Source organism: Ursus americanus, chromosome 18 (genome assembly GCF_024610735.1).
Source record: "Ursus americanus isolate L20-20 chromosome 18, mUrsAme1.1.p, whole genome shotgun sequence".
Lineage (NCBI taxonomy): Eukaryota > Metazoa > Chordata > Mammalia > Carnivora > Ursidae > Ursus > Ursus americanus.
Genome location: NC_142144.1, coordinates 53,227,814 through 53,371,992, shown reverse-complemented (window position 1 = coordinate 53,371,992; position 144,179 = coordinate 53,227,814). Strand labels below are relative to the sequence as shown.

At 36.9% G+C, this 144,179-nt stretch overlaps 1 protein-coding gene across 1 annotated transcript; it reads left to right on the top strand.

The window, feature by feature from the left end:
• The first annotated feature begins 31,711 nt into the window (after positions 1-31,711).
• LURAP1L (leucine rich adaptor protein 1 like) lies at positions 31,712-79,862 on the top strand. Its single transcript, XM_045780483.2, has 2 exons — positions 31,712-32,750; positions 78,214-79,862. The coding sequence occupies exons 1-2, from the start codon at positions 32,448-32,450 to the stop codon at positions 78,586-78,588; spliced, it is 678 nt and encodes a 225-aa protein (XP_045636439.1). The 5' UTR covers positions 31,712-32,447; the 3' UTR covers positions 78,589-79,862.
• Positions 79,863-144,179: the final 64,317 nt, after the last annotated feature.

Below are 144,179 nucleotides of genomic sequence, written 5' to 3'. Positions count from 1 at the left end.
GGATGAAATGTATTAGTCTCCATTAATGAGCTCATTTTTTAAGTGAATCTAGCCTTTCTTCCCCTTAGAGATCCTTTAGGAATCTTAACCGTGTGGTTACACACGGGAAAGTGGTACCTGCTGTTCATTTTTACATCTTTGCAGTGGGGCTTTTCCAGATCTTAACGATAGAATAAGATCATCTCTGGGCATCTGGGTGGCTCAGTCAGCTAAGCATCTGACTCTTGATTTTGGCTCAGGTTATGATCTCAGAGTTGTGAGATCAAGCCCTGCATCAAGCCCAGCCTGGAGCCTGCTTAAGATTCTCTCTCTCCCTCTGCCCCTCCCCTCTTCCACTATTAAAAAAAACAAAATCATCTCATATGTAGCCTCAGTCTTCAATAAGACTCTAAAAAAAGAATGTTCGAAAGTACTCTTGGGGCACCCACTCTGGGTGGCTTAGTCGGTTAAACATCTGCCTTCAGCTCAGGTCATGATCTCAGGGTCCTGGGATCGAGTCTTGTGTCTGGCTCCCTGCTCAGTGGGGAGTCTACTTCCCTCTCGCTCTGCCCCTCCTTCTGCTTGTGCTGTCTCGCTCTCACTCACTCTCTCTCAAATAAATAAATAAAATCTGTTTTTTAAAAAAGTACTCTCGAACTATTTGTTTCATTTCAAAAAGGCTGAAGCTCTGCCTCATATTCAGGTAGGGGCTGAACAAGGAATGTCATGAACCAATTTGGAGCTAATGCCATTGTCTCGTCAGGTAGTAGTGTTGCGGTTCATCTTCTCACAAAGTCTGTGAAGAAAGAGGAGAGCCTTTTTATTTCAGGACTGCCATAGGTCTTTTTAAAATTACGGTTATCACAGGGAGAATATTCTCAACCAAGCCCAACTTGCTGGAAAGCTGTGCTTCCTCCAGGTCACTGCCCTGTCTCTAGCCACCCTGGCCTCACGCATGCCTGCATGAAGAAAGGCTGTGTGCTGCATGGCCATTATGGCTGGGCTTGCAGTGTTTCCTCCAAGTGTGGTCCACAGAAACCTGCATCAGAATCACTTGGGGGTGTTTGCTAAAAATATAAAGTACTGGCTCTCAACCAATTCAGTTCTCTTGAATCAGTCTCTGAGAGTGCTTCCCAGGAATCTACTTTTTGCAAGGCTCCCAAGTGAATCTTTTTTTTTTTTTTAAGATTTTTTATTTATTTATTTGACACAGAGACAGCCAGTGAGAGAGGGAACACAAGCAGGGGGAGTGGGAGAGAAAGAAGCAGGCTCCCAGCGGAAGAGCCTAACGTGGGGCTCGATTCCAGAACGCTGGGATCACGCCCCGAGGCGAAGGCAGACGCTCAACGACTGCGCCACCCAGGCGCCCCCCAAGTGAATCTTACAAGCATTCATTTGAGAACAGTGCAGAAAAAGTGGGATAATAATATTACAGCCCAGAGATACACTAGTTATCTAAACATGGTGTCTAGTGGTCCTTAGGACACAAACTTGGTGTGAAAATAAATTTAAATGCAAAGGGTTTTTTATTTCTCTCTGTGGGTTAGAAACTCTCTACCTCAATGAAACCCATGTCTTCGTAGTAGATTTAAATCTAGCAGACTGAGTACTGGTCCATCTGAGTCTCAGGATTTCAATGCTCCCATTTAAGAGTGACATCAATCTGACTACACCAGAGACCTATGAAAGCATTTAACGTCCCGCTATAATATTAAATCTGTTGTGTAACAGGATAGCCAATAGGAACATCTGGGATCCAAGCTTTCTTACAAGTCAAGCTTTAAGTTTGTTGGCATTGGCATCAAGGAACTAGTTTTATGCTGCTCTAGGAGGTTATGAGAAAAATGTGAGCAGAAAGGATGCTTTAGTGGTGATATATCATTATGTGCATGTTTTATAGCTCTCAGTGCAATTGATTATTTGTGGGGAATTACACTACCTTTGCTTAGCAACCATTTTTCTTGTGCGGTCATTTTCATGTTAATATGCAGCTGGTTAAATATTTCTTTAACTACCAGTAAAAACTAAACACTTGATACAGTGAGATTATAGCCTGGATAAATTAAAGAGAGAGCAGGAAGGAATGAGAAAGAGAATGAATGGACTAGACCTCTCTTATTGACACTTGGCTCAGAAATCTGGTCTCCCACCCCATTTCCAAGGCAGCTGAGGGAGATGTAAAGAGCACCGGACTACAGGACAAGACACCAGTCTTAATTCTACTCTGCTACTATTTGTGTGATTAGATAAATATTTTAATCCTCTCACTTACCATTTCTTTTTCTATAATATAAAGGAATTAAACCAAAATACCTCGAGGATTCCTTGAATTTCTAACTTTCCGATGCTAAATATAGAAAAGTTTATCCTACTCAGTAGAAAAACAAAATATATCATAAGAATGAATTAAACTAATTTTAATTAATTTGCAATAATATGGAACAGTAGTTTAAAACTTTTTATGGATGGGAAGCTCTTTTGTTAAAGATAACTCTATGAATCCCATGTGATAGTATTTTTACTTTGGTTATAGATTGATTAGAAATGATATCAAATTCTACTAGAAATCCAGGAATATACTTAGATGAATTTTTATTTTATTAGTCATAACACCATCTACATACTCTTGAAAAACAGCATCCACAGACAGAAAATAGAAGCGATTGAAGATTCTTGGATCCTTTGCAATAACTCCAAAAATAACTCCAAAAATATTTGGGAAACTACTGAAATAGAGTATGAAGAGATAAACTTGAGCATCCCTAAATAGAAGCTAGATCTTATTCATCTAAAAGAGATAACATAAAGCATTAGAACAGAAAATCTAGGCATATAGAACTGGGGAGAGAGCATTCCAGAGAGCATGGCCTGTGAAAGCCTGACAAGAAGAACATGCTGGACTTGCAATGATACAAGTGGGTGGCATGGCTTCAGGGAGGTTAGATGTGTGGTGGAGACTCTTCCAATTAATCTAAAGAGTGTGGATTAGGGCTAAGCACAAGGAGAGAACAATGAAAGATTTTAAGCAAGGTAGAGACATAATGCAGCTACATTTTGAGAAAAATCACTTCTGCTGTTATAAAGGTAACAGATTGGAATGGGGAGAGAAAAAATAAAAAGACAGGTAAAGAGACTTGTGCAGTGGTCCAGGCACAAGATGATGATGGACCAGGATAAAGGCAAAGACAGTAGATAGAAAGAAATGGAAGAATGTGAGAACATTTAGAATTACCAAGACGACAATGGGTTGAATACTTGGGTAAGGGACATTGGGCAGCTAGAATTTACTCCTAGTTTTCTGGCTTGTATAACTGTGTAGCTGATAATTCTTCTGAAATCTGGAAGATTGTGAATGAAGAAATAAGTAGGATGGGGGAAAATACATGCATTATACTGACAGTTTTCTAAAAAGTTGTCTATGCAATTTATTACTTGGAAAATAAGCAAGAGAATGAGTAGGAAATACTAGATGCTAAAGGATAATTTGACTGCAATATCTTTTCTTTTTTCAGGTTAAAAGCATTCTAATAGATCTGTAACATTTCTATTACCTTGGACATGTTAGCCTTTAGTGAAAACCCTCTTCCCACGGTTTGTTACCAGAACTTTCAACCTTAACTGTCCATACTGGCCTGATTCTTGTCCTTCCACTTGAAGTCTGTGTTCCCAGTGGGGACTTGTGTTTTGCTTAACTGTCAGTCCTAAGCCCTGAGGCAGCATGCTGGAATGTGGAGTGACAAGAGGCTGCTTATTAACTGGTGATGACAATATCCACCCACCCTGTGACTTCATTTCTGCTTTAATGGAAGGAAGGGTAAGTGGGTGGATATGGCTCTAGGGCTGTCTGCCTAAGAATCATGAGACTAAATTAACATTCTTAGCCTACTATATGCTGGAAAATGTAAGCAGTAATATTTTCTACATTTTTTATTCTGAAAATGTTTAATATACAACAAAATTGAAAACATTTACAGCGAACACCTAAACATCATCCACCACCTAAATTCTATCTAATATTTTAGCAAAGCTGTTTTATAATGTATCTGTCTACTCATCTATCCCTCTATCCATCCCTTAATTCATTTTAATTTTAGATGCATTTCAAAGTAAGCTGTCAATAGTACACTTCCTACCATGCATACTTTGGCATGCATACCATTAAGTACAATTACTATTTGGGATTTTTCATTTGTGAAAAATAATTATATGTGTAATGTGCAATTCTTAAGTGTGCATTTACTGATTTTGACGAATCTTTACATCTATGGTACCCAAAACCTGTCAAAATAGATATTACTATCATCCCAGAAATATTTCTCATATTTCTTCCCATACAATCCACTTCCACTTCCCCAGAGTCAATCAATGTTCTGATTTCTTCCATTCTAGAATTTAATAGAAATGAATTTATATAACATGTACTCTTTTGTATGCATTTTAACTCAGCTAAGTGTTATTGAAATCTATCCATGTTGTTGTGTATATCAGTATTTCATTCTTTTTTATAGATGAGTAGTATTGTATGGCTATACCGTTTTTGTTTACCCATTCCTGTGTTGATAGATACTTGAACTGTTCCAGGTTTGCTATTATGAATAAACTTGTTATGAACATTCTTAAACACATCTTTTTGTGGATATATATTTTTATTCTCTTGGGTACATATCGAAGAGTAGAATCACAGGGTCATAATGTAGGTTCGTGTTTAAATTTATTAGTAACTTCCAGAAGTTTTTCCAAATTAGTTGTACCAGTAAGAGTTCCAGTTGCTCTACTCTCTTACCAACATTTCATTTATCTGTTTAAAAAATTCTAGGCTTCAAGCAGAGAAAGACAATTATCATATGATTTCTCTCATCTATGGAACATAAGAACTAGGAAGATCGGTAGGGGAAGAAAGGGATAAAGGAAGGGGGGGTAATCAGAAGGGGGAATGAAGCATGAAAGACTATGGACTCTGAGAAACAAACTGAGGGCTTCAGAGGGGAGGGGGTGGGGGAATGGGATAGACCGGTGATGGGTCGTAAGGAGGGCACGTATTGCATGGTGCACTGGGTGTTATACGCAACTAATGAATCATCGAACTTTACATCAGAAACCAGGGATGTACTATATGGTGACTAACATGATATAATAAGAAAACATTAAAATAAAAAAATTCTAGGCTTCAGTGTATGTATAATTGTATTTCACTGTAGTTTTAATTTGAATTTCCCTGATGACTAATAATGTTGATTATTTTTTCCTGTGTTTATTACCATTCTTGTAACTTCTTTTTATAAAGTATATGTTCAAATATTTTGCCTATTTTTAAATTGATTTGTTTGTGTTTTTATTATTAAGTTGTAACAGTTCCTTATACATTTTAACACCAGTCCTTTGTCAGATATACTTTTTACAGGTACTTTTTTCAAACCGGTGACAATTTTTCTAATGATGTCTGCTAATAACCAGAAGTCTTAAATTTCAACAAAGTCTAATTTATCTTGTTTTTTCCTTTCTGGTTATTGTTTTCTATGACACAAATACCCTTTGCTTACCACCGAATCAGAAAGATTCCTCCGTGTTTTCCTCCAAAAGCTCTATAGTTTTAGCTTTAGATCACAAGTATATGATCCATTGTGAATTTATTTGGGGGTATGGAGTAAGGCAAAGATAAGGTTCTTTTTTAAAAAAAATGGATATGCAGGTTTTGTTACTATTTATTGAAAAGATTTTCCCTCCCCAAGCAAGCAATTACCTTCCCACTATGTATTGCTTACTTAGAACTGTACTTTAAGATATCTTTTTTTTTTTTCCTGGTGGCAAATTTTATGCACCTATTTATTTTTTTTATTTAAGTGGGCTCTGTGTCCAGCATGGAGCCCAAAGTGGGCTCAAACTTACGACCATGAGATCAAGACCTGAGCCGAGATCAAGAGTAAGACACTCAACCAGCTAAGCTTCCCAGGCGCTCTTGCACTTACTTATTTTTAAGAGAACTGTAGAGTAAGCAGTTTTTAGTTGTATCAATGCTATAAAACCTGCCTCATCCTCCACAACAGAAGCCAGTCGTAATAGACTGGGTGAGTCTGGCCCAATTGCATTTCCCTCTCATTGACAAAGGCTGTTTATTACACAGAATAAGGAAACTCTGTAACACTCGGATAATTCAGAGGTCCAGGAAAATGATGAGTAAGCTTTGATTCATATGGCAATTCCTTTAGTGCTGCTTACTAGATGTGGTCTGTGGCTCCTCCCCTACCATTCCTTGACAGACACTCTGTCCTCAACAATTCTGAAATACCTATTCACAGAAAATCGCAGGCTTTTCTCACTTCCGTACATCTGCATATGCTATGATCCTTACCCTTAATGCCCTTCTCCTGATGTCTGAGAAACTACTCATCTCAGAGGAAGCTTTACTCAGTCTCCTCATAGGTGTTTAATATCCCCTTTTAAATGTTCCCATGGCACATTGGTCATAAATGTATTACAGCATTTATCCGTATTCCTCTAATTATTCATCCTATATTTTTCTCTCCTCCCTGCACACAGGTTGCTTAACATGAGCCTCTGGAAAGTCTAAATATAGTCTTTCTTTGCACCTCAGGAAGGTAAAACAACAAACACAACAGTAGATTTTCTGAATGTAAGAACTTGAATTTTATGACGTAGTTTAAATTTCAAATCTTTTTCACAGAAATATATTTATGTTTTATTATTTTATATTTGTTATTATTTTATGTTTTTTACAAGATCTCGCAGCCTAATCATTTGCTTTGGAAACTTTAGCCATCTTCCTGTATCATATTATGGAGGAAAACAACTCCCTTGAAAGAATAACAAACATCTGTAACTTCACCTAGTGTATGTGCTAAAGTTTCCTTTTATACGGAGATGGAAATAATGATCGTACTAGGACATTTGAGGTATATCATCTCTAAGAAGTTTATTATGTGTAGCCTACTGTTTTCTAAGTTAAATTTCTTCTAGCATGGTATTCGAGATTCTGGAAAGAAAGTAAACCAATAAGTAAGTGGAGTCCCAATTCTGTGAATTAGTAGCTGTGTGGAAGTATCAGTGAGGACAGGCTGGATTAATAGTGACCTTGCAAACTGCAGTGGTCTCACTCACATTACAAGATTCATCATGATTGGCCACAGTCCTATTTGATGCCATCTTTCGGGGAATCAGGTTAGTAAAAAAAAAAAAAATTCCTGTATTTGGAATATTGTCAATCATTGAAACAAAGGGAAAAGAGACGTGTCAAACCATATCCCGACTCTTGAAGCTTCTTCCTCTGAATATTACCCACATCACTAATGGCCACTCCTGAGTTTATCAAAGCAGAATGCATAATCTTCAATTAGGAGAGAATTTGGAATAGTGTTTGGCAAAAGTAATTCAATCAACCAAAGAAGTGGTAATCTTGGGGAAAACAGTCTACCTGTATCTCAGTTTCCTCATCTATAAAATGATAATGCAGTAATAATTACTACATAGGGTTATATGGATTCATGGAAATAATGATAACAAAAGATTTAATACCTGGCATTTGTTATTAATAAATGCTTGTTTATAAAATTGAAAAGAAAGAACCTCAGTTTCTCTGTGAAGTAAGTACTAGACTGATAGAGCTCCATGATATCTGGGGTTTTACCTGGGTGGTTTGAATAGCTAGAGATGACTGGAATGGCTCAATTTGGGACATATGCTTAGGGTCCTCGTGGAATCTTTTGGACTGAAATATGCAAGAGGACTCCTTCACTCAATGTCCAAGCCTAGGCTAGGACAGCTGTAACTTCTCAGGGCTGGTCACCATCACTCTCTAGCCACACATGGTAAACTCGAGGTAGCCTTACAACCTAGATGACAGCTGGCTTCTCCCTGAACAAAAATAACAAAAGTGTACATTTTAGATTCAGTTTATTTAAAGGTGCAAAAAATCATGTTGGTATTTTAATTTGTATTGCATTAAAACTATACATCAGTCTGGGAAGAATTGGTATTTTAACTGTGTTGAAGATTCTAATCCATGAGCCCTGTATGTCTCTCAATTTATTTGGATGTTCTTTTTTCTTCTTTCTAAAAATCAGAATTTTGTAGTTTTTGGCATACAGGTCTTGCACATTTTGTTAGATTTATCCTTGAGTATTTTCCTATGTGGAGCTACCACAAAAGGTATTTTTTATTGTAATTGTCAATCATTCATTGACAGTATAAAGAAATATGATTGATTTTTTATGTTGACGCTGCATAATAAGACTTTAACAAGTCTTATTTAACAATTCACTTATTCGTTCCAGGAGGTTTATTGTGGATTCTTTGGGATTTTCTATGTAGACCATCATGCAAAGAGAGACTATTTTAATTTTCCCTTCCTGTGTGCCTTCTCTTTCTTTCTTCCTTCCTTTCTTTTTTAAGACTTTATTTATTTATTTGACGGAGAGACAGCCAGCGAGAGAGGGAACACAAGCAGGGGGAGTGGAAGAGGAAGAAGCAGGCTCCCAGCGGAGCAGGGAGCCCGATGCTGATGCTGGGGCTCCATCCCAGGACCCTGGGATCACGCCCTGAGCCGAAGGCAGATGCTTAACGACCGCTCCCTTAGAATCATCAGGCGCCCCTCTCTCTTCCTTTCTTTTTTCCTTTGTTCCTTCCTTCCTTCTTTCTCTCTTTCTCTCTCTGTTTCTTGTCCTAATGCACTGGCTAAGACTTCCGGCACAATGCTAAACAGCCATGGAAAGGGTGGATATCCTGCCTTGTTCAAAATCAAAGTAATTTGGCCTTTCATCATGAAGTTAGCTAAGGGTTTTTTTTTTATGGATGCCCTTTATCAGCTTAAAGAATTTCCCTCTGGGGCACCTGGGTGGCTCATACAGTTGAGCGTCAACTCTCGATTTCAGATCATGGCATGATCTTGGAGTCATGAGACTGAGCCCCATATCCAGCTCCAGGCCCAGGGAGCCTGCTTTGGATCCTCAATATCCCTCTCCCTCTGCCCCTCTCCCACTCTCAAGCCTGCTCTCTCTCTCTCTCTCTCTCTCTCTAAAATAGGTAATTAAATCTTTTTAAAAGAAAGAAGTCCCAGGGGAGCCTGGGTGGCTCAGTCAGTTAAGGGTTTGCCTTAGGCTCAGGTCATGATGTCAGAGCGCTGGGACTGAGTCCTGCATTGCTCAGTGGGGAGCCTGCTTCTCCCTCTCCCTCTGTCCCTCCCCTCACTTGTACTTTCTCTCTCTCTCTCAAATAAATAAATAAATAAATAATCTTAAAAAAAAGAAAGAAATTCCCTTCTTTTCCTAGTTTCCTCAGTTTTTTTTTTCATGAATACATGTTAAATTTTGTCAAATGCTGTTTCTGCTTGAAGAATAGTTATAAACATGTGGTTTACCTTTTTAGCCTATTAATATGATTAATTACATAAAATGTTTTTCAAATGTTGAATTAGTCTTACATCCCAAGATAAAGCTCACTTGGTTGTCACCCACTCTTCTTTTTATACGTGCTAACTTTGAATTGCTAATATTGTGTTAAGGATTTGTGTGGCTATGTTCATGGGAGAAATTTGTCTTTAGTTTTCTTTTCTCATACTGTCTTTTGGCATCAGGGCAATTCTGCCCTCATAAAATAAGTTGGGAAGTATTTTCTCTTCCTTAATTTCCTGGAAAATATTGTTGTAGAATTGGTGTTATTCTTTCTTCAAAAGTTTGGTGGAATTCACCTCTGAAACCACCTGGGACTGGAGATTTCCTTTTGGAAAATGTTACACTATAAATTCAATTTCTCTAATAAACATAGGTTTATTCGTGTTATCTACTTCGTTGGTGAATGTAGTGTTTTCTGGCTTTCAAGGAATTGATCCACTTCATCCTCACTGTTGAATGTACGTTCTTGGTATTTCCTTATTACCTCCTTGGTAATGGTAATAACTTTCCTCTTTCTGTTGCTGATAGTGATAACTTTGTCTCTTATTTACTGGAGGTTTAACAACTTTCTTAATCCTTTATAAGAAACAGCTTTTGATTTCATTGGTTTTCTTCTCTATTTTTTTGTGTTTTATTTACTTATTTCTAACCTTACCCTTATTTTTAACTTCTTTATGATTTCTTTGGACTAATATTGCTCTTCATTTTCTAGTTTTTTAAGGTGAAAACTTAAATTGTTGACTAAAGATTTCTTCTTTTTTAATATTAAAGCATTTAATGCTATAAATTTCCTTCAGAGTACTTGATATAGCTTCATTCCATACATTTTCACCTATTACATTTACATTTTTGTTCAGGTCAAAACATTTTCTAATTTCCTTAAGCCTTCATCTTTGATCTCATAAATTATTTATTTATATACTTATTTTTTTAAATTTTTTTATTATGTTATGTTAATCACCATACAGTACATTATTAGGTTTTTTTTTTACATTATTAGTTTTTGATGTAATGTTCCATGATTCATTGTTTGCATATAACACCCAGTGCTCCATGCAGTACGTGCCCTCCTTAATACCCATCACCAGGCTAACCCATCCCCCATCCCCCTCCCCTCTGAAACCCTGTTTGTTTCCCAGAGTCCATAGTTTCTAGTGATTCATTCCCCCTTCTGTTTACCCCCCCTTCATTATTCCCTTCCTTCTCCTACCCATCTCCCTGCTATTCCTTATGTTCCACAAATGAGTGAAACCATATGATAATTGTCTTTCTCTGCTTGACTTAGTTCACTTAGCATAATCTCCAGTCCAGTCCATGTTGTGGCAAATAAATTATTTATAAGAATGTTTTTATCTGGGAATTTTCCAGATTTTCTGTTATTGATCTCTAGTTTAATCATATTGTTGTCAGAGAATATACCTTGTATAAATTCAATCCTTTAACATTTGTTACGGCTTATTTTATGACATGGGCTTTGGTCTAACATATTTCATGGACACTTAAAAAGGAATGTATATTCTACTGTTGGGTAGAACATCCTATGGATATCAAGTAGATGCAACTGGATGATTGTGTTGTCAGTTTTTTATACTTGCTGATTTACTGTTAACTTTTTCATCAAACACTGAGAGAAGTATCGAAATCTTCACAGCCATAATTGTGGATTTGTCTATTTCTTGTCAGTTCTATCTGTTTTGCTTCGTGTATCTGTAAGTTTTATTAAGACCATACACATTTAGAACTGTTAGGTCTTCTTGGTGAAGTGACCCTTTTATCATTATGTCATACCCCTCTTTATTCTTGCCACTTTTCCTTGCTCTGAAGCCTATTTTGTCTGATATAACATATCCCCTTCAGCTTTTTTGTCATTGGTGTTTGAATTGCATCTTTCTCTATCCTTTTACTTTTAACCTATGTTGTCTGCTTAACTCCACTGGAGAATGTTGATTTGTTGCAGTTGTTTCTGCTGTTGTTTTAGCAGGCTGGCTGGATTTTTTGCATATTTTGACTCACATTCTGTGGACTACGATTCCAATATCAGTTCATCATCCAAAGCCTTTATCATGCCATCTACACTTTTCCTGTGACACCATCATCCAGAGGCCAGTCTGGGACCTGGGCTATGGTCTACCCTGTAAGTGTAGTTCTTAAAATATTTGATATGGTATTTAGCATAAAATCCATGTCTGGTTTAGGATTGAGCCCAAGAGTTCATATGCATTTTAAGGGATTGTTTTCACAGGCTGTCTCCTTCATTCAGTCTCCCCACCACTCTCCTGCTCTCGGAGGCACTCCTTTCTGGTCTTCTGTCTAGAGAGTCAAGGCTTGAGCTCCCCTGCTCTACAGCACACTTCCCATGACTGAGTCAGCTGTGAGGACCTGGTTCCTGGAATAATTAAAAGAGTCACTGATAAGCTTCAGAGCCTATGAATATGATGAAATTTTAGGATTTTTTTTTTTGGTGTAAGTGTGTGTGTGTGTGTGTGTGTGTGTGTGTGTGTGTGTATTACATCATTTTCTTTCTTTCTTTCTTTCTTTCTTTCTTTCTTTCTTTTTTTCTTTCTTTCTTTCTTTTTTCATTTTTTTGGATGAGTGCTCCCTTAGAATCATCAACTTTGTGTCACTAGGAATCAAAGAGTATTAAAAATCTGATAGAAGATGGAGGCAGGAACACAGACAGAGGTTTTTCTCCTGGCTCAACTGTCCAAGTAGCTTTTGACAAGTTACCTTTCTAGGCTCTCAGTTTCTTTCCTGGAAGACCTGAAAATCTCTGATTTTGTGGTTCTGGTACTTTACCTATTTTCAGTCTTCTCTTTCCAAACTAGGACCTGTAGCCGATCCTTTGAACCTTACTTTTGCCAATACTCCTAACTTCTTTACTTATTTCTTGAATAAAAAATACTACTGAGGCTGTTAGATAAAGTCACCCAAACTCCTAGATCTGTGATTCATGGTCTCCCACTCAATTCCACCCTCACTGCCTCTTAGGGATTTATTAAATATTTCCTCTTTCCATCTCTCACTATAAAAATGTCTAAGCCAGACAAGACATTTCTCTTCTGGCCCAATGACTATTCTCTATTACCTACGTATCTCCTGGCAATAGTGATTATTGTCTGACCATGCTTTGATCTTGCTTTCTAAATCAAGTTCATCAGAGAAAAATGACTTAAACTCCCAACAGGACAGCCTTTCGCCTTTTCATAAACGGTGAGCTATGTTATTCTTTGTGCACATTATAAATGAAGAACCCACCATCTGAATGCTAGAACTGGTCTGGTCCTAAATCAGTGTTCAAGTAGAGATATGTCTTCCATTGCCGGCCTCACTCCTCCTCTGCTTGCCGCTCCTCTTCCTGTCCTCTTCCGCACTTCAAGCGATTTCACTGCCCAGAAGTCTCAGATCCTTAGGCTTGCGGATCTCTTGCATAAGTGGGTGGGGGTGGGGTCATTAGGATAAATGAAATCATACTGAACTGCTAAAGTCATACTCCTTCAGGGAGCACTCACATTTAAATAAGCTTGTCGAAACAGGTTGCTCCTTTATGTTAATTCTAGATTTTCTAGCATGCTGATACTTGAAAGGAAGGACTAGTATGAGGCAGAGGCTCCCCTAAGAAAATCCCTTCTGCTAATATAAAGGATTGAAAGTGAGACAGTATTTTGTCTGGTTTAATTGGGGAGGGGGTCTGTATGAGTGTGCGACAGACATAATTTGTACATTTTGTTGCCCACATATGTTAAGCTTCAAACTACTTGTAAAATCAGATAGAGCAATGAGTGACAAAAGATTTAGTACCAAAAAAGATTTATTACATTTCCTTAAAATGCATCTCTGATTTACCTACTCAGACTGAATGCACAGAAACTCTTCACGAACTGTGTGTAATGATAATATAATAATGATTTGCAATGATTTGTAAGACATTTCCTATTCTTCAGTCATATTAATGGTCTTACAAGTACACAGAAAAGATCCATTTCACCCATATATAGCCATTATAACTGATTACATATGAGTGTTATACATTTTTACTTAAACTTTAGAAAAGTATTTCACGAAGTGTTTTATGTAGAATAATAGTCTTAAAAAGGTTTCTAAGAAAAAGGGAGCCCATGGCTATACAAGTTTAGAAAAAGCTATGAACCATATCCCCCTTGGAAATTTAAAATGTGTTTAACCATATAAAAGGCTCTGAGTGGCTCCGCAGTAAAGAAATCTATTTTTGGCAAAATTTCCCCCAAATTGATTAGACCACTAAACTCTTCTTTTCACATAATGCCCATTAATATTGTGAGCTAGTGGTCTGCATGGCATACTTGGGGAAACATTTTAGTGGATTCATGTCAGTTGGGAGGGATATATTCTGTAGCTTTATAAATCCTCAAATTCATGAATAACATTGCATTGATGAGGTTGGGGAATATCGGTGAGGTTCAGTGGGGTGGAGTCCGGAGCCAACGACCAAGAAAGAATTCTTGAGGCGTCTTTGGTGCAAAATTGGTGGTTTATTAAAGCACGGGGACGGGACCCGTGGGCAGAAAGAGCTGCTGCACTGGGGTTGTGAGAGGTGGCTGTTATATACCATGGGGTTGGGGGAGGTAAGCAAAAAGGGAGGTTGAGGAAATACTTTCATATGTTAAAGAAGACTCACAAGATACCAGAGGCCTCGCCATTGTCAAGTTAAGGTTGTTTTTCCCTCTAGCAAGGCATTAACATGAAGACAGTTGGGAACTTCCTGGAGGCTGCAGATTATAAGGACATTTAATCGTATCTACATTCCCTTCCGGAAGCTAGGTTATTGGTAGCAATGCTTCGTTCTTGTAAACTGCTAAGACATTTGTAAACTGAGGGAGACTTAAGTCTTGCAGGATTGTGGTATCTATAGGTTAACTATTTCTTTGTCCTTCAGGGCAGCCAGGAGTGCCTGAGGAATGTCTCATACATCCCAACTGGGGGGGGGGGGCGGTTGCAGGGTGTCAGTTTCTGCTTTGTCCTCAGCTTGCCTTCTGTTCCCTCATCAACAGAAGGGATTATCATATAATTTCTTTTTTTTTTTTTTAAGATTTTATTTATTTATTCGACAGAGATAGAGACAGCCAGCGAGAGAGGGAACACAAGCAGGGGGAGTGGGAGAGGAAGAAGCAGGCTCATAGCGGAGGAGCCTGATGTGGGGCTCGATCCCACAACGCCAGGATCACACCCTGAGCCGAAGGCAGACGCCTAACCGCTGTGCCACCCAGGCGCCCCCAGTATCATATAATTTCTATCATAAGATGCACAAATGTTGATCCTTATTGAAAAAGGAACTGGAAGAGTTTGTTGAACGGTTTTTCCTGTTCCTTAAATTCATTTATGTCATAAATTCCAACTACCTTCCACAGATATGCTTTAAACTGCATTTACCTCAAACTTTTTTTGTTTAAAAACACGACTTTTTAAAACTCCTTTATTTTTTCTTCATTTCTAGCACAAGGATTAGCAGAGGATAATTTTGGGGACAATTTCTGTCTCTCTCCATCCCTTGTTTGCACATACACACAATTTTTGTGTTTTTATTTAATGTTTGTTTTGTTTTTGTTTTGTTTTAAGATTTTATTTATTTATCAGAGAGAGAGAGAGACAGGAAGAGAGAATGAGCAGGAGAAGGAGCAGAGGCAGAGGCAGAGGGAGAAAAACAGACTCCCCATCGAGCAGGGAGCCCAATGTGGGACTCAATCTCAGGGCTCCAGGATCATAACCTGAGCAGAAGGCAGACGCTTAACTGACTGAGCCACCTAGGCGCTCCTTTATTTTGTTTTGTATTCTATGGAGTAATAAAGAGTGGAATAAATTGTGACCTAAGGCACTACATGTATACAAGCAGAAAAAATATGTAAGCAAATATGTATAACCAGCCTTATCCTTTAAGCAATGGAACCTACCCATAAAATAGGAATTTGGGGGAACCATTGGTGTCATATTTGAGATGGTTTTGGATTCAAACAGAACTGGGTGGATTCTAGGTGACTCTGTGCAAATTACTTTATCTCTGGGATGTGCGTTCTCATTTGTTAAATGGGATTATAATAACTATTTGAACAACAATTGAGGTAAGGTATGTAAATGTCTGACACCTAGTAAGTTATCATAAGGCAGGAGCAATCATGTAAAAAAGAGCCTCATGGCAGAAATGTCATTAAAACTAGGTCTTTAAAATGTGTATAGAAATGTGTATAGAAATCAAGGATAAGAGCATGCTTGGTCTTGTCAATATGTTTTGCAAACTAGTTCAGATTTATGCCTATTGAAGATTCAGTAAAAATCTACTGAGACCCTCTTTTCCAGCCCTAAATAGAGAGGATGATATTCTTTGACACAAATTTTGGAAGCAAATAACCTCCCATACCAGTCTTCTTCTCTGAAGCATGACTTTTCTGAGTAGCTACAAATGCACACTTATTTTATTTTATTTTATTTTATTTTATTTTATTTTATTTTATTTTATTTTATTTTATTTACTTATCTACTTATCTATCTATCTAACATCTATCTAACTATCTTTTTATTTGAGAGAGAGAGAGGGAAAGAGTAGGAGTGGTGGGGGTGGGGCAGGGGGAGAAGGAGAGAGAAACTTAAGCAGAATCTATGCAAATCTGAGATCATGACCAGAATTGAAATCAAGAGTTCGATACTTAACCCACTGAGCCACTCAGACCCACTGGACACTGATTTTACATACATCTCCGTAGCTTCTATTCTTCAGGAATTAACAATCTTTTTCTTTGCAAAAATACTTAGATGCCAACTTTTCTACCTATTCCTCTCTAGGTCAGCACTCAGTGTTCTTTTAGTAAAGATATGAATAATAGATGAAATTACTAACAGTATAAAGAGCAAGGATGAATGGCTGAGGAAGAAAAAAAAATCATGCCCATATACCCATTTTCCTAAATATAAGTTATTCTTTTTTTTCTTTTCATATCCTCTATTTTACCTCTCAACTATTCCCAAATGACCTGAAACAAAACAAGGTATGAATTAAAGCATGATAGTAGAAAACCTTCATATTTGATTTCCCTTTGTTTAATTTCCCAATCCTGTGGCAGTGAAATGGGACAGAATCTCTCTGATGCAGTGTCACAAATGGCAGATACAATGTTTAATACACCATCAATTCTCTCTGTCTTACACGCACACACGTGGAAACTCATAGCATAGTAGATGGTGGTTTGTGTGACTGAAATCAAACAAAACACAAACAGTGGCTAGTTTACCAAGACAACAGAGTCCATGCCATGGTTTCTGAAAAGCTTTGGCAACTGACTTCAATTTTAAGTATGTGTTCTGCTACCTTGTATCATGTCATCAGCTCTATGGGACTCATACTGTATGCCTTGCCCATTTAAAGACGTTTCATTCATTGTGTGTGTTTCTGAACATACAGAAATAAGACCAGAGCAAATGAGTCATGTTCCGGGCAAGCCACTTCCCAAACCTCACTCAAAAAGAACCTAGAAGGTCTTCTCATTGTCCTTTACATTGTGAAAAAACTGCAATGGTGAGACTGTGTTTATTATATATATATATATATATTTTTTTTTTTTTTTTAATTAGTTAACGCAGAATTCCTAATTTCAGAGGGGACAGTGGGAGTTTTATGTGTTATCTTTTCTTTCATGGAAAAAAAAAACATTCTGATATGACATAAGAAGTCACCTTTCTTAAACAAGATCATTAAGTAAAATCAGTTTAATCCTCCAAACAATCCTATAGTGTAGGTATTATTAGCTTGATTTTAGGAATAACGAAAATTGGATTCAGAGATGTTAAACAATTTGTAACAAACCCACAGTTTAAAAACAAGAGAGCCTGGGTTAAAACACACACTCTGGAATCCTATTCAATTCTTCCCAGTGTGGACCTTTCTCTTCCTTTTACTGTGTTTATGAGCATTGCTCAGACAATAACATTTCAGGAACATCTTTGCCTAAGAAATATTTAATGAAGGCAAACAGTGCAACTAAGAATAGTGCTATTGTTGTCAGCCTCCACTGGGTCTGCATTTATATATGGGAAGGCAAAAAAAAAAAAAAAAAAAAAATTCAGTGAATGCTTTTGAAAGCTGACAGATGTATTTAAAAAGCAAATAATAATATTCTTTCACTCATCTCCAAAGAATCTTAATGGAAAATAGGAGGATGTGAGTGTGTTTTTATCCTAGGTCGGCACTGAGAATTCTTCTAACATGACCAAAACATAGTTGATAGGTCATTTTATTCATTTATGCATTGGTTGTTGCAGCTATACACTTGAAATTGTACACCTTGGGCGAGTTGTAAAAAGAATGAGTAACTCGATGGTGATAAATTTAATTTCACAATACTATTGCCTGTATAGCACAATGCTTATACACAATCTACTTTTAATCCTTTATTGCCCAAGCCATTCTATATGCTATAGGAGATATAAAGAAACCCATGACACACACGACATCCTGGAGGAGCCTACCAGGAATTTGGTGAGTCAGAATTCACAGATATAAAGGAATTAGAATGTACTGGAAGACAATGCAGAATCAGATGGTATGAAACATCTTGCTTCCATCTAGCCGCTATTGTTCATTGTACTTAAAAAAAAAACAAAACAAAACTAAAGCCGCATTTATTCTGTGAAGTTTTTCCTGAATTTTCTTTTTTTTTTTAGAGAGAGAGAAAGAGCACAAGTAGGGAGGAGTGGCAGACAGACGGACAGGGAGAAGCAGGCTCCGGGCTGAGGAATCCAGAACCCTGGGATCACCAGCTGAAGGCAGATACTCAACCGACTGAGCCACCCAGGCACCCCCTTCCCGAATTTTCTACCCCATAGTCTCCTCCTTGATCACTTTTAACTTGAATCATGTTTTGTCAATTATCATATGTATGTTTGAATTTCAAATTTTGTTAATATATTACCTGCTTTCCCAGATAAATCGTAAGTCTCTTGATCAGGAAATCATATGATTCTTTCTTAGATTTTCAAAGCCAGACGCTTTGTTTTGCACAATGGAGGTGCTACTGATTTGTTTTCCTGATTATCATTAAAATGATGACAATTGTTAGTGGAATATGAATTCACAGAATGAAGCAACCAGAGGGCAACACTTGTATGAGGTTATGTTGCAGGCATTCTGGATGCACTTGACTATGAGTTCCTTAAGCACAAGGATTGTCTTTTTCACATGCATCCCTTGTTTTTGTCCTAGCATGATACCTAACACAGAAATAGCAATGTTTAACGAAGGAAAGTAGAAAGGGAAGGTGAATTGAAAGGAGGGAGGGATGGCCCTAGATATTGAAGAACAGACTCAGATATAAGAAAAAAGTGGGGAATTCTAGACAAGAAGGACATTATCAGCAAAGGCGGAGTGGTTGAAATTGGCAGTGTGTGAGTATGTATATGTGTGTGAAACTATGTGGAAGCTATTCTAACTGGAATGAGGAATTTGCTTTATGATGGCACGGGACATTATGTTGAATAGGAAAGATATTTTTCATGCTGTGGAGGTCATAGTGTGAAAAGTTAGAATGAATAATTTAGAATTGGGACTGGAGGCAATGGAGCCATTACAGGTTCTTAAGATGGTGAGAAGCATTTTTAGGAAAAGTGCTTAGAAAGAGCATCATGCAAGGCAGATGAAAAAGGAAACATAAGGAAGGAAAATCAGTTTAGATTCGATTGTGATAATGTAACCATGGAATGATGACTCTGAACAACATAGCAGTGTCAGCAAAATAGAAAATATTTTTATTGAAAAAGAAATCAGTGGAGTTTGATGATTAACTGAACTTCCGAATAAATAAGACAGAGGCGTAGGAAATATTCCCAAACTTCTAATTAGTGAGAGAGGTTGACCTTTCAAGTTGTGGTGCCATAAATTAAAATAAGGACGTACAGAAAATAACTAGTTTGAGGAAAATGTCAAATTTAATTTTAGACATGATGATTTTAAGTAGCATGAGGTCATAAAAAGAACTTTATCTTGGAGATTAGCAAACCTCGAGTTCTATTCAGAGCATTGGGAAGGTACTTAAGATGTTGAATTATTATTTTCATTAAGTCACTTAAAAACGTTAGGTACTTATGTCTCCTAAAGTACTAAACATAAACTCCTGGCATAATTACTACCTCGTTGTGAGAATAAAATAAGATGGTGGTTGTTAGAATTTTTGGTTATTGTCAAATCTTACATTAAGTTACAAACTGGAGATCAGAGGCAAATGTATACATGTTTGCCTGATCCATATAGCAGGGTTTATCTGCTCTTTTTAGGCTCTTACAGAAGACTAGGGAAAGCGCTCCCATGCCCACTTTCAGGTGGATGGAAGATAACAAAACGGAAGAGAACACAGGGTTTATTTTCTGAAAAATAAATCCTAGGATTGGCTGAGCTTTATTGAGTCAACGAAGAACCTCTATTTTTCTTTCTGTAAAATAATAAAAGGATAAAAAATAAACTAAAAAGGATCGATTTAACCAATTTGTTCTACAAGCTTCAGCAAACACAAGAACAGGACTCTGGATAGGTAGAAGAGGGAGAAAGTGTTACTGAGTGACAAGGATGTATGGGTCTCTGAATTATAGCAGATCTGCAAAGAGCTAGAACCAAGTAGAAGGAAAGGACCTGATCACAGGGACTTTAATTAGAAGGGGAGAAAACATTCGATAATGATTAAGCATATGGACTCTGGAGTCAGACAGAAGAGTGTTTATCTTGAGATAAAACGCAACTCCCAGCTGTGTGGCCATAGGAGAACTGCTGAAGTTAGCTAAGCCACAAATTGTAATATGAGCAGGATGAGAGGACCCACCTCCTAGAGTTGGGAACCTATGATGGCATGCAGAGTAAGTATTTGGTGAGCTCTAGCTAACATTAGTAAAAGGAAGCAGTGTCAAATCTACCTGAGTCAGCATAAGGACACCACTCATTTCTAGAAAAAAAAAAAGAGAGAGAGAGAGGGAGAGACAGGGAGAGAGAACATGGAGGAAGGGAAGGGGGAGGGAGAGGAGACAGCAGCACAGATAGGTCAAGAAGGAGAAATGGGACAAAAATGAGGGGAAAAAGTGATAGGAAAAAGTTGGAAGAGCGGTGGCAAAAGGGAACACGGAAAGGATTCTTAAAATTAATACTTACAGTCTGAAATTACTATACATTGTTCCTTTGTCATTGAAATAGAAGCAGAACAAAATGAAACATAATTCTGAATGGAAGCAGAAACAAATGTTCATGGGGAACTCATTGGAAAGCTTAGCTGAAGAGCAGAAGGGTAAGGGAGGAAAGAGCCCTGGTGTTGGACAGAGGGACATGGGACAAAAGTGTGAAATACGACTTTATCTAATCCTTTTCTGTGTCTTCTTTTTCTTATTTCTATAGCTATACAAAAAAATGCTTGTTTAAATAACGTGCAACATCAGCCTTCTTAGTCAAATATGGTTTGGCCTTTATACACTGTTTTAAACAAAGTACGCTTATATAATTAGGAATGGTGCTATAATGCAAAGCAAAGATATTGCATTACACCAGGAAACTTAAGTTCTAGAAAACGGAGGCTACATTCCAGCAAACTAGCAAACCTTTTTTTATAATCCCTATTCATACACAATTCAGAATGATGTAATGCCAGGTTATATATCAACTAAACCATTCTTTTACTGAATCTCTGACCCAAATGCCTGAAAAATCTGTCTGGAGTTGATGGCATGTTGAAGAAATGAATTAACTCTGTGGTCTATTTATTATATATTACTACAGTTCTTACACAATGGCCAAAAATAATCCAATTTTAGATGCTCTTATAATGCTTAGGAAATTAATATTAACAGGGCATACAAGTTCACTGAGTTAGGACTTAATGCAATTTTCTTGTGGGTTAAGAAATCCTTCCTACAGACTGGGATATAGAGATTTAGTCACCAAGCGATTTTTGGAATAAACAAATGTGTAAGACATGTACATTCAGGGTTGGCCACAGGAGAAAAAATTATGTAGTACCTGCAGTTATATTTAATGATCCATCGCTTCTCAACCTTGTCTCCCTCCCACACGCCCAGATACACACACCCAGACACTCATCTATCTCTCCCTACTCAAGGCTTCCAACTGTGTCCCTACATTCTAGCTTTGGCTTTGACCCCTTCCCATAATATTATCTTTTATCTCAATACTTCCTACCCAGTTATTTGAGATCCAACATGGCATAACGCAAGTCAGGCTAAAGAGTTCCTGACCATTCACGTATTGAATTATTTTCTAGTTAATATATTTCAAATTAAAAGGTAAAGTTTAGGGCGCCTGGGTGGCTCAGTCAGTTAAGCCTTTGCCTTCAGCTCAGGTCATGATCCCAGGGCCCTGGGATGGATCCCCACCTCGGGCTGCACAATGGGGAGTCTATTTCTCCCTCTACCCCTCCCCCCTGCTCGTGATCTCTCTCTCTCTCTCTCCTCTAGATCTCTCTCTCCCAATCTCTCTCTCTCTCAGATAAATAAATAAAATCTTTAAAACAAAAGGATAGGTAAAGTTTAAATAAAAGTTCAGCAGTAGTACTGTGGAGAGGATAATTTTGCTAGATCACTTATGAAAAATATAGAGGATTCATTTCATAAAAGTCACATGTAGTTTGCTTTGACTATTTTATTCCACATTGTGCCAGGCAATAGTTCTGCCCAGTATCTAGAGTTCGTCTTTGCTCTATGCTTAGAGGAGTTATTCCAAAATCATATGTGTCACAAACTTCATTTTGGGGGCAGTATAACACAAATTTGCCACAAGGTAGACAGAGAATGATACTATTATGTGCACTCTACAGAGTCAGGGTTTTAATATTTAGTATTCACAAAGGCTTCTTAGAAAATTCCCTATAATGAAGATATAGACATACTCAATAAATGACAGTTTTACTTCTTAAAACACCCAGGATTCCCCTTCAAAAATATTCTTAATTTCTGGGGCACCTGGGTGGTACAGTCGTTAAGCATCTGCCTTCGGCTCAGGGCGTGATCCCGGTGTTATGGGATCGAGCCCCACATCGGTCTCCTCCGCTGGGAGCCTGCTTCTTCCTCTCCCACTCCCCCTGCTTGTGTTCCCTCTCTGGCTGGCTGTCTCTCTGTCAAATAAATAAATAAAATCTTTTTAAAAATATTCTTAATTTCTTTCTTTAGTCTTAAAAAAAACCCTACTTGTTACAAAAGTTGCATAAACAAGAATAAAATGGAAAGCACGAAAAAGAAATTTTAAAAGCAATATTCTGAGTCATTTTTGTAATTAATTAAGGTTAATAGAAATGTATAGGCATTAAATTAAAACCCCTCACAATCTCATTCCACAGTATAGCTTCATCATTCGATACATGTACATATATATTTTATAACTAGTATATATATCTCTATACATGTATATGTATGCATAGGTATATACATATATGTATATAGACAGATACACATGTTGCTGAAGCCTGAATTTCTTTAGCTTATGAATTTTCAGTTAACAATATGTTGGCAATATCACCCTCTCCATTAAGTATTCTTTTATCACCTCTCTTTTATTGGTTGTGGAGTTGTCTACGCATGGCTATACATAATTTATTTAGCTAATTCCTAATTGCCAGACTTTTATGTCGCATCTTTTGCTTGCTTGTTTGTTTTCTCTTTGGATTTTGTATTGAACATAATTATAAATAAATCTCCCCACATATTGCTGATTACCTTTTTAGAGATAAATTCCTAGAAAATGAATTGCTGAGTCTAATGTATGCCTAATCTTAAAACGTCGTCGCTGGCCCTCTAAAATGTTACCGATTCACCTGTACACCAACAGTATATTGAATTCACCCCAGAGACAGTCACATCAGGTGTTCTGAAATTGGAGAAAAGTTAGTAAACGAACACTTCTCTTACTGTTCTTCTTGCAAAGGGGTTGTAACAACCTACATACAAATGATCAAAATTCATCTTTTCAGGATCCCACTATTCCCGTAAATCATCACTAGCATAAAACCAAAATGGACCGAGAAAATGAGAGTGAGAATAAGAGGCGTTTCTGCTCCAAATTTCTACACAGCTGTCAAGTGAGATTGCTTGCTGTTGCGGTAGAGCGACCACACCTGCTTGGGTATGCGATTGCATCTCAGATATTTACCATCAAGTCTCTTCAACTGACCCCTCGGAGCCAGCATCGACTCACAGACTCAAAAACAAACATGAAGGGTTTCTCATAGAATGTGATGAAATTTAAATAGAATTAGCAATGTTCTTAAAACACACATTGAAGTGTTTGAACTACCACAGCCAAAGGTTATTACAGACCTGTGGGTCAGCTACCACAAAATCGGCTGTCACACATGCTTGGGTACAGGACAATCACAAAAAGAAGAGGTTGAGCAATTGCACTCTCAGCTCAGCTGCTTTTTATCTTCTGGAATGGCACGGCGCGTTGGGCTTTTTTGCCCCTGGGCATTTGCCATGCCCTTGGCACTGGCAAGGAGCAGTCTCGCTGGCCAAAAGGTCATAAACCTTTCTGCCCAGCCCTGATTATTGCACAAGCTTTCATACAGCACCCTTTCATGATTGCTTTGCTCCCCCATTTCCACTATGTTTTTTAGGACTGTCACCTTGTGAACCAAAGAATTAATTGCTGCTTCTTTTCAGATCTGGGCTCCACCAAGGACCAGACTCGGTCTCAAATACTGGCCCCATGCTGGAAGGGAGTGATAATTCACAATGGGACCAGGCTTCTAGAACATCCTAATGTCCCTTAATGATTTATTGTAAGTGAATCCTCCATGAATGTGTTTATCTTCTTAAAAAAACAAAACTCCATTTTATTTTTTACCACTACCTCACTTGCAATTGAATTTCCCAAAAACATCAGAAGCAGTAACTCAGTGTTGGCTTGTCAAAAATATAAGTTCTGTAGTGAAAACACTTAACAGCCCATCTGTAGGTATGAAAACAACAGGACTTTGGGAGCAAAATATAACTCTCTCTATATGTATACATAATACATAACCATGTAACTATATAACTATATAATTATATGACTATATATATACATATAAATGGCAAACCCCAGCTTCCCTACTTGATGCCAGTGGAATATTAGGCAAGCAGCTTCACTTCTTGGAGCTTCAAATTAATCATACAAGAGCAGGTCCGGGAACATTTGTTTCTCTGGGCTGTTATGAGGATTCAACAATATAAAACATGTGAAGAGTCCATCATAAAATAATGTTTAATACATAATAACTCCCCTTGTAGCCAGTGTTTTCAGAGGTTCCCTCACTTTATCACTGTGATTTGTGCTGTTCTTTTTTTTTTTTTTTAAGATTTTAATTATTTATTTGACAGAGAGAGAGACAGCCAAGGAGAGAAGGAACACAAGCAGGGGGAGTGGGAGAGGAGGAAGCAGGCTCCCAGCGGAAGAGCCTGATGCGAGGCTCAATCCCAGAATGCCAGGATCAGGCCCTGAGCCGAAGGCAGACGCTTAACGACTGAGCCACCCAGGCGCCCCGATTTGTGCTGTTCTGATTTAAAAGTGTTTTTCTGTTTCGGAACTGTTCTTGCTGATTCATCAAATGGATATAATAACCAGTAACTATCTGCCTTAATATTTCGAGGACATCATTATAGTACTTATCTTTTATATAAGGTGCACATACTCAATATGTCTCATTATGGTCACAAAACTATTCTCATGGAATCATACCTACTTCTGAAAGAAAATCACATTCTCAATCTCTCTCTTTCATTCTTTCTCTTCAATGCAGCAATGCTAGTTAATAGCTTAAGAAGGCTAATTTTCAACTGTACAGTAATGCTCTTAAGTTGTAAGACTAAGATCTGCAATTCTAATATGGGCAGTTCTTGAGTTTTAATGCCCAAATAATGCTAACTAATTCATGTGTGCCTTTACATAGAATCTTTGTGATCTTTCTAAAATTAAAAAACATATAAAAACATTCATTCCTCATTGTCTGCCTCCCAAGACCTCTTAAAGGCAGTTCGACCTTTCCTTCTACACCTGTAACACCAAGAATAAGTAGAAGCTGGAAGCCAAAAATACGGAGAGGAAAAGAGCTATTCATAAGACATTGCCAGAAATGGGCGTTGATCGCGAAGCCATGATATTCAGGTGGGAATCTTACAGTATATGCTACGTCTGCAGATCCAAACCCTTGTGGAAAATCATAGTTCTCTCTATCCTTCTGAGGTACCATCTTCTCTGTGAGTCTTCAATGTTGCTTTCCCCTACCCTCACTGGGGGTCTAGTTCAATATGCTTGGCTTCCACTCTGTTTAAAAACCAATAATTCAGGGGCGCCTGGGTGGCACAGCGGTTAGGCGTCTGCCTTCGGCTCAGGGCGTGATCCCGGCGTTCCAGGATCGAGCCCCACATCAGGCTCCTCCACTATGAGCCTGCTTCTTCCTCTCCCATTCCCCCTGCTTGTGTTCCCTCTCTCGCTGGCTGTCTCTATCTCTGTCGAATAAATAAAAAAAAAAAAAACAAAAAAAACAATAATTCAAACAAGATCTGTCAAGTCTTCTTCAAAGCAAATTTGTAAGATTACCTCTAAACCAAGACATAGAAATAGCGTATTTCTTTGGGCCTCTCATGTTTGTCTTAATGTTTCTACTATATATTGTTACAGCCCACCACAAATTCAATTTTAGAAATCATCAAGATATTTGGTGAAAGATATCAAAGGTTGATTATATGAATTATGTCCATGACTGTGCCACTGGATTGCAGGATAAGGGTGTTTCTGTGATCAAAGTTTTCTAGCCTATGAAAACATGCTTTAAAAAAAAGCTAACAGCTATTATTATCTAACTCACAGGTGATTATTTATAAAGGGGTAAACTAGACTGTCATTTTTAATACATGTTGCCTGATTGAGACAGTCTGTCTATATCTTCCCTGTGACTTTAAGCCTTCAAGGCTGCATCTATAGCTCACTGTCAAATATAAAAAGAATAACAACCAAAATGAAGATGCCAGTCCTCTCTTTTTATTCACAGCCTCATGTCTGAGGTGAACTCCCAAGACCACAGTGTTATGAGTTGAATTGTCCCTGTGCAGAAAGATATGTTGAAATCCTAACTCTATGCTCCCTCAGAATGTGACTTCGTTTGGGAATGGAGTTCTTGTTGCTTTAATTTGCTAAGTTAAAATATATTGGAGTAGAGGAGGCCTTAATCTATTATGACTACTGTTCTTAGGAGAAGAGAAAAATCTGGACTCAGACACAGAGGGAAGACAGCCCTGCGAGGATACAGGCAGAGGTTGGAACTATGCTGCCACAGACCAAGGAATACTTGGGCAACAAAGGCTGGAATGGGTAAGGCAGGATCCTTCCCTAAGGCTTTAGAGAGAGCGTGGCTCTGTCGACATCTTGAGTTTGGACTTCCCATCTCCAGAACTGCATTTCTATTGTTTTAAGTCACTCAGTTTGTGGTATTTTGTTATGGCGGCCCCCAGGAAATGACCACACACGCTTTCATGAGTTCCCTTATCTTCCTGCTTCTGACTTTGGAACTCATTTCCCCAAGCGTCACTTTGCCTAACATTTAGACCTTAAACTGCACTGTTTTTTTTCTAACTTCAAATTTTTTGTTTCCTTTCTTAACTATAATTAATGATCATCTTCCAATACTTTATGAATCAGACATGCATGGAAGCATCCCATACCATCTTACGACATAAGTTTGCAGGAGCAGATTGTTAAATTTTTAGGAATTTCGCAAGCTGATTGCTAGACACAACGATTATTTCAAAAATTACACTGTATAAGCTTTAAATTCGGTAACTTATGGTAAAACAAAGGCAATAAATAATCAAAGTGCGTCACTTCCTAATTACTTGACTACATTTTACTATAATCTATGTTCTTGAGGCTACTTATGTCTAATGTAGCTATATGGGGGAGAAATACTATTATAATGCTGTGTTTGTTTCCATCCTTTCCCAACTCATATTGGAATCTTGAAATCAGCCATAGTGGGAATATTTACACCATGAAAACTGTGAAAAGCTACAAATCAGTTATTTTTATGTTTTCAGAGAGCTAGTTGCAAACATTTACCAGCACACCGTTGAAATAAACTGTCAGTCCGTTTTATAAGTCAAACTGGAATGGCTCCGGAGGAACAGACCAAGGTTAGCTTCACCAAAGAGATCGCTTTTCTGGGCCCTATTCCGCACGTTTCAGTAGGAATTCAGAAAAGCAAGGAAAGCAAGTAAAAGCAAATAAAAGACTCTATTACAAATCATGAAGACAGAGAGATTTGACAGGGATTGTGAAGAGGGGATAAGGCAGACTTAGATGCTGGTGACCTACTTTTAGTATTGTCTACTAAATCTCCCAGGGAAGTGTTGAGCTGTGATTATAAATATTAATTAGATTCCAATCAGAGTACTATTTAAAGGATGTGTGCTCCTTAGGGAGAGCATTTCAGATAGATAGATAGATAGATAGATAGATAGATAGATAGATAGATAGATAGACAGACAGATAGATGATAGAAAGATAGAAAGGGCAGTATACATGGCATATACATGTAAAAGTTGCTCAAGCTGGTAACAAACTAGATGATTTTACTTAGTAAAACAGACCCAACCCAGCTACAAAATTACAGGTGAATTAAATGACTATAAACAGGCAGGGTCAAGTCTTCATAGCTTTAGCAGATCTGTAATTCCACTCTGGATGGATCAACATTCTTTAGTTTCGCGATGACATCTTCCTTGTCAAGCAGTTCATCAGCTGAACAAAAACATTTAGAGGAACAGCAGCTCTCCATATTTAAAGCATAAATTCAAAGAATCTAATACCCATAAAATAGTTACTTCCTAAAATTCTTAAGCATAATTTGAGGCTGTGAGCTCTGTGCACTGTGGGAAGCGGAGTCTGAGGTTAGAGACTCTGCCCTCGTGCTTGAACTCTGTCAGCCAGAGTTGGGAATGCTGCAAACCTTCAATCCGTGCCAGAGAGAAGGTAGAAGGCCTTTCTTCTTTTAACCACAATGTCAGCAGCAGATTAAGGAGTGGCATTACTCACACCATACAGAGTCTTGCTGAGTCTACTTTTGCTGAAAGGACTGTGTCTCGTACCAGGAAGCGTTCTAAGGGTGGGATGTGTGAAGTGTGCATCACATCGCTGTTTCTGCTACTGAGGCATTCTTCTCAAACCTGTCATCGGAGTCCAACAATGTTCCTATTTAATTAGCCACTATGCTTCTTTTTTGTTTTGTTTTGGTTTTTTTTGTGATGAATAAGTAAGAGGCTCTCTTTCCTTTTCTGTGAACACAATCCAACTGGGAAGGAAAATCAGTCTCTTATTCTCTATAGTTTAACACTCATTCGTAGATTTCTTACGCATTCTAAATAGAAAAATAAAGGGCAAATCCAGTTCACAGTGGAGGCAGGCAGAAGAGGAAGCATATAATAAAGTAGTCTGGATCTAAAAAGTTATAGCACAAGCAAATAATATAAGAACTATTTTTATAATTTTACTTTTCAATAGATTAGTCTCGGGGAAACAGGAGGTGTTTGGAGACAGACAAGAATGGTAGGAGCAGGGAGGGAATGCTGTTAAGAGTGAGAGTTGGGCAAATAGGAAAAGGTCATCCAGAAGAGTTTTTCCCTATTTCTCTATGCTCACTCTCACCCCTGACCCCCATCTTAGACCCACTACTGCAAGTTCCTGACAGCTAACTTCCCAAATCAAGATGTGTAATTAACAGACGAAGCTAACATACAAGGTTAGCAAGTGGTTAAACCTCTCACACTTTTTTTTTTTAAATGTTAGGAGAAATATTCTCAAGACTCAAAGTTAAAAAACAAAAACGAAGACAAAAAAGACCCTTATTTTTTAACATTTTGGGTAAGGAATGTCCTGAGACCAGACCATATAAAGCATTAATGACAGAATTAACACAATCTATAGGAAGCCTAATAACAGTTCTGTGATTCTAATATGTTTTGAAAATTAACATTTTGGCTTTCAAAACGTCTCTATTTTTTTTAAGATTTTATTTATTTATTTATTTATTAGAGAGAGAGAGAGAGAGAGATAGCATGAGCAGGTGGGGGGTGGGCAGAGGGCGAGGGAGGAGCAGACTCCCTGCTGAGCAAGGAGTCTGATGCAGGACTCGATCCCAGGACCCTGAGATCATGACCTGAGCCGAAGGCAGACGCTGAGCCACACAAGCACCCCCAAATGTCTCTACTTTAAAATGACATAAACCATTAAACTGAGACATTTTGAAAGGCTCAACACAACAGCTTTTCTTAAAATTTTTGCATTTATTTTATATTGCACTGACACAAAGTGTTACTTTACATACAGGCCTTTTTCTTAAGGAGACCAGATTTATTTTGTAAACAAGAATCAAAAACGAGGGTGACTATGGAGAGAAATTTCATGTTTCATAAAATATAGGAAATATTTACGTTTCATAAATTACAAGAAAACTCCAGCACACCTTTGTGATTTATGAGATTCTTGTCCTGTTCTCTGTCTCTGAGGGTTTTTATCTATCTGTAAACTGGATCCTGCTGCCTTTCAGATTTTGTCCATCCTTTTACCAAAGTTTCAATTCGTCATGTTCCTCCAGTATCGGGCTCTAACTCTCCAAATTAATGTTTTCAATTTTTCTCCCACCCTCCTGCCTTAGAGCTACTGAGAACAAAAAGCTGACCCCCAGATCCTTAAGGGCATTCTAGCTTATCTTGAATCTAAAGAAGCCCTGTAAGCAGACGCTGGAAGCTTTCGGGCCTTATTTTTATTTTCCAAGGAGTTTTCTTTGTAGACGTTCAAAATGAAAAACAACAACAGCAACAACAACAAAAAACCCCAAAAAACAACTTTTATATTTTCGAGTTATGAACTTCAGTATCAAGTACTAATTTTACTGTCTGTAACTCATAGCAAAAGAGGTATTTCCCTTTTTGGACAGTCACACTGATAATTTGACAATACACTTTTTCTATTGACCAAGAGCAAGTTAGCTAGTGTGTTTGTGAGCTCCTGCTCTCAGCCAGCCCTATGCTGAACTTTGTAAGGGTTTAAAACACACACACACATACACACACACACACACACACACACACACACACACACAACCTGCTCTTGAGTGAAATGCAAGCCTTCCATGATTATATGTCACAGTGCAATTCTTATCCAATGAGTTTGTGGTTTTCCAAATTTAGGACAAAGCATGTTTTATCAGTGAGTTGAGATTAAGAATTGTTCTCCTTTGATTCTACAAATGGTTCTTCCAACTTTAAAATGGGCCACTTAATTTACAATTATTTTCTTCATTGATTTCTAAGAGTAAGAAATAACACAAATTTCTGACATGTTGATAAGAGAACTTTAGCAATTTTCTCCCTGACATGAAATATTTCATTCTGAAGGCTTGTGTTCCCTATCTTTATCATTCCTAGATGAAGCTATACTAAGAACGGACTCTGAGATGTATCTGCCACGTGCTGAGTATGAAACCTGAGTGACGTTTGGGAACGGAGCTCACGAAGGAACAAGAACACAAATATTTATTTGTCCCAAAAATAGAGGAGCCCATATTTTCGAACATTCCAATGGAACCCCCAAATTAGAGTTTACTGCATTGAAAACAGTATCATCTACTTGAAGATTATTAACACAAACTCAACATTGAGTCAAACCTATAATCTGTGTAGCTCATAGTAACTTACTTGGTAGAAGTATCTCGTAAATAGATTGTATGCTTTGAGTCTCTTCTAAATGATCAAAAAATATATATATGGATAAAATATCAAAGACAACTTTTTCACTAGCTCTGTTCAATATTTTTTTCTTTGTAATTAAAAGTAGCTCAGCAACTTCCCCCCTTTAAAATCCACTCTTACCTCAGTAGTCATATAAATTATTCTGGCTATATAATTCTTCACTTCTTGCAGTGAAATACTGTAACATTTGGTAAGATAATTCTTTCTGGCTGTACGTTCCTACTGAAATTTTGTTGAGATAGTTTCATTTTTTTACTAGTGTAAAAGTAGGAAAGGCTTCTAAAGCTAGACTTTTGCTGAATAGGAAGATAGGGGGTGGGGAATGACACTACATTTAAAGTCAATCTTCTTCCTGCAACTTTTATTAACTGTTTTAAAGGTTGTGGCTATCGGGCAATTTCGTCCGGGAAACGGAAACTCTAACACCCATATTTAGGTACTTCCAACTAAAAGCAGTTCACGGAAACTGCTGCTAGCAACAGGGTGGGAAAATTTCTGTTGCTCTTCTTTCCTGTGATATACGGTACAAGGGTTGGCCCTGGTTTGGTCCACCTGCCAGCGGAGTTTAAAGTTTCCAAGGCTCGGAGGAACACAATGACTTGGATCAAACTGCCTAAATGAGAAGAAGGGCACTTCTGCTACAACAAGGAAGCCGTTAAACTCCTACTAAGCTAACCATCTCTTTTATGCGTCCATGCACACGACCGACCTCCTCTATCACTGACCAGGGATTATTTCTGACAATCCAGGATATTCCGAAAGCTTGGAGACATATGGCTGGAAAATGAAACGACCCTGGAGTGTGGCCACATCATTACTTTGTGTCGCGTGGTACCAGATGGGCAATCAGTGAATGATGCAGAGATGTGAACGGACAGTTTTATAATGTGAATTTTCCCCCCGTAAAGCCAAAACAGACTTCATTTCCCTCTCTTTTCTTTTGGTTTATAATACTTGGATTTTCTCCTTTCTGCAATATCAATTAAATCAGTTTGGCAGTGGGGTAGCCAAAAAGGAAGAGGATGAAGCGATCCCTAAAATCTTAGTAAGTGTCTGAGGAGCCACAGCACCCAGGAAACTGCGGCTGCGACCCGCCTGGTCCTGTGCGGATTTCAGGGTTGAGAACAGCGCAAGCGGTTATGGAGCGGACGGTGCACTCCATCCGCCGAGGATAGAGACCCAGACGCCGGGAGGGGTCCGCTCATTTCGCCGCAGCCTTGGAGGCCGCTGCTGCCTCTCATCCGCCGCGTTTCATTACCATTATCCTCGTCTGGAAAAGTCATGGAAGACGGCCCGCTGCCAGACCTCAGAGACATCGAGCTGAAGCTGGGACGCAAAGTACCCGAGAGCCTAGTGCGCTCGCTCCGTGGGGAGGAGCCGATTCCCCAGGAAAGGGACAGGGACCCCTGCGGGGGGAGCGGCGGCGGCGGCGGCGGCTGCAGTAGCAGCAGCAGCAGCTGCAGCTTCCCTCCCTCCTTGTCGTCCTCCTCTTCGTCCTCTCCAACCTCTGGCTCCCCACGTCGTAGCCACTGCAGCGCCCTGGAGAGGCTGGAAACCAAGCTGCACTTCCTCAGGCAAGAGATGGTGAGTGCGGTGCACCAGCTGTGGCAATGAGGGCCCGGCCGAAAGGTGGGGCGGTCGGAAGATGGGCCCGCAGAGAGAGGGCGGCTGAGGCTGCAGAGCTGAGTGCAAGGCTCGTGGGAATGCGGGGTAGGGAAGCGCGCAGGGGGCGCGCGTCTGGAGGCTTGTTTACCCCGGACTTTGCTGGGTCGGGGTTTGCCAGGATAGGAGAGCCTGTTTTCCTCTGTGTACTTTGTGATAGCGCCGACTCGGTGCTTCAGACTCTGACCATTTAGCTGCTAGTCCGCAGCCTCTCAGGTACCCTGCCCGCCGGGGGTTTGCAGTCGCTAAGTCCATCTGGGGCCTGCTGTGTGCTGTTCACACTTTCGGTTCAAAAGGTGGCTCAGTCCTTTGCACTAAAGCAAAAATACTTCCTGGTTTGCCGAGAGGTGGCGAGGCAGTATCCCTGCCAGCGATCCTTCCCAGCTCACTCTTCCACCTTCACCGCTGGTTACTCCTTTATAATGCAAAGCCCCCCGCCCCTTGGTGCAGCAGCGGCAGCTGTTCCAAGGCCACTGTTAAGCTGATTCTCCACAGCTGGCTCTGAAAACAATGGCCCATTCGTCCTTGATGGCTTTAGGAATAGCTTGTTTCACTGTTTTGATCCTAGTGAGCAGGTGATCTCCAGGCCCAGGGATTTGCTAATGACCACTTCCTATCCTTCCCCCCCCCCTCAGTCCTCAATCTGCAATTGTTTTCTGTGTTGCTAGTAAACATTACTTTAAGATTAGGACAATGAGACTAGTACAGGGTCTGAGAATCCTTGTTATTCCGGATATACTTAAACAGAAAAAACTTATTTACTGGCCATGAGTTCTGGGGCGAGTCACTTGGCCTCTGTGAACCGCAGTTTATTTGTACAATAAACTGGTGGGAGGAAATAATTCCTTCCTAAATCCTTTGAAGAAACTAATCACAAAGCAACAGCATTTTCTACCGACCTGGAGTGGAGGAAAGTTCAAGAGTGGTCTCAGTCAACCCAGAGGATGGTGAGGATTTTCTACATAAAAGATCCTGTCTACTAGGGCTTTGCATTATAAAGGAGTAACCAGTGGTGTTTCCCTCATTCCTCTCTTTCTGCATTTGGAACACTCAGGAGGTAATAAATTCCACAGCATAAAGTAATCTTGGCAAATAGATAAGTGTAAAAAGCCAGTCTTCAGAAATCATGTCCTGTGTTCAGAATTTTCACTGTGTTATCTACATAAAGGTCCCAGGATATCACTCTAAAAAAACCTATCTCAAGATCTTTAAAGTTGGTATACCTAAGGACTTTGGTTTTATATCTCAAGGATCCATTTTCTTCCTACTTGGAACGTTCAGATGTTAAAAGCAAATTACACACACATACAGCTCTACATGTATAGGTCTATATATATATGTGTGCACGTGGGCATCTGTGTGTATACATTCAGCGTGTATAATGCAAACTAGTTTATTCATGTTTCACTGTCTAAGTACACACAGGTGGTATATCTTAGTTGTTCAAAAAGTACCAATTAAGCATTTACTACGGGTGCTGAAAATACAAAATGAAAAAGTCAAGGAGCTTGTCTGTTCAGGGCTCTCAAATCTCTTGCACTCATTTGCCATTTATTATTTGTAGTAAATCAAATCAAGAGTGTGGAAGAACGCCAAGGGGAGGGGGAATATGGTTATTTTCAACTAAGGACACTTTCTAGACTTACCTGTTTTTCTTAATGAAAATATCATAGACGTGGTAAAAGTCTGTCTCTCCCAGCCAGATCTTGCCGTGTGTGATGAGGGTATATTAATAAATACATTTTAAAAAACCAAAAGGAAACCCCAACAGCAGCAGCAAGTTGCTAAATTGGCTGTTTGTTATATCGTCTATGTGAAGCATCAGTAGCTGCAGGAGTATTTCCAGCACAGATGTTTTGTGTTAAACTTTGTATTCCACTGAAGGTCTCCAGGAAGAAAATAAAAACATTAGCCATGAGACTTTAGAGAAAAGATCGAGACAGGTATATTCCCCTGCTAGTGAGACCCGTTTACCCCATTTTACACAGCTCCTTTGGGTGCTAGAAACCCCAACTTTAGCATGACTGGGAAGCAACAGATTTGTTTGTATGTAGACTTGGCAGTTTTGTTATAAACACTGAACAGATGCAGTGTTGCAGTTCTTCCTGTCTCCTCCTCGGATCCCCACGTAGAGAAGTTAGGGAACCAGAGTGGAATATGACCTCTGCGTTGTGATCTTTCCGTTCTTTTCCGCCCTGTGCTGTGGGCACTGAGTTAAGCTCCTCTGTATTATGCATGAGTCCACATTTCATGTTTATTACTTTTAGTTGTCCACACATTGTTTTTCTGGATTGTCTGGAATTACCAGGTTTGGGGCCTGCCCTCGGAACTCCTTCTTAAGAAACACCTGAGCCAGGCACAAACCTTTCTGGAGACTTCCAGGAATTAAGCCTCCCTTCTTTTCTTATTAGTTAGATGTGTATACCATTGACACAATATTGCATAGGCTTGCAGGGAGGCCGTCTTAACACCAACTTCTTTACATACACATGATTTCATCATTGTCTCTCATCTCCTTTATGGCTTCATGGAGAATTCCCTTCACTCTTATTTGTGATGTTACAGTCAATGCTCTTAGAGGTCTGAGAGATGCAGTTGTAATAAAGGCACCTTGGAAGAGACTGAAGAGGGGGAAGAAACTCTGTTGCCAGGCTTCTTAATGGCGAAACTCTTATCGACAACATAAATAGCACCGTACATAATAAAGCTTGCGGGAGGGAAAATATTAGAAAAGAAAATCTGCAGGTTTGCATTTGGTATAGGAGGCCAATTTAAGGTAATGATCAGGATGTTTGGGGGAGGAGGCAGATTTTCTAGTATGTAAGCATTTTTATTTTGAATTTAGAGATAAGGAAATTTGATAATACAAAAACAAATGCAGAGATATACATAGGAAACTTTTAACGAAATTGGAGAGATGTCAGGCTTCTTGTGTAAAGTCTGCCCAATATATGTTCACTACTTTTCCTTTCAGACTGTTTTAATATTTGTCATCATTTGAGTCTAAAGTTGTACGGGGAAAGAGGAAGTATTTTCATCCACATTTTGCAACTGAGATCTTTGTGGCTTAACAGGCCAAGGTCACACAGCTAATTAGTGAATAGAGTCACAACTCGAACTCTTAACCTGACTCCGTGTACTGTGCTTTTCCCCTCATTCCAGTCTGCATACAGATCCGTGATAGCTCAGCACCCCCTAGAGTACTAAGGGATGAAGAAGAGAAGTTCTCAGGATGCATGGGAGGGGTTGTTTCAGATACAGGTTCATTCAATAATCAATGATTTATTGAGTGCCTACTATGTGCCAAATCTATCTCCAGACCTTGGTAATATACAACAAAATGGCTACTTTAAAAAGTTGATTTTTTTATCCCACATTCCCAATTGTTTTCATCCATGCAAAGACTGCTTTTACAAATGTTCTTAAGAATGGGACTTTCAGCATTGCTTATGAAATATTACTCTAAGTTTTCTAGTATCTCATGATATCCAAAATATTTTTCTAATAAATGTAAATAATCTCTGTCAAAACCTGGGTTTTATCATTTAGTAATAATTTTACATTACACTTTGTAAGATGTTCAGAGAGTTTTACTGTTATATCAATATGTCTGTGAAAATTATTTTCATCAGTTTTTCTCTGAAAGAAATTTCAAATTTGCCTAAGAAAAAGGCAATCACTAAAGGATCAAAATCTGGAATTGGCAGGGGTCTAATGCAGATAATTTGCCTTCCAGATAATTACTGTTCAGAAAATCAAAGAGGAGTTTGGCATGAAGTATATACTACCGGTTGATGCCACATTCTGGTTCCAATCGGTTCTGTATTATGTCGGGATGATTACTAATCTTTGGTAATACAACGCCATTATGAAAACTATGGAAACACTGTGTTCTGATTTCCATATTTTTGGCAATTGTTTGCACAGCAGCTGGGTAGTATATCTAATAGAATAAACAATCTCAAGCGAGTTACTTATCTTTTCTTACTATTAAAGCATTCAAATATCCCACCCAGTTCCTCCACTCTTGCTTTAATAAATTGTTCTGGGCAATTCCCAAACACACATACCCTCAGACAAATACTAGCATATGATACTAGCAGAACAGAAATCCCAATGTCACAGTTTTTATGAGTGGTAGATTTATACTTGGTTTTTGGTACTTTCTCTTATTGATCTCTTCTATATTTTGCCCCCCTGTTAAATGGCTTGCTGACTTTGTAATAAAAATGAAAGTTTTTTGGGGGTGCCTGGGTGGCTCAGTTGTTAAGCATCTGCCTTTGGCTCAGGGTGTGATCCCAGCGTTATGGGATCGAGCCCCACATCGGGCTCCTCTGCTGGGAGCCTGCTTCTTCCTTTCCCACTCCCCCTGCTTGTGTTCCCTCTCTCGCTAGCTGTCTCTCTCTCTCTGTCAAATGAATAAATTTAAAAATCTTAAAAAAAATGAAAGTTTTTTTATATTCCCTCAAAAAATATTTTCATTAGGGGCGCCTGGGTGGCACAGCGGTTAAGCGTCTGCCTTCGGCTCAGGGCGTGATCCCGGCGTTCTGGGATCGAGCCCCACATCAGGCTCCTCCACTATGAGCCTGCTTCTTCCTCTCCCACTCCCCCTGCCTGTGTTCCCTCTCTCGCTGGCTGTCTCTATCTCTGTCGAATAAATAAATAAAATCTTAAAAAAAAAAATATTTTCATTAAATTAACTTCACAATTGCTTTGGATATGTTCCTGAGTAGGCTAGGAGGTTTCTATCCCTTGTTCTATCATTCGGTCATTTTTCATAGCTAGTTAGTTTCAGTAATATTTTTACTATTTTATCATTTGATGATTTTTTTTTTAAGTTGGATAAAAATCTAAGAAAAACCCTTAGGTATATAATTGAGAAGCTGTAAAGTGGAAAGTACCTCCCTTGATGAGTTCACAAGATAGTGGGAAAGATAAAATGGGAATATAATTTGGCCAGAGAAAGATTGCAAACTGACATGTCAGCAGGTGCACAATGCCATAGCAGAGGTCAGACATCAGTGTTGAGGTGCACAGGTAAAGCTGAGGAAATTTGTGACAGTGCCCTGGACAAGGACTCAAAAGTGCTGATAATGATGCAAAGGAAGGGCTTAATATTAGGGATAAAGACATCAAGGAGATGAGGAAACCGATTCCTAATAATGGCTTCTTCTGTTATTACGCACAGGGAGCGCTAATTATGCTCACTTAAATCTGACAAAAATCTTGTTGAAACAGGTTTCCTTACACCGCGGCTCCAGAACTGACAGCAGTGCACACGAAGGTAGTAATGTCATTTGGCTAGAAACACAGAGACGATTTAGAGAATTTATACCTAATTTGAAAACAGTGACATTTCCAAATCTGAGGAGCCCTGCCCTGTACCTAGGAATGTCTGTTGAATTATTGGTGCATACTTAAAGAACATTTCCTGACCAAAAAGAATTCCTTTCCATTCCAGTCAAGTTGCACAACCATGCTGGCTTGATCTTGAGAGACCACAAATATTGTGAGATTTTTTTTAGACTGATTATGTTCATTTCCATGGCAGCACAAAAAAAACATAGCTTTAACCTTCCATTTTGTAATTAATAAATCACAATTAAACAAGAATTTGTCATATGTTAAGACTTTAGAGTTTTGTTTGTTTGTTTTTAAATACTACTTCTGAAACCAGCATTTATTGCTAAAGTCTCTGGGGTCCCTGATAACTTGTTACTTTTTTGTTGTTTTTCTTTGAAGGATGTTCCTCTTGTTCTTCTTTAATGGTTATTCTTCACTACTTAAGGGGTTGGGCTTCTGGTTTGGTGGACCCTTCATGGGTTTGCAGCTAGACAAGCTGAGATTCCAGTCAAGTCTAGAGCAAGTCAAGATACAAACCAGCAGGGCCCAGCAGGCTGCCAGGGCCCTGCACCCCCTCCCTATGGAGACTCTTAGCCCCTCTTCCCTGACCAGAGCCTGCCCGGCTCTCAGTGGCCCTCTTTCCAAACTTGGCTCTTTCACTCCTTGGTGTCTGGCATTGAGCAAGTTATATAACCACTTTAGGACTCAGCTTTCTTGTTAACATAGGGAGGAAAGTATCTCTATTAAGGCATTTTAAGAATTCAGTGAAATAATATAAGAAAATCAACTACTACAGAGGCATTCAGAAATAGTAAGGACAATGACAATAAGAGGTATTATGTCCATGGCACGGCTGTTCTGTTGATCTTACACCAGTAGCCGCAGATGGGCAATGTGGTTTCGGGACTGATTCAAATTTAAGCATTTCCTCTACTTGACTATTATAGCACCTCCCGTGTCATCACATGTTCCCCAGAGACTATGTTTCTATACAAAAGCAAAAAAAAAAAAAAAAAGAAAAGAAAAAAAATGTTCGTGGGCTTTGCCTAGCTTCAGTACAACTGGAAATCTTGATTTTGATTTCAGACTTTGCATTTATGAAGCAGATACTGTGAGCCAAGCACTCTGCAGTGTATAGTAGCCTAGATTAAATTACTGTGGAACCAAATTTTTGGTTTAGCCTAGGAAGTCTGCAAACTGAGACTAGTATTTAGTGTTTTTACAATGAAAGCTTTCTATGGGAAAAGCACTATGTTAGTTAAACATTTGATATGCATTATCCTACTGAAACCTTATAATAATCTTAAGGAAATATAATTTTAGTATCTCCTTTATAGATAAAGCATTGCAGATTATTGTGAATGCCCAAGACTACCTCCACAGTGAGGGGGGGAGCGAGGGTGAAGTCAGAATCTGAGCTTTAAACTATGACTGTATGATTACTTCTCATGCTTTCGAATATCTTGATGCACATCTTGACCCATATCTTGATTAAATGTACATATCTGCTCCTCCAGATTTGCAGAACGTTAAACATGGTAAACTGTATGTTTATTTACTATAAGCCCTCCAGGAGGAAAAGGATCGAAAGACAATCTCTGTCTTAGGAACACTCAAGATGTGGATGAACATACCCAAAAGTCACCTGGTCCCCAGCAACTGCACCCTTTCTTTTTTGCTACTGTCTTCAAGATCTTCATAAATACTTCTTCTCACTCCACAAAAGCTGCTGGTGAAGGATCCTCTCCCAGACCAGCTCAAGGCTCAGAACTCAGTAGTGGAGTTCAATAGTGTTCACGATCCAGAGTTTTACAAGCTTGCAACTGGTAGCATTTTGTTCCCTGAGAAATTCTGTTCGGGATAAGCTTGGATCTTAGATAACTCATAGAACTAGAAAACTGGGAATCTGACACCGTCTTGTGTCCATTTGAACAGCACCTTCAAGCCTGTTCTTCTAATAGGAACTCTATTATCCTATTTTTCAGTAGTGATACCAGTTGCACAGCACTGTGCTGGGACTTCCCAGATTGTGTGGTTGAAACACATTGATCCAAATTGAGCCCAATGTAAATCGTATTTATAGAATTCACAAAGAAAGGTTAAATTTTCAGACATATATTTCAAACATCTCAGTCTAAGCATTAAAAATATAATCCGAATAATTCATTTTTTAAAGGGATTAAACATTGAGCTAGATTTTTATACATAGCTATTATTGTGTTCATTTTACGGATAAGAAAACTATGGCTTATAGGGGTTAGCTAATTTGACGAAGTCACCGTAAGTTGTTTCTCAGCCATTCATTCAAACAACGACTTCTGTGAGCCTGGCTATATGCTGGATCCAATTTACTCCTAAACTGTACTATATGGACATACCATGGAGCATGCCCAGTTATTACGAATGGACATTTTTACAGTAATTTCATTATACCTACCAATGGACCTTTTGGTATTCCTTTAAAAACATTATTGTTTTCTTTTTATTTATTTATTTATTTATTTATTTTTTTAAAGATTTTATTTATTTATTTGACAGAGATAGACAGCCAGTGAGAGAGGGAACACAGCAGGGGAGTGGGAGAGGAAGAAGCAGGCTCATAGCGGAGGAGCCTGATGTGGGACTCGATCCCGGTACGCTGGGATCACGCCCTGAGCCGAAGGCAGACGCTTTAACGACTGCGCTACCCAGGCGCCCCTGTTTTCTTTTTAGAAGTTAAACGTATGCTTTCTCATTATAAAACTTCCAGAAATGTAGACACATTATAAAAAGAAAAACGAAAGTCCCGCTTCACCTGCCCCTGACACCACATCTTCTCCGTATTACTCCGTACCCCAAAGGAATCATTTGCTGACAGTTTGGTGTGAATCCTGTCAGGTCTTTCACTGTGTTTTTGCTGGCCTATACATGGTACATACACATTTATGTAAATTTAGCATGTGTGGATTTCATCTTCCTTGTTTTACATAATGATATTTTATTTGTTACCTAATAATTATTGGATGTTTACAGTATGCCAGTTAGTATTCTAAACAGTTTTCATGTATTATTTCTTTCTCCCTCTTCGCTCACTTATGACATAGGCAGTATGGGATATTGGGTCATATAAACAGATTCCTGATGTATCTTCAGAAATGTTTACTAGTCAATTTTTATCTTATTCTGTCACTTCACCTATATGCAGCCTAATGACTTATAATTAAAAAGAAAAAGTAATTACTTCACTTTTAATAATAAGAGATTGTCCAACTTTTAACTGTTCTTTTAGAAAGCGAATTCTTTTCATAGATATCAGACTTAATCAGACCATTCTTTAATTCAAGAAATAACTAAATCTTCAAATTGGAGTATGCTTCTCCCCAATCACGTACCACTTCAACATAATCTTCTTATTGAGTTTTTTTCTGGTAATAATAATAAAAATAAAAACTGAAAGTTGGACCAAAAGGCTAACATGGCGCAAGGTGGTCTATGCCACATGGAGAAGGCAGAATGGCATCCCGTGGATTTAGTGTGCCTTCAGTCTTCATGGCTCAAAAACATCTTAGTTTTTTTTTTTTCCTCAGATTTTGGAATGCTCATGATAACAAAACAGCTTCTGTTCCTAGAGATGAGACATAATCAGAACGTCTGAGCTTTCGATTAAAGAAATAATCAGTATCTTTCAAATCGACTCTTACAAGAAAGTGATGTATAAACTAGAACTATACTATATCACTGACTAATAAGCCCTCTCTCTGCAGGCCCTTGGCAGTGGAAAGCTAGAAGATTGGGGAAGGAAGGAATCAGGGCGGGAGTGAGATGGGAATTTGATTGTGTCCTGGCTCAGCTGGACCCAGCACTTCATTTAGCAGCTTGGGGACAGCACCATCTCTTAACTGCCTTGGTTGGCTCAGCCAGCATGACCATCGCAATTCAGCCTGTATTCTGATACATTTTATTCAAAATGTTAATCCTATCAAGAGATAGTCATATTGGACTAAGTTCTCAAACGGACCTCTGATGTCTTATCGTTGACTTCAGATTTTCAGAGGGTAATCATTTCCCTCATTTCTAAGTTCTAAGTGGCATGTCACAGTCGCAGGCATGTCCCCACCCCTCTACCGTCAGCATAGCATGGCTTTTCTAGAATAATTTTTAATTAAAAAATTTTTGTAGATAATATGGCCTGCTTATGTGTGAACTAAAAAATTATTAGCATTATCTACTTGTAATTAAAATTATGGAATGCTCTTTTCTTCCTTTGTATTTTAAATTAGGGCACCTGAAGCGAGCTAGAATTAAGTTTTTGACTTTCCGTATATTTGATGAGCAGAATAAAATTGTTGCTGTGTTAATACTCACCATCAGTAAATTCATAAAATGTTGTAATACCAGCATCCCAAACAGTGAGCTATGTCTGTTACAACTCTGATTTCTGGCACAGGCTATTCTTCTAACAGGTTCCCTGATTTGTTTCTGTTGCAAAACTTGTCTACATCATTGTTGTTTTAGTGTTAACTAAACAAAGCTTGAGATCAAAGTTGAGAAGGAAATTTCTCTCCTCGTGGTGATGAAGTTCAGCTTTCAAGGCTGCTAAATTCAGAGATCTACCTCCCTTTTGCCAATTTTCACTCCCTAAGTTTTATGTATCCTAAAATTTTTCTGAACAAGTGCAAGCATACCTATAGTTTCTTTTCTACCTTTAGCTATAATTATAGACATATATTTGGAAAGGTATATGTTTGTATAATTTTAAAATTGAGACTTTTAGGATCTCATGTTGCAGCTGGTTTTCTAGCTACAGCATTGATACACACCACACACACACGGCTTCAAAGCACAATTCACAGTGCTGCCACTTTGGACAGATTACTGGCGAAGACAGAAGTTAGACTCACTCTATTTGTATAAAAATATGGCTGTTGATGAGGTAGAGACAAGGTCAATAACCTCTAGAAATAGATAAGAGCATCAGAATCCTAGGGTGGGAAGAAAATTCAGAGGTCATCTAGACCAATTCCAAGTGTCTTCCTAGCTAGTTGATCACGCCTCCTTTGCTGAAATTTCTTCAGTGGTACATCCTTCCCTGGATCCCAAGGCAGACCATTCTGTTTTCAGACACATCTATTCATTTATATCTGTTAATTCCAGTTGTTCATCAAAAGACACACTCTGTAATCATTCACTGTGGCGAGAAATGCTCCAGCACGTGTGCCTATGAGCCATGCGTTTATAATTTAAGATGAAAACTCCATCAGGTATGTAGTACAACAAAAGGTCAATGGATTTCTCATAGGTTTGTACTTATGTGGCTAACATAAAAGACTTTCTTGCCTTTCTTGCAAAATGAAAAAAGAACAGCAAAGCAGAGCATTGGTGAGGCTGGAGAGGAATGGGCATTCTCCTGCACTACAGCTGGAAGGGGATGTTGAAGGAAACTTTAGAGGTAAACGATGCCATATTAAAAGAAGAAGAAAAAAGATTCTTCTTGACATAGCAGTTCTGATGCAGGTAATACTTAGGATAAATATAGAAATCTACCCCAAGGAAACAATAATGAATTTGTACAAAAATATGATTTAAGTTTATACATTTGATATTATATATGACTGAAAAAATGGAATAATCTGAATGACAAATAATGGCAGGTTATTTATGTGCAAGGGATAGAACTTGATGTAGCTATTAAAATTATGTTGCAAAAATATTTATGGAAGAGAGAAAATGGTTATGGATATATTCACATAAACAACAAAAGGCTGAAATAAAAGACCTTACAGTGTTAACAGTGGTATCGTATGATGGTAGTAGGGTTATGGGCGGCTTTTTCTGTTTCTCTGTTGAGATCTTTTGCTTTACCCAATTTCTCTGCACAAAGTATATACTGTATTTTGATAAGAAAAAAATTATATGTAGATAGAACTTTTTAAAAACTAAAAGTCAGGATGTAGGCTTTAGAATAAGGTAGAGCTGAATTCAAGGGATCACAGATCTTCCTTTAACCAGCGATGTGTCTTTAAGCACATAATGAGTTTAATATATGTAAACTGGCTGGGATTCTGCCTGCTTAATTGTAGGCACTTACTAAACATGGACTCTTTTTGTCCTTCCATTTGATTAATGACTTAACTCTTTGACACTTTTAGGAAAGGATGAGACTAGATTTTTTCCTATTATTCATCTTTCATTTTCTTCCTTTTATTCTATTTCATAGAAGAAGGGACATGGCAATATGTAAAATAGCTTCTTATTTTGCACGTACTCCATCTGAGTTGCTAAATTTGGCATTAGTCATCCCTGCACAGAAATAATACCCAGAATGATTAGCGCCCACATAAGAACTGGCCACTTCAAACTCTGGAACATCCTCGCTGCAGAGTAAGGTGAATTAGTAACCAACTGGCTCCTCAGGATTTTAGTCCTAGTGGCTGATAGTAATCATGGACGAGTCCACGTTAAGAAGGTACTGGAACTGACAGCTCCTTTCAGAGATGTTTGCAAAGCATTCCACAGTCTCTTCGTGTGAGCTTACAGGAACTTTATGCTTCTTGCCAGAAATAGGTAGGTAGACTATATTAGCACTCAGATACATGTTCACATAGGCTTTCGGAGAGCAAATTAGTCCTTGCCCAGAATGCAGAAAAGGATGAGAGATAATTGATTACAGACAAAGACCTTTTTAGGATTTCACAGGAAGCACAGGCAAGAACCTGAACCCGTGCTCTAGTCTTCTACCATTTAAAAATCTGATGATAAAATTGTAAGGAAATAATACACAAGGAGCCACCAAATATAACTTAATCACTTAGATCAGTGATTTTAGGCTAGGCACACTATAAAATTGAATGATTTAATGGTAGACTAAATATTGTGCATTGACAAGAACCTTTATTTTTTTAATTTTTTATTTATTTTTTTATTTATTAGACAGAGAGAGATATAGCGAGAGAGAGGGAACACAAGCAGGAGGAGTGGAAGAGGGAGCATCAGGCTTCCTGCTTGGCAGGAAGCCTGATGCAGGGCTCAATCCTGGGACCCTGGGAAGACCTGAGCCAAAGGCAGACGCTTAACAATTGAGCCACCCAGGCGCCCCTGACAAAAACCTTTCTGTAGTGAAAGCACACTATTATTTAAAATAGATTTATAAAAAATAAAATGTATTTGTAAGTCTCTGGGGCTAAAGATTTCCAAGGGTGAAAGTCTTGACAAAATTCTATACACATGACTTCATTTGTCACTTTCCTAAACTTTAGGCTGTGTATTTCAACGCAGTTAATACTATTGTTCACTGTCTTTTTTCCCCCCTCACTATAATCACCATGTGAACAGAGGCTATGACTAATCAATGCTTGTATTTCCCTAATGCCCAGCCAATTATTTAGGGACGCCCACGTGTTAAATGTGTGAATTAAAGTACACTTTAATCCTGCTTCTGATTTTTGTGTTTGGAATGCACTAGCAACATTTCCTTTTTGGACTGGAACATAGAACCTCAATCCCTCCTCTGCATCCCACCAACGAAACCCAGTCACATGGAATGTAGGTTCTTGGTTAAAAAAAGACTAAAATACTTTTCTCCAATCGGTTATTGTGATACTTGATGAAAGAAAGAAAGAAAGAAAGAAAGAAAGAAAGAAAGAAAGAAAGAAAGAAAGAAAGAAAGAAAGAAAGAAAGAAAGAAGAGAAAAAGAAAAGAAAAGAGAAAAGAAAAAAGAAAAGAAAAGAAAAGAAAGAAACTTTCTGCCTGCTTAGTGGTGGGACAGCAAAATTTCTTCTTGGTTGCATGACCTGCTCTATCCTTAGACATAGTCAGTCTCAGGAAACATTGTTCCCAGGAGTGCTGGCAGAACATAAAAATAAAAAGAGTTGTTTTTCTTCTCTGATAAGTTAGTGAAGAATGTACACATTTTAGGTTTTGTCATCCTCTTTTCCTGCTCTGGAGTGAGATTTTGAAGTTTCAGAGTGAAAAGAAAGAACTTAAAAAAGAAAAACATTATCGTAACATGTTAGTATAGTGTTGTATGCATACTGTATTGATATATGGTATGGTCCTATGTGGTTTTGGTTGAAAATAATAATCTTTGAATTTGACAGCCTAATTTAGTACATGGGTAGCATTAATCACGAGGGTATTAACTGTCTATCCTTGGCACAGCCCTTGGTATAGACTTGAAAACTTATGAGTACAATGTGACTTGTATCTGAGGTGTTTAAGATAGTTGTTCAGATTGGTACTGTCCAGATGGGTAAACTGGATGGACAGAATGAAGAAGACTAGGTTTCTTTCTTTTTTTTTTTTTTAAGATTTTATTTATTTATTTGACAGAGAGATAGACAGCCAGCAAGAGAGGGAACACAAGCAGGGGGAGTGGGAGAGGAAGAAGCAGGCTCACAGTGGAGGAGCCTGATGTGGGGCTCGATCCCATAACGCCGGGATCACGCCCTGAGCTGAAGGCAGACACGCCCAATGACTGCGCCACCCAGGCGCCCCAGAAGACTAGGTTTCTTGCGTATCCTTCTAAGATTCTAGAATAGAAAGGAATTTTAATGAACCAAACCATTTTTCTGTTTTTAATTTGGAACTAGAATCAAAAGATAAGAAATGGCCACCAAATGTTCTGGCATTACTACCTAATCAGCAACTGGATGGGTTTCCTTCTGGATCTTTGCATCTTTACAAGAACGTTTAAAAATACTCTCCCCTTGGTTCAGTTGGTTAAGCACATGCCTTCCCCTCAGGTCATGATCTCAGGGTCCTGGGATCCAGCCCCAGGCGGGCTCCCTGCTCCCTCTTCCTCTACCTCTCTGCCTGGCTTGCGCTCTCTCTCTCTCATTCATTTTCTCTCTCAAATAAGTAAAATCTTTAAAAAAATTAAAAAAAAAACTCTCCCCAAAGGTATTCATTTTACTACCTTCCAAGAAGCTACACTATATGGGCTTTTGCTGCTGTTAAGCTTGGTCTTTCTTATTTATATCATCCTCAGCAGGAGTACCAAATATGTGGCATTTCTTAAAACCTTTTTATTTTAAATAATTATAGATGTTGCATAAAAGCTACAAAAATCACTATATACCCCTCACCCAGATTCTCCCACATGTTAATATTTTACATGTCTTTTCATTCACTCTTTTCCTCCCACCTCCTCCTCCTTCCCCTCCCCTCCCCCTCTCTCTCCACACACATATTCTTAAACATTCTTAATTTAAAAGTTGCAGAAATGATATTACTTTACTTCTAAATACTTCAGTGACCATTTCTCAAAATCACAAACAGTTGTGGGGCTTCAGTGGTGTCCTCCCTCCCTCCTGTATGCAGTGCAGTCATAATAACTTACATCACTGCTGAGTTCAGACATGTCCTAAGAATACTCTTCAGCGGAGCACTGTAAATGGCCACTCCGCACCAGTCAGAAACCTGCCTGAGGCTAGCACTCAGTTGGATCATAGAAGTAGCTCTCCCTGAATCATAGTAGGAGCAATTAGAAGAACACGCCCTCAATTTCTCACTTTCCTGTTGACTCAATGCTAGAAATTCTGTTGTCACAAGATTGTCTTTCAGCCAGAGCTCCAGATCCATATGAAAATATGAAATAATAAGTGGAAGATTTGGGACTGTAGGTGGTATTCAGTAAATATATTTTAAGCATTGGATACAGTTACAACACTATTGCCTTCTATTTAAATTGTATGCAAGTAAGGATTTGAGAGCCAGCTTTTTTTTTTCTTCTTTTTAAGTAAGGAAAAAGAGAGATAAGGACACAGGAGAAGGAAATAATGTTTGGGCATTTTTGTCTAAGAAGATATTTCTCCTGTGAGTCATTACCTTGCACTGTATACCATCATTTACAAAGCATTTGCATATATGCTATCCTCAGTCCTGGGGTCATGAGGTTACAGTGATAATACATGAATATAGCATTGGCTATATATGTTTCAATACAGTGCTTATAGTAATATTTGCTAGAATATAGGATTTGCCCAATAAATGTGACTATTAATAATAGCCTCTTGCCTATATTATAGTTACTCGGTCAAAGAAGTAATGAATCAAGCTATACTATTACCAGGAGCTATATTAAATTTAGTTTAAAAAACCCAGACAAACTCCTTTTGGGGATTATATTTAATAGTAAAATCCATATGTTGAATTCACTCTTGAAATATATCACTTCTTTTCCTTTAGTCTGGCCATGTTCAGAATTTGCCAGGAGCTATGGCCCGGATAACCCTGATGAAATGAAATAGAATTTTAACTTTGCTATTCTGCCTCTTAACTTTGAGTTTATTTACTTCATTTTAAAAATTCATTTTTGTGTTTTCTTTGTAATGTAATACTTGTTTCAATTATTCCTTATTTGGAAGTTTCAAAAATTAGTTTGTAAATGCCAGAATAAATATGGGAAAAGAAAGTCAGGATAACTAAGAGATTTATGGTCTTCTCTATATGTGTGTTTTTGTTAGAGGGGGAAAATGAACTAGTATGTGACAAGGATTATTTTGGTATACATTGGACCCATGATGATGAATCTAGATTGCATGTTATTTTAATAAGGAACAGAGTTAAGGACTTAGAAATGGATCTTGAAATTTCCCCCACTTTGTCTGGTTCCCCTTCCTCCTATCACCATCCCCAGTAGCCTAGGAAATTATATAAATTACCACTGTGTGTCCAACATGCATCCTGCTAGAAGGTTAGTCTGGTACTATGGGGAAATAAAATCTGGATTCTCTACACAGTATGCTTAATACAAAATGAAACTACTTTCTTAGATGTCCGTTTTGGTATCATTTCTTTGGGTTGTCAGTCAAGTTGATTTTTATCAGCATACGTATTTGCTGTCTATGACCTTGGTCCGTACTTTGGAGGGGAGTTAGACTGATGAATATCCTGTCTGTCTTTTTGAACTTGTTTGGTTACTCAATGACAGTACTTTTAAATTTCCCTCCTTTTCCAACCGTGTTATAATTAACATTTAGAAGTAGGATTTAGAGATTAATTTTATAGACGATGGGGAGCTGAAGCAACTGACTACTTCCACTCTTTTGAAATTGAAATCTTAGATGGATTCATATATGATAAGATCAAGAATTTTGAGATATTAATGGTTGTCACATAGTCTATTGATACATACTATAAACTTTAAAGGACAGTTTAAAAGACACAGGGAAAAAGATTCTTCAAGCAGTGTTCCTTCCAGTCATGATACAAAGCCATCTTTTTTAGTGAACCATATCTTTACTTGTCACCAGACATGGAAAATCAACATGCTTTGAAAGGCAGCACCAGCACAAGGAGCTGCCCAAACATTTTGACTTAATTAATAAATAAAATGAGTTCAGAAGATGGTTCTTAGCCATCGGTAAATAAATAACAAGGCTGAACTCATAAATGGATACCTCTTTGTATGTTGGAGCCTTTTAAGTAATCATAGCATAACCATCTTACCTTATCGACATTAGGAAGAAATTGAGTTGAAGCGATTATTGCTGGAGTGTGTACACTGTTTTATTCAAAACCCCAGCCATTAATTAGGTCTCCTAGGAGCGCTATCAAATGCTCACAGTGCTGAGTTGGAAGTGGAGATACAGAGACTGAGTGATTTACAGTAGATCAAGCCAAGGCCAGATTTCCTACTTTCCATACTGGTTGTTCAGGATACCGTGGAGCGGCCACTACAAAGAGGGGAAATGCATTTCCAGTTAAACTTTAATTCCAAACTTTAGAAGTCCAGACATCATTACTGAGAATGCTCAGCGATTTCATAACATTAAGTGTTAGGTTATTTTTGTTTGCTTTTAGTCTTAAGACAAATTGATTCTATTTGGATTTCACCCAAAATTCTTTAAGGAGAAAAACACTTTTACTTTTTTTTTTTTTAACATCGAGTTGATTTTGGGCAATAGGATCAATAACTTGAAAAACTTATCCTCTCCATGGAAATAACCCAGTGCCTTTTTGTAAGCATAATTCAGTGCTGCTCAAATGTTCTAACTCTTCTGAGAACAAATAAAATAAGTTAAGTATACATTAAGAATGTCACTTTGATTCACACACTTGAAAATGAGTCTAGCAAGAATCTATTTGCCATCTCTTGACCTTACACCTGAAATTAAATTTGCCCTGTCAAAAATCTTGGTTGCTTGAATTAAACACTGATGATGAATAAATATAAGCATTTCCAAATCCTCCCTCCTTGTTGGGCCTTACAGACAGATGGAAACTCTCAGCTGCACACTATTTGACTATGTAAATATCCACCTGGACAGAGCCCCCCCTGAAGCACTGTCTTTCCTTTTTCCTATGAAAGAAAGAAATACTTCTTTCAAAGGAATCGAGTAGATGCAACACATAATTTTAAGAATCATCTATATCCCATTCCTGTATAAGCTCCAGAAGAAATACAAATAAAATTAAAGACATGGATTTCAGGTTATTGTCAAATCCATCAGGTGAGTAAGGCGTGAGGTTATTCCTAAAACAGTAACATTTAACATCCATGGTATTGAAAATTGTAGTTTAATCCCAAAGGTCCACAAACTTAATAAAATGTAATTTTTATAAGAAGCACATTATATCATAAGCATTTAATACTGTGCCTAGGAACTGGTCATCTGCATCTTGATGTAGAAACCCAGCTCCATTTCTGATGCGTCTTGTATATATTATTGACTCTCAACATTTATACATGCTATTCCTTTTGCCTGTATCTTTCTTCCTCCCACTCCCATGCCTCGTATCTCATCAGTTAGCTCTACCTTGATATCCTTCAAGTCATCCCTTGATAACATAATATTTTATTTTCATTTTTTATTGTTTATTCTTTTTAAAAAAATTTTTATTATGTTAGTCACCATACAGTACATCATTAGTTTTTGATGTAGTGTTCCATGATTCATTGTTTGCTTATAACACCCAGTGCTCCATGCAATATGTGCCCGCCTTAATACCCACCACCTGCCTAGCCCAATCCCCCACCCCCCTCCCCTCTGAAACCCTCAGTTTCCCGGAGTCCATAGTCTCTCGTGGTTCATTCCCCCTTCTGTTTACCCCCCCCCCCACTAAGCTATAATGTTCTCTCCTAGATAGAATCACGTCCAACATATATCTAGAATTTAGCAGAGTGTAAGAGCTCAATATTGGAGGAATAAATTAATAAAGCTATCTAGGAAATGACCTTCAAAGAAGTGATGGGGGGAACAGTAGGTAGAGATAATAGGTTGAGCAAATTTGGGGGTACTATAAGCCCTTAGCGCCTAGGAAACCATAATGAGAATGATTAAAGTAGATGGAGGGTTATGTTGGAGTTAATGAAAATAAGATTGAAAAGGTAAAATAATCCCAATTAATCAGAATACTAAGCTAAGAAATTTGAGTATGGTTTGATAGGCAATAAGGACCAATTGTAGTTATTATTTTAGGGAAGTTATGTAATGAAAGCTGTTATATTTTTGTACACTTAAAATATTTTTTTCCCTTACAGTTCTCTTCTTGAGAACTAAACAGTTTCCATGTGTTTTATATTATGGGATCCTTGAAGTATGTTGTACTTTTAAAATACTTATAAACAAGAAAGCTCACTGAAAGCTCACTGATTGCCAAGGAATGAAAATTTGCAATAAAATAAAAATTATAAAAATATTTTTGGAACAAGGAATGAGAGATTATACTTGTACAAGATATAAATATTTCAAAAATGTTTGTTCCTATCAGATATAATTCCATAATTACACAGATATTATTGATTACAAGATATGCCTTCAATAAATTTAAGTTGCCTTTATTAGTATGGTGACATTTTCTAAATAAAAAAAAATTAAATGCTTTAATCATCCAAATGACATTATCCATGATTGGCTATTTATATAATTCTGTTTATAACTGTCTGATTTATTTTGTAATTAATGTTTTTTCTAATTAAAATGTAATATACACTACTGAATTATATTTTAAAAAGTACATGAAATATAAGAAAGGGAGGGGACAAAAGACACGATTACATTACTCTGAGGCTATTATTAACATTTTTGTCTTATTTTATTCTAGTATTTTTTTCTGTAATTTTTCCTTTGCATTGTTGAAGTTATAATATATACCTTGTATTTTTTATAGTATCTTTTTGCTTGACACTGTATCATAAATCTTTTCGTATATGATTTTCCTAAACCTAATTTGTACTGCATGAGAAATATTCCCTTTTTTGCACATTTCCTTAATATTGGATAACTTGTTTCTTTTTTGTTGTGATGTTATAGTATTTAATGTTATTTCTTTAATAATTCCTAGGTTGGGGGAATAAATGTCTTTCCTTTTGATTTTCCAACTCTTGATTTCTTTTTCCTTTGTCACACTGAATATTTGAGTAGTTTGGTTTTTTTAAAGAGGTGAATGAATGCTGGGTTTTTGAGCCCTTGCATAGGGAAAAGGAAGCAGGTAAGCACGTGGGCTTCAGAGCCAGAGAGATCTAAACCTGAGTTCCAGCTCCATTACTTTCTGATTGTGTGATGCTGGGAAGGTATAGATCCTCTCTGGGTTGCAATTTGAAGATAATAATATTTGCCATTTAGAGTATTTATGAAGTCTAGGTGAAAAATACATAAAGGGTACTTACAGTATCTGAAACTAGTGCTTTGTTAAAGGCTAGCTCTTATCATTTATGTTATTATTGTTGGTATTCTTTCCTGTCACTATGGAAGCTAGCAAGTTAAAGGGTTTAAATTTCTATGTGGAATTACAAAAATAATAAGAAAATATTCAAAACAGCAAATGTGTTATCAACAACAAAAACCTACACTACCTTGAAACTACATTGCTCCCAAGACTCTTCCTATTTCTGCCTTCAACCAGAGGGCTTTACTTGGGGGCATTATGCTTATTTCCCAGAATTCAACATACCACCTCCACCTGCTCTTTATCCTACTTCCTGAGCAATGAATTCTGATAATTGCAGAACTAGCCTAAAAACATGCTATAGCTACCGAAGAGTGGCAATAGGAATCACACTCTGATAATTTATAAAAGCAGCACATACAGAGTGTGAGGAGGGACCCATGCCAAGTTGTAGTTGACTGCAAAAATCACGTTTCTGAATGAGGAGATAGACATTGGGGAAGAAGAACAGCCCTTTTTCTCACAACTTTTAGAGGAGCCTAGGTGCAACATAGATTATATCTTTAAGCTCCATCCATGAGGACTGTAATTAGTAGAAAATAATCTCAAACTCTAATGATAGTTTGAGTGAAAGCTTATGTTTTTATTGTAGTAACCTTGTCTTTTTTTCTGTATAACAATTTAGGATGAGAACTTGAGTTTTATATTAATTTCAGAAAATTCCTTAGGGATTTTATTTGAATGAGAACTATATATATATTCCTTTAATAGATTTCAAATCCAATACAAACATAGCCTTATTTCGAAAATTCACACTCAAGGGAAAATATGGCATCATCTTTGCTACTTATATGGCAAACAGCTACATCCATTAAAATCCATCTATTATTTGGTATAACCTGCACGAATATACTTTTTTTCATTTTTATCATTGGAGTTCAAGAATTATATTTATGAAACCAACTCCAAAAGGATAAAGAAATATCAAAGTTTTATCATAAGCATCATTCTTATTTCTAATTTATAATGAAAAGCATGCATAATTATGAAATTGTAAATTCTTCACAGATGAAATTTTTAGTGTAATGTTAGGATAAAGTGTCATGTGAGCAAAAAATAGTAAAAAAAAAAAACCTGGTATGATTATGAAACTAAGTGTCAGGACATATCCTGATGAATTCATCATGTACCATCTGCTCCAATAATTCTTGCCACTAGCAGCCATATTTTGCCAGTGAGTATTGTAGGTCCCTACTATATTTGCTTGACTCTTTCTATTATGGATTTTTCTATGTGGTCATTATAGACAATACTATGACATGAAACTTACTAGCAAACTGCAAGTCCTGTATTTTAACAGAACACTTAAAAACCATAGGAAAATTGGGACCTAATTGAGTCTATATTGTTTTGATTATTTCCTTCTCCATCCTTTTTATCTTATGTTGTAAGAATTGAGAAAAGTGAACCATCCTATTCCCAGTAGCTCTTTTTAAATGTTGTGACCCATCTGTTGCCATATGCTAGGCATCTGCTTTTATCACCCTCATTTGTGGTCCTTCAGTGCTCGAAGTAATGAATTAACTTTGAATTTATGCTAATTTTTACTATAAGAGAGCAGCTTATTTGCAAACCATTTAATCGGGCAGCAGTGCTTTTCACATGTAAGTGAATACAAGAAGATAAAAATAGGAATCAGCAATGTATATTTATTCCCAGCTACCTTTTTGAATAGGTGTATAACTTTAAGGTAATTGTAATATCTTTAGAGCTCCATTTCTTTAATAAAAATGTGAGGAGTGATCCTTGATTATAAAATATGTATTGAATTTACATCAGAGAAAATATGACATCAAATATCATAGGTTAGAATTGTTCATGGATGCTTATTCAGGTCAGTGCCTGTTTAATCCAAGTTGTTGAATTCTTTTTCTTCTCTTTTAAAGATGATTTATTTTTATCCAGTCCTAAACTATCATCAGACAGTGGTGATGTAATATTAAAGGCTGTTAACACACTGATCAAATAATAACGTAATATTTCTCAATTCTTTAGTTTTGTGGAAATATCAGTGAATTGGAATCAGACAATTAAGGTGTCAGTCCTCTTTCGTCCACTAACTAGGGATAAATTTGGGGCAAGTCATCAATCCTGAGTCTGCATGTCTCATTGAATGGTAACCTGACTCGATTATTGACTATGGTATCTTTTAGCACTAACAATATGAGATCTTTATGCCCGTCTTTAGGGCATATTTTTTTTTATTGAATGGAATTAATCAAAAATGAATTCATCAATCTAGTTTTTCATGTATACATTTAATTCTGAATGCAGTAGATAGGATATCAATGATATTAGATATTTAGATTAAAATAGCATTATCTTTAAAAGATGAAAATAAATGGGTCGGCTGGGTGGCTCAGTTAGTTAAGCATCCAACTCGATTTTGGTTCAGATCAGGATCTCAGAGTCATGAGATCGAGCCACACCCAGCACAGAGCCTGCTTAGGATTCTTTCTCCCTTTCCCTCTGTCTCTCCCCAGCAACCACCCCCCACCATCACTCATGCTCTCTCTTAAAAAACAAAAAAACAAGAAAGCAAAGATGAAAATAAAAATGACTTAATGTGTATTGTGCAGGTTTTCTAAGCAGAATCAACATATAAATAATCTTTTTGAACAAGGCAACAACCAGACTTATTAGAAACCAATTCTGTCGGTTTCATTGGCCTGCTTAATTACATTGAATTTCAGAACCATCTAATGTGGCAGGTGTTTTTTGTTTTTTCTTTTTTTAATTTAAGTATTTATTTATTTATTTATTTATTTATTTATTTATTTATTTATTTATTTATACATACTTTGTATTTTGTTGTTATTGAGAAATAATTGACATATATCACTGTATGAGGCATACAGCATTCTTGTTTGATTCACATAATATATTACGAAATGATTACCACCATGGGTTCAGCTAATAACAATCTTCTCATATAGATACAATACAAAAAAAAAAAGGAGGAAGGAAAAAAGGAAAAACATTTTCTCCTTGTGATCATAACTCTTAGGATTTACTCTAACAACTTTGTGTATATTATACAGCAGCATTCACTATTGTCATCAGCTTATACATTGTATCCCTAGAATTTATTTATCTTATGACTGGAAGTTTGTACCACCTTTTGGCCACCTTCCTCCAGTTCCCCCTCCCACCACCCTCCAACTCTGGTAACCATAACTCTGATCTCTTTTTCTGTGAGTTTGGGGGTTTTGTTTGTTTGTTTGTTTGTTTGTTTGTTTAAGATTCCACAACGAAGTAAAATCATACAGTATTTCTCTTTCTCTGATTTATTTCACTTAGCAAATTCCTTCAAGGTCCATCCACGTTGTTGCAAATGGCAAGATTTTCTTGTTTTTTTTTATGGCTGAGTGATATTCTATTATATATATCAGATATATATCTGATATATATAATAGATATATATAATAGATTTATTATAGTGTATACTGATGTAGTATATGTATATATATATAGTGTGTGTGTGTATATATATATGTATGTATATATATACATATATGTGTGTATATATATATATACACACACACACTATATATATATACATACACTACATACATATATATATGTATATATATACATACACTACATACATATATATATACACACACACACACACACACTACAACTTCTTTACCCACTCATTCATCAGTGGATACTTAGGTTGTTTCCAACTCTTGACTATTGTAAGTAATACTGCTGTGAACATGGGGGTCAAATATCTTTTGAGTTAGTGTATTCATTATATTTCCAAAGGTGGAATTGCTGGATCATATGATAGTTCTATTTTTAATTCTTCAAGGATCCTCCGTACTGTTTTCCATAGTGGCTGTACTAATTTGCATTCCCACCAATAGTGCACAAGTGTTCCTTTTTCTCCACCTCCACACCAGCATTTGTTATCTCTCATCTTTTTGATAATGGCCTTTCTAGATGGCCAGATGTGAAATGATATCTCATTGTAATTTTAATTTGCCTTTCCGTAATGACTAGTGATGTTTAGCATCTTTTCATGTGCTTGTTGCACTTTCATATTTCTTTTTTGGAGAAATGTCTATTCAGACCCTTTGTCCATTTTTTTAATTGGGTCATTTTTTTAATTTGCTAATGAGTTGTATGAGTTCTTTATATGTTTTGGATACTAACCCCTTATCAGATACATAGTTTGCAAATATTTTTCCCACTCCGTAGATTGTCTTTGTTGATGTCTTCTTTTGCTGTGAAGGTTTTTAGTTTCATTTAGTCTCACTTTCTGTTTTTTATTGGATTGGTGTTAATTCTTCTTTAAATGTTTGGGATAATTCTTCAGTGAAGCCATTTAATTCTGGACTTTCTTGTTTTGGGGAGGTTTCTGATCGCTGATTCAATTTTTCTAATAGTTCTAGGTATAGGGAAAGAAAAAGTTTTCCTCAACACTCTTAGGATCCCCAGCTGTGTCTGAAAATTATATAGACAAAAACATATTTGTGGGAGTAAAGCATACAAATTTATTTAGTATAAGCTTTGCATGACATGGGAACCTACATAAAAAAAAATGGGAAGAGCTAAAGAAATGGCTAAATCTGAGTATTTTTATGTTAGGTTTGATGAAGAGTGGACAGTCATGGAGAAATATGACAGATCAGAGGGTGTGACCTAAGTGTAATAAACTGGGGAAACTTAACAAGGCCTGTTTGCTCAGCTTCTTCTCAGTGTTCCCTTGTTTTTGGAGATGAGAGTGTTTTCCTCTGGAGACAGGGAGGGCACCTCTCACATGAAAGTTTATGACCTGTTTGAGGAGAAGAATGAAGGAAGGTGAACAGTGACCTTCCTGCTTCTGCTGTTTCCTCAAACTAACTCCTTCAGCTTAAAATATTCAATATACCAAGGTTGGGGGGTAGCCTGTCCTAAATGCCATCATAGGTCTGTTCACATTTTTTATTTCTTTGTGATCCAGCCTTGGTGGGTTTTGTGTTTCTAGAAATTTACCCTTTCCATGTAGATTATCCACTTTGTTGGCATATAATTATTCACAGTAGTCTCTTATAATCCTTTTTATTTCTGTGGCACCAGTTGTAATGTCTCCTCTTTAATTTCTGATTTTTGTTATTTTTTTCTTAGTATAGCCAAGGGTTTGTCATCTTTTTTTGATCTTTTCAGAAAACCAACTATTAATTTCATTGATTTTATTTTCTATTCTCTATTTCATATATTTCTGTTCTAATCTCTTTTCAAATGCCCTCTTTTCTGCTAACTTTTGATTTTTCTTTTTCTATTTCCTTGAGGTATAAAATTAGGTTGTTGATTTGAAATCCTTTTTCCTTTTCTGATGTAGGTATTTTGACAGCTGTAAACTTCAGGGGTAAACTGAATTTTATTGGGCACTATTGAACCAGGCTTTATGCTACGTGCATATACTTTACCTCCTATAGTTCTTCCAATCATACTACCCTACTAATTGAGTAGGTAATAAACACTATTTTATGGATTCAAAAATTGATGTAGAGAAAATAGTAAGTTATATGTCCAACTGATCAAAATACAATAGTTAATTAAGGGAAGAACTATATTTTATTCCTTGTCTTTCAGGATCAAACCCGTGTTCTTTCTGAGCTACCAATCTGTCTGGGAGACCATTTTCCTACAGTGTCATTTGGAACTTCATAAGGATATAGCAAATAAATTCCCAAACATGTCCAAAGGAAAAACAATATACAAAATAAAACATAATCTATTGTCCCTTCATTGATTTTAGAGAAAGCATGTAGGTAAAATCTTTCTATAAAGTGGTATCATCCACGTGTGACCAACAAGCTGTTAAAATCATCTGAATGGCTAATTCTTTGTAATTTTTACAATGGAAAAGAAATAGTGTCTCTCTTCACAAGCTAAAACAGAAACTGGTACCACTAATTTTCATTTAGATTAGGCATAAAAGTAATTGAGAAATTTAAGGGGTGAAAGGAACTGAAAATATTTGGGACTTTTACATAATAAGAATCACATTCTTATTCTTGGTACAAGAATATTCTCCCTAGGAGTTGCATAAGCTGGGATGTGATGTCCTGATTATAATAATCACACGGTAGTCCCACATAGCACCTTTCATCCAAGAATATCTTTGATCCAAGAACACCTAATCACTCCACAGTCTATAACTAATTGAGTTTAGCTACATCTCTCTGAAGTAGCATCAGGATGTTATTTTAAAGGTGGTTCAGTATATTACTTTTGGCTAATGCTGTTAAGAAACTTGCTCCTGGTGAAATGAATTAGGAGGTATTGGAAGTATTTCTTAGAAATCTGTATTCTTGTTCCTTAGAATGGAACAGCAGGCTACTTTTTTTTTTTCTCTCTCTAAAAAGAAACATGAGATTCTCAAATTATCTATCATTTTAAGAAATTTTTACTACATTAACTTCATTAAACTGCTATAAGGATATAATTTAAAAAGGAAATCCTGCTTTAAGAACATGTTTAAATGGACTCACTTAAAACAAAGTGTGTTCAGTAATTAAGTTAGGAACATTTAATTTTATTGCACTGGAAAGGCATGTAGCAAATTTCCTTTGTGTCCAATTAAAAAAAGCAGAATAAACACACACTTCAGAAAAACTTAAGTATGTCCCCGGATAGGGAGAACAAGTCAAAACTAGAGAGGAAAAACATATTTGTCATGAGAATTTTAAAAACAATAAGACTGAGTTTATGGGTGGAAATGAGAGATCAGAAGCAGAATTTTGAGTCAAGGCCTCTGGGGCTTTCTATGTCATATACTTAAAAAGCATATCCTTGAAAAGCACTTCACCCCCATCCTTGCTTCTGGTTGAAAAAAAAAATGCAAAGCGGCCTTGCTTCACATGTACAGATGAACTCTGAATTCTCAGCCTGATTCCCCCTAAAACTGAATCTATCATTTTGGATTCAGGAGAATGAAATAGTACTTTAGCCAAATTAATCCATTCCAGAAAGAGCTGTACAGAAAGTTGGCCTGCTGTCAAGAACCTGTAGTCCTTATCTAACTTCACTATACAGCCAAATTATTTTTTCTTTAATACTCTTTGCTGTTGCAATTAGTATATTTTTGTCCACACTAAAGAACAGGCCCAAGATGCTAATGAAACCCCTTAAAGCTCTTTGGAGGGCAGCTCAAAGTCAGTACCCACAGCAAAGCAGTGAGGCAACAGTCTCACAGAGCTTCTATTTAATACAATGCAGTGAGATTGTCTATGGAATGGACTGTCACAGCATTTCTCAGACTTATCCTTGCTCAACATTCCAGACACGCTATGCCTCCAAATTACCTCTCCACCTTCACCTCCCACCACGTTGTAAATCCTCAGCCCTTCTGATTGGTTTGCCACTTCTTCAGCATGAAATGAACTTTTACATCTCTAGATCTTTCCTTATTTTTTCCCATCGCAGGCTCAGATTATACCATCCTTCTTGGTATAGTCCACCCATACCCATCTCTCCATATCCAAACGGCCTTCTTTTTTTGTTGTTGTTATTTAACTGGCATGTCTTCCCAAAAGCAAATTAATCCATACTTATTCTCTGCTACATTATCTTATACATATGTCCCTGTTTTTTCCCTTTCATAAATTTTCCCGTTCAACGTGTTTATTGATTTGCCATATACTGATAAACAGTTAGAAATTAGGATTAATGGGCAAGATAGACCCACTGTGCTGGAGGAGTTCATGCTTACCACTTCTTTGTCATTTATCTTTGTGTTCTGTTGTCACGGATGTGTTGGTTTCTCCTATGTTTTGAAAAATTCTCTATCTTGAGAAATCCATTGTTGATGTGTAAACTCTATCAAAGCAGCCATCTCCCAGACTCAAACTCTGAGATCATCCCAACAGTACTCCATTGGCACATGGAGGAGCCTTCACCTTTCCTTCAAACTGTATACTCATCATACACTATGAGGGGCACCTGGGTGGCTCAGTTGGTTAAGACTCTCGATTTCAGCTTAGGTGTTGGTCTCAGGGTCCTGAGGGAATTTTAAAGATAGTCTCCAATATTCTGATCTAACAGACAGGAAAATGGAGACATGGGAAGGTTAGATGACTTGTTACAAACCACAGGTTAATAAGGAGACCAAGACTTGAACAGAAGTTTTAAGCGTCCTTGCCATTCTCACTAACACATGCCATCAATGGGAAGTTAGGTCAGAGGGAATCATAGGTGTGAATAAAAAAAAAAAAATTAGGCATCACCTCTCTTTTAAATTTTTTTTATATATTATTTTTGCTGGAAATGGATCAGTATAGATATAAACATGACAAATTACATCACATTCAAAGGAGAACAAAGTCTCACATATCCAGGTGAAATCATCCACACTAATTAGAGTAAAATTGTAGGAGAAAACTGTATTGGAAAAATGAACACGGCATTTTAGACAACATTATTTCAATGACTGTAACTAATCTCATTTAAAATAAATGAAACAGTTTTTCAGAGTGGTATCATGCAAAGGGATAGTTTAAATCCTATAATTTCTGGAAGACTACAGTTAGAAGTACATAAATTTAGTTACTGGTAATCTGCTGTGCCAGAGATATCATTAAACTAATTGTAGAAAACAAAATGTAAGCAGGTCAGTAAGATTATGAGCATTAAATCATCACAATATTTGGTAGATGCTGAATCAAAGATAATCAGAGAGATAAATCTATTGGAAATAAAGAGCAAATCCATTCCTTCCTCATGGAATTCACCTTGGTTCACACTGAAAAGACAAAGATTATTTAGTCTAATTTGAAGTATTAAATTCAGGGTATGAGTGTTGTCGTATGCAATAAGGGTAATTTTTTCCTTAATAAATAGGAGATAAGAAGTGATTAAATAAAAGTAAAGAGGAGTTGAAAACCTAGGGATGGATATTTAACAGAAACTTTCTCACAGCAGTGTCACATTTTTAAGTTCCTTTGCATTTATCTGCATTATACGGTTTTGGGCCCATCTGCATGGATGTTAGTTCTAACAAGATTTCTCTCTGTGGCTCTGTTATTTGATTCTTTCCAAGTATATTTTTTAGGGAAAAAGTAAAAAAAAAAGAAAGAAAAGAAAAGAAAGAAAAAGACTCCACAAATACAAAACAAGCATATGGCAAAGATTTATTTAACTCTTTAATGATGAGAACCATCAAGATGGAAAAGGTGGATAAAGAAAGAAACAGAGGAGCGGAAGGCAAATAGTCCATTAGGGAAGATATGCTGAGTTAAATTTACCAGGAATTGTCCTTTTTTTTTTTTTTTAAATCAATACCTGTGAGACTGGGACCCTGACCACCTGCTGCCTAAATTCAGCTTGCCTGTTTTTGTAAAACTTTGGAACCCTTCTGTCCAGCAGGCTTCATCTAAGGCAATTGCCCAGAGGCCTCTGCAGAAACCCCCAAGAATAGCTTGAGTGTAAAAGACATCTCAAATTTTCTCTTTTGGGAAGGCAAAATTAAAAGGGTTCAAGTTTTATTAGAATAGATTGTTATTTGATTAAAACACTATCATATGTGCCTAGAAACAATAAATGGTTATAGTTTGGAATAAGAATACAACACAATTCTAAGTAACTCCCTTGTTTTTTGGATCAAGGACGTGCCAAAGTCAAAGCACAAAAATTTTTCAGGTTAGATAAGGAATCTCTACTGTCTGGGCAGATTACATAGAAGAATGGCCTTTTACTATTTCTTGGTAAGAGCAAACTAATTATTTCATAGTAATTTTTCATTCTAACAGAGGGGGAAAAAACTCCCAAAATTAGTCCTAGCTTTGCATTAATATGTTTAGCAGTAATTTATTCACAAGGTCTTTCAAAAATTTATCTTCTAATAAATCCATTCAAAACTCAGCCAAGTTTTCCAACATTTTTACACCTTTTACTGCTTTTCAGAATCATTCTTTGTACATGATATAATTCAGGGCAAATAAAGAGGTTATTATTATTATTATTATCATTATTTTGTATTTTACATCAGTTTTCTATATCAAGGTAAATTCTATCCTTCACAATCTTCTTTCACATTCTGGAACAGTTTTGACAACAAAAATATTCCCCTCTTTGATAAACAAAAAATCACATTTTAGCTATAGTTCTTTGCCATAATTATTCCTAGTGTAGTCTCAACCATCCCTATAAGCTGTAATTTTTATCAAATTTTACTAATTTTTCAGAGAAAAACTGGAAAGAGAGTGATCACTACCTTCCATATACCGGCATTGTAGCAGACCAGCAAAGCTTACACAACTACATTATAAAATCTCCCCAGCAGAAAATATAACTTTCACACCTTTATAAGATCTCAAAATAATATGTTCATTAAAATGACCCCAAAATATAGGCACTTTATTATTGTTAAAATAAAAAGTGATATTCATAACAATTGGTGACCCATTCTATCAATTTTCTGTCTTCCTTGCAAAATATATAGATATTAATATTTTTTATTTAATGTTAGTCTAAGTTCTTAAATTAGTAAATATCTTGCAAATTATGTTCAATCTGATACAGAAGGAACATAATTATGGTTGAATTAAAAAATATTAAGAATTCTAGGGGTGCCTGGGTGGCTCAGTCAGTTAAATGGTCGACTCTTGATTTTGGCTCAGGTCATGATCTCTGCATTGATTCCACGCTGGGCATGGAGCCTGCTTAAGATTCTCTGTCTCCCTAATGCTAAGTGAAATAAGTCAAGCAGAGAAAGACAACTATCATATGATTTCTCTCATCTATGGAACATAAGAACTAGGATGATCGGTAGGGGAAGAAAGGGATAAAGAAAGGGGGGGTAATTAGAAGGGGGAATGAAACATGAGAGACTATGGACTATGAGAAACAAACTGAGGATCTCAGAGGGGAGGGGGGTGGGGGAATGGGATAGACTGGTGATGGGTAGTAAGGAGGGCACGTATTGCATGGTGCACTGGGTGTTATACACAACTAATGAATCATCGAGCCTTACATCGGAAACCGGGGATGTACTGTATGGTGACTAACATAATATCATAAAAAATCATTTAAAAAAAAAAAGAAACCAAAAAAAAAAAAGAAAAAGAAAAAAAAAAGATTCTCTGTCTCCCTCTTTCACTGCCCCTTCCCTCCCCCATTGTGTTCACTCTCTTGCTCTCTCTCTCAAAAAAATTAAGAATTCTAATTCAATATAGAAAATATACAGTATTTTTTTTAATCTTAATAATATGGAAGAAACATGAGCTTATCTCATCAATACAGTAAACCAGATTTAGGAAGTTAATATTAACTTACTCTTTTTCACTAGAAAATAATTCAAATCTTAAAAAATAAAATTAAATTATAGTTGGCCCTTACACAACACAGGTTTGAACTGCAGAGGTCCATTTAATATGCAGATTTCTTACAGTATAGTACTGTAAATGTATTTTGTCTTCCTTGTGACTTTCCTAATTAACATTTTCTTTTCTCTAGCTGACTTTATTGTTAGAATACAGTATATAATACATATATAATATATGTGTTAATTGTGTTATTGATGAGGCCTCTGCTCAGTAGTAGGCTGTGCATAGTTATTTTTGGGGGGAGTCAAAATGTATACATGAATTTCCAACTGTGCAGGAGTCCATACCCCAAAACCTCCGCATTGTTCAGAGGTAAACTATATATGTTTATTCTCCATACTGACAAAAGCAAGGAAAAGACATTTAGCTATTTATAACCTAAAATTACCAAACCAATTAATGTCAAAAGATTCACTTGGATTCTGCTATAAACATTCTTCTGAGTTAGCATTATCTATGAGAGATGTTTTTGTTTGTTTTTCTCCCTTAGAAAGGTCAGTACATTCAGTGTATCAGAGTTCAATTTCTTTATTTCCCTGAAATTCTGGGAATATTAAGTTTTTTGCAAGGATTTATTAGCGTCTACATTTAGAAAATACTCCTTTTTCTTAAGGGACTTTAAAATTATCCATATACTCTAGAAATAGGAATATATATTATTTCCTTATTAATGAGCAGTAAAATTTTTTTTCTCAGTTAAATGCACAGCTTCCCACAGGACTTGAAACTTCAATTCTACCACCTCAGGCACAGAGCACTTTCTAGAAAACACAGGACACACGTTCTCAAAGGTTATCTTTCTATGCAGGGGAATTTGGAATATCTTCTACATGGATTTGAGCACACTAATAGACAAACAATGTAAATCAACTAACCGTAATCTGTGCTGCCTCTCATCCGACAGAGAATAGATTCACCTCATCCTAATAGAGATCCCCTAGTGATCCCATCCTGAAATCAGATTGCCCATTATTGCCACCCCAAATGTGGAATAACTTAGAGATTATGTGACCTTGACTGACCTAGTGGTTCAGTACCCACCAGTCCCTGAAATTGGCTGTTTGCACACATTTTATACATGAGGAGTCAGTATCCAGTTGTGGAAATGGACATGACTTCAACAATGAGTTAAACAAAACACGTAAGTATTGACTAAGAATCTGAAACAACAGCAACAACAAGGCAAACAAACCAGAACGGGAAGTACCAAATCAGAGGAAAACACAGTCAGAAAAGGTAAAGTTCTTTTGCCATTTGTGACTGACTCCAGAAGCCTAGAAGCAACTGGGCAACTTCATTTAACTAGTTCTAGCAGGTAAGCCACTTGGCCTTCAAATCTATTGAAGTATAATTTTTCAAGGAATTTTAAACATGACTCTCCTACAAACATACAGGGAGCCCATGCTGAGGATTTACTTAGCTCATTTAATGAGAACCAGCAAGATGATAATACTGGCTCAAAAGACTTGTGGGAATAGTTCATCAATTTTCTCAGAAAAGGCATATGAAATCATTTTAAGTTAGAGACAAATTGTTTCATGTCCAGTAGGACAATAAAACCATAAGCTTTGAATTTTTTTTCAACCGGAGAGAAGTCATTTTCATGTCTTCTAGACACAAATCTGCAAGTCAGCTAATAACTTTACGAGTCTGGGCCAAAGTAGTAGTAAATGGCAGGTCACACAAGGTATATCCCCATAGATAATTAAATAATGCTTTGGCTATGATTCAGCATATCTTTGAAGAGCCATTCAAACTGTTTTTATCTATCTTCAACTTTACCGACTCTTTCCTTAGCTATGTCCAGTCTATTGACAAATTGATCAAAGGCATTCTTTCCTTACATTGCAGTGTCTTTGATTTACAGCATTTCCCTTTGATTCTTCAAGTTTTCATTTCTCTGCTTACATTAACCTCCTGTTCTTGCATGATGTCCACTTTTTCCAGTAGACCCCTTAACATATTAATCATAGTTATTTTAAATTCCCAGTCTAATAGCTCCAAAACCTGTATCATATCTGAGTCTGGTTCTGACACTCTCTTTGTCTCTTCAGATTTTGGTTTTGCTTTTTAGCATGCCTTGTAATTCTTTGTTGAAAGCTGGATATAAGGTAAAGGAACTGGTATAGGAGGCCTTTAGTGTGAGGTGTTATAGTTATTTGACTAGGAGTTAGACTGTTTATTGTTTGCTGTGGCCGTAGGTGTCAGACACTAAAGTTTCCTCTAGTGTTTTTGTTTTTGTCTATTCTGTTATCTTTGGGTTTTCCTAGAAACTCCTAGAGTCTGAGGCCTGTGATACTTTTAGCCGAAATCCCCTGTTAGTACCCAGGAGGCCTATGACATGGAGGTAAGTTGTGGGGAAGAAGAAGCTTTCTGTAGTCCATGATTATGTCCCAGAATTAATGAGCTTGATTTGGGTGTTTCCCTTCTCCCATGTTGGTTAGGCTCTGGTTAAACCCCAGTATATTAGGCTCTGGCAAAATAGTTTGCCTTGAGGACAGGCCTTGTTAAGGGGAACAGAAAGCTCTGGGCATATTTCAGAATGGTACCTTGTCCCTTCTCCCTGTCAGAAGCATAGGGAACAGTGAGAACCTGATGGGGCTCCCGGAGGTGATACTCATGAACACGTAGGGGACCCCCTGAAACTGGGCCTCTTGGAGTTTTTAACTCTCAGTCTAGTCTACACTGAACCTCCAGCAGTTCATCAGTTAGGGATGAAAGTGTTTCTACTGATATCAGCTCCACTGGGAGCCTTCTGATTCTGGACTTAACAATCTTAGTAAGCCAGGAGTCGCTGTATCTACCTGTATATCTCCCAGGGACAGCAGTTTGCCCCATAACCTCAGTTGTCTGAAGAATCTAAGAAGAGTTGTTGATTTTCAGTTTGTTCAGCTTTTTCCTCATTGTGAAAATAGGAGTGATCATTTCTAAGCACTTTACAGGTCAGACTGGAACCATAATGAGAATAATAACCAGCCTCATCACGTGTTTGTTATAACAATGACATTAAATTTATTAGACAAATTAAGGTGTAAGGCCATGGCATATAGAAAGCATTCAATAAATGGCAGATGTGTCTAATTCTTAAAACTAATGAACCAAATGAGACAAAATAAATCACTAGATAAGACAGTCAATGTATTATCAGCAAATGTTGAAATGTGACAGGTGTTTCTCACTGGCCACTCTTCAGGATGTGAGATCACTGCTCTAACTGGTGTCATCTGGAAAGCCCCACCCAAAGTTTCACAAATGAAAATAGTCATTGTTTAGGCATCATATACAAAACAAAATGATCTTCAGCATCATGAAGTGAAACATTTCAAACATTACCAAATTACCAACATTAGGTAAAACTGAATGATTGCAGCAAAATGCCAGTGCCTCACTTATGTTTCCTATGCAAGAGGACCTTTCTACAGAAGACCCTTTTTTTTTTTTTAAAGATTTTATTTCTTTGAGAGAGAGAAAAAGAGCACGAGTGGGGGGGGGGGGAGGAAAGGGAGAAGCAGGCTCCCCACTGAGCAGGGATCCCAACACAGGACTCAATCTCAGGACCCTGAGATCATGACCTGAGCCAAAGGCAGATGCTTAACCGACTGAGCCACCCAGATGCCCCCAGAAGACCCTTTCTAAAGAAAAAAGGTTAACTTTTGGGGGGAAAAAAAATCTGGCTCATAGGAGTCACTGAATAAATGTGACTATAATCCCTACCGTAATCTCTTCCCTGCTTTCCCTTGGGGAGACCAAATTTATGGAAATTCTTCAGTTTAAATGGAGAATTATGAAAAGTAAGATTACAATTTGGTAGATTCCTCAGTACTGAAAATTCAGAGATGTCAGCTTCGTTAATCTCTTACTGTATTCTAAACTCTTACAATTATATCTGAATGCTATTATCTAAGTTTAGTTGATTATCTTTGTATACCCTACTTTTTATGACCCTCAAGATATAGGGAATATATTTATAAGGGACCTCCATTGAAAGCATCATGTGTCAGATACCAGAAGTATGAAATGTTTCTCCTTCAAAGTAATAAACCACCTTTTCTTTTGGGAAAAAAGATTGTCCTGTGGGAGATGCAGATGGCCCTCTCTTGAAGACCTTAACTTCCTTGAACATTTTCTGTCTCCATCAATAAATATTTAACTACTCTGCTTTTTTACTTTTTTTCAAACTATAAAACAATGAGTCAGTAGAGTAGCATTCCATGGACACCGTGGTCTGGCATGCATCACCCAAAATCATCCACAAGTAGAAAGATCTGTAGGCCCTTGGCACTCAAAGTGTCCATATACCAACAGCACTGGTGTATCAGTTGTTCGTGCTGAATAACAAATACCCCGAAACTTAGCAATGTAAACAACAGACATGTTTTATGTCACAGCTTCTGTGCGTCAGAAGCCTGGGCACGGATTAACTGAGTGTCTCTGGTTCAGGCTTTCCTCACAAGTCTGCAACCAAATGTTGCTGGGGATGCGATCATCTCAAGGCTCAATTCAGCGATGATCTGCTTCCAACCCCACTCGTATAGCTAGTAGCAGGTGACAGGCCTCGGCCTTGCTAGCTTCTGTCCAGTGATATCAGTTCCTTATCACATCGATCTTACTATAGGACAGTTCACAGCCTAGCAGGTGGCTCTCCTCAGAGCGAGCGGGAGAGTACCCCCAAGATAGAAACCACAGCCTTTTTGTAACCTTTTCTCAGAAGAGATAGCCCATTGTGTTTGCTCTATTCCGTTCCTTAGAACAAGTGAATAGAAACCAGTGCACACTCAAGGGCCAGAAACTACACAGGGATGTAGACACCAGGAGGGGGGTCCTGGGAGGTATCGGAGAGGCTGCCAGGTTCCCCTGGCATCTGCGGGGGACCTGTTCAAAATGCAGGATCATGGAACGAGTGAACAGAATCTGAATTTTAACAAGACTCAGACGTGATCTGTATGCGTGTGAAGGTTGAGAAGCACTGTGCTCAAGAGCAAGGCCCATGCTTTCTTCTGCCACAGGGGCTGCTTCCTCACTTAAAGTTCCTTACCCGCTCTTGCTACTTCCCAAGGAGTGCAAAGATCAGTTTTCCTCACAACTCAGTTCTCCCCTCCCCAGGAAGAGGGAAAAAGTGAGGTTTACTGCAATACTACTGTGTCGTAGACAGATTGGAAAGAGAGTCGGGAGCCTGAGGAAGAAACGGGGCACAGGGACTGTGACTCTCTTATTTACTTATTATAAAATGCAGTAGGTTAGGTAAAGCCCTTACTCTTCCTTTACCTTCAATTCAGTAACAAAAAACAATCTGATTTTTAAAATGGGCAGAGGAATAGCCATTTTTCCAAAGAAAATATACAGATGGTCCAGAAGTACATGAAAAGATGCTCAATATCACTAATCATCAGAGAAATGCAAATCAAAACCATAACGAGATATCACCTCACACCTGGTAGGATGGCTATTATCAAAAAGAAAATAAATAAGTGTTGGCAAGGATGTAGAGAAAAGGGAACCCTTGTGCACTCCTGATGGGAATGCAAACTGGTGCAGCCACTCTGGAAAACAATATGAAGGTTCCTTAAAAAATTAAAAATAAAACTACCATACGATCCAGCACTCTCACTTCTGGGTATATATCTGAAGGAAAAAAAAATCACTAAGTCTAAAAGATATCTGCACTACTTATGTTCACTGCAGCATTATTAACAATAGCCAAGGCATGGAAACAATCTAAGTGTCCATCGCTGGATGAATGGATAAAGAAGATGCATTGTATATATACACAATGGAATATTATTCAGCCATAAAAAGAAGGAAATTCTGCCATTTGCGACAACATGGATGAACCTTGAGGGCATTATACTAAGTGAAACAGAGAAAGACAAATAATGTATGAGCTCACTGGTATATGGAATCTACAAAAACCTGAAATCACAGATATGGAGAGCAATTTTGTGGTTGCCAGAGGTGGAGGGTGGGGAATAGGTGCAACGGGTGAAACTGGCCAAAAGATACAAACTTCCATTTACAAGATAAATACGTTCTGGGGATGTCACATACAGCATGGTGACTAAAGTTAACAACAATGCTGTAGTGTGTATTTGCCGAGAGAATAGATCTTAAAAGTTCTCATCACGGGGTGCCTGGCTGGCCCAGTCAGTAGAGCAGGTGACTCTTGATCTCAGGGTTGTGAGTTCGAGCCCCATGTTGGGTTTAACAGTAAAATCTTAAAAAAAAAAAAAAAAAGTTCTCATCACAAGAAAAAAACCCCTGTAACCCAGCAAGGTGATGAATGAGCACTAAACTTATTACGGTAGTTACTTTACAATATGTACATATCGACCATCATGTTGGATACCTAAAACTAACACAATGTTATATGTCAATCACATCTCAAGAAAACCTTAAATTGTGCATAGAAACCTACAAATGAAGAAGCTATGTAAAAAAACGAAGGTTATAAATGTTCAAAACTCATCACTTTTTAATTATTTTACTCTAGTTTACTATTAATATTTTTTTTGAGGTTATTTAAAACACTTACCGTATCTTTCGGGTGACAACATTACATCACGCTGTGCTCCTAAGCATTTCTTCTCAACCTCAGGTTTAATGGCATCACACTGGCCGCTTGAAATTACCCACAGTAATTACAGCAGTATTTACAGCACAGAAATTAGAAGACACTGTACATCAGAGCTTGATTTTTATTTTGTTGACTGTCTTAAGATATTGATGGAGAAAATGTTAATATTGCAGATTAAATTTAAAAGTGTGTCATGGGGCCCCTGGGTGACTCAGTCGGTTAAGAGTCTGACTCTCCATTTTGGCTCAGGTCGTGATCTCAGGGTGGTGGGATTAAGTCCCCGAGTTGAGGGAGATTCTCTCTCTCCCTCTGCCCCTTCCCCCTGTGCGCACACGTGCTCTCTCTCTCTCTCTCTCTCTCTCTCAAATAAATAAATCTATTAAAAAAAAAAAAGAATTCAGCAAAGATGAACAAAAAGCATTCTCTGAGAATCAATGTTATATAAAATTTATAATAAAAAGTAACATACTTTTTTTAAAAAAGATTTTATTTATTTATTTGACAGAGAGAGAGACAGCGAGAGAGGGAACACAAGCAGGGAGAGTGGGAGAGGAAGAAGCAGGCTCCCAGCGGAGGAGCCCGATGTGGGGCTCGATCCCAGAACGCCAGGATCACGCCCTGAGCCGAAGGCAGACACTTAATGACTGAGCCACCCAGGCGCCCCAACATATTTTAGTGTTATTTGTAAAGTGTATGCTGCATGTCTGTTCTATCAGCATGATTCCTACTATGTGTGTGTGTGTGTGTGTGTGTGTGTGTGTGTGTGTGTGTGGTTTTCCCAGGGAACCAGTTGTTAAACATTCATCAAAACGCCATGCCGCATCCTCCTTCCTCCCCAGCGTAAGCACAGCCACTGCATACCACAGAGGAGCCCATCATCATATCCTCATCTTCCACGTAAAAATCCCACTTTAATCTCTAAATTGGAAAAAATGTACATGCAGAAGGAATATTCATTATAACTTAGTGGAAACACTTCTTGTCGGGTCTTTGTTCTATTCACATGAGCTGCTTTGCTACAAATGTCTGAAGTCCATGTTTTTGTTCAGTCTTCCCAAATGAATTTCTACTGAGGTCATTTATAGTATCTTTCATTAGCCAATGACCCTTTGCATATACATATCGAGAGTACTCAGGGAAACAATTTTCACTATATTAGAGTGTGGACAAGAAATGGACATCACCAGCCTCTGAGTACTGACTGGACTAGCACCGGATGGGATGGGATTGAAAAGCTCCCTGGTCTTACTTCGGGGATCAGAGGATTCAGCAGCAGAAACTGTGCAGAACTCAGGAGCAGGCCTGGTGGCAGGAATTCATGGCCAAGATTCAGGGGAGCTGCCTGTGCTGCTTTCCAATAAACCAGATGCAGCTTTCTAATTTATCAAAACATCGGTTAGCTATGCTGATGACAGTGTTTTTATGTATGGAGCTTGCTTGGTCCTGGGGGAAATTACTCTTCTATCTATAAGGTTTTGGGAAAAGAGAGAACTATTTCAGTTATTGTTCAGTTCCACATATAAACAACACAAATGTAGAAAGACAAAGCTGACCGATAGAAAAATGGAATCCTCTTTTGCCCAATTAGAAAGAAATTTTGTTGTAAATTTTGAACCGCCTGAGAAAGCAGCAGAGACAAGCTCGGGCAGAACAGCACTTGTGAAGGGTACGTGGGCTTTTCTCCTGAAGCACTTGAAACCAAGAGCAGGGGGGGATGTGTTGAACGATGTCTTCTCAGACTGCAAAGAGACAATAATAGTCTTATGGATCCTCTGAGAATATAGTTAGAGAAGTGCTTTATAAATACAGTTCTTAATAAAACTGCTCGAAATTTTAAGGATGGGTAGGCAGAAAATCTGTGATCATCAGACTGAGGATGTGGTGAATTTAGAGAGGGAGCCGATTTGGACACGATTAGGTTATGCCAAGGGAATACACAAATAAACTGGGATGAACTGCTAGAAAAACAATATTCCAAGCATTGTTATAGCAGCCTTTTAATAAGGCATATAAAGATGCTGTTAATTTTTTGTAAGTTTGGAAATAAATATGGCTAGAAAAAAAGGCCTTCCATCTATTATAAATCTGAAAAATTTGTTCCTCTGAATTAGACATGACGATTAGAGCCTCACATGAAAAGACAAATCTAGGGACACCTGGGGGGCTCAGTTGGTTAAGCGTCTGCCTTCCGCTTAGGTCATGATCCTAGGATCCTGGGATTGAGTCCCGCACTGGGCTCCTTGCTCAGCAGGGAGCCTGCTTCTCCCTCTGCCTGCTGCTCCCCCTTGCTCATGCTCTCTCTCTGTCAAATAAATAAATAAATCTTTAAAAAAATAAGTAAAAAAATAAAAGGCAAATCTAATCTGTTTTCCTTTCTTCATGTACATGATTATGAATTTATAAAGTAGTCTTTTTCCCTTCTAATTCATATTACAGTTTGCTGGACATTTGAGATTTAGGTCATGGATATTCTGGATTTTACGTAAGAAGTACATAATGCCTAGGAGATGGGCTGCTTTTATCTGACTAGTCAGTTCTCTTAAACAAAAGGATAAAAATAGTGAAGGAGAGGTTTATGAGAGACAGGAGTACATGGCTCCCGTATGCCAAGAGAGAGTGAACACTGCCCTATTTGGAAAATACATTTCAGAGCTCACGTACACGTTTCAGTTAATAAATAGGCATATGAAAGATGATATGTATGTTTATCCTGGAGCAGAGCACAAATAAAATTTTTATTTAAACTCAAAGAGCAAGAGCCAAAATTAAAAATTATCATTACCACACAATTTCTGATAAGGAGATTAAAATTCACAAAGAACTCCAGCTGCTGGCTTTGGCCATGAGTTTTTACTAGCTGAAGCTTTGGCTGGAGCTGTTGTGTGGCAAAGTTGATTGGTCTGTCTCCTGCATAGCCCACAGGATTTTCTCGAAGCAGAGACAATTTAGTCATCAAAAGAATCGAGACTATGTCAAAATGGAGGGAAATCCTGAGCCAATCTGATGGGTAGATTCTTTGTATCAAATAACATCTTAAGGAAGTCCTCGATATGAAAAGCAGGCAAGTGATAGGTGGTTCCTTAGTTGAATTAAATCTTCAATACTGGTAGAAATGAGCCTTTGTTCACAGTTTTACCACCTCCACTGAGACCTGTGGCTCACTGGAGCTGAGAAGAAAACCTCATCATTTATTTTCAAGGATAAAGAGGCTGAGATCCCGTGTGCCAAGCCACTTTGCCCAAAGGTCACACAGGTAGACAGTGACAGTGGCAGGCTAGAGCCCTGTACCATGTTCTTCGGAGAGCACCACGAAAAAAGTTGACTTGTTCAGCAACTCCCTGATGAATTGAAAATTTGACCACCTTCTCTCCTTCTTGGATTCCATTATGCTAATTTATAATGTTTGTCTTCTTTCAGCATTAAAATGATAGCCAGGAAGAAAATACAGATCTGGGAAAATTTATTATTAAGAATACTGCTCTTTCAGGATCCCTCGTTTCAAGTTCTGCCACAGACCCAGTTCACTACTTGTCCAAAAATGATTGGAAATTTCATCATTCACCCAGTCTGGACACCTGTTGTGTTACAATCCTAAAGCATGAGAGACCTCAGTTAAATATGAAGGTGAACCACACTGCAATACTGCAAGGACCAGAGTGGGGGATGGGAGTGGTGGGGGAAAAGAGGGAAGGGCATTCACATCTCTTTGGATCAATCGATGCAAACGTTTTCTTCCTTCCTCCCTTCCTTTTCTTTCTCTCTTTCTTCCTTTCTTTCTTCCTCTTTCTTCCTTTCTTTTTTCCTTCCTTCCTACCTTCCTTCCTTCCTACCTTCCTTCCTTCCTTCCTTCCTTCCTTCCTTCCTTCCTTCCTTCCCTTCTTTTCTTTCCTTCCTTCCCTTTTCTTTTTTGTAAATGTCCTGTTTGTTTGTTCCCTTTGTTTAACTCATTTCATCAAGTGTTTACAGAACCCTGTGCCTGTGCTAGGACCAGGACCAATTATCACCTAGGAACAAACAGAACAATGTTTGGAGTATGATTCACACCTTGAAGCCCATTTCCTTTCAGAGATACTATCTCGATGATCTGTACATTCAAGCTAGGAATATTGTGTTTGAATCCTGTGAATGAATCAGAATGGGGTTGCATGCTGGCAATGCTTTCTTGCTGAAATGCTCTTTCCAGAGCCGCCTCTCTCCTTCCTCTCCAGTCACATATCGCTGACCCACAGCAAAACCCAAGGGAGGGGTGCTCTTGACAATGGTGCAATCTGAAACAATTGTTCAACCCTTGAAGAAATACAAATCGAGCATCTACTATGTGCCAAGCACTCTTGCATGTCTTGGGCACAGAGTGCTGAACAGAATGGACCAAATCCCCTGCAGAACACAAGAAATACACAGATGAACAATAAGCAGGATGATTAGATTAGATTATACTGTGAAGGGAACAAAAAACCAAATGTAGTATTAAATTAGGCATGGAGACTGGATACCATGATCGATCAGGCAGGGGTTCTCCAAGAAGGGAAACTTAAACTCAGACCACGACAAGGGCCTCCCAACTGTCTATATCTTTAAAGTCACAGGACCTTATAAGACCTCAGGTGAAAGAACCAGTTTCCTACCAACAGGGTAGGCGACTGTCTCCTTAATAGATGGCCCTACTTCATAAACACTGACATGAATAACAGTGAGGAAAGGTGGGGCAGCTCCCAGAGACAGAAGCAACATTGTGATTTTCTTCTGTGGTGGATTGCTCAGACTTTCAAGGTTCGTTGGCAGCAGCATAACCACACCTTAGTTCCAGGAGAGAGTGGTGTGAGGCAGCCTGGAGCGCCAGGTAATGGACAGGCAGCCGTGTGAACGGGCTGGCCCCGCGCTCCCACAGTGGGCCGCTGTTTACTCTCTCCCCAGGAGGACAGAGAAGTCAAGTCTGTAATCATTATCAGCCAGATCAACGTGTTCTAACTGACTCGCTTTCGTCATTTTTTTCCCCCAGCAGTGGTTCAATGGCCTGTGAATGTTTGCCTTCAGAAGAAAAAGATTTTTTCTAAATAAATCATTTCATGGTCAAAGGAAGCTTTTGTTACTTCATAGTCTATTCCTCTGATTTGCATTGCTCAATAAGATTGAAAAAATTTGTGTTTGATGCAGCCAATTTTCAGATGAAAATTGCTGGAAAAAACTTGTCCTGAGTATGTTTTAACCCCAGAGTGACACCGTTATTGGGAATGTGCATTATTGCTGCCTTAAGAGCTGAACTTTCACAGATCTAAAATTATGCCAGTTTCTAAAAAAAAACAAAAACAAAACCAACCGATGCTTAGGTTAGGCCTTAAGATATGAAAAAATCGCAAGAGAAGGCTGGAATCAGCAAGTAGTGCTTGATGGAAGAAGACGACTTCAGGAATGGGGAGGATTTGAAGAGAAAGAGAGGAAGCATTTCAAGTGAGGAGACTTAGTGAGCAAACACACCACAGCTGGGCATGGACCAGAACGTTTTCATGCGACAGGGTGGGGTTGTGAACAAATGCAGCTGTGGTTCATTTGGGGCTGATGGGAAATGATCCCATTTCTATTGCACCATGCCGACAATGGGCACAGCATGTTTTATCAGCTACAGATGCCTCACAGAAGAATTTTGGAAGACTTTGGCTCATATTGATTTTCTAGGCTCCTCAGTGGACCTAGACAAATTGTTGATTTATAAATATTTGTTGTATTACTTGTAACCTGAACAGTATGTTGATGGCTCATGGGGTGTGGGGGTAAATTTGAACCTAAAGACTGCCAGAAAGCCTCCTTTCTCAGTGCAACATCACTGCATGTGAGGTCATTGATACAACAGTGTCACGGAGACACTGTGTAACAGAAAAACGTCTCCAAGTTTAATAAGTTAACATTTTTCTGTACATGGGCACCTCAGAGACAAATGATTTTCACAATTACCTTGTATACAGTTTTGTTTTTGGTTCTTTTCTCAGAGAAGGTAAGGAAGTGACTCAAGTCACTTTATGTGATAGCCTAGCAAAATTAAGAGTTTTAAAATCGTACCTTATGCTTTTTTAATATGTATACATACGTGATCTGTAATCTTACATCTCTGAAGTCATTGGTAGAAATTCCATCTTCTCCTAATGTTTGTTCATCACATTCACTCAACCCAAAGTTCACCTTTGGTTATGGATTAACTCCTAACCAGGAAATATTTTTATAATATGAATGCATACATTTGAAGACAATAGACTGCTTTCTCCCTTAAGGCTTGAGTCACTCATGACTGAATGCCTTTAATAATTCTAGAAACCCACAAATCTGAATTAACCTTGGATCTTAAAGAAACAATTAGCAAGGCCCTGCCTTTTGGGTTAAAGACCCCAACTTAAAAAAAAAAAATGGAAATCCATTTCAAACCATAATGAATGTGACCTCTGATGGCCAAATGTATCCCTGACTCCCAGTCCAGGTGCTAGAATCTTTTTAGGAGCCACATCTCTTCACTTACAACAAGAACATGAGCCATCATGAGAGTTCTTACAGCCTACCTCTCTCCACCTTCCACAGAACCACCACAACCACTTAACTGTAGGACCTACAGAGAAATTCTGCTTTGTGCTGTGAGGACAGATTTCTTTGAAGTAATTTAGAACTATCAGAAGGACTACACACTTAGAAGGCATCTAAGGGAATTCTGGAACTTTCTCAGAGTTTTATATACCAAATTCAATTGGGGCTTCCCCTGACATATCTGAGGCAAATAATCAGATCCACAGAAGGCATCTGAACGCTTCATCTTGAAAACTGGAACAGACTAGTGTGATGGCACCCTTTTGCATTCAAGGAATTTTAAAGCAATTTGGTTCTTAAAAATAACAGCATTATTTAGAACTAGATGTATTTCCATATAGTCATAGAGAGTGCAGACCACTTCCAGACTCTTTTCTGTAGATTTCACTGTCTTCACCTGTATAATGGGGATAAAAATAATACCCATGGTTCAAGGTTGCCACTGTGTAATGAAGGCTGGAATTTGCATAATGATGTCTGGTACATCGTCACTCAAAACTAGGAGCTGCTACAATGGTGGTGATGATGATAATTCCTTAATTACTACACATTTCTCTTTTCCCCACCTCATAGCATCTACGTACATATTCCCAATAAATACGGATAAACTATTAATCTGGCCAGAGAGAGAATGCACTTCTTAGCAGAGAACTTGACATTCAATATGGTATTTCCAGGCCTCTGAGTTAGGGTCAGGGATGCAGTGGGAGTTTTACGGTCTCCTTTGAAGCCTGATGCATTGGGCAGGAAATGAGTCATTTGATTATGACTTTTGCCATTGGCCAGCAGTTTTCAAAAGATCCTGAGATCAAGTGAATTTATATTTTACTCTTTGCATTCAAAGTTAGGGCCTGCAGAAGACAGAACCCAAATGAATTTTGAGTCTTTCAAAAATGTAGAATAACTGTCATGTCTTTGCTCTCTCCGCCTTCCGCACAGGTTAACCTCAGAGCCACAGACGTCAGGCTCATGCGCCAGTTGCTTGTTATCAATGAGAGCATTGAGTCCATCAAGTGGATGATTGAAGAGAAAGCCACCATTACCAGCCGAGGCAGCAGTCTCAGTGGCAGCCTGTGCAGTTTATTGGAGAGTCAGAGCACCTCCTTACGTGGCAGCTACAACAGCTTACATGATGGCAGCGATGGGCTGGATGGCATCTCCGTGGGGAGCTTTCTGGACACCTTGGCAGATGACGTCCCAGGCCATCAGACCCCATCAGACTTGGACCAATTCAGTGACAATTCCATAATAGAGGATTCACAAGCCCTGCACAAGCACCCCAAATTGGATTCTGAATACTACTGCTTTGGCTAATGACCCAGTTTTTTGCATGGGATTGTTGTGCAATTAACTTGTATTTGTCCTTCTCCGCTGCTATATTTTTGGTGTGATTTTTTTTTTTTATATGACAACCTTTTTAAAAGAAGCTTATTTTGAAACTGCTTGATGGCAATTCTGTTGCTCCTAATATTTCTCATCTGGACTGATTTATCTTTCTCTCTTACATCTCTACTTTTATTTATTACAATGATTTTTCTCCCTTCTTTTACAGTGGCACAAATAAAGTAGGGGGAAAAAGAATAAGCAATAATTATGTTTTTGCTTTTGTTTTCAGAGCAAGGGGTCAGGGATTACAAAAAAATTTTTTGCTAAATTTTACAATAAACCAAAGTCTGATAATAGCTAATTTTGTTGTTTGTATTCTTAAGTGATTCAAAGTTTCACTTTCCAGAAGATACTAAGGTTTATTATGGTTTGTATAGTAGGCAAAAACTTCCGGGTGTAAAGTCAACAATACTGTTAGTCACACACTTCTACACGGCAATTTTTTGGGAGCCACAACTATATGCAATCTGCTCACTTCAACTTTGAGGTCATACTTTAGATTGTACTGTTGTCATTAGTGATTCTAACTCAAATTATATAGGCTTACTTGTGTGGTAATATATATGATTCTCCAAAATTTCAAAGAATAAGATTAAGTATATACAGGTGATTAGAGGTTAAGGTCTCCTAAATTGTAATTTGAGATTTGGTTGATATTTATTTGTAGATGTTTACAATTCTGATATGACATATAAACATATAAATGCATATATACAGATGGGCGAATGGATGGATGATGGATGGATGGATGGATGGATGGATGGATGGATGGATGGAGTGGAAAGTAGAATCACTATTCATTTATGAAGTCTAACATGATATCCTTTCATCCTGGGGTAGATAAATAATCTCTTACTTTTCTGAAATTATGTCTGACAATATAACTCATAGTAAATAAACATTTCATTTTGATGTGATGTTATTAATCATCTTTTACCTTGATGATTCCTAATGAGTGAATCTATTGAGATTTCAAGCTGTTCTTTGTAAATGATATATGTTTCTGCACTAAACACTTTACAATATGAATCAAAAAGTCTTCCTATTTATAACTGAAAAATGTCCACACTCAAGAAATGGTGTCCCCAATATTTCCTATGTTAATATATACCTGTTATACTCTTGTCAAATGTATTGTTTGTTTCCAGAACATATGTTATTCAATTTCCAATTAAAATCTACAGGGTCTATATTTTACACTAGTCTGTTTTCATGAACTGCTTGCTATAATCTTCATCACAACAATTTCATGATGTGAGCATTGTCTCCCTTCTGTGTTTGAGGAAAGAGAGGCACATGGAATGTAGGTGCGTCAAATCTCCCAGTAAGTGTCAAAACTGGGATTTAAATTTGGGTCTGTCTTATCCATAATAACACTCAATATTCCCTTTTGTACATATTGAAGTTAAATAATAAACTATAGGTAAAAAAGGAAATTTAAGCCCATTACCTGCCCCCCCAAATGACCAGTATTTTCGTTCCAGTGAGTGAGAATCCACATTTCCCAATACTGAGCTTTCCAAGCCATTTCCTGAATTCACATGTCCAGAGTCAGTTTTGTGCCTATAGATGAATTGGGGAATTGGCCACTTGCCAACTGTCACTAATATATTTCCCCCTTTCTGCTTACTTTTACTTTCAAGTTAGTAAAGACTGGTTGGTTGGCTATTCTGTTCAGTTTTAATCTAGAATTAAGCCAAGCAATTTTTAGCACAGATTGCTTACCACATTAAAATCTAAGAGTATGCATTATGACCAACCAGAGAAAACATCTGTAGAACCAAGACTGATGAATTTTAAGCAGAGGATAATGAAATATGTAACCGTATGTCTACAGCACTGCAAGGAGAACATCGTCAGTAAAAGGAAAGTGGGCAGACAGCAAGAGTATAAGAGGTATCAAGGGCAAATTCTCACCCCATCAAAACCCTACATTTGCCTAGAACAAGCCAAGTACATGAATGATGATTTCTGTCCTCAGATCCCAGTTGTAGGTTGTAAATTCCATGTGGCAAATTTCTTTCACATTCTCCCTTTCCTAATAAGCTTTCCCTGCTATTTGTCAATCCCTTGCCAAATATAGCTGTCCCACCTGTAAGAAGGAGATAAAAAAGCAACAGAGTATAATATGGGAGAAGGCTGTGGAATAGTTTTGATTTATGCATTGTATTTTAAGGAACCTGTAATGAATATTGGCAGGATACTTGAAAATTTTTTTGGCTCTATGAGTTTTTTAAATATTTTATGTGCTTTACAGTTATTCCTATTTATCTTTTTTTTTTTGCAAAATATACCAAATATACAGTCTATTATTTAGATAATAGAGTCATATATAAGCCAACAATGTTTTGATAGTTGATTTTGCTAAGAGGAGGGGAATATGCAGCTAGACAACACTAATTACTAACATATTTATTGGTCTCAAAAGAATGAATGCACTTTCAACTAAAGAATCCCCATAACTAATCTCTGACCTGGAGCATTTGATATTTGATCTCTGTCAGCACCATGAGGAAATGGGATAAAAAGTTAAAGCAAAAGTGCCTTTCAAACTATTCTGCCTGCACTCTGTTGTTGCTCTCCCAGAAAAATGGAAATTGTTCTAGTTATATAAATCTCTCCATTTTATGGACTTATCGGTCTTATAATGGAAAGGAAATAAATTCAAGTTAAGCAATTTAGAAAGTTTAAAGCTAATATATTTTAAGGGTATTGCAAATAAAGATACGCTAGATGACCAACTCAGAAACCTTTTAAAATTTTTTAAAGTAATCTCTACCCAACATGGGGGTCGAAATCATGACCCCACGGTCAAAAGTCACATGCTCTACAGGCTGAGCCAGCCAGGCATCCTGACCAACTTAGAAATCTTAATTAAACTAAAAAAAAACTCCAATAATTGTACTACCAGTCAGCCCCAAATCACATAACATGAAGTTTTAAGTATTTGTCAATGTTTAGAAATACAATAAGGATTCTCTGCTGTTGTGTGAATATAAAGGCACTTGAAGCTCCATGAATAACCTCAACTGGACATTTGTATCCCCAACTCCATCAAAACACAATCACCTCCATTATGTCAAAAAATGGCTATTCTGAAGTCCTCATTTTACTGACATCTCCGTAGCAGCTGACACATTTGATTACTCCTTTCTTGAAAATTTGTCTTCATTTGGCTTCCAGGACATCACTCTGTCTTGGATCCTATCACTCTCCACTTGCCTGCTCGTTAGTACACTCTGTTGCTGGTATCTCTTCACATTCCTGACCTCCAAACACAAGAATACCCCTTTGCTCAATTCTGGTACCACCTCTTTTCTAAAATGGCTCCCCTGGGGATTTCATCCAGTTCTACAGCTTTACATGGCATCCACATGCTGATTCCCAAAAGCATATCTCTTGCCCCAGTTTCTACCTTGAACTCCAGTCTCCCCATGTCTATCTGCCTCCACAGTATTTTGACTTAATGTCTGGTGAACATCAATCTAAACATACACAAAACTGAAATTTTGTCCTTGTCTTGAATCTTCTCCAGTTCAATAAATGCTGCCTACACTCATCAGATGCTCAGCCTCATCCAAGAAAGATAATTGCTTTCTTTCTCTCACACCATAGCCAAACCATCATGCAAATCATACAAGCCCCAACTTTTTCTTTATTATGTTCAGTTAGCCAACATACAGTACATCAGTACTTTTTGATGTAGTGTTCAATGATACATTAGTTGCCTGTAACACCCAGTGCATCACAACACATGCCCTCCTTAATACCCATCACCTGGTTACCACATCCCTTAACCCCCCTCCCTTCTGTAACCCTCAGTTTGTTTCCCAGAGTCCAGAATCTCTAATGGTTTGTCTCCCTCTCTGATTTCTTCCCATTCAATTTCCTTCTCTTCCTCTATTATCCTCTGTGATATTCTTTATGTTCCATATATGAGTGAAACCATATAATAATTGTCTTTCTCTGCTTGACTTATTTCATTTAGCATAATCCCCTCCAGTTCCACCCACATCGATGTAAATGGTAGGTATTCATCCTTTTTGATGGCTGAGTAATATTCCATCGCATATATGAACCACATACATATTCTTTATCCATTCATCTATTGAAGGACATCTCGGCTCCTTCCACAGTTTGGCTATTGTGGACATTGCTATTATGAACGTTGAGGTGCATGTGCCTCTTCTTTTCACTACATCTGTATCTTTGGTCCCATCTTAAAAATGTGTCGAGAATGAGCTACAAATTCTTACCACTACAGCTGTTACCAAATTAATCCAGGTCACCATCACTTCTCCCTGGGACTTTTCCAATAGCCCTGTCTTGTCTTTTTGTTTCCTCCATTAACCTTCCCACAGTTAGTATTCAACATAGCAACCAGACTAGTCTTTTAAGATATAAGTTGGATATTTGCCAGCCTCTGTTCCAACCCCATAATGTACTTCCATCTCCCTCTGAATGTAATCCAAATCTTTACCACAGACTACAAAATCCTATGCATTCTGTCATCTGTCTACCTGTCTGACTTCATCTTATACCATTCTCTCCCTCTTTCATTGTAAGCCTCATTTGCATCCTTACTATTCCTTAAAAATCTCAAAATCCAAGCATGTTCCTAACTCAGAATCTTTGCACATATCATTTAATCTTTATATAATGTTATTCTCCCAAATATTCCTAAATCCTGGTTCTTCAGTTCTTTTTACTCTTTAGTCAAATGACCCCTTGTCTGAGAGGACTTCTTACGTGGCACACCTAGAACATTCTCTCTCTATCCTGGGTTATTTTTCTTCATAGCATCACCTAATACATATTTTTGGTGTGTACTTTCTGCTTCCCCACACTAGAATGTAAGGTCTGTAAAAACTAGAACTGCATTTTGTTCACTGCCATTTCTTCCAGCACCTAGAAGAGTGTCTGTCACATCGCAAATACCAAATACATTTTTTCTTGATCAAAACAATTATTAAACGTTTGCTGAGTGCCTTCTAGGTGCCAGGCAAGGACTGTGCTAGATTCTAATGATGTGGAAAGGAGGAAGGTATGATCTCTGCTCTCAAGGAACTCATTTTTTTAGTATCTTTCTCTGGTAGGAAAAGTAATGCCCCACCGTCCTAAAGATGTCCATGTCCTAATCCTTGGAACCTGTGAGTGCTTTGCATGGTAAAAGGGACTTTGCACATGTGATTAAGTTAAGCATCTTGAGATAGAAAGATGACCTAAATTATCTGGGTGGACCCAATGTAGTCATAAGAGTCCTTATTAGAGTGAGGCAGAAGTGTCAGAGGAAAAGTTATGCGTATGTTATACTTCTGGCTATGAGAGTAGAAAAGCCATGAGAAAAGAAGTCTTGCACTTCTAGAAGCTGGAAAAGGCAAAAGAATAGATATCCCCTAGAGGCCTATTGACATCTTAGCCAAGTAAGACCTATTTTGAATGTCTGCTCTTCAGAATTGTAAGATAATAAACTAATGTTTTAAGCAACCACATTTACAGTAGTTTATTAAAGTAACAATAGGAAATTAATACAACGCTTGGTAACTGGAAGTGGAATGCTCCTGTAACAAATGCCTAAAAATGTGGAGGTGGCTTTGGAATTGAGTAAAGAGTAGACACTGGAGCATCCTGAGGAGCATGATAGGAAAAGCCTAGACTCCTTTGAACAGACTGTTAGTAAAAAGATGGATTTTAATGACTCTGATCATAAGGACTGAGAAGGAAGTAAGGAACACGGCAGAAAAAACCTATATTGTTTTAGAGAATACTTAAATCATCATTAAGCTGACTAATGGTAGAAAGGATAGTAAATGCACTGCTGGTAAGGGCTCAAAAGGAAATGAAAAACATATTGGAAACTGGAAGAAAGATAATTCTTGTTATATAGTGGCAGAAAGTTTAGTGAAACTGTGTCCTACAGTTATATGGAACACAGAATTTGAAGTGATGAACTTGGACTTTTCTGGGAAATTCTCAAAGTGTTGAAAATGTGGCTTGGTTTCTTCTTGCTTCTTAAAATAAAATGGAAGGGGAAAGAGATAAGGAAGGGGGAACAACTTAATCAAAAAGGAACCTGGACTTGATGAAATGAGAAATGCTCAGCTACCCAGATTGCAGAAGACTCTAAAACCACAGGATTCACTGTCAAGAGTGTTCTGGAAAGACAGCCAAGAGTATGACTGGACAACCATCTTCTAATGCCTCAAAAGGGGCAAAAGGTCAACGTATTCAGTCACAAAGAGAGGTCTCTGAAGAGATTAAGCCTGTGACTCATGGATCCCCTCAACCATTTCAGTGGAAGCCAAAAATAGAGATGAGGTTATCTAAGGAAGCCCTATGAAGGGGCTTCTTTTCTAATGGAGTGAGTCCTTGTGACATACATAGGGGACTCATAAAGTTTGTAGTGACTTAATGCCAGCAGAAACACTGCCAATTTGGACTAAAAGGGATAAAGAGATCAAAATGAAAAAAAGGTTGTAGGGCCCCCAAAATTCCATAGGGAAAAGACAGGCTGGTAAAACTATTCAGCTGCAAATACATGCTATCAAGATAACAAGGGGGGGGGGTATTACTCCAAGGGTGGAGATTTAACTGCAGAGGAATGAATTGTAAGCCCAGAGGGCAGAGCTGAAAGCTACAGAGGACTATTCCAAGGCTTTGAAACCTAATGTGGGTGTCTCAACTGCATTTTGGAATTTCTTGGGCTTCTGACCCTTTTTCCTCCCCCTTTCTCTCTTTTTGAACTGAGATGTCTATTCCTTTTTTTTAATGCTTGTTCCACCATTGTATTTCGGGAGCAGATAACCTGTTTCTTGAGTTTCACAGATTTCAACATGGAGAGGAACTGTGTCTCAGAATGGATTATACCCAGAGCCTCACCCTTGCCTGATTTAGATTATTTAGATGAAGAAATGTGGAACTTTGGAGGTGATGAGATTTAAATGAGATTTTGGATTTAGAGTTGATGTCTCTTGAGACATTCGGGGATATTGGATGGGATGAACATAGTTTGCGTATAAAATGGATATGCATTATGGGGGGCCAGAGTCAACTCTGATACGCAGTGCAATGGTCCCCCCAAAGATAGTCATCCTAATCAAAGATACCTCCTGATGTTTAAAACCTGTGACTATGTTACCTTATGTCACCTCACTAATACACCACCTCTACCTAAATCTTTCTCTGCTCTGGGGAAAGTGTTTTTGTTACTACCAAAGGAGAAAGTAGATATCTGTGCAAGGAGTGCTGGGCTAAATTATAAGAAAGCGGTACATTAAGATTTGACCAACAGCCCACAATTTTCACAAATCATGTCTTAAGACAATTCATGTGGGACTGAACTCCTATTCCTTCTGACTTCATGAATAAACATGTTGAATGCTATAACTATGTCTGAGCTCCTAACAACTAAAGTGACATCGCTAGCAGCCTCCACTCTGCAAGGAAGCCCTGAAAGTCCTATCTTCCTGAGAAGCGCACTAACACTTAGGAGGGTGGGTTGAATCCTATTATATGGACTGATCAGTTCTATGCTCTATAACCTCCTCCCCAGTACACTGGTTAAGTGGGAGATCAGCCATCTTTTAAAACTAGGTATTTTAATTTCCACAAGATCATCATTTTTATCTGCTTATTTCTTCAATGATTTTTATGGCCCATTCAGAGTTATCCATCATCTTGAAGTGTTTACCATTTGACCATTTGTCTGAGGAGACTTTGAGCTTCATATACACTTTCTGTGTTGTCAAAATGGATATTATAAAAGGACTTACAGGGGCACCTGGGTGGTTCAGTCAGTTAAATGTATGACTCTTGATTTTGGCTCAGGTCATGATCTCCCTCTGCCCCACCCAGCACGTGCTCTCTCTCTCTCTCAAATTAGCAAAAAAAAAAAAAAAAAAAAGGACTTTTAGTTATTAGTTTCAACAAAATGCATTTGTAACCAGTAACACAGCTTCCTTTTCTCTCTTTTTTAAATACCACCTGAACCACAGGCAAAAAAAATCAAAAATGTTCTAAAATATTTTTAGTCATTTATTTTGAAGAGACATATTTCTTGCCCATATGGAGCTTATAATCTAAGGAAGAGTGAAGAGAATGATAATAGCTGCTGAATAAGAAGCATGGTCTAATGTGGAAAGAGGTATCACTGAATTATGGCAAAATCACTGTGCAAGTGCAGACACTAGTGACTCCATCTCTGGCCCCCCATCTTGTTTGTGCTCCCTCAAGATCTCTCTTAGGGTTATGTGTTTCTGGGCTGCTTGGAGATTAATATTCATACTTCAGAAACGCCCACCAAGGGATGCCGGCTGGAATGAAGGGAAGCTTGTGTTGGCCTCCCATGGATCTATTAGAGATAACATAGTCTTTCTCCTTCCCCATCCAGAGGTAGTGCTGCCACAAGATCTACTTAAAGGTTAGCTGTCAGTCAGGTGCCTGCAATCCCTCTGAGGTGCATGTTAGCCCTCTGGTGTCACTACATACCCTTCTGTGTGTGCCCTTGCTCTATAAAGTCTGTGGACTAAGCTCTGACTTCGAGGAGAATAATCGTGCAGACGCCATGGATCATCTCCCGCCTGACCCACATCTGCCCCCTCCATCAGCCAGTTATCTTGAATAAAACTCTCTAAATTGTATGGAGTCTTTGGCTTTGTTTTCTGGTCTCAATTTGCCTTCTCAGTTTGAGGGATACTTTATTGTCCTCCTCACCTTCCAACGATCAGTAAACTCTATCCTTGGGAAATACTAAAACCATATCTTAAGGGGGTTTATTTTATTAATTATTTAATTATTAAGATATATACTTTGAGAAAATTATCTCTGCATAAATCCTACCACCATTAATTTCTGTTCTAATCAGGAACAATTTTCTGAGAGAACTATTTAAGATAATGCTAATAAATTGATGACTTAGAGTTTGTTAATAGATTCCTTGGTAAGATAGCACTTATTTGTTACCTATTCCAAAGGATGGATTTATTGACCACAACCAATATAAGGACAAAAATGAATAAAAATACCTATTTCCTTGATTAGTACCAGATTCTGAGTACCAGAAACTGCATTACATGGAATTGAGAACACTATTCTGCTAGAGGAGTCTGATGACCTCGGCTATAGTAGCAAACCCATGCTATTTCTATCCTAATACATTTCAAAGTAAATTACTCAAGTTTATTCAAATAGTAATGGTCAGATTTCAGATTCTAACTGAAGCTTTGCAGACTCCAAAACTCCTTACAGCATGCAGATTATAGCACAAAAATATTATACTCAACTCAAAGTGTCTTTTCTTGGCCTGAGATGAACCAAGAGAAAACTTGTCAGCATGTAGTCATATTTATAACCAACATACTTTCGTAGTGGTCCAATGTCATGCTATCTAAGTCCAGTTTTGCAAAGCAGAAGGACTTCTCTGGTTAAGTGTGGAGATACAGTGGAGGTATGGTAGGAGAGAGAAGGAAGTAGACAGAATTGGTTTTGCACAGAGTTTGAACTCCCTGCACAGCAAGATACAGTTTCTATTTGGATGTTATTGACTAGAGCATCAATCTTACACTATTTCTATGTAATCACTACAATCATTGTCTAAATGTTTAGGAGAGCATTCCCTTTAAGCACAAACAATACTCTTTCAAGTCTTCTCACCTATCATTCCAGATTATTGTTGCATAGCATGCTTAACCCAAGGTCTGGTTGAGTCAAGCCAGAGCCAGTGCTGGGATCACATCACATCTACCTGTATTTATGAGTGCTAGTTAAATTCCAAACATTGCCCAAAGTTGGCATTCTTTCAAGTCATTAACATCATGCACAGGGCTTGTTTGTCTCATGTGGGAGGAAGAATTGTCAGAGCCTGCATTATTTCATTCTTTACTAATGAGGGATCATGTACCGATAAATGCTGCATTCTTGATTTTAGATTATTCTCAGAGTAATTTATTGCAATTATTTTTACATCAGCTGAATCCACCTATAAATCAAATATAGGTCTCGTTATCAGCTCTGCATTTTTTCCCTTTCATGAAAACGAATATATGTGAAAAGTCATAATATTTCTTATTCCTTTAGTGTTGATGCATTCCAGCTTCTTGTCATTTTGCCTTCTCCTCAAAACATTATCTTTGCATTTTTTATTGAAGATTCTTCGCAAATTTATTAGCAATGACTCTCTTAAGCAATCAGAAAAATTTGTCCACCATAAAAAATGGGCTGTGCTGGACCCTAAAAGATCTAAATTTTCTGAATTCAGAGATTATATGGTATTAAGTTTCAAGATCTGCTAAAGTACACATAGAACGATTAATCCATCATTCTGCAAATAAGAAAAAACGAGACATTCTCGGGCAACTTGTTTATATGATAGAAAATGCAGCCAAGTTGTCTTTCTAAATTATGTTTCAGAAAATGATCTGATGCACACTTGTATCTTAAATGAATAGCTCAAGTTTATTGTTGCAAAACAAACAAAATGATGAATTCCATCTAAAATATAAACAATGTAATATAAAAAAGAAAAAGAAGGACATTGAGAAGTGAAATGTCATAGTCATTAACCTATAATTGAAGGGTGGTATAAACTGTAAAGTCACCGGTTTCAGAGTGTTTCTGTTCTGCCAAGTAGTAGATGCATAAACTTGAAATCAGTAACTTTACTTCTTGGTGTCTCAGTTTTCTCATTTGTAAAATGGGTGTAATGAAACCTGCCTTGTAGAACTGTTAAAGATATAACGAATATTTGGAAAGTGCTTGAAATAGTACCTAGTTCAGAGAAATGCCTAATAAATAATGTAACTACCATTACAATAAATAGTAAGGGAATCTGTTTTATATCTAAGAAAGAAAAAATGAAGACTGACCCATCATAGTGCATATAATTTAAGAGGTATACGTACTGTTGAATGACCAATCCAATAATTATTTCTAGCCATCTTCTCTATTGTCTACCTCCTCTAAAGAGGCTATAGGAGTTAGTTACATTTGCAGCCACCCTTGTAATTAGCCATGGCTAGGAAACAAAATGTGGGCCAATAAACTGTAAGTAGAATTCTGACAAGGGTTTCTGGAAAACCTTTTGCTGACTCTGAGCTGTTTATATAAACCATTCCTGAACTCAGAATATTTTGAGCTTCTCACATCCTTATTTCCTATGGCAGTTGTAAAACTCTTACAAGAAAAGGCATTAAAAGTACAACTTGCATTTTAGGACCATTAGGACACAGTGCCAGAAGTGAATTAAACAAACTAAACACAGTTGTTTTTCTTCTGTCCTCAGGGTCACCATAATATAGCTAATAAATCTGGGAATTTTTTTTTAAAGCAAAACAAATTTTTGTCTTTACAGCACATGCTTTAGAATAATAGTCAAATCTTCAGAACAATGCGAAGATGCTAAGTTCAGATTCTGTTTTCTCAAATTTAGTTTCTGGAAACCAGCATAGGTGCCTAAAGAATTCTTCAGACATCAAGACTTTCTAAAACATTGTTAATTTGCTGTCTCAAATTTCACTTGGAGCTACGTTTAATATAATGGGAAAAATATGGATATAATATGACTCTTTCTTCTTTTAGGTCCCTTATAGATACAATACCAAATAAATGATGACTTACTTTGGTAGATTTATTACAGACTGAAAAAGCCAATATCAAAGACAGTTCAGTTAAAAATGTAGCTATACCTGACCTACTTTTCCTACTAGGTTTGTGAAATCAGTGAGAACATAATAGGTGACTAAATGATGGCTGGTGATACCATTTATTGTCACAGATACCATTTAACACAGACATCATTTTAATTCAATAGAAGCTTACCAAATGATTTATCAAAAATCCATCATGACTCTACCTTCTACTTATGGAACTTTGGAACTTTAAAATTCTTGTGGATTTTCACTGGCATGACTCTAGGCTTAAATATTTGCCAGCAGAGCAAATTGTTGTTTGAAAGAATATATTTGCCAGGAGTTAGAGTGAAAGACCTCATCAAATTGATGACTAAAGGCTTCCTCTTGAGTTAATGATAGTCACAGTGCAAATACCCCCAAATTCCAAACAACTGGCAGGTCTATAAAAATGGCTGAAATCTCATGTCGTGCATTCTAAGAAAGCTGACTAATTAGGAAATACAAAACCTGAGTCTCTCAGTGAACTTGCAAAGTTAGACAAGTGGGGCCTGCTGAATGATATTTTGGAAAAATGAAAATATCACCATAAAAAAAAAGTCTTTCTTTTTCTATTTGAGGTACTATGATGAGTAACATATATGAATTCCACAAGTTTTGAAAGCCTTAAGAATTCAATTTCAAGGTTTTGCTCAGGGATTTGGCAATGAAAAACAAACAATATGTACTTTTCTCTACAAGATTATATCTTAAGAGTGCTACAGTGAAATCCAAGTTATTAATTGCTGTTGTCATTGTGATTTGGTAACTGGGTTTGTTTTAAGTTAAACAATTCACTTTTAAATAAATACTGTGCTCCATTCTTTCTTTTAGCAATGCAAATACTTCCACATTCTTGCAGAGGCTTGTGTTCCTAATTATAAAAGTCTACTCTATTTCATACTTCACACAGCTTCATTTTGAACAAATAACTATAAAACTTTTTTTTATTTAAAACTTCCTTTCATCATAGTTATTCTGTAATTCTGTACTCTAACTCCCTGTACTCAAACTCCCTTCAAGAGCCTTCTATTGCAGAATTACTTCCTTATTTTAGCATTCAAACCTACAGCTTTATCTGCCTGATACTAGCTTCACAATGTCAGAGCTTTCTTTCTTCACAATGCAAGGAACAAAAAGACTAAAAATGTCATGAAGATTTAAAGATAAACCAGATGATAAAATCTTCACTAAAGATCTTCTTAACAAAAAAATTCAATAATAAAGCCAATGATAAGAAATTGCTACAAATTATTCTCAACAGCCAAGGTCTAGAGGCCAGGGAGATAAATAGAAAGAGACACATAAAAAAGTTAATTAGGATACAAAGCTAACAGTATGCAACCTTTTGACAAAGGAAACCAGTGAGAGAGGTTTGGGTTCAGATGGATAAACTCTCATCCACTATCTAAGACATTAGGCAGTTCTGAAGACCAGCAAAGGCATGGCTCATGGGTTAGTCAGCTAGATAAATGGGCCAGGGAAAAGCAAACACCCCTCCCCGCCCCCCCCCGTTCTCTCCTTGAACATGAATCTGCCTATTTCCAGATGCTTTGAGAATACTATATTCATGTCTTTCCTTTTTCCTCCCCATGTTCAAGAATGCCTGTCCCAAAAGACAGTCTCTTCAACAAATGGTGTTGGGAAAACTGGACAGCCACATGCAGAAGAATTAAACTGGACCACTTTCTTACACCACACACAAAAATAAAAAAATGGATGAAAGACCTAAATGTGAGACAGGAATCTATCAAAATCCTAGAGGAGAGCACAGGCAGCAACCTCTTTGACCTCAGCCACAGCAACTTCTTGCTAAACACATCTCCGGAGTCAAGGGAAACAAAAGCAAAAATGAACTATTGGGACTTCATCAGGATAAAATCTTTTTCATAACAAAGGAAACTATCAACAAAACTAAAAGGCGACCTATAGAATGGGAGAATACATTCGCAAAAGGTATATCAGATAAAGGGCTAGTATCTGAAATCTATAAAGAACTTATCAAACTCAACACCCAGAAAAACAAAATATCTGGTCAAGAAATGGGCAGAAGACATGAACAGACATTTCTCCAAGGAAGACATCCAAATGGCTAACAGACATGTGAAAAAATGCTCCACATCACTCATCATCAAGGAAATACAAATCAAAACCACAATGAGAAACCACCTCACACTAGTCAGAATGGCTAAAATTAACAACTCAGGAAACAACAGATGATGGTGAGGATGTGGAGAAAGGGGAACCCTCTTAACACTGCTGGTGGGAATGCAAACTGTTGCAGTCACTCTGGAAGAAGTATGGAGGTTCCTCCAAAAGTTAACAATAGAATACCCTACAACTCAGCATTGCACTACTAGGTATTTATCCAAAGGATACAAAATAGTGATTCAAAGAGGCATATACACCCCAATGTTTATAGCAGCAATTTCCACAATAGCCAAAGTGTAGAAGTATAAAAAGAGCTCAGATGTCTATCAACCGACGACCAGATAAAGAAGAAGTGGTATATACATATAATGGAATATTACTCAGCCATCAAAAAGAATGAAATCTAGCCACTTGCAATGATGTTGATGGAACCAGAGGGTATAATGCTAAATGAAATAAGTAACAGAAAGACAAATATCATATGATTTCACTCGTATGTGGAATTTAAGAAATGAAACAGATGAACATAGGGGAAGGGAAGGAAAAATAAAATAGGACAAAAACAGAGAGGGAGGCAAACCATTAAGAGACTCTTAACCATAAGAAACAAACTGAGGGTTACTGGAGGCAAGGTAGGTGGGCGGATGGGGAAATTGGGTGATGGGCATTAAGGAGGGCACTTGATGTAATGAGCATGGGGTGTTATATGCAACTGATGAATCACTAAATTCTATTCCCTAAAACCAATAATACACTATACATTAACTAAATTGAATTTAAATAAAAAATTTAAAAAAAAGAATATCTTTCCCTCTGTTCTCTACCCATCCAAATCCATTCATCTTTGTTTATTTGCTTACTGATTTTTATTTTTTAGGTAATCTCTACACCCAACCTGGGGCTCAAACTCACAATCCCAAGATCAAGAGTCGCATGCTTTACCAACTAAGCCAGCCAGGCACCCCCAAATCCATTCATCTCTGAAGATCTATCTTCTCCAGGTAGCAGTCAGCTTTTCCATAAACCATTCATTGACCATACTATATGCTTTGGTACTTAAGAATTTGCTATAATATGATGTGAGTATATGTATACATGAGTGTATGTATGTATAAGCAATTTGAAGGGGGAAACGCAAATGTTCAGCTCCTCATTGTCTATAATGTTATATATTTTATAATATTCTTTCTCAGTAAGTGTTCAACAGGTAATTCTAGAAGCAAACTAGTTGAATTTCTTTTTAAGCCCTGCCAAATAAATAAAAGTAATTTCACAGCCATTAAAATCAATAGAAAAAAGTATTCATACCATCAACATACCATTATCATTACTACTTATACCACCAACATATTACAATAGTAATATCGAGGTTAGAAAAGTCAAACTGCCAAATTAAAATTTTAAAATTAATAAGAGTTAGTAAAATGAATAGATCATTGTTTTCAAATAATATGGTTTTGTTATATGCCAGGGTCATTTGAACGATGTGCCAGGAGATAACATTCACAATAAGAAAAAATATATAAAATATTTAAGAATAATTTTAATGAGAAATGATTTGACCTACATGGAAAAAAAACAAACAAACTATGAACCTTTCAGAAAGATCTGATATATAATTTAGGAAAATAGATATTATAAATGTGTTAATTTTTCCAATTAATTTAGTTTATTGAACTAAATAAGAAGGAAATATAGATTACTATAGAAGAAAAGAGAAGAATTCGATCTAAACTTCACCTAAGGAGAAGACTGAGACAAATATAGAAGAATATATCCAGTAAGGAAGACTAAAAGGAGAAAAAAAATCTCTACCGAATAATAACCTTTTTAGAGCTATAATAATTCAACAACGTGTTGCTGATACATAAAAGAACTCCTGGAATAGAACAGATAAAATTATACATAAAGATTTAATGTTTATAAAAGAAGCATCTGAAAACAATAGGGAAATAGTTTATTTAATCAATGACACTGAGGTAACATGTTAGGAATTTGAAGACAAAAATCTGTTTTAGACCTACAACTCACACTATAAACCAAAATAAGTCCCATGTGTGTTAAAGTGTTGGTTTTTGAAATAACCATGAGAGCTAGAGAAGAAAGAGTCTTAAATTTTAAACATATTGGATGAAAATCAGATATTGAAACAAGGAAAACTTCTATATTTTGGTTAAAACTCTGAAATTCAGAAAAAAGGAAAAGTAGATTGACAAAAATAATTGTAGTGAATGGAATGATAAAAAGAATATAATTAGAAAGAAAATCATCAACATTCCAATAAATAAATAACATAAAAGTTTCAAAAAAGAGGAGTTCAGTTAATAAAATAGGAAAGTAATCCTGGCAGTAATTAAATAATAACCTAAAATAAGGTTTTATTTTGCTTATTAAATTCCACAAATCTTCAAAACTATATTGGTACACATAAATTGCTGATACACAAGTAAGTCTGTATTATTCTTTATAATTTGAAAGTATTTATATTTGAAAGCTTTGAGAGCAAAAAGTATAAGAAGTAATCTCAAAGGAAGAAAAAGCCATAAATACAAAACTGTTTATCATGACATTAGTTAAACTAGTGAGGTAGAAATAACCTAAATATCTAGCAATAGGGAAAATGTTAATACTACCTGCACTGGAACCGACATAGATACGATCATTAGTGCAAGTACTTATAATGATAAATATGAAGTTTACACAGTAAAACGAACAAATTTTATGAAATATAAAGTGACAAATACTCAGTCGGCACATAGGTGGCTCAATCGTTAAGCGCCTGCCTTCGGCTCAGGGCGTGATCCCAGCGTTCTGGGATCGAGCCGGACATCGGGCTCCTCTGCTGGGAGCCTGTTTCTTCCTCTCCCACTCCCCCTGCCTGTGTTCCCTCTCTCCCTGGCTGTCTCAGTCTCTCTCTGTCAAATAAATAAATAAAATCTTAAAAAAAAAAAAAGTGACAAATACTCAAACCTTTTATGAAAAAATGACTGCAACTTTCTAAAATATGTGCACTTGTGAAATTTATATTCATTATGGTAGTATTTTTTTCCACTTGTACTATGAAACACTATAATACTGCAGTTACATTTTTTTAAATTAAAGACAACATTAAACTAAGGTGTACCAATTAATTAGTATTCATTTAAGAGCCCCTTTTTCAGCACTTTCACCATGTTTAGATATTATATTACTTTTAAAACTTTACTGGCTTAGTTTACAAATTATTTTCAATTGTTATTTTTTATTCTGTTTCTTTATTATTTCGTGTGGTTGGGCATCTGTTCATCTTCACTGGCCATTCATTTTTCTTCTATGACTAGACTGTTTATTTTTTGTCCATTGTTTAAATATTTTTCTTAGAGTTAAGTAGATGATGTTCTATATTAATGGTAAAAATAACTTGTAGTATCTATTTTAAAAGGCTATTTTAAGTGTGAAGACTTAGATTCTTTGTATGTTGATATCTTGGTCATCGATCCACATGTAGAAATGAATGTCTCTATTGCTTTGTAGTTTATAAAGCATTTTCACACACTATTTAATTTTATTTTTACAGATTAGAGTGAATGAATTTAAGCTTTAGCTTATTATTGGAAATGTCAAATTCACGTTGTTAAGTGTGAGGTTCCTATGTTCTAGTGAGAAGTTCTTTAGGCTCGTAGTCAACTATACCGGTTTCAGGGTGGAGATTCCACTTAGAAACTGCATGATCATTTATAAAACTGTCTTCTCAGACATTATTGAAAATATCTTTGAAAGCTGTGTGAGAAGTAAATCAGACAGCATTATTTAACTGTAAATCCTCTACAAAGGTTAGGGAACATACCTCCTGCTTTACCTACGACATGGTTCTACGGTATTCCATAAAAGACAGCTTACAAGGAAGTTCTTATCAATTATTTATTGTTTGATAATCGTGATGCTCATGATTCACTTGAAAGTCTTCTATATGAAATATTCTATAAAGCAAGATTACCTTGAAAATGCCACAATTTAACAAAAACTAGATAAGATAACCAACTATTATTGAAACCTAAGGTGTTGGTTTCATGCCCTGAGACTGTCACAAAAGAATATCTGACCTCTACCCGTGAAAAGACTTTTAAAAAACTAGTCAAAGCTATCAGCACTAAGAACTATTATCTATCAGAACTAAGAATTATTGAATCTGTTTAACTTAGTACCAAATACATTGTAGATACTCAATAATTATGTATTATATGATCAATAGCAGAAAAATATCCCAGTAACTAGTCATTTTCCAGAAAGCCTTTTAATGTTGTTTGGTTAGTTTTAAAACAAATTTATAATTTGATTCTGTATAATTCAATTTTATAATAATGTGTTTTACTTCTTAGACTGGCACAATTACCTTCTTGATTTGTACATTATTCATGTGTGGCTCTGCTTGGTTTCCTAATTAAACTCTGAGTAAAATGGATCTCACTGAAATGGCACTCAAATGAGAGTGTCTATATCCCACTGTTTATGCATGCATTCTTTCTTCTCTTAAGCTACTAAATTAACTGCTATTTTAGTTTCTAGTTTAGGCTAGGATTTAGTCTGAATCAAATTCTCACAAAAGAATTGAAAACCTCATTTTAATTCCAAGAGTTTAGTAGAATTCCTTGAATTTGCGAGGAGGAAGGTATGTTTATTTACATATAAAAGAAACTGTTGGAACCTAATCCAAATGCGCTTTTCTCAATTAACATTTTACACTATTTTAAGGTTTCTAATGAAACATAGAATACACAACTGACCTATTCTGGATCTACACTTACATGTTTGGAAGAATAGTGAGATAACATGAGAAGATGAGAAACAGTTTTTATGAAGGTGAATCTCATCTTTCAAGTGGTCATTCACCTAACAAACACATTCATGATGTGCTCTAACTTAGATGGGTGTTGTCTTGGAAGCAAAGTTAAAAAAAAAAAAAAAGGTTTAATTTGATTTTAAATAGTTCACAGCCACATAAAGAAGAACAATGACAAGGGATGATAAGTATGATAAAGATATTGATTGATAAGCATGATAAAGAGTATTCTTTGTAAGCAAAGCCTGATTCCATAGCTACCATTTTCCTAAAAAGAATCATGGCTGGACTGAAAACTGGTGAGTAAAGAGGTATTCACTAGCTATGAGGTTAGGATACAATAACCTGGGGAAAATATTTAAAAATTCATCAGAAGTTTGGAGGATTGATGACAATGACAGAAGAGAGACATGAGAAACGAATAGTCAAATTGCAATGCAACAGAGAAATGTGGAGAAAGACTGAGAGATGAAGAAGCTGCTATGAAGACTAGAGCATTAATTGGTAAAGAAAGAGAAAATCTACATCAGACTGCTAGAAAATATTGGGTTCTATGTGGTGCAGTTTCTCCTCTGTGATATCAAAAATCCTTCTGTATAAATGAAGGCTGCTCTTAAGTGCTTTCTTTTTGAAGGATTTGTGTGCTTCTCCATATGTATCTATATTTGAGATTGGATTTAGGCTTACCTGAGTAGTTCATGATGCCCCACAACATTTGGTTGGAAATTATATTCAAAGTGTTATGGGAAAAGAGATAAAACAGTTGCTTATGCTGAAAATAGGCGAGTAGTATTAGGGGAAGACTTCACAAACTGTTTCGGGTTGAACGAAAACTTAAAGATGTCAAGAACAGAGAACATATGTAAACGAAGGCTGGTGAGTTTTCAGTTTAAAAGAAATGGATAAAATTCAAAAAATCAAACGTTATGAACCTGTTGATGGCATGGAATAGGAAGTGAATAAAGTTATCTAAGTTTTAATACCTACAAAGGCAGGAACCATTGTGTTCTAATTAAACCTCTAGATTTAACTGCCAGATTATAGGAAATACACAAGAGCTAGACAAACAAGTTAAGGTACATAAAAAAGCAGTCACCCAAAATTGGGATATGGACTTTCTGTAAGACAAAAGGCCAGGTTTCTCCAGACAAAGAAAGGAGGGGGGATTTTTGGTGAAAAAATAAATAAATAAAAGGCTTAAGATACCTAACACCTAGTACAATTTGTGGACCTTGTTGAAGCTAAATTGAAACAAACCAACTAGAAAAAAAGATTTCCTTGAGACAATCAAGAAAATTTGAATGTATCATTGATATTAGATAATACTAAAGAATTAATTAGGGGTGCCTGGGTGGCTCAGTCGTTAAGCATCTGCCTTCGGCTCAGGGCATGATCCCGGCGTTCTGGGATCGAGCCCCACGTCAGGCTCTTCCGCTGGGAGCCTGCTTCTTCCTCTCCCACTCCCCCTGCTTGTGTTCCCTCTCTCGCTGGCTGTCTCTATCTCTGTCAAATAAATAAATAAAATCTTAAAAAAAAAATACTAAAGAATTAATGAGAATTCTCGTAGGTGTAAACATATTTACATTTTAAAAATTCCTTATCAGAGATTCATACTGAAGGATTTATGAATGAAATGACATGAATTTACTTTAAACTAGCTAGTTAAAAATGTAGAGGCAGAGAATAAAATGAAATGAAAAAAATCAGTTAATGTTGATCTTTTTCTGAAATTGGGTAACAAGTAGTACATGGTTGCTTATTATATAGTTTTTAACTTTTGTATAGTTTTTAAATTTTTCGTGATAAAAGGTTAAAAAATAAAATAAAAACAATAAAGTCTTCCCTGCTCCATTTTAGCTGTCTGAAATCTCAGTTTTAGAATTTCTAGTTGATTCTTATTAATGTTTTCTATTTCTCTGCTAATAGTTTCTATCTTTACATGAACATATTATCCTTTATATTTTTAAACACCAAAGGAATAGCTGCTTTACAAATTTTGAGAATTCCAACATCTCTGTTACCTCAGAGTTGGTCCCTATCATTTTGTTCTGTTTAGTTTTCTGGAGAATGGGTCAAATTTTCCAGTGCTTTGTATGTCAGGTACTCTTGAATTTTATGCTGGGCTTTGTCAATGTTACATTGTAAAGACACTAGCTTCTGTTATATTCTGAAGAATCCATTCATTTGTTAGTTTCACCAAATGGTTAATTTGGCTGGTCTCCAAAAGCAAACTTTGTACTTTTAGCTATTCCATTCGCATGCCAGCATTTTATCCCTGGCAGGATTTTGTTCTGTGCCTGGTTCAAAGACTTGGGCATAGTTTTACATGCCATTTAGGAATCCTCTTCCGTCACACTCTTCTTTCTAGAATCCTCCCTCACTTTTTAGTGATCTTGGTTGCCTTAAACTTGGTATTCTGGTTCTTCAAGCCTGTCAGTCTTATTAGAGTTTTAACCACTTCATATATAATCAACTTCAGCCTGCTTTCAGGCTAAAAGTCATTAAAGTGGCAAAATCTCCATGTACTATTATTTCCTTCTTCCAAATGTCAACTTACCTTTAAAATCTGCCTGCTTTTATTTTCTGTTCAGTGCTTCACATCATCTAAAAATTTTTATCCATTTGCTGTTGTTATCCATTGTAATGGCAGGTTTGCTTGGAGCTTTAGTTGACATAGTGTAAGCACGAGTGTGCACACATGCACACACACATACACAATTAAGACTGAAACAAAGTAGTGAGGGTGTAAGAATATTCAAGTGTGTAAGAATAACAGTAAAGAAACTGAAAAAGAGCACATAAAATACCATTGTAGTGGTGAAGAATGGATGTGGGAGGAAAGATATTATAAAAGTTTTTATTTGTTACAGATGTGATATTAATCCTAAAAATAATAACATAGTCAATATTCCCGGGTGGCTAATACATGGACTAGTGGATGAGAATGTTGCAGAGTAGCTGAAGATAAATTTCTAAAGTGAGCTAGTATCAGATTGTGACGAGCTTCAAGTGACCTACTAACATGCTTGAACTCTCTCCTACAGAGAGAAAAGAAAACAAGTTCCACAGGCAATGAGAAAAGCTATTCATATAACATCTGGAGTTCACTGGGAGAAGATTTGCAGAAGCCCAAAAATGTATGTAATGTATTTTCCTTAAAATAGAGACAGAGTGAAATTTATATCCAAAGTAAATTTGTAAATCGATGTGGACAAACCAAGGGTTCGAGTTTCAAGATCCATGTCTTTTAAGCAAGGAAAAGGAAAAATGCACCCTTAAGACATTGGACATATCTATCACCAGTGAGCCTGACAATAAATTGCCATTTATTAGGAACTTTGTTCATTTTAAAAATAAAACTAAATGTTACTGAGATATTAAAAGTATGACTTTCTCAAGATAGTTTTGGATTTACTATAGCAACAGTGAGCTGCAAACACTCCCATGAAACAAATAGCCATTCCACAGATGGCTAGGAATTTAAAAAGTGAGATTAATATTGCCCTTACCGAGCTTTCTTTAAATAAGTTTAAACATGTATCTTTAAAAATGAGTAATAAGAAGGAATGGTTTACCTCTGGAAGAAAATACAATTATAAAAATACAGATTGTGAGTACAGAGAATATATTATCTGGAGAACGTGACAAAAATTGACATATAGTAAGTATCTATAGACTTGTTACAACAGGCACTGCTGTTAACCCTTCCCTTACTTTCCCATGAATCCATTCTAAATCCCACTCTCCATACATAATAGCAATAATTTTAACAGCTACCATTATCAAACACTAATTATGTTTTAGAAACCACATATGGTATATTATTAATTTTATTTCATTCTTAACAGGCATTTCTAACTTAGATATCAATGTCTCATTTTACAGATGAGAAAATTATTGGGGGGCGGGCAGGAAAATGTACACCATTGTGTAACCAAGATCATATAGCCAGCAGGCAGAAGACCTAGGGATAGGTATCAGCTGAGCTTAGCATGAGTCTTCTATGTCCTTTACAGTATACTGTGCTGCTATCTAAGCTATAACACTACTCTAATATTGCCTATATCATTAGCTGGCAGTCACCACTACCAACACCCATGTACCAGATTCATCACCGTCATCCAAAGCAGCACGTTGCCTTCAACCATCCATCCTGCTGTATTGCTAGCTGTATGAGCATCTGGGAGACTAAAAATACGTATGATTCCCCTTTCCGTTGGTGGTTTACTACAGCAAGGCAGAGAAAATTAACTCATAGTTTAGGTATCAAAAAGAAACGGATGTTTAAACAGCTGTATGCAGAGAACTGTGTATTCTGCAATGTCAGTATTCTGAAAAGAGAATCCTATCCATTAATTTATCAATTTTGTAAATCAGAAATTTGAAGTTATAGCCTTCCTTAAAGATAAGCATCTTTAGGGCCAAAGCCAATTCTTAATAATATTGTGGCTATTTAAATAAAGTTGGTTTTATTGCATGCCTAAGCTGTTTTCAGTAACACCAGTTAGCTTTTTACAACTAGTGATCTGGCACCCCAATAGCACCGTTTCTGCTGCAGGGTTTCATGGGACTCTGTCTTCCTACTCCCAGGGACTCATACTGTAGACTGGAGTTCTTTTGTTTTTAAAATAAATACAAGGTCTATTTTTGGTTAAAATTCAAATACAAAAACTACATCCTTTTTAAGTGTACAGTTTTGAGTTTTAATAAATGTATACACTAACATAAGTACCATCACAATCAAGATACACAACATTTCCATCACCCCAATAGGTTTTTCATTCCCTTTTGCAGTCAATCCCCACTACTACCACCATAACTGGGAACCACTTTCCTGCTTTCTATCATGATGGATTAGTTGATATTTTCTTGAATTTTATATAAATGAAATTTAAAAAATATACAGTTGCCCCTTGAACAACAGAGGGGTTGGGGTGCTGATAAACCACACAGTCAAAAGTCGGTTTATAATTTTGGACTCCTCCAAAACTTAACTACTAATAGCTTCACCAGAAGCCTTACCAATAATATAAACTGTCAATTAACACATATTTTATATGTTATATGTATAATGTGCTGTATTATTACAATAAATTAGCTAGAGAAAAGATAACACCATTTGGAAAATTGTAAGGAAGAGAAAATACATTTATAACACTGTGCTATATTTATTTTTTAAAAATCCACATATAAGTGGATCTGCACTGTTCAAACCTATGTTGTTCAAGCATCAATTGCACCTTTTTTTAAATCTTTTATTTAAATTCCATTTAGTTAACATACAGTGAAATATTAGATTCAGGTGTGGAATTTAGTGATTCAACACTTCCATACAACACCTGGTGCTCATCACAAATGCCCTCCTTAATGCCCATCACTTGTTTCACTCATTCCCCCACTCAGCCCCCCTCTGGTGACCATCAGTTTTTTCTCTATAGTCAAGAATCTGTTACTTGGTTTGTGCGTCTCTCTCTTCTTTTCTCTTTGCTCTTTTGTTTCTTAAATTCCACATATGAGTGAAATCATATGGTATTCGTCTTTCTTTGACTGACTTATTTTGCTTAGAGTTATACTCTCTAGCTCCATCCATGTAGTTGCAAGTGACAAGATTTCATTCAGCTAAACACACACACACACACACACACACACACACACACACACACACACACTGCATCTTCTTTATTCATTCATCAGAGGATGGACCCTGGGACTGCTTCCACAATTTGGCTATTGTAAATAATGCTGCTATAAACACAGGGGTGCATGAATCCTTTGAATTAGTGTTTTTGCACTTTGGGGTAAATAGTAGTGCAATTACTGAATCATAGAGTAATTCTATTTTTAATGTTTTGAGGAACCACCATAGTGTTTTCCACAGTGGCTGCACCAGTTTGCATTCTCACCAACAGTGCAAGAGAGTTCCTTTTTCTCCATATCCTTGCCAATACCTGTTGTTTCTTGCATTGTTGATTTTAATTCTTCTGACAGATGGGAGGTGATATCGCAATGTAATTTTGATTTCCATTTCCCTGAGGATAAGTAATGTTGAACATCTTTTCATGTGTCTGTTGGACATCTGGATGTCCTCTTTGGAGAAATGTCTGTTCAAGTCTTCTGACCATTTTTAATTGGATTTTTCACTCTTTGGGATTGAGTTTTATCAGTTCTTTATAAATTGTGGATACTAACCTTTTATCAGATATGTCATTTGCAAATATCTTCTCCTATTCTGTAGGTTTTTAGTTTTGTTGATTGTTTCCTTTGCTGTGCAGAACCTTTTTATTTTGATACAGTCCCAGTAGTTTATTTTTGCTTTTGTTTCTCTTGCCTCAAGAGACATACCTAGAAAGAAGTTGCTATGGCCAATGTCAGAGAAGTTACTGCCTGTGTTCTCTTCTAGGATTTCTATGGTTTCAGGTCTCACATTTAGGTCTTTCATCCATTTTGAATTTATTTTTGTGTATGGTGTAAGAAAGTGGTCATTTCATTCTTTTTCATGTTGCTGTTCCTTTCTCCCAACACCATTTGTTGAAGAGACACTCTTTTTCCCATTGTATAGTCTTTCCTGCTTTGTTGAAGATTAATTGATCATATAGTTTTGGGTTCATTTCTGGATTTTCATTCTGTTCTGTTGATCTATGTGTCTATTTTTGTGCCAGTACCACAGTGTTTTGATTACTACACGTTTGTAATATAATTTGGGAGTCATGAATTTTCATGCCTTCAGCTTGCTTTGCTTTTTCAAAGTTGCTTTGACTATTCGGTGTCTTTTGTGGCCCATACAAATTTTACGGTTGTTTATTCTAGTTCTGTGAAAAATGCTGTTGGTATTTTTATAGGGATTACATTAAATGTGTAGATTACTTTGAGTGGTATAGACATTTTAACAGTATTTGTTCTTCTACTCCATGACTATGGAATATCTCTCCATTTCTTTCTGTCATCTTCAATTTTTTTCATCACATTTTATAGTTTTCAGAATACACCTCTTTGATTAGCTTCATTCCTAGGTATCTCATTGGGTTTGGTCCAATTATAAATGGGTTTGATTCTTTAACTTCTCTTTCTGTTGCTTCATTATGGGTCTATTAGAAAGCAACAGATTTCTGTACATTGACTTTGTATCCTGTGACTTTACTGAATTTTTCTATCAGTTCTAGCAGTATTTTGGTGGATTCTTTCAGGTTTTCTGTATATAGTATCATGTCATTCACAAATAGTGAAAGTTTTACTTCTTCCTTGCTGATTTGGATGACTTTTATTTCTTTTGTCAACTGATGGCTGTGGCTAGGACTTCCAGTACTATGTTGAACAAAAATGGTGAGAGTGGACATCCTTGTGTTGTCTCTGTAGAGGAAAAGTTCTCAGTTTATCCCATTGATGATATTAGCTCTGAGTTTTCATATGTGGCCTTTATTATGTTGAGGTATGTTCCCTCTGAAACCTCCTTTGTTGAGGGTTTTTATCATGAATGGATGATATACTTTGTCAAATGCTTTTTCTGCATCTATTGAAATGATCATAAGGCTCTTATCCTTTCTTTTATTAACGTGGTTTATCACATTGATAGATTTGCAAATATTGAACCACCCTTGCAACTCAGGAATAAATCCCACTTGATCATAGTGAATGGTTTTTTTAAATGTATTGTTGGGTTAGGTTTACTAGTATTTAATTTATTTTATTTTATTTTTGAAGATTCTATTTATTTGTCAGAGAGAGAGAGCACGAGTGAGAGAGAGAGAGAGAGTGTGAGCAGGGGCAGCAGCAGGCAAAGGGACAAGCAGGCTCCCTGCTGAGCAAGGAGCCCAGTGTGGGACTCGATCCCGGGACCCTGGGATAATGACCCAAGCTGAAGACAGACATCTAACTGACTGAGCCACTCAGGTGTCCTTACTAGTATTTTATTGAGAATTTCTGCATCTATGTTCATCAGGGATATTGGCTTATAGTTCTGTTTTAGTGGTGTCTTTATCTGGTTTTGGTATCAGGGTAATGCTGGTCTCATAGAATGAATTTGGAAGTTTTCCTTAGTTTTCTGTTTTTTTGGAATTGTTTCAGAAGCATACTCTTCTTAAATGTTTGGTAGAGTTCACATATGAAGCCATCTGATCCTGTACTTTTGGGTGTTTTTTGATTACTGATTCCAATTTCTTTGCTATTAATTGGTCTGTTCAAGTGTTCTTGTTCTTCCTGTTTCAGTTTTGGTAATTTATACATTTCTAGGAATTTATCCATGTCTTCCAGGTTGTCCAAGTTATTGGCATACAGGTTTTAATAATATTCTCTTATAAATGTTTGTATTTCTGTTGTGTTGGTTGTTATTCCCCCTCTCTCATTTGTGATTTTATTTATTTGGGCCCTTTCTCTTTTCTTTTTGATAAGCCTGGCTAGAGGTTTATCAATTTTATTAATTTTTGGAAAGAACCAGCTCCTGGTTTCATTGATTTATTGTTTTTTGGGTTTTTTTTTAGATTCTGTATCACTTCTTTCTGTTCTAATCTTTATTTGTCCATCCTTCAACTGGCTCTAGGCTTCATTTGTTGTTCTTTTTCTAGCTCCTTTAGAAGAAAATTTTTCTAGGTCCATTTGATACAAAAATTTGAGATTTTTCTTGCTTCTTGAGGTAGGCCTGTATTGCTAAATACTTCCCTCTTAGAACTGCTTTTACTGCATTCCACAGGCTTTGGTCTATGGTGTTTTCATTTTCATTTGGTTCCATGTATTTTTCAACTCATTTTTTGTTTCCTGGTTGAACCATTCATTGTTTAGTAGCATGCTTTTAACCTCTGTGTAGTTGCAGTCTTTCCAGATTTATGTTTATTTTATTTTATATTATTTTATTTTATTATTTTTGTGTGTGTGGTTGACGTCTAGTTTCATAGCATTGTGGTCAGAAAAGGTACATGGTAGGATTTCCATCTTTTTATATTTGTTGAGGAATTGTTCTGTGATTTAATATGTGATCTATTCTGGAGAATGTTCCATGTGTACTTGAAAAGAATGTGTATTCTGCTGTTTTAGAGAGAAATGTGCTTAATATATCTGTTACATCCATCTGGTCCCGTGTGTCATTCAAAGTGATTGTTTCCTTGTTGATTTTCTGTTTAGATGATCTATCCATTGATACAAGTGAGGTGTTAAAGCCCCCTACTACTATTGTATTACTATCAATGAGTTCCTCTATGTTTGTTATTAATTGTTTTATATGCTTGAGTGCTCCCATGTTAGGCGCATAAATATTTACAATTGTTAGATCTTCTTGTTGGATTGTCCCCTTTATTATTATATAGTACGCTTCTTTGTCTCTGTTAGTCTTTGTTTTATTTTTTTAAGATATTATTTATTTATTTGAGAGAGAGAGAGAGAATCTGAAGCAGATTGGTACCGATGGTACCATTTCCAGTGCTCTTTATTCCTTTGTGTGAATTCAAATTCCAGCTTATGTTATTTTTCCTCCAGCTTAAATAATTTCTTCTAGTATTTATGTAGTTCCAGTTGCCGGTTATAAATTTTCTCAAATTTTGTTTAGTCAAAGGTTTTTATTTCACATTAATTTTTGAAGCATTATTTTTTCAGATATAAAATTTGTAGTTTATATATTTTTTTCATTACAGCACTAAGATTATGATCTTTCAATCTCTTCAATTGTTTCCAATGAGAAGTCAGAAATTAATTGTAATGTTGCCGTTTTTCCCCTCTGCCTGTTTTTAAAATTTTCTCATAATCTTAGAGTTTTCAGCTGATATATATGAGTGTTTTCTTCATATTATATTGATTGGGGTTTGTCAAGATTCTTGAATCTGTAAGTTATTATTTCCAACCATAAGTGAGAAGTTTTCAGCTATTTTTTGCCCCTTTTTCTCTCCCTTCTCCTACTGGAACTTCAATTACATGTATGTTGGACTGTTTGATATTATCGCACAGGTCTCCAAGTCTGTGTTCATTTCCAACCAATCATTTATCTCTCTGTACTTTGAATTTGATCATTGCTATCAATATAATTTATGAGCATTGTTTCATTCAACTGGTGTATTCAATTTGATTTTGACCCCATCTACTAAATTCTTCATTTCAGATATACTTTTTAGCTCTAAGATTTGCATTTCTTATACTTTTCATTCCCCCCCACCATGGTACTTTCTAACATTTCAACTCAGTAAGATCATTTCTTTAAATTTCTCTTAACATATACTTTTTTTAAATCTTTGGATATGTGTTTTAGTAGCTGCTTTGAAATTTTCTTCAGCTAAATACAATATCTACGCCTACTCTGAGTCAATTTATACTTACTGATTTTTAATTTTCCTGAGTTTGTGTCACTGTCTCCTCTTTCTTTGTATGTCCAACGATGTTTAGTTAAAAATCGGACATTATATATAATTCTTTGTAGCAACTTTGGATTCTCCTGCATTTGAGTATTGTTCACTTTTTTCATTTGTTTAAGTAGGCTGTTAATGTGCCTAGACTCAAAGTGTAAACTGCATCTCTTCTGCTGTGTACAGTTGCTGACTTATCTGCTTCAATTTCTGTGTTGTTTTTCTTTTTTTTAGTTTCCTGGTGGTCTCTCCTGGGTTTGCATAGTTTAGCATGCAGCCAAGGATTTGGGCAGAATTTAAATTAGATTTGGGGGCTCATTTTCTCTGTGGATCATTTTCTAGGAAATCTCCCCTACAGTTTCCACTTCTCAGCCATTCTTGATTTCTGTCTTTGGACATCTAAAATTTTTATGGCATTAGCTTTGTGCCATTTGACCCGCACAGTCTGAAATATGCACTCAATTAAATTAGTAGAAAATTTAAAAAAAAAAAATCACTTGGTGCAGCAATTTCTTTCAGGGTTAGTTTCCTCTCTGGTCCCTGTCTTTTCTTCTGGGCCTCTTTGAGTCTTAACCCATACTACAAGGTTACCAGTCAGCTAGAGTTTTATATAGATTATATTCCAATTTGGAGTTTCAAATTTTGGTTCTTTTACTTCCAGGATTCCTTCTTAATTTTCTAGCTGATTTTTCAATATTGGCCTTGTTCTTTGCTACCACGAGCTAAAAAAGTAAAGCTGAAGTTTTCATCCGCTGTAGCCGTGTGAGTATGACATTCTTCTTGGGCAAGAAGGTCAAACGCCCATAATTTTTACTCCTTCCAGTTTCAAGTTTTTAAGGGTGCACTCTGTTCAGCTTCTGGCTGTCGTTAAGACCCTTTCCAATACCTTTTAATAGTTGTATTTAATATTTTGTCCAGATGTAATACTGCCATGTGTGGGAGGGTCTACTTATTTCCATTACCATTACCAGATGTTGTTTTGACCAAAGTCTTAATATGAGACACAAAGAGGATTCATGTGTTGGCTTGGAGGGGAGTAGGTTCGTGAATTTTTTTAATTGATGAAAATTATGTGTAATCACGTTAAGAGGAGAGGGACCATATTTCCTTCAGATTCTTAGTGAGGTTTGTGACACAGAGAAAGATTAAGAACCACAGCCTTACCAAGAGTTAGATTCTAGATATGCTTTTACATTTCATTATAATGATGCTGCACAAATAGCTTTAGTTATTCATTTACAGATAATTCAGGTCGATTTAAAACTATTTTTAACCAACAAATTTCCCTAAAAGTTTAAATCAAAGGAGAGGAAAAAAAGCATAATTGTCCTTAAGGTTGGAATCTCTCCTTATTTTTGAAGATCTGAATGTCAATATGTATATTTTTATTCATCTCTGTTCCAAGAAAGGGTATGGGAAAAAAAATACAAGTTTGGATTCTGCATCCCAGTCTCCTATGCTCCAAAAAAAAAAAAAAAAAAAATGGTCAGCGTTCTACATTAAAAGATATGAGAATCTCCTTTATGTACATGGTGACATAGTGGTAATAAAATCTAAGTTTTACTAGCTGACTTCAGGCCTTAACTGCAATATATTTAGTCTGATTCACCAAAGTGGAATGGAACAGATTCAGTGTTTCCCTCAAAGATTATGTATAAGATTCATTTTAATCTCCCTAAAAAAGATCACTCAATTCCATTTTAAAACTTGAAAGAATCAGTCTAGGTTTAGATCTAGCCATATCGACAGCTCAAATTAAATCCATATTATTTAGTAATTGGATTTTAAAGAGTTTACTTAATTATAAACAAGCAAACAAATGTATTGGTTCTTCATTTTCAAACTAGCCCTATACCATAAACTGTGAGGTTAGAGTTATGTTTTCTCTTATATTGTGGCTGGCAACTTCTATTCATTTATGTATTTTATGATTTTTAACACCTATTCTGAAATGTCAGAGATTCTTCATCTAATGTAGTATTTAAGCAACAAGAAAAAAGGACAGATGATCAAATACATGGTGACAATTATATCATATGTGCTATATTCACAACAAACACAAGGAATGTGGGATAACATTAAAGAGATAGTTAAAAATATTAGAGATAACATCTAAGGAGGAGATTAACCCTGAAATGATTATTACATGGGTACAAATAGGTGATAAGGCATTTATTCTTGCATGATTAGGAATGGATGTTGGGGGGCGCCGGGGCGGCTCAGTCGTTAAGTGTCTGCCTTCGGCTCAGGGCGTGATCCCGGCGTTCTGGGATCGAGCCCCACATTGGGCTCCTCCCCTGGGAGCCTGCTTCTTCCTCTCCCACTCCCCCTGCTTGTGTTCCCTCTCTCGCTGGCTGTCTCTCTCTCTCTCTCAAATAAATAAATAAAATCTTTAAAAAAAAAGATATTTAAAAAAAAGGAACGGATGTTAGGGTCGGTCAGAATGAATTTGAGCAGAATAAGATGACAATTTTAATGAAATGGGAGACATTCAATATGTTTAGGTATTATCTTGAGGTACAGTGGTGGGAGGCTGAAGAATTTGGCTGGGACAAGATTACTAAAAGCATTATAGGCTAATGGGGGGGTGTCCATGACCATTAAGAATTTGAGATATTGAAATAATAATAAAACAGTAAAACAATTAGAGTCTCATCTTCCATACAATTCCAAGATTGGTTTATATGAAGTGAAGAAGATCATACAATCTTTAGCCTAAAATGCCACCACTAACAATTTATGGGCAATATTAAAGAGAGTATTTGAGCAATCAAAGAGTCAATCCATATTTAACATGCGACTCTAGTGGATTTTCTCATCCACCAAGTGGTTTGAAATATATGTAATATCCGGGGCACCTGGGTAGCTCAGATGGTTAAGCATCTGCCTTCAGCTTAGGTCATGATCTCCAGGTCCTGGGTCCTCGATTGCCCCAAGTCCAGCCCCAGCTCAGCGGGGAGTCTGCCCCTCCCTCTCCTTCTGCCTTTCCCTCTGCTTGTGCTCTCTCTCTCTCTCAAATGAATAAATTAAAAAATCTTTAAAAATAAATAAATTAATTAATGTAATATCCTTATTTAACTCCCCCCAATTCCTTTAATTCTTGTCCTCAGATGAGACAAAGAAGAGAACTGTTAAGAACCAGCGGAGAATCTAGATGTTATCCTGAGAAGAAGAAAGGATAAAAGCAATTCATTTATAGCCTCTACTGGGATAAGATTAGTGTGAAGGTAATGACTCCTGATTTTACACCTTAGAAAGCCTATGTACGGTCCTATGAGCCCTTTACCTTCCAGGAACTTCAAGAAGCCCCTATGGAAATAACCATGCTACATTTTTCATAGAAAAGAACTATACCAGTTGTGTGAGAAGTGAAGAACCCCAGATATAAGATTGGAGGTTGCATTTGTTAGAAAGAATCCCTTTTAGGAAGACTAAAGCTAAAAATGTGGAACTTGTGTTTTTAACATTAACTTACGAGTCTTAGAAGGTAGTATGCATGATGTCATGGTTAAAATTCACAAAAAGCACATTTCCAAATTTTCAAAAAATGAAATCTTACTTGTATTATATATTTTTAAAAACTATATATACTTTGTATTATATACAAAAAATATATATATACATATTTAAATATTTAATACAAAAACATATAAATGCATACAATTTAATATAAATTATATTAATAACTGACATATAGTTTTTATATTTATAAATATTAATAGTTAATATACATCAACACTTTTATATAGTACATATAAAATATATATTTAGTATTAAATAATATTAATAACAAATTAAAATAAAATTAACATAAACATTTATATGAATATTTATAAATGAGTATATATTAACATATGCTAATATAGAAAAATATACAAAAAGTATACTATACTAAAAGTGCATACACACATATACACTTTTGTCCCTTTGCTAAAACAAGCAAAAGACAGAGTGACAGATTTATATAGAAAGTAGGACATGCTTTAATTGGGAGGCACAAACATAAAATAAATGGGCTCTTCTTGTGTGAACCCTACAGAACAGTTAAAGGCACAACAGCTGAACTCACCCAGTTTGCCTTATTAGGAGTGGACTTGGCCCTTCATTTTATAATTATTGTCTCACTGCCCCTTTCCACAAATACCACAGTTGCACAGATTCATGATACTTACAAATGTTTAATTTTGGGGAACAAGCACTGACGTTCATCATCTTTTATTTTCACATATTACAACCACTGATTCCAATCACTGAGAGAAGTAAACAAGAAACATAGTTACCGTCAGGCTGAGAAGCCGGCTATGTGATGCTGAAAACAGGCAAACGGATTTGGGAAGAGTGTAATGAGTTGGTAAAAAGGACAAAAAGATTCCACCTTCACATTAGTTTTAAAACATTTGCCCACTTATGTTCTTTATGTATAATTGTGTGTGTGTGTGTGTGTGTGTGTGTGTGTGTGTGTGTGTACCAATCTGTAGCAAAAGTTCCGGTTTACAGATAGTACTGAAGATAAAGTACATTTAATTGTTTAACAGACAACTGTCATATATACTTATTCTAATGCATTTTTTCCTCACTCAGATCATTAAATTATTGGGGGGCTACTATTTAAAATCACTCTAATGTTCGTACCTTCCATCAAAAAGCTGATTGGCATAAAATATCGAGAACAGCCTACCAAAATTTGGTCAGAGGTAGAAAATTAGGCAGTTCCTAGCAGCCAAGGAGAAGAAAGTTATCTCTTTCCTGACTTATGCGAGAAACACATAGATATAAGGTTATAATACAAAGATCATTTGATCTTAAGGTCAGACTATGTTGGGTCTCCCTTTCAAAAACAATTTTCCACTAAAAACAAGCAGTCAATATAAATGTGTACAACAACCTTGGCAAGTCATTTGTCCCTTTTAAATCAAGAATCTTTAAATATTCATTCTCTTTGACTGGGGAATCTCAATAGATGGATTTTTTTTTTGTACAAATAACCTAATGTAGGGAAAAATATATTTCTGGAGGTATTCCTGATAGTGTTATTTATAATAGAAATAAATTTGGAATAGTCAAAAAGTCCTAAAATAGAATAACAGTTATCTACACTTTGGTACAAACACAGCTAGAATACTATAATTGAAATTGTTTTTATGATAAAATTTTAAAATACGGGATATTAGCTCATAAAGTTAAACACAAATATACAGTCAAATAGTTAAAGAACTCGCCCCATATGCACACTGGGAAACCTACATTAGAATGCTCATAATAGCCTGAAACTGAAAAGAGCCCAAATGTCCATGAACAGTATAATGAATAAATAAATTGTGGAATATTTAGACAAAGGAATTGTATGCAAAAATGTAAATGAACTATAGTTACGAGCAATGAAATAAATACAACTTACTCGTATAAGGTTGAACTAAAGAAGTACAAAATGCATATAATAAGATGAAATTATATAAAGTTAAGCAACAATATTACTTGGAGATTTGCATAAACAGTAGGAGTCCAAATAAAGAGGTAAAAGGAAAGACACGATTATTACAATGTCGAGACAGTGATTACCGCCAAAGAAGATCAAAGAGGAAACAATCAAGGAGGTAAATCACATGAAGTTCTTCTAGTAGGTTAATAGTGTCCAGTTTCTTTACCTGGGTTGTGGTTAAGTGACAGGTCTTTTTAAATTGTTTTCTGTACTTTTATATCTGATGTGATATATTTTATAGTAATAAGTGTTTTTAAAAGGAATTCAGAATACCTATTTTTGTCCAACCCTTGACGATTAGCAGAAAATAAAAATTGAACTGGGACTTGAAGAATAGATAGAATTAGCACAAGTGAAATGGGATGAAAGGAATTTCCGAAGATATGAAACTGAATGGCTGGAGGGAAGATGTGGGGGAATAAAGCAGACAAGACTGGCTATATTGATGAGTATATGAAGGAGAATAGAGAGAAATTAAGTGGAAGCATGACAGGCTTAAGAAGCCCCTAAACAGGGGCGCATGGGTGGCTCAGTCAGTTAAGCATTTCTGTTTGGCTCAGGTCATAATCCCAGGGTCCTGGGATAGAATCCTGCACTGGGGGGGGGGGGGAGTCCTTGCTCAGCAGGGAGTCTGTTTCTCCCTCTGCCTGCTGCTCCCCTTCCTTGTGATGGCTCTCTCTCGCTCTCTCTCTCTGACAAATAAAGAAATAAACTCTTAAAAAAAAAAACAAAAAGCCCCTGAACACTAAGCAGATTGGTTACAACAACAGGAGTAAAGTAATGGTGTTTTATGTGAGTAACAAACCTGGGTTAATCTTTTGCTTTCCCTCTGCTCCATATGCAAAATCAGTATCATCCCAATAACCCTGACCCACTGGGATGCAGAGCAGGCAGGGTAACTTCAGTAATTTCCCGCTTCCAGGACTGAGAGCAGGTTCATATCTCCAAGTAATAGCCACAGAATTTTCAAGCCACCGGCTCCTATTTATTCTGATTGCTAAGTCTAGAGTCCTGCTTTGGTCCCTGTGTGCTCTTGTTTTGTTTGTTCCTATTCCAGCAAAAGCCCTAAGGTAGTTGAGCCTTTCATATTACAACGGCATAATTCAGATTTCCTGCCTCCGTGTTCCATCCCCAGTTCCATGTCCCTAGTAGGACACATGGACTCCAACACTGAATATAGTTTGCCTTTCAGTACAATATGTCCTCATCCTCCCGGCCACCTTGTGATCTAGGCCTGCTCTCCGGTTAATATGTGCTGTGCCTCCTCCTCAGTAAGCCTGGCTGTGTGAAGTGTGGACAACTTTCATGATTTATTTGTACCTGCATTTCCAACTTTAAGTATAGAAATGATACTTATTCAACAAATAAACATAGAGATGAAAATCAACTGCTATATATGTAAAGAATTAATGTTATCACTTTTCTTTCCCAATTTTATGCTAAAAATATTAACAGCATTATTCCTAGAAGTGATGGGAAAACTGAATAAATATGTGTTGGAATTACCAAGTATTGAGTAATTTTTAAATAAAATTTTTAAATAAAATTTTCATTTTTCAGGAGAAATGAAATCATACTTGCCTAGTTATTTAATAAAACTTATCTTTGCGGGCGCCTGGGTGGCTCAGTCGTTAAGTGTCTACCTTCTGCTCAGGGCGTGATCGCAGAGTCCTGGGATCGAGCCCCACATTGGGCTCCTCCACTGGGAGCCTGCTTCTTCCTCTCCCACTCCCCCTGCTTGTGTTCCCTCTCTCGCTGGCTGTCTCTCTCTCTGTCAAAGAAATAAATAAAATCTTAAAAAAAAACTTGTCTTTGAAATAACGCCATTGGAGTATAATTGCTTGACAAGAGATGAGAAAAATCAAAGAGTTAATTTCCAATGGCCTAAAACGTTCTATTCATTAGTTGTGATGACTCATAAACATCATTTTCCTTTCCCTTAAGAATGAAGAGACTCAGCCATCAGAAAGGATGAGTACTTGTCATTTGTGTTGACATGGAACTGGAGCGTATTATGCTCGGTGAAATAAGTCAATAAGAGAAAGACAATTATATGGTTTCATTCATATGTGGAATATAAGAAACAGTGCACAGGACCATAATGGAAGGGAGGGAAACTGAATAGGAAGAAACCAGAGAGGGAGACAAAGCAGGAGAGACTCTTCACTATGGGAAACAAACTGAGGGTTGCTGAAGGGAAGGTGAGTGGGGGGATGCGGTAACTGGATGATGGACATTAAGGAGAGCACGTGATGTCATGAGCACTGGGTGTTATACGCAACTGAGGAATTGTTGAACATTGCATCTGAAACTAATATGTACTGTCTGTTGTCTAACTGCATTTAAATAAATAAATAAAGACTGAAGAGACTCCACAGCACAAAACAAAAACAAAAAACCATGAATACATTTTTAAAGTCTTGGGTATTTATATTTTAGTGACATAAATGTTTTATTGATTAAAAAAAAGGAATGAAGAGTCTTTCATTTTCAGAGACTTTGTTTTTAATATCTTTTCCCAGGAAAACAATCATAAAGGAGGGTGGTGCAAAGCAACTAAAATTGCTTTGGTTATAAATTATCCCTCCAGAGACGATGATTTGCAGTGATACATCTGTTTTCACAAATAATGATTGTAATAACATTGCATTACTGAATTCTCTTCTATGTAAATATTTGTTCCAACCCCACTTATCCTGAGTTACTCCCTCGAAAGCTGCCATTGATGTGTGCTGCTTAGAAACTTCAGTTTTTGATATGTTTCTCTTCTCTAGGTCCTGGACTATAGCATGAGCCAGCGCACAATCCCAGGGATCCGTCAATTCTCAATTATCGTGTTTCATCTTCTGTATATTATTAAAGTATAATGCTTTGCCTCTGGCTGTTTTCTGTGCAAAATTGTAAATCAATTCCAATTTCTAAATGGGAATATAGAAAAGTGTCTACCTGTATTTACTTAGGTATTAATATTAGTCCAGAGTCTTTGACTTCAAATAATTGGCACTTATTCCGTCTAGCTCAAGCAAAGAGAAAAAAAGAAAAAGGAATTCAGGCAACCCTCAGAGGACAGGAAAGACATCAAGAATTTTGATGGAATTCCCAACTTTCTTTAAGTACTTCTCTCTGTGAAAACTGGCTTTTTTTTTTTCTGCTTCAAAATGCACATAAGAGAATATGGACGCTCCACACTCCTGAGTTCATGGAGAATTCAATTTATTGTTTCTTTGTCTCTGTTCTCATTTTTCAAGAGAGGGGAAACTGGTTACCTTAATCCCTTCCTGGTGTTAGATGCTGGTCATTGCAAGGAGTCAAAACAAACCTAGCAAAGCAGCCCCTTTAAAAAGGAGTGGGAAATGGTTTTGTAAGGAGGCCAAATGCTTTATATATTTATTATATATATTTAACTGTAATCTGTCTTACCAAAAATGAGCCTTTTGGTTCTTAAAACACATATATGCACTGTTAGTACTACATTTGGCCTCAATTTGAATCCAGGTCTAGAGTCTGAGAAGAGGCCTGTGAGCCTAAATAGATATATTTTGTAATAATTAGTCCCTTCAGGAGAAAATACAAAAGACTTTCTGATCTCCTCTGTGATTCTGTTCCCTCAGGTAACTTTGGCATGTACAATGTGTAGTTATTCAAGGCTGCTACCTCAGTTCTCATACACAGGCTTACTAAACAGGTAGATAATTTTAAGGAAATGCCAGGAATGTATGTTACAAGAAGGCTGTGTGACTATTAGGCAAAAACAATGTGCAATTCATTGCTCTTATTAATGAGCCATTTCCCCTTCAGGCAAATTATTTCACCAATGTACGATAATGAAGGGCTTCAATCAGACCTTCTTGACAAATTGGACACATTGTTGGACAGGTGCCACTGTCTTAGAAATAAACACAAGGCTTTTTCAGGAGAGCTTTCTCACAAAGCAACCTGAAGAGAGAACATACAATTCCATCAGTCCCAGATCATCTGATGTGAAACTTCAGAAGATTTCCTTATGGGACCAAAAAGACAAGAAGGTATTTGGACAGCAAAGGAAAACTAAGACTTACAGAGAAGAACAAAGTCAGAGATGAATTTAATTAGTGGCAAGAGATATTGACAAGACATATAGTACAGAAAACAGAAATTAGAAAGATTATCCTCTTGAACTTCTTTTTCCTAATTTTCATAAAATCTATATTTAAAAGGCAAAAAATATAAAAGATGATGTCAGTCATCAGTACAGAAAAGTAATCTTTCTGAAAAAGCTTGGTTTTGTATGCACTGCTTAAAAATACCAGAGCATATTTAGAGCAAACATATTTTGATGGATTAACATTCTTATGTCATATGAGCAACAGGAAAAATTTAAGAAAATCATCTTTCCTATGATTCCAAAATTACCAGACATTTTTCAGCCAAGTATTCTCTTTATTGTAACACCATTTAGAAGATGGGGAATGGATGGCAGTAGGACAAAACTGAAAGAAATATCTGAAATTTTACCAATGGGGGAAGAAAAGATCACAGTATCATAATACTTAAAAATGAGAAGGACAGGGGGCGCCTGGATGGCTCTGTCGGTTGGACGTCCAACTCGTGATTTTGGTTCAGGTCATGATCTCATGGATCATGGGATCAAGCCCTTGTTGGGCTCTATGCTCAATGGACTGTCTACATGAGACTCTCGCCCCCCCCTTCTCAATAAACAAATAAATCTTAAAAAGAGAGAGAGAAGGAGAGGGAGATGAAAGGAGGGAGGGAGGAAGGAAAGATGGAAGGGCGGAAAAAAGGAAGGAAGGGAAGGAGGAAGGAGTAGTGAAAATTTTGCCTTATTGCTATGAGAAGTCCCACAACCAATATCAATTTGGCTGCTTCTCCCTCTACTCTGTCCCATTTTATAAGATTTTATGGCTTTAATCACTTTAGGGAAGGAAGTACAATAAAAGAGCAGTGTGATTTTCTAAATACACAGACTCCAGTAATTCCTATGAGATCTCTCTCAGGATTTTGGAATAGAGATCATGACTACTTTATGAAAAGTACCCACTAAAGGGAGTTCATTTGCTACTTTGATTATTATGACCAGCATTACATCCTGCCAGACAGTATCAAGGTGCTAAACCACAAAATGAACAGTGTTTAATATGTGCTTTGGCAGTCATGCAGATTCACATTAGGGTACTTAATTCAAATTACATTCTACCCATGTCTTTCATCCTACAATTCTGTCACTGTCACCATTGAGGTATAAAATACCGATTTTTCATCTCATAGGAAATTTCAGCTTTACATCAAGTACTATGTTTAAATATTTTAATGTCCAGTCTAAAGAAGCTAATTTCCTTCCTTCCACCTGCATGACCTCACTCGAACAACATAAAGGAGAACTGACTCCACTCTATCCTGGCACAGAGAATTAATTCCCAGTGAAGCGATGGTAAAATGAGAGGTTTCAACAATAACATTTTATCTTTCTTCTATGTGGTGTTATTACTGCTGGGAGATCACATTGGATCCGATCTTCCCAAACTCTGAAAAACATTCCACCACAAAAACTGTATTATCTTCCTACCTGACCTGGATTTTTTAGAACCAGAATCCTTGTTATGGATTATACTACTGCTTCAGTTCCAAATAGACTGTTTTAGTTTCCTAATGCACAAATTATTATGTAGATGGGAAATGTTCAGAAACGATTTTTAGAGAGTATTGGTGTTTGTAGCAACTGGTTTCTGCACTGAATTAAGAGTAATTTGTGAGGGACAGTTATGTCTCATTTATTTTTTTATCTCCAACCCCTAGCCAAACACTTGACACATAGTAAGAGCTCAACGAATACTGAAAAAACAAATGGAAGCCAAATGAAGCATCATATGGAAAGAGGAGACCCTTCAACTGTTCTCCCATTAGACAGTGACACCAGTTAGGAAGATAAAATCCAGTTTGAATTGAGTTTGGATTTTTCTATCTCAGCCACAGACCAAGACCACAAAGAAACAACACACTTACAAGGGGACTTGAAGCCAAAATCCTAGAGTTAAGCCTGAGTTAATTATGAAGAACTAAAAAGGCATTCAAGCTAACCTTGGTTACCGTAATAATATATTACTAATGAAAGAGAAATAACCTAATTGTCTAATAACTGGGAAATGTTTCACTAGATCGGGGCACATCAGTGAAACAATGAAATGAAAAGTATATATTATAGATCCATGGAACTGTTAAGGAGTCTTCAATAACATGATGTATCAAATTACTTCGTGCCGTACTTGAAATCATATTCGCCTATTGCCTTTTTTCTAATTCAACTCTGCTGTCATGACCAGCTTTGCCTAAAACTGATTCTCTTAAGCTCAAGCTAACACAGCTGTGTCATGTCAATACAACACCTCTTGCCTTCTGCAAGAGACATGGCTCACAACGAGACCCACTCACACTTACACGTGTGCAAGGGAGTCACTATCCTGTAGGACAAACTATGGATCTGGAGGAAGGAGTAGCTGCTGGATAAATTCTTTTTGCCTTATCCCACATGACTAATAATCCCATGACATAGTTCATCAGCCTCCTTGGAGAATGTTTCCATGAGACTAAGCTGAAAATGGTTTATTGACTCCACCTGCTTCATTTGTTTTCTCTTTATTTCTGCTCCCTGGAATTGTACTTCTACAAGACTTTGCCTCAAACTCTGTTCTCTGGAGAAACCAGGTAAGACATTTAAAATGGTCCTGACAGAAGATTTTCAGGTCATGATTTTGGAGCTGAAATACCCAGTTGTTAGATGGTAGCAAACATTTCAGCTTCATATGGTGGGGATAACGTATACTTTTGAGATCTTTCCCCAGAGACGTATTACTCTTCTGCTCCCCATTACCTTATAATCTGCCAGCTTTGTAAAGCAAAACCGGAAATACGCAGTAACTATCCTAGAAGAATTTCCTGCTGCAATTTATTTTGAAAAATAAAGCTAGAAACTGCAAAATGTGTTAGGCTGGTCATTATCACTCAGAAGTTCATTCAAAGAATACAGTTTTAAAATCAAATAACAAGCACTCGGTGAAATTGGTGTTGATTTTACAAACAAAATCAGACAAGATCACACAATTTTTTATTTCAATTTTTAACTTTCAGTGATTGATCTCGATTTGCCTAATACAGGAAATGGAAATATTCATGGGGGAAGAAAACATGGTGTCAGAGAGAGAAAGAAATAGGGGATAGATAGAAGGAGACTGAGAAAAAGAAGGGGCGAAATAAAATTAAAGGGGGACAAGGCCAGATCTCTGGACATGTGCTGTGTGCAGCGGCCAAGGCCCTGCACTTAGATTCCAAGTTGGGTTTAATGTCCTGTTGTCAAGTCTTAACATTTTTAATTTTGTAACAAAGGGTCCCCACTTTCATTTTCACTAAGCCCCACAAGTTTCATGGCTGGTCTTGAGGCAGAGAAATACAGAAGAAAAGCTGGAATGGAAAGAAAGAAAGAAACATAAAACTTATTTTGTTTTGGTTAAGAATAAAGAAATTGGAGGTGAATGGACTTCACGTAACAGGTGCTTGATGGATATGGCACAATATGCACCACTGAGTTGTGGTGGGATGGGGAGAGATTGAGAACCAAAGGATATCTGATGCTATTTCACTGTCATTAATTAAGCACTCGATGAAGTTAATCTCTGACACCCTCCTAGTTTTCCAGACCCCATGGCATAGAGAAAAACATAAACAAATATGCAAAAGCAATAAGGGAAATAAATGTGAATGCTGAAGTTGGGTGAGTACATGTGTGAGGGGCGGGGGCTTTCAGTGCTTCCTCTTTCAAAGAATGAGACCTGGGGCACCTATGGTACATTGGAATCAATGACCTGGACCAGTTCAGCAGAGGGGTTAAAGAGTAAATTAAAGTGCTTTTATATTACATAATGCTGATACATTAAAATGTCAAAAATTCAACCTGAAATAAATCTACCACATGCAAATTTTTCTTAAAAATTGGGTTATATTATAGCATTTTCTTTGTGCCAGATACTGTCATAGACTCTGGAAGTTTGGTGGTAAAGAAGACAGAACATAGTGTCAGTCCGAAGAGAGCCTACTTATACAAGTAACTACCTTATTAAAATTGTAGTAAGGGATTTGAAGAATATACGATGAGTTATAAAAATATATATGTTGGAAGCCTAATCTACTATGAGGCTTCTGAAACAAGTGGCATTTAAGTTGAGATGAATAGGGGTTAGCCAGGCATGAGGTGAAGGAGGCATTTCAGGCACATTTCTTTTGTTTCCTGTTGTATCTTACCACCTGGAAGAGCACTAGGCACATAGTAGATACTCAATAAACATTTACTGGATGAATGAATGATTGAATGATATGTTCTAGGATAGTTTGAAAAGCCCTTAGCTGAAAGGATCATGTTTAGAAGCAAATCTTCAAAGAGTAAGCAGATTGTAGTCACTAACAAGTACATGTAGAAATAAATTCCAAGAAATGGTGTGAAAGGCACCTTAATCATGGACTAAGGTCTGAAACATCTTGAACCATTCCTGCTCATAATCACAACCTTCAGAGTCCAGCAGTTTGTTTGTTTTTTTTTACAACCCAGACATTAAGGAAGTCGACAGTTTAAGAAGATGTATATCGCCCACATAGATGCTATGCAACACTAAGTGATGGATTATCCTTTATATAAACCAGCTCAATCATAGCAATTCCATTTACCGTTGAGTAAACTGTATCATGCACAACTTATGAATGGTTAAGGCTTGGATAGACATGTTTTTCTTTAATTTTCTTTCAGTCTAACATAGGCTGACCACTGACCAAGACAGAGTTTTGGTATTGCATAATTCTTAAATCACTGTGCTGAATTGTTTAACTTGGACAGAAATTTAAGACTTAACACAAACTCATTGAGATGAGTGATTCAGGATTGCCCCCTTTTCTTTTCTATGATTCCATTGTCTCCACTAAAGAATTGCCCCACCCACAATTTTCTGAGTGACTTCAGTCCTTGCAATTGAAAGAAAAGAGAAATTGGAACCGTACTTATATTATTATTTGCTTTCAGACTTTACAATCGCCTAAATGAGAATTTCCTGTGTTAACCATCTAATCTTGCTGTTTCTTAGTGAACACAGTATAATTTGAAATATTACTTTTGTTAAAAATAAATAAAATAAAAATACTCTTGTTAATTGGTATTCTTTGCTGCCTTTCATATGTAATAAATAATAAATATCAGCAAGATCTATATAAAAATCATAATATTGTTTAATCATTTATTTGAGGAATAAGTTATTAACAAATTAACCTATTAACAAATAGGTTATTTGTTATTACATGTACTGGGTGCTCCTGAAGACAAGAACTATGTCTTATACATTTCTAAATTATTTTAAATTCAGTTTTACTGTGTCTGATACACATTCATGTCCTATCTACAGCCAATTTTCTCACTGAACAACTTTTTAAAATCTGCTTTCAGAGGCACCTGGGTGGTTAAGTTGGTTAAGTGCCTGACTTTTGATTTTGGCTCAGGTCATGATCTCAGGGTCCTGAGATCGAGCCCAGCATTGGACTCCATGCTCAGTGGGGAGTCTGCTTGAGATTCTCTCTCTCCCTCTCCTTCTTCCCTTCCCCCATCTAAAATAAATAAATAAATCTTTAAAAAAATAAAATCTCCTTTTATTTACTGTTTTTTTGTTTTTTGGTTTTTGTTTTTGTTTTTTTGGTTCCCCCACCTAAAATACATAAATAAATCTTTAAAGAAGAATCTCCTTTTATTTACCATGTGTTTTCTTGTTTTTCGGGGAGTTTTTTTTGGTGTTTTGTTTTGTTTGGTTTTGTTTTGGTGCCAGCCACCACATTTGCATGAACTCACTGATTAAATGAGTCTATACATATAAAGTTCTAAAAAATATATTGGGTATAGAATAAGCACTCAGTAAATATTGGCTATTAATTTCTCACTTAGTCTGCATACATATAATGCTATATTATAAGGTAGGGAATATTATCCCACAGCACAAAGGAAGACACAGCTCTCTATGAGGTGAAGCATGAAGCAACTTGCCCAAAGGGACCCAGCCAGGATGTGTCTGAAACCAGGTGTGTCTCCTCTCGAGTAACCATCTCTCACCACACATGATTTCAGAATACTCTTAGACCAGGTTTTGTAGCTCATTAAAAAAATATATGCACTGAAAATTCAGAAACCTAAGCCCAGTTCAGACACTGCATAATGTAGAGTCCGTGTGGACAGAACATTGACTTGTTCTTGAGGAAGTGAAGTCATCAGGATAAGGATCAGAGTATGCAGAAACCGCCCTAAAACCAAAGCAGAATCCAGCACGTGGGGCCCATCTCACGGCACAAACTGCTTGAGAGGGCTCATTCCTCCCACATTTACTAAGTACTAGCTTCGTATGAGGCCCTGTGCTGACACACAGGAAATCAGACAAAGTCAGGTATGTCAGACGTGCTACCTGCCTTGTGAAGCAGGTATTAATAGCAAAACAGACCAAAATAAGCAAATAACTACAAACTGGGATATATTGCATAAAGGAAGCAGTTAGGATGCTGAATGACACTTTGTTATGACTTTAGATGTTCAGTCCTTGTAGTTTTCCAATTTGCATGCTAACTTTTCAAAGATAATTAATGCTGTTCACAACCACAAAAGGTGTATCATGAGTGAGTAGAGACTGTCTCATAAGTACAATGATATTTTTAAATTATTTTAAAAAATTAATTAATATAGGATGTCTGGGTGGCTCAGTCAGTTAAGCATCTACCTTTGGCCCAGGTCATGATCCCAGGGTCCTGGGATCAAGCCCCAAGTTGGGCTCCCTGCTCAGTAGGGAGCCTCTTTCTCCCTCTTTCTCTGTCCCTCCCCCCTGCTCATTATCTCTCTCTTTCTCTCAAATAAATAAAATAAAATCTTTTAAAAATTCATTAATATAATCCATCCTATTCATAGGTTAAAAACAAAACATCATGTCGTCTTAAGAGATTCAGAAAAAAAATCCATAAAATATATCACCTCTACATAACAAAAACTCAGCTATATTTCAATAAATGACTTATATTTTTAAGATTTTATTTATTTATTTGACAGAGAGAGAGAGAGACACACAGCCAGCAAGAGAGGGAACACAAGCAGGGGGAGTGGGAGAGGAAGAAGCAGGCTCCCAGCAGAGCAGGGAGCCCAATGCGGGGCTGGATCCCCCCTGAGCCGAAGGCAGACGCCGAATGACTAAGCCACCCAGGTGCCCCTCAATAAATGACTTATCTTAACCTAAAGAAAGTTATATCTAGAAGAGTGATTCTCAAACTTTCATTTACCTGAGAATGACTGGGGGGAGCTTATAATAACACAGATTTCTGGGATCATCCCCTTTCCCTCAGTAGGTCTGGGGTGGGGCTCAAGAACTTGAATTGCTAACAGGTTCCCAGATGATGTTGATACTGTTGGTCCACAACACTGGTCATATGCTTAGAGCCACTGGCCCATATTCTTATTTATAAAATAGCAGAATCATTCAATATGAAGTCAGGATCAAAATAAGAATTCTCAATTCTATTTTATTGTTTAGAGACTCTAAGTAGAATGATAAGAAAAGGGGCGCCTGGTGGCTCAGGTTAGGCATCTGCCTTCAGCTCAGGTCGTGATCCCAGGGGCCTGGGATCAAGCTGACATCAGGCTTTCTGCTCAGCAGAGAGTTTGCTTCTCCCATTCTCTCTCCCTCTGCCTCTCCTCTTGATCATGCTTGCTCTCTCTCAAATAAATAAATAAAACCTTTAAAAAATTTTTTAAAAAGAATAAGAAAAGTAGAAGTATGAAGAGTTTCAAAAAATGAAAAACAAAAACACAAACATTTGTTTTTATTTGCAGGCAATATGCTAAACCACATACACAATCCAAAGCATGCACTTAGTAAATAGAAACACTCAGCGTATATGTGTGTGTGCACGTGCTTCTATATACGAGCAAGAACCAATCAAAAAAGTAATTAAGTATATGTTTTATATGAAATTGCCTCAAAAATTAAACTACTTAGGCACATAGCAAAAAAATGAGTGGAGAATCTATATATGTAAAAGGTGTTAAAAATGTACTAAAAATGTAATGCAAAAGAGGACCTATCAAAGTGATGGAGAGATAGACAATATTAATGATGTTATTAATCTATGATTTAATTAATCAAATTTTAAGCAATACCAATCAACATCTCAATAGAGTTTTTCATAGAATGTAACAAGTTAACCTTAAAATCATTTGGAAGAATAAAGAAACTAAAATGTAAGAAAGTTTGGACAAAGAGTTAGAAGGAAATATAGAAATTATAACCATGGATATAAACAGATAGACCAATGGATCAGAATAGAGAGCCCAGACATACACACATACATAAGCGAGAACTTTGTATATGAAAGAGCAGCATTAGAAAGTGCTGACTTTTTCAAAACATGATGGAAAAAAAAGTCTCCCTATAAGGAGTTAAATTTAAAACTTAAATGAAAGAAAAAAATAATACAATATTTTTATCAGCTTGGCTTAGGGAAAGATGTCCTCCATAAGATACAAAAAAATACTAATCACAAATTTAAAATAACATTTTCACTAACATACATTTCAAACTTCAAAAGGTCCATAAGCAACATTTGAAGTCAAGCAATAGTGGTGAGTCAAGATTACTTAAATAAATATAACTGACGAAGTATTACAACCAGAATTCTAACTAATCAACAAAAGAAGACAAGCAGCAAGAAAACTCATCAAAGGCTATGAACAGCCACTTAACAGAATTGAAAACCAAGAGGGTCAATAAACTTGTGAAATGATATTTCCTGGTAGTGAGGGAACAGAAATAAAATAACAAAAGATAATTTCCTACCCCTCGAATTTATGAAACTTTATAAAAAGCCTAGAAATCCCAGGTGTTGGAGAGGGTGTGAAGAAATGGTATCTCTCTCAACCAGGTAGAAGTATAAATTGGTACAGACACTTTGAAGAGCAATTTGCCTTATCTATTGTACGTATCCAAGAGAAAAAAATAAATGCTGACACACATGTAAACAATGATAAATGTAAAGAATGTTCCATGCAATACCGATAGCAATAACAAATACAATGAAATAATTTGTTTTCATTGATAGGGGGATGGATAAATCATGAGGAAATCATATAATGAACAATTCAAATTGTTTTCCACTAAATATCCTATTGTATTGACAAATATGGTCTTGAGTTGGGGGGGATCAAATTCCAAAATCAGAACATTTGGAGGTGTTTTGAAAATGCATCAATTAATACAACATATTTAATATAATAAAAATATGACAATCAGAACTAGAGGATTACCCATCCACTTCAGAATAGTGGTACCATTTGGGAAAGGGAGGGTAAGCTCAGGGTATCCATCTGTATTCCCAATATAGTGCCTTATGAAAGTTTGCGTTTATCAGCCAGCTCACCATGAAGGTGCGTTAGTAAAGGCTGTAGTGACTCAGATAAATAAATAATTCCTTTCTGCTTTATTGATGATGGTGACTCGATACACTTTTAAAAAGATCTCATTTTCTCTTAGAAGTTTCTTTGGGAAAATTCAGTGAAGCAGAACCCGTCCATAACCACTAAAGTTGGCAAAGTGCCTTGATGAAAATTGTTACCATATAGGGATGAACTTCTGGTAGTTGTGTTAATCTAATTGCAAGAAAATGTCATTCTGTTAAAGGAAATATTTGGTTTCACCAGCCTGTAAATCTGTATTAGCTCTTCTAAGTCACTGGTTCAAACCGAACTCCAGTACCTGGTTCATAATAATTAACTGCAGATAAATCAGTTTGAATCGGAGTCATTTGGCTATTCTCTCTAAGAGACACTGTTAATATTAAAATACTCAATGGCACCTGCCAGCATGTTTGCCTTCATGTTCTATTTCCAGTTTCTTTGTGAGTTTGCCAAGCATTTTCAAATGAGTCCCCTGGGAAAATGACCTATCAGTAATTTTTTCCTGCATTTTCTCAGGCTGATAGGAGAGCAGTTCTTTGATCATGCTGAGGGTTGCACTTCTTAGTTTTCTGAGTACAGAGAAACCTTATGTTTGTGCAGCTAGGCAGAGCCTGGTGCCAGCACTGGATATTTTTGTGCCTTACATAAAGCTTAAAAGCTGAAATCACAATCTACAGGTTAAGGAACAGAGAATGCCTCAAAGTTTTCACTAAAATTATGCTAGGCTTTTTATACTTCATCCTTTAGAATTTTATCCTTTCGTACTTTGCTCTTTTCCATTACTTTTCTCAACTAAACCTTCTTCTCTTCCCACTCAATCCCTCCTCCCACCCACTCCCTTTCACAAAAGTACACAGAAAATCATTACGGTTCTTTTGCAGACAGGGGAATATTTTGTTTCCATTATCAGACAGGGAAAAAATCTAATAGTAATAAAGTCATCATTTTCAGTGAGTTAAGATAAAGGTCATCCTTTTTTCTTTGTTTCTTCGAGTGGTGGGAAAATAAATATTATATAGAATGTCATGCCCTTACAATGATGGAAAACATTAGAGGAATGGATTTCACATCAGGAAATCTAGAGAGGAAAAATCCCTTCCTTTGGGATGGTGTTAAGTTTCTTTTTCCAGAGAGGGCAAAAGATCCACTAATTAATATAAAAGCAAAGCCAGGATGCTTGTGACAGCTGTGAAGTTCATTCATTTATTTTCTCCTAGGTAGAGAAAGAAATTTGACAAATTAATTCTAATTTGGGGGAGGGGGAGTCAGATTTAATATTCTAAATGAACTTCCCTATAATTTAAGTATGTTTATATTTAGAAATAAAGCAATTTCCATTTAAAAATTTGTATAATTTTTTGACTCTAGTCCCTCATAACATCATTGAGAATTGGTTTCCCCACCTGTGAAATGTGGCTGGTTTTTCCTACCTTAGAGAATCATCCCGAGATCAGCTGTTTGGAGAAAAAGAGCTGATGTAGGAGAGGAAAATTCAAACATTTACAGTCATTTAGGAGGTCACTGAAATGTGATTATCAAGATGAGAGGAGGGTGGGCTCTGTTGGATTTGGGAGCAGCAAGTATACTTACAAAAGTATTTCATTTCATTTCTTAAAAAAATCGTTAAGACTGTGCCAAAGGAAAAAAAAAATGCACAAGTCTCTGACAGTTCCCAAATGATAGCCTCAGCCCCTGCAGTAATAAAAGACCGGACTCTGGTTTCAGACAGCCTCAAAATACAGGATTCTACCTGGTTCTTAAGCAACTCGGGGAAGTTACTTAGTTTCCCCTTTTCTGCAGCTTTATTGATATATAATTGACCCAGATAAGTTTGAGGTGTGCCGATGTGTTGATTTGATACATTTATAAATTGCAAAATGATTACCACCATGGCATTAGCAATCACCTCCATCCCATCACATAGATACCATTTATTTTTTTGTGGTGAGAACATTAAAGATCTACTCTTAGCGACATTCAAGTAGATGATACAACATCATTAGCTATAATCACCATGCTGTACATTAGACCCCCTAATTTGTTGATTTTTATAAATGGATTATACCCTCTGACCAATATCTCCACTTTCCCCCTCCTCCCAGGCCCTGTTAACTACCACTCCATTCTGTGTCTCCGAGTTTGTGTTTTTAGATTCCACAGATGAGTGCTATCATACAGTATTTGTCTTTGGATGGCTGACTTGGGAAGTTACTTAAATTCTTCCAGTCTTGATCTCCCCCAAGTGATAACATTGCAACATAATGTTTCCACGCTGAAACGGAATGGTAATAATAATATATCCCTCCTAGGGTGCTTGTGAGACTATCAGGTACACCATGTATGCACATCTTAGCTCCTCAATAAATATTATTTGTTGTTCTCGCCTCACGAGAGTGCTTCGTACATAATAATGTTCCACACAGGTGTAAGGAGTGTTTGGTTTGTTTTACTATCGTTCACTGTATGATATTTAAATAATAAATTCCAAATACCAAGTTTTAAAAGTTCAATCAATCACTTCTAGCGTAGAGATGGAGAGACTTTTTTTAACTGTTACAATTATCTTACATGCCGATAAATATTTATTTAATTATTATATTCTTGTGGGATACATTCTTGTGAATACTACCAACAAAAAGGTATTCTATTCTGGCACAAGTAATTTCAAAACTATATAACAGAAATATTCATATGGACTCGTGTTATTTTCTATAAAATATAAATAACTCACAACTCATATATTAGTCATTTCTGCATTTTTCATTAGTTTTATGGCTTTTAATATTTAAGTAATACATTGCTTAGCTTTGCCTGTTTGGAACTTTGTTGAAATGGAATCACATTGTATATATTTTGTATCTACTTCTTCACTCAACACTATCTTGATAGAATTCCGTGTGGATATGTGTAGCTGTAATTTGTTCATTTTCCTTGTAATACAGCATTTTAATATATGCATATCTCATGATTTATTCATCCAATCTGTATTAGAAGAACATTTGGCTTGTTTCCATTTGGGTTTATTGTATCGGAGTTGCTCTGAAAATTTCTGCATAAGTTTCCAGGTACATGTGAATAAGAATTCTTCTAAAGTGCGGTTCAAGAGTGGAATTACAGGGTCATAAGGAATGCACATCTTCAAATTTGCTGGAAAATGTCAAACTATTTTCCAAATTGGCAGTGCAACAGATGAGAATTCCCCATGTTCTACAACCTCAACAACATCTGATATGGCCAACCATTTTTTAAAATTCAGATCCATACTGTAGTTAGAGGAATCTTTTCAGAACTTTAATTGGATCCCATCCTTGCTTTCAATTCTACAGTGGATCCCCTTACTGTCAGAATAACATCTCAAATCCTTGGTCTAAACTATAAGGCCATGCTTTATCTGACACCAGTTACGAGACATTTAAATTTTTCCAGCTCTATGGGTAAATAGTTGTATGCTATGATGATTTTGAGTTGCATTTTCCTGATTACTAACTAACGTGAATACCATTTCCTTAGTTTATTGGCTATTAGTACTTTCTCTTTTGCAAATGCCTGATTATATCTTTTTATTGGTTTTCTGTTGGGCTGTTTGCCTTGATTCTTATCCTTTATATGAATTCTTCTTTATATTTCAGTAATTCATGGTTGCAATATATGGTTATATATTATATGTGGTTGTATATGGTTATATATGGTGGCAATAATCTCTTTGTGACTCCTATTTTCAGTTTCTTTTTGGCTTCTTTGGTGAAGAGAAGTCCTTAATTTTAATGTAGTTAAATTTATTAGTCTTTCCTTTATAGTCTGGATTTTGTTTCAGAAATCATGAGGATATAAAAATATTCTTTTATAATAACTTCTAAAATTTTTATAAGTTTGCTTTTTACATTTGTAATTGAAAGTCACCTGGAATGGATTTTTTTGTAAGGTAGTGATCTAATTTCATTTTTTCCCCTATATGTATAAGAGATTTTCCCAGTTCCACTTATTGAAAAGTTCGTTTTCTCCACCAATCTATAATACCTGCTCAGTGAAACTTCAAATGTCTCTTTTGCATCTAACTTTTATTGGGTTCAATTTTCCATTCATGTGACAATTTTTATATCCCTGCACCAATATATACTGTCCTAATTACTAGAACTTTCTTAAGTCTTCATGTCTGGTAGGGTCAGTTACCCAGCTTGGTCTTCAGAAGTGTCTTGATGGCTTCAGTCCTTTGTAGTTCTATACATGGTTCATTAATTTTGCCAAATTCCACTGAAAGGATAAAAATTTTAAATGCATTGGCTCTATAGATCAATTAGGGGGAAATTGACAGAATATTGAGTCTTCCATGCCATGAATATGATACATCTATTTATTTTTTTCAAATGTATTTCAATAGAGTTCTGCAAGTCTTCCATACAGAGTTTGGAAATGTTTTATTAGATTTATTTCCAGGTACTTTATGGGTTTTTAAAAATTTTTTATTATGTTATGTTAGTCACCATACAGTACATCATTAGTTTTTGATGTAGTGTTCCACGATTCATTGTTTGCATATAACACCCAGTGCTCCATGCAATATGTGCCCTCCTTAATAGCCATCACCAGCCTATCCCAATCCCCCACCCCTCTCCCCTCTGAAGCCCTCAGTTTGTTTCCCAGAGTCCACAGTCTCTCGTGGTTCATTCCCTCTTCTCTTTAACCCCCCTTCATTCTTCCCTTCCTTTTGATGCTAATATAAGTGGTATCTTTTAAAAAAATATTCATTTTCACTCTGTTGCTACCATATTAGAAACACAACAGATTACTGTATATTGATTTTCTATCTACACATTTGAACATTTATTCCTAACAATGTATTCTTTGGGGATTTTTATTCTTTTGGATATACTATGTGTCATCTGCAATTAATGGTAGTTTTGTTTCTTCTTTTTTTAAATTCTTGCACCTCTTCTTTATTTTCTTTGCCTTACAGAACTGGCTCAGACCTCCAGTACAATATTAAATATAAATAGTGATAAAAGCCATCTTTGTCTTTTTTGAGTCCTAAGGAGAAGAGTTTGGGTTACTTACTATTAAATATCATGTTTGTGTATGAGTAGATGTTGAACTGTATATGAAAGGCTTTGGAGGGCTAATATTAAGATGATATATTTTTTATGTTCAAACTGTTCATTTTTATTTCCAAATTTTATTTATTTATTGGGGTTTTTGTGAATCTCTGTTATTTTATTTATTTTTCTTATTGAGATATAATTGACATAGCATCATGTAAGTTTGAGGTGTACAATGTGTTGATTTGATATATTTATATATTGCAATATGATTCCCTCCTTGGGTTTGCTAACCCCTCTCACATTATATAATTATCATTTCTTTATTTTTGTGGTGAGAACATTGCAGGGCTAATCTTTTAGCAACTTTTAAGTATATAATACAGTATTGCTGACTATAACCACCAAACTATGTATTAGGTCCCCAGAATTTATTTATCTTCTAGCTGTAAGTTTGTGTCCTTTGACAAACTATGTTATTTTAAAAATGCATGGAAATACATTCATTTGTTCATTGAATAAATATTTATTGATGTCTAGCATGTGCCAATCACTATTTAGATGTTAGAAACACTGGCTAACAAAATAAAAACCTTGTTCCTTAGGAAGGTTACATTCTAGTAGGAAAGACAACCAGATAACATTAGAAATAAGTAATATTATGTCAAGTGTTTTAGAAAAAAAAAAAGTCAAGCAAAGTAAGGAGAAAGAGAGTAACAGGATGCTGGTTCAGAGAGTATGGTCAGGAAAAGCCAGTTTGAGGAGGTGACATTTGAATGAAAGAGGGAGTGATCCCTGGGAAGATCCGGGGAAGGGCATTCCAGGTGAAGAGAATATCAGATGTAAAGGCTTGAAAAGGCCTGTTGGAGAAATGAGTGTGCTTGCACCAGAGACCAGGGGGTGGGAGAGTAGTAGGGAATGGGACAAGGCAGCTGGCACAGATTACGTAAAGCTTTTAAGCCACCATTTCCTAATTTTTGAATAAATTTTGTATTCTTGGGGAAAATGCAACTTGGTCATAATGTATTATTACCTTTGTTCTACAGGGCTGGACAGTTTGTTAATATTTCATTTAGGCATTTTACAATTATGTTCATTAGGGAATTGGACATGAACTTTTTCTTACTCATGCTCTCCTTGTTTGTTTTGGCATTAGTGTTTGGTATGTTAGTTGTAAAAAATGAATGGGGAGGAAAAGGATATTTCTGTCTTTCTCTATATTCTCTGATATTGAAATTGTTTCTTTCTTTAGCACGTAGCACAATGCTGTGGCAGTCACGATGACATGTGATCCACAAATCTTGTTTCCTTTTCTGCATGCCACACAGCTGGACTACATTTCCCTGTGTCTTTGCAGTTATGTGGGGCCATGGGACTAAGTTCTGGCCAATGAACTGTGGTCTACATTATGTAAGAAAATGCAATATTGTATATAAAAGTGTTTTGTCATAATGAGTATTCACATCTGAGACATCATTTTTTAAGTAAACTTTCCTCATTTTTTAGTGGTGGATCGTAATATAAATAATAAATGGTAGTTATGTGGGTTAACATCTGTGTGTAAAGGACCTAGAACAACAGAAGCCAACTTTATGTTTAATAAATATAAATTGTGACTATCATGTAATACAATGATGATATTTTGATAACAATACTATTACACTTTTCAAAGAGATTTAACTCTGAATTTACATTCCATATTAAAAAAAAAAACACAAACAAATAAGTACATAACTTCAGCTTCCAAAGGAAATAAAATGGAAATAAAATAAGAGAAATTGTGGAAAACAAAGTCTTTGAGTTTAAAAGTTACTCTAGACAACTATCATCCAAATATTTCAAATATTTTGAATTGGGTAAAATGGACAAAAATGTGGTTGTGGGAGCACACTTAGAACTTCAGAGCACTTTGCTCCATTCCCCCTCAGGCTCAAAATGGTCAAGAGCAACAGTAGAAAGAGCAAGGTGGTCAGCCTTTGCACCCTTCCATGAAAAGTTCTCTTCTGTCCTGATAAGACACCAGACATCTGGGAAACTTCTGGATCCTTCACAGCCTGGAGGGTCTCCCAGATCTGGGAGTGTCACTTCCTCTGTTCTATTCAGAGCAATACTAGGCTGAGTTTAGGCAGGAACAATAACTTTCTCTCTATAACTTCTGTTCTCCTGACAGATAAAACCAGCCCAATATGAACCTCAAAGATAGCCTTTGAAGGAAAAAAAAAAGAAAAAGAGGTACAAATGAGGTAAATATGGTGACTATGTTTATATGAATCCCAGATACTGCAAGAACAATTTTTTTTTTCATTCGTTCTCAAAAGCCACTTCCTAGCTGGTGGTATCTTTGGGAAAGGGATAGAATAGAATCTGTGTTAGGCTACATGGTTTATGAGCAGGTAGGATATGGGTCTGGCTTCCACGATTTGGTCAACCAGATTGGTTTAGTGAGGGTGATGATTATTGTCATGATAGTGAGGAACATGGTAAATGGTGAGGGAGGCAATGTGGGCATTTCTCAAGAACACTACACTTGGAATCTGTGGAAATAAAATAACTAGATCCCATTCCTACTACATTTCTTTGTGAACTACTGTACAATTGCAATAGTTCTTCATTCCTAAAATTGAGTCACTAGTAGGCCTCAGTACCTCACTGGTTTACAGCAAGAAGCAGTAGGATAAAGAAAAGCTCTGTAGCCTAGAAAGGTACCAGACACATTAGGGGACAAAGAAGGATCCTGTGACAGCTGAACCACCTGGACAAAGACCCAGCCTAGCAGAAAACTGGCTTTGTGAAATAATTAGCTTATGAGGTTTTTATAAATATAAAAATACACATAACATATCATAGATAACATCAGGGTGACACAAGTACATAGGATTGGTTATTTTGTGGCAGTCAGCTATATAGTAGTTCCAATATACTCTACGTTCTGGGGCTAAAATCAATGGTGTTTTCAATGTGACCTCTTCCAAACAGCCTCTGACGTGATCACTCAGTGAAATGCTGATATTGATGTGTCTTGGTAATTTACTTCCTGCTAAAAATAAAAATGCCCATTGTCCTTATCAATGATGAAAAGGAGACAAAAGAGCCACTAGCCTTATTGCTAAGATGCGTTTACCCTTCGATTGTGAAAAGACCTCTTAGTTTCCACTCATTTTAGAAATGTATGTAAAAAAATACAGAAATGTATGTAAAGTAATTGAGGGGAACCCTTGCTGGGTTGGAGAAGACCAGAAAGGATGTTTCAAATCAAAAAGGAACCTAAACATCAGGAAGAACATAGAAATTTCTCATAACACACATAGTCACTGTAAGAAGATTAAAATATACAGAAAAAATTACTAACTCGTATATAATAATCACATTTTGCAATCAGAGTTAGCTGTTTCTTAATATTTTGAGCTATATCCTTCTAGACATTTATCTGGGGAGAAGGATTTTAAAAAGGACAATTTCTAGCGGCGCCTGACTCAGTTTGTGGAGCATGCAACTCTTGATCTCAGTATTGTGAGTTTGAGCCCCACGTTGGGTGTGGAGATTACTTAAAAAATAATTTTAAAAAATTTAAAAGGACAATTTCTATGCCAGGGACTTTCCTCACAACAGTTCTAGGAGTGACTTGACATTATCTCCATTTTACAAAGAAGAACACTGAAATTCAGAGAGGTCAAGTCACTTGCTTATAAACTGATAAAGAACAATGATAACATGATTTCAAAGTTCAAAGTTCTTCCTGAATCCAAAAATCATTGAAAAGATTGACAGTGCTCAAAAGGACATCAGCAAGATGGTAGAATAGAAAGCCCCAGTTTCTCGGGTGTTTACCCCAAAGATACAGACGTAGTGAAGAGAAGGGCCATATGCACCCCAATGTTCATAGCAGCAATGTCCACAATAGCTAAATCGTGGAAGGAGCCGAGATGCCCTGCAACAGATGACTGGATTAAGAAGTTGTGGTCCATATATACAATGGAATATTACTCAGCAATCAGAAAGAATGAGTTCTCAACATTTGCTACAACATGGACGGCACTGGAGGAGATAATGCTTAGTGAAATAAGTCAAGCAGAGAAAGACAACTATCATATGATTTCTCTCATCTATGGAACATAAGAACTAGAATGATCAGTAGGGGAAGAAAGGGATAAAGAAAGGGGGGATAATCAGAAGGGGGAATGAAACATGAGAGACTATGGACTATGAGAAACAAACTGAGGGCTACAGAGGGGAGGGGGGTGGGGGAATGGGATAGACCGGTGATGGGTAGTAAGGAGGGCACATATTGCATGGTGCACTGGGTGTTATACACAACTAATGAATCATCGAGCCTTACATCGAAAACCGGGGATGTACTGTATGGTGACGAACATAATATAATAAAAAATCATTATTAATAAAAAAAAAAAAAAAAGAAAGCCCCAGTTTCTCCTTCCTCCCATGGAGATGCCAATTCAACAACAATACACGGATTGATTCTCTTTGTGTAAAATCCAGAAACCAGTTAAGAGGCTCTTTATAGGGGCGCCTGGGTGGCTCAGTCATTAAGCGTCTGCCTTCCGCTCTGGTCATGATCCCAGGGTCCTGGGATTGAGCCCCGCATTGGGCTCCCTGCTCTGCTGGGAGCCTGCTTCTTCCTCTCCCACTCCCCCTGCATGTGTTCCCTCTCTCGCTGGCTGTCTCTCTCTCTGTCAAACAAATAAATAAAATCTTTAAAAAGAAAAAAAAAAAGAGGCTTTTTATATCTCAGGCAAGTATAAGCCAGACACATCAGAACCAGTGGGAAAATTTAGGACATGTTCTCACAGAGTTCCTTCCAGCCCCCAACACAATGCCAGCTCCCACTTTCTTTTGGCGGAAGGAAAGAAAAGACTGGATAGTACTTCCAACATTCTGACAACTCAGAAGAGGCTACCAAAGAGACTGGCTTCTAACGCACCTGTCTCAGAGTGCTGATGGGACCCAGCATACTTTCAATGCCTGTGGGCTGCTGAAGACAAGAGGTGAATGGCATGCTCTTGCGCCAAAGAACATGCAGTGCAGTTGACAGAGGCCAATACAACTCAGTAGTCTTTCCTTCTGGAGGAAAGAGGAGACTCTGGAGCATGTGCTCAAGGTCCTGGCTTTTCAGGACACCACCCAAGAGACTGGTTTCCATTTTACCAGTGTCAGAGGGCTGATGGGATTCTAAATGCCCTGGGCCACTAAGAACAAAAAAGAACTGGGTGGTATACTGCTCCAGAGGACCCGTGGTACAGCAGACAGATACCAAGAGAACAAGAGATTACAAGATTGTGAAAAAAACAAAAACAAAAACAAAAAAAACAAACCAGAAACAAGAAAATCCCTCTAATTAGGAATCAACATGCACAAGTGCAGAGAAGACATATCCACAGACAAGGTTTGAGAGGTGCAAGAATCAACAGCTGGGCATAATGTCTTTTTCCTTGTATGAAGTCCATCCATAAAGACTGGGAGAGGTGACTGTTGTTTTTTTCCCCCCCGTGTGGATACCAACCCCAAATTACAAGGAACACACACACACACACACACACACACACACCAGGGGAAGACAGCCCAATCAAAGGAACAAGAAAATCCCCAGAACCCAACCAAAAGAAATTGAGATATACGAATCACCTAAGAAGGGATTAAAAATAACTGTCATAAACATGTTCAGTGAACTCTGGAAAATGACACATGAATAAAATGAGAATTTCAACAAAGAGAGAGAAAATATATTTTTTTAAAGAATCAAACAGAAATTCTGTACTTGAAGAATGCAATAAATGAATGAATGAAAAATTCACAAAAGGGGTTCAACAGCAGACATGATCAAGCAGAAAAACAAATCAGCAAACTTGAAGGGTAAGCCATTTGAAATTATCCAGTGAGAGGAAGGAAAAAAAAAAAAAAGAATGTCAGAGTGAAGAAATGCTAAGAGATGAATGGAATACCATCATATGGACCAATATATACATTCCGGGAGTCTCAGAACGAGAAGAGAGAGAGAGAAAGACGCAGAAATCTTACATACAGAAATAATGGCTGAAAACTTCCCAAGTATAACAAAGGCTATGGAAATAGGATTTGAAAACTCCAACAAATCTCAAATAGACTGATCACAAAGATGTCCACACCAAAGCACATTATAAGCAAATTGTCAGAATTATAAAAGCAAAATTATAAAAGAATCATAAAAATTATGAGTGAAAAGTACATACGAGGGAACCCTGTAAGCTTATCAGTGGGTTTCTCAGCAGCAACTTTGCAGGTCAAGAGATAGTGGGATGAGGGGCGCCTGGGTGGCTCAGTCAGTTAAGTGACTGCCTTCTGCTCAGGTCTTGATCCCAGAGTCTTGGTATTGGTCAAGTCCCCCGCTCAGTGGGGAGTCTGCTTCTCCCTCTACCCCTCCCCCAATTCGTGCTCTCTCTCTCAAATAAATTAATATCTTTAAAAAAAAGAGAGAGAGAGAGAAAGAGTGGGATGATATATTTGAAGTGCTAAAAAACAAAAACAAAAACAAAACACCTGCCAACTAACAATACTATGTGGAGACAAACTGCCCTTCAAAAATGGAGAACTGGGCTTTCTTAGATAAATAAAAGCTAAAGGAGTTTATCACAACTAGATCTGCCTTACAAGAAATGTTAAAGGAAGTCCAAGTTGAAATGAAAAGACACTAAGCAGCAACACAAAGCATATGAAAGTATAAAGTTTGTACGTAATATTAAATATATTTAGAATATACAGTCATAGAACATACAAATATATTTAGCATATATTAGCAATAAAATAAATATATTGGTAAATATATACAGTAAAGGAAAATATAAAAATGTATTCTGACAAAGTCAGAAAACTATAATACTGTAATGGTAATGCATAAATCACTTTTTTCTTTCCTTTTTTTTTACATTTTTTATTTAAATTCAATTTAACATATATTGTATTATTAGCTTTAGAGGTAGAATTTAGTGATTCATCAGTTGCATAGAATACCCAGTGCACATTACTTCAAGTGACCTCCATAAGGCCCATCACCCAGTTATCCCATCCCCCCACCCATCTCCCCCCCAGCAACCCTCAGTTTGTTCTCTATAGTTAAGAGTCTCTTATGGTTTGCCTCCCTATCTGTTTTCATCTTATTTTATTTTTCCTTCCATTCCCCTACGTTCATCTGTTTTGTTTCTTAAATTCCACGTATGAGTGAAATCATATGGTATTTGTCTTTCTCTGACTGACTTATTTTGCTTAGCGTAATACCCTCCAGTTCCTTTCACATCCTTGCAAATAGCAAGATTTTATTCTTTTTTTTTTAAGTTTCTAGGTTTATATTTATTTATTTATTTATTTATTTATTTATTTATTTATTTAACCAATGCCTACTTGGGATGACATTTTATTTTTTATTTATTATTTATTTTTAATAATAATTTTTTATTATGTCAAGTTAGTCACCATACAGTATATCCTTAGTTTTTTATGCAAGGTTCCATGACTCATTATTTGTGTATAACACCCAGTGCACCAAGCAATACACGCCCTCCTTAATACCCATCACTGGTCTATCCCAGTCCCCCATTCCCCTCGCCTCTGAAGCTCTCAGTTTGTTTCCCAGAGTCCATAGTCTCTCATGGTTCATTCCCCCTTCTGTTTACCCTCCTTCATTCTTCCCTTCCTTCTCCTACCGATCTTCCTGCTATTTCTTATGTTCCATAAATGAGTGAAACCATCTCATAATTGTCTTTCTCTGCTTGACTTATTTCACTTAGCATAATCCCCTCCAGTCCCGTCCATGTTGCTGCGAATGTTGGGTAATCGTTCTTTCTGATGGCTGAATAATATTCCATTGTATATATGGACCACATCTTCTTAATACAGTCATCTGTTGAAGGGCATCTCAGCTCCTTCCACGATTTAGCTATTGTGGACAATGCTGCTATGAACATTGGGGTGCATATGGCCCTTCTCTTCACTATGTCTGTATCTTTGGGGTAAATACCCAGTAGTGCAATTGCTGGATCATAGGGTAGCTCAATTTTTAAGGGACCTCCACACTGTTTTCCAAAGTGGCTGTACAAACTTGCATTCTCACCAACAGTGTAAGGGGGATCCCCTTTCTCCACATCCTCTTCAACATTTGTTGTTTCTTGCCTTGTCAATTTTTGCCATTCTAACTGGCGTAAGGTGGTATCTCAATGTGGTTTTGATTTGAATTTCCCTGATGGCTAATGATTTTGAACATTTTTTCATGTGTCTGTTAGCCATTTGTATGTCTTCATTGGAAAAGTCTCTGTTCATATCTTCTGCCCATTTATTGATTTGATTATTTGTTTCTCGTGTATTGAGATTAAGAAGTTCTTTGTAGAGCTTGAATACCAGTCTTGTATCTGTAGTGTCATTTGCAAATATATTCTCTCATTCTGTGGGCTGCCTCTTAGTTTTTTTGACTGTTTCCTTGGCTGTGCAGAAGCTTTTTATCTTGATGAAGTCCCACAATTCCATTTTTTCTTTTGTTTCTCTTCCCATTGGAGATGTATCATGAAAAAAGTTGCTGTGGCCGATGTCAAAGAGGTTGCAGCCTATGTTCTCCTTTAGGATTTTGATGGATTCCTGTCTCACATCGAGGTCTTTCATCCATTTGGAGTTTATCTTTGTGTATGGTGTGAGAGAGTGGTCAAGTTTCGTTCTTTTGCATGTAGCTGTCTAATTTTCCCAGCACCATTTATTGAAGAGACTGTCTTTTTTCCACTGGATGTTTTCTCCTGCTTTGTCAAATATTAGTTGCCCAAAGAGCTGAGGGTCCATTTCTGGGTTCTCTATTCTGTTCCATTGGTCTATGTGTCTGTTTTTGTGCCAGTACCATGCTGTCTTTGTGATCACAGCTTTGTAGCACAGCTTGAAATCTAGCATTGTGATGCCCCCAGCTTTGTTTTTCCTTTTCAACAGTTCTTTGGCGATTCAGGGCCTTTTCTGGTTCCACACAAATTTGAGGGCTGTTTGTTCCAGTTCTTTGAAAAATGTCATTGATATTTTGATCGGGATGGCACTGAAAGTGTAGATTGCTCTGGGCAGCACAGATATTTTAATTCTGATCCATGAGCATGGAATATTTCTGCATCTTTTTGTGTCTTCTTCAATGTCTTTCAAGAGTGATTTGTAGTTTCTAGAATATAGATCCTTTATGTCTCTGGTTAAGTTAATTCTGAGATAATGTATGATTTTTGGTGCTATTATAAATGGAATCAATTACCTAATTTCTCTTTCTTCAGTCACATTGCTCGTGTATAGAAATGCAACTGATTTCTGAGCATTGATTTTGTATCCTGACACATTACTGAATTGCTCTGTAAGTTCTAGTAATTTGGGGGTGGAGTCTTTTGGGTTTTCCATATACAGTATCATGTCATTTGTGAAGAGAGACATTTTGACTTCTTCTTTGCCGATTTGGATACCTTTTATCCCTTTTTGTTGTCTGATTGCTGTTGCAAGGACTTCTAGTACTATGTTGAATAATAATGGCGAGAGTGGGCATCCTCATCGTGTTCCTGATCTTAAGGGAAAGGCTTTCAGCTTTTCCCCATTGAGAATGATATTTGCTGTAGGCTTTTCATAGATGGTTCTTATGAAATTGAGGAATGTACCCTCCATCCCTACACTCTGAATTGTTTTAATCAGGAAAGGATGCTGTATTTTGTCAAATGCTTTTTCAGCATCAATTGAGAGGATCATAGGGTTCTTGACTTCTTGTTGATATGATCTATCACACTGATCGATTTGTTGAACCACCCTTGCATCCCAGGGATGAATCCCACTTGGTCATGATGGATAATCCTTTTAATGTACTGTTGGATCCTATTAGCTACGATCTTGTTGAGAATTTTTGCACCCATATTCATCAGGGATATCAGTCTGTAATTCTCTTTGATGGGGTCTTTGCCTGGTTTGGGGATCAAGGTAATACTGGCCTCATAGAATGAGTTTGATAGTTTTCCTTCTGTTTCTATTTTTTGAAACAGCTTCAGGGGAATAGGTATTATTTCTTCTTTGAATGTTTGGTAGAATTCCACGGGGAATCTGTCAGGCCCTGGACTCTTGTTTTTGGGCAGGTTTCTGATCACTGCTTCAATTTCTTCATAATTAATCGGGCTGTTTAAATAATCAGTTTCTTCCTGTTTCAGTCTTGGAAGTTTATAGGTTTTCAGGAAGGCATCCATTTCTTCCACGTTGTTTAATTTATTGGCATAAAGCTGTTGAAAAAAGTTTCTAATGATCCTTCCTATTTCATTGGTGTTGGTCGTGATCTCTCCCCTTTCATTCATAATTTTATTAATTTGGGTCCTTTCTCTATTCTTTTGAATAAGTCTGGCCAGTGGCTTATCGTTATCATTGATTCTTTCAAAGAATCAGCTTCTAGTTCTGTTGATCTGCTCTAATGTGCTCCTGGTTTCTAATTCATTGATCTCTGCTCTAATCTTGATCAATTGCCATCTCATGCATGGGTTAGGCCTGTTCTTCTGTTCCAGCTCCACCTTCTTGAGGTGAGAATATAAAAACTGCATTTTTTCTATTCTTTTGAGTGAGGCTTGGATGGCTATGTATTTTCCCCTTAGGACTGCCTTTGCAGAGTCCCATAGGTTTTGGACCGATGTGTTTTCATTTTTGTTGGTCTCCAAAAATTGTTTGATCTCCTTCTTAATTCCTTGGTTTACCCAATCATTTTTGAGCAGGATGGTTCTTAGTTTACAAGTGTTTGAATTTCTTCCAAATTTTTCCTTGTGATTGAATTCCAGTTTCAAAGCATTGTGGTCTGAGAATATGCAGGGAATAATCTCAGTCTCTTGGTATCAGTTGAGATCTGTTTTGTGACCCAGTATATGGTCTATTCTGGAGGAAGTTCCATGTGCATTCGAAAAGAATGAGTATTCTGTTGTCTGAGGTGTAGTGTTCTGTATATAGCTATGAGGTCCATCTGTTCCAGTATGTCATTCAAAGCTCTTGTTTCTTTGTTGATTTTCTGCTTAGGTGATCTGTCTATTGCTGAGAGTGGAGTGTTGAGGTCCCCTACTATTAACGTATTATTATCTATATGTCTATTTATTCTGGTTAAGAGTTGGCTTGTGTATCTAGCTGCTCCCCTGTTGGGGGCATATATATTTATAATTGTCAGATCTACTTGTTGAATACATCCTTTAAGAATAATATAGTGTCCTTGTGTATCCCTAACTGCAGTCTTTAGTTTAAAATCTAATCTGTCTGATATAAGAATTGTTACCCCAGCTTTCTTTTGAGGTCCACTGGCATGAACAATGGTTTTCCATCCCTTTCCTTTCAGTCTGGACGTATCTTTAGGTTCAAAATGAGTCTCTTGTAGACAGCACATGGATGGGTCATGTCTTTTTATCCAATCTGCAACCCTGTGGTGTTTTATGGGAGCATTTAGGCCATTTACATTGAGAGTTATTATTGAGAGATATGATTTTAATGATGTCATGTTGCCTGTGAAGTCTTTGTTTCTATAGATTATAAATTTCTGTTCTGTATCACTCTTGGGGCCTTTTTACTTTTATAGAACCCCCTTAATATCTCCTGTAGGGCTGTTTTGGTGGTTACGAATTCCTTCAGTTTCTGCATATTTTGGAAGGTCCTTATCTCTCCATCAATTCTGGATGACAGCCTTGCTGGATAAAGGATCCTTGGCTGCATGTTCTTCTCAGATAGAGCTTTGAAAATACCCTGCCAGCCCTTCCTGGCCTGCCAGGTCTCTGTAGACAGGTCTGATGTTATTCTGATATTCTTCCTTCTGTATGTAAGGATTTTCTTCCCCCTGGCTGCTTTCAATACTGTATCCTTGGATCTAATATTTGCAAAATGCACTATGACGTGACATGGTGTAGTTCTGTTCTCATTGATTTTGGGAGGGGTCCTCTCTGCCTCTTGGACATGAATGCTTGTTTCCTTTGCCAGATTAGGGAAGTTCTCAGCTACAATTTGTTCAAATATCTCTTCTAGACCTCTCTCTTTCTCCATCCCCTCGGGGATATCGCTGATTTTGACACTGGAACATTTCATTGAGTCAGTAATCTCCTGTAATCTACGTTCTTGAGATTGGATTTTTTTGAGCCAAGTTTCCATTTTAACTTTCTCTTCTACCGTCCCATCCTCCAATTCACTAATTCGTTCTTCTGCCTCATTTACCCTGGCCATCAGAGTATCTAGTTTAGACTGCATTTGATTCATAGCATTTTTAATTTCTGCCAGATTCGCTCTTATTTCTGCCCCTAGAGATTCTATATTCTCGTTAATATTTTCGTTAATATTTTTTTCAAGCCTACACATCATCTTGACCATTGTTAATCTGAACTCCATTTCTGACAATTTGGTTATATCCATGTCCATCATTTCTTGGCGGAGGCCACAGTCTTGGTCTCCTTTCTTTGCTGAGGGTTTCTCCTCCTCATCATTCTGATGAGGAGAGGTTGCAGGGATGCACAGAGCCCAAATTATTGACCAGGACCCAGGCAGTGTGCACTTGTTTTATAGGAACC

What these genes read in the sequence shown, in the direction of transcription:
- LURAP1L (XM_045780483.2), top strand. Translation starts at nt 32,448, where the DNA reads ATGGAAGACGGCCCGCTGCCAGACCTCAGAGACATCGAGCTGAAGCTG. An exon ending in ACTTCCTCAGGCAAGAGATG is followed by an intron (nt 32,751 to 78,213) that starts GTGAGTGCGGTG and finishes CCTTCCGCACAG; the next exon opens with GTTAACCTCAGAGCCACAGA.